Source organism: Sarcophilus harrisii, chromosome 5 (assembly GCF_902635505.1).
Source record: "Sarcophilus harrisii chromosome 5, mSarHar1.11, whole genome shotgun sequence".
Taxonomy (NCBI): domain Eukaryota; kingdom Metazoa; phylum Chordata; class Mammalia; order Dasyuromorphia; family Dasyuridae; genus Sarcophilus; species Sarcophilus harrisii.
In genome coordinates this window covers 14,570,456-14,705,645 of record NC_045430.1, presented here as the reverse complement: position 1 = coordinate 14,705,645, position 135,190 = coordinate 14,570,456, and the positions used below count along the sequence as shown (strand labels likewise).

The 135,190-nt window shown below is 40.3% G+C and overlaps 4 protein-coding genes across 16 annotated transcripts; 2 read left to right on the top strand and 2 right to left on the bottom strand.

Annotated features, from left to right (window-relative positions):
• The first annotated feature begins 29,488 nt into the window (after positions 1-29,488).
• CSF2RB (colony stimulating factor 2 receptor subunit beta) lies at positions 29,489-55,690 on the top strand. Of its 2 annotated transcripts, none has more exons than XM_012550662.3 (14): positions 29,489-29,581; positions 34,617-34,874; positions 36,159-36,282; positions 38,234-38,424; positions 40,469-40,629; positions 40,725-40,878; positions 43,359-43,494; positions 44,713-44,867; positions 46,985-47,115; positions 47,772-47,940; positions 48,764-48,854; positions 50,881-50,938; positions 51,822-51,922; positions 54,165-55,690. In XM_012550662.3, exons 2-14 carry the CDS (start codon positions 34,799-34,801, stop codon positions 55,237-55,239), a joined length of 2,622 nt encoding a protein of 873 aa, XP_012406116.1. In that variant the 5' UTR covers positions 29,489-29,581; positions 34,617-34,798; the 3' UTR covers positions 55,240-55,690. The 2 variants fall into 2 exon arrangements, with proteins under 2 accessions (XP_012406116.1, XP_012406115.1); XM_012550661.3 differs by having other exon boundaries at positions 29,490-29,581; positions 38,231-38,424.
• Positions 55,691-68,975: 13,285 nt separating this feature from the next.
• On the bottom strand, positions 68,976-108,455 carry TEX33 (testis expressed 33). 7 transcript variants are annotated; one of them, XM_003771123.3, is made up of 7 exons: positions 108,353-108,455; positions 104,158-104,325; positions 86,380-86,422; positions 84,830-85,323; positions 84,219-84,363; positions 69,847-69,969; positions 68,976-69,127 (listed from the first exon to the last, which is right to left on the bottom strand). In XM_003771123.3, exons 2-7 carry the CDS (start codon positions 104,185-104,187, stop codon positions 69,039-69,041), a joined length of 924 nt encoding a protein of 307 aa, XP_003771171.2. In that variant the 5' UTR covers positions 104,188-104,325; positions 108,353-108,455; the 3' UTR covers positions 68,976-69,038. The 7 variants fall into 7 exon arrangements, with proteins under 7 accessions (XP_003771171.2, XP_031796731.1, XP_012406103.1 ...); XM_031940871.1 differs by lacking the exon at positions 108,353-108,455 and adding an exon at positions 106,496-106,626 and having other exon boundaries at positions 68,976-69,317; XM_012550649.2 differs by lacking the exon at positions 108,353-108,455 and adding an exon at positions 106,496-106,626.
• Positions 108,456-110,461: 2,006 nt separating this feature from the next.
• Positions 110,462-125,307, bottom strand: TST (thiosulfate sulfurtransferase). 3 transcript variants are annotated; one of them, XM_012550659.3, is made up of 3 exons: positions 124,996-125,307; positions 123,588-124,208; positions 110,462-110,997 (listed from the first exon to the last, which is right to left on the bottom strand). In XM_012550659.3, the coding sequence occupies exons 2-3, from the start codon at positions 124,183-124,185 to the stop codon at positions 110,699-110,701; spliced, it is 897 nt and encodes a 298-aa protein (XP_012406113.2). In that variant the 5' UTR covers positions 124,186-124,208; positions 124,996-125,307; the 3' UTR covers positions 110,462-110,698. The 3 variants fall into 3 exon arrangements, with proteins under 3 accessions (XP_012406113.2, XP_031796736.1, XP_031796734.1); XM_031940876.1 differs by lacking the exon at positions 124,996-125,307 and adding an exon at positions 124,446-124,533; XM_031940874.1 differs by lacking the exon at positions 124,996-125,307 and having other exon boundaries at positions 123,588-124,283.
• Positions 125,308-125,396: 89 nt separating this feature from the next.
• MPST (mercaptopyruvate sulfurtransferase) lies at positions 125,397-134,978 on the top strand. Of its 4 annotated transcripts, none has more exons than XM_012550657.3 (4): positions 125,612-125,699; positions 127,044-127,134; positions 129,544-130,186; positions 134,261-134,978. In XM_012550657.3, exons 2-4 carry the CDS (start codon positions 127,117-127,119, stop codon positions 134,557-134,559), a joined length of 960 nt encoding a protein of 319 aa, XP_012406111.1. In that variant the 5' UTR covers positions 125,612-125,699; positions 127,044-127,116; the 3' UTR covers positions 134,560-134,978. The 4 variants fall into 4 exon arrangements, with proteins under 4 accessions (XP_031796728.1, XP_012406111.1, XP_031796726.1 ...); XM_031940866.1 differs by having other exon boundaries at positions 125,617-125,699; positions 127,048-127,134; XM_031940867.1 differs by lacking the exon at positions 125,612-125,699 and adding an exon at positions 129,089-129,166.
• Positions 134,979-135,190: the final 212 nt, after the last annotated feature.

The window sequence follows — 135,190 nt, the reverse complement described above, 5'->3', positions numbered from 1 at the left end:
ACTCCACTCAAAGTGTGGCCATTTTGGGTAAATCTGTTTTGTCTCTGGGTTCCATCTGTAAAATAAGAAGGGGGTGGTGGACTTTAAAGTTCCTCCTAGCTCGAACATAGCAGAGGCTATATAAGTCTGCTAGATTTATTATTTATTACTTTTTTTTAATTTGGCAGAACAATATAGATCCTTTCCTCCAATCTTTAATGTGCTATATATTTAATTTTTATTTTTTCTCAATTACGTGTAAACATTTTAAAAAATCATTTTTAAAAACTGAGTTCCAAATTCTTTTCCTCCCCTCCTTTTCTTCCCTTTTCCTCCTAGAGAAGGCAAGCAATTTGATATAGATTAAATGTGTGCAGTCGTGCAAAACATTTCCATATTAACTATGTTGCAAAAGAAGAAAGCAGACCAAAACCCAAGAATAATAATGAAAAGTTTTTTTTTTTTTGTTTTTTTTTTTTTAATATGCTTCAATCAGACTCCATTTCTCTGGAGGTGGGTAGCCTTTTTCATCACAAGTGCTACAGAATTGTCTTGGATCATTGTATTGCTGAGAATAACTAAGTCATTCACAGCTGTTTGTTGTACAATCAAAATAGATCCTTGAAAGCTTTCTTCAAGCAAGGTACTTTCCGTGGATGTTTTCTGGACAGTTAAGTACCGAGCAAGTGGGCCCAAAAAAAGAGTGCAGTCTTTGAGGACAAATGCACATATCACAATGGGAGGAGGCTAGTGAAAGAGAACTGGGTCACAGAATATTAGAACCATTGTAACCACAGTAAGCAGTTTGGCTCTGGGGTTTGAAACTACCATGCAAAGTATTTTCTACACAGTAGTCAAAAAAAAACAAAAAACAAAAAACCACCAACCTTTCTAGCCCCAGGCAACAGCTAATAAAGCATATTTTCAGTACTTTTCTCACTAATCCTGAATTGTTAACAATCACTTCTTAATATAATCCACATTGGTTCCTGGGGCTTTGATAGAAGGCCTCTTTCAAATTCCCAGAATCCCTTAGCTTGGAACTGGCAGGGGTCTTTCTGATAAGTTTTGAGCTTTTGCTCTAGGCTTTCATCTACTTTAGGGTCAAAAACCTTGAGAAGGAAAGTATTTTAGTATTTTGTCCCCATTTTACGTGTAAGAAAACAAAAGGAATCAATATTAGAATGAGGGTTTGAACATAAGTTCTTTCCATTACATCACCCCAAGATTCGCTTGTAATGCCGGAGAAACTGAGGCAAGATAGAGATTAGAGAGTTTTTAATATTTTATTTGGGTTTGAGAGGGAGAATCCATTCTGCCTCCAGCACTGAATTGGATTTTCATCTCAAAGAATTCAGAATCAGATGTGAGATTCCAATGATTTTTATATGTGGCTTTAAGATCAGGGGAGACAACAGCAAGGGTTGGAGTTCAAGCATTGGTAACAGTGGGAATTTCCAGTTAGGGACCATCAATTCGGTTCTGACAGGTTGGGGGTAGGGCCATAAATTCTGATAAACTGAGAGTGAAGGGGGTAGTCACTAGAGACAGAAAGTCTGGAACTTAGAGATATATAAGCATATCTCCCTGTAACTCATCTGCAATTTATGGCTCTATGGAATGCTAATAGTCAGGGCTCTCAGCCCTAATTATCTCAGTCCTAATGATCAGGAAGGAGAGGGGTTGCAACCAGGGGGATTGAGGCTGAACAATTCAAGGAACTGAGGTAGGACAATTTAGGGAAACTGAGGCAGCGCAATTTAGGCCGAACAATAAAATGAAACTATGGCACAACAACTATCATAGCTGTATAGCTGAAGAGATAAATTAGGAGCTTGCATTCTAATGGGAGAAGATAATGCATGAAAGAAAACAGAAGTGGGGAGGGAAAAAATTCCCACTGAGGTCAGGGTTGAGAAAGTCCTAGCTGAGTCAGGAAAATAACCTGTAGAGTCCTGAACATATGGCTGATCTTGGGATTGTTCTTAAAATGGGGGTCTGGGAGGAAGCAATTAGAAGAAGGGACCACAATACATAGAGAATACTTCCAGTACAAGCCCTCATCCTTGAAGAGTGTGTGTATATGTGAATGTGTGTGTGTGTGTGTGTGTGTGTGTGTGTGTGTATGTGTGTCTATGAAAGACCTTTGGAATTATGTTTGGAGAGGGTCCCAACCAGCAGCCCATTGTTTTCTACACTCTTGAGCCTGCAAAGGCTACCACTTGATTCAATGACCACCCCATCGTCAGTTTTCTTGTGCCTTTCCTCTCTTTCCTTTCTTTCTGAGGTCATTCAATGACCAATCTGAGTGAAGAAAGGGTACAGGTCCTTCTCTTGCTTTATCCATCATGCTAATAGTCTTATCCTGTTTATTGTATATTGCAAGTGTGATAGAGGCTTGAAAATGAACTGGCATTTTGGGATTTGTAATTAAACTATAAGAGTCATTTAAGACTATTGTTTCCATGAATCAGAAGGCAGACAACTAATATCCAAGAATTCTTAAAAGAGATATAGTCAGTCTGGGAGACTCAGACTGAGAATGAGAAGTGGGGCTTTCCAAGATCTATTGAGTATGATTCAAGACTGCCTTCTGGCACAAATATTGCAAGAGGCCCCAAATCCCTCTCAGAGATCAGGGTGAATGTTTGTCCTTTTGAATTAAAAATTCTGACATTCCAGTCAATTCTTTAACCTCTTTTACATAGTTATCTCTGCCTGTGTTTTATCCTTTTATTAAACTATAAGGAAAATGTCTTACCTTAATTTTGTATCTCTCCCAGTCTCTAGATCTAGAACAATAACTAAGAATAATAATTAAGAATATTTTACTTGAGACAAGTGATGGGCAGGACAAGGCTTACAGAGGAGATAGGCTGGCGCTTGAAAGGTTACACTTAACTAACTTGTCTATACATTTGCAAAGTACCTTCAACATAGTATCTTATTTGGTCTTCACAATATTTGAGCTAGGTGCTATTATCAACCCTCTTCTAGAGATAAGGAAACTGAGTCTGAAAGAAGTTAAGTTTGAAAGAGATTAAACAGCTAATAAATATCTGATGCAGGATTTGTACTCAGGTCTTTCTGACTATAACACTCTCTATAAAAACCTATTTAGCTCTTTCTTGGGAGATCCTGAGATTTCTACCCCTCTCAAAGTGTGGTTATTTTGGGTAAATCTGTTTTATTTCTGAGTTCCATCTGTAAAATAAGTGTCTAGCTCTAAGTTCTCTCCTCACCAGAGCCATAAGCTTTGAAAGCAAATGGTCTCCCACTTCATGACCATAGGATCTAGATTGAATAGGAAGGATATTGGGTTGGAACTGGAATGCTGCAGAAAAGGGGCCTCCTCAAATCATAACCAGGATGAAAGTTTGTGGGAAAGGTTATCCAAGCAGAATAGTAGGTGGCCCTCATTTAAAAAAAAAACAAAAACTCCAATATCTTCTCAGTGATCCTCTGTAGTTTTTACTTATGTGAATCCCAAACTGTAATTACAGTTACAAATAAGGAAAATGTAAAGGTCCGTAGTTGGCAGTTTGAATAAATAGCATCATGTGACAAACCATGGCTTGAATGCAATAGTGTTGCAAATAAAGCCTCATCAAGGAGACATGTGAGCAGAAGAGAAGATGGGATGATTTTGGAATGAAAACGAGAGAAAATAGATGGACAACTTGAGTGATGGGACCCTTTGATGGCATGAGGTTAGCAATTCCTAGTTTAAAATAAATGTGAAAAAAATCAGAATGGCCATTCTCTTTAGCAAAAGGCAGGTTTATTTAGGTAAAGAGATTATAGACAAAAATAAGAGGTAAAATAAGCACCAGGAGTGGCAAATATAAAATAAAGTAGGGAAAACATATGGTTAGCCAAAAAAAAAAAAAAAAAAAAAAAAAGACAAGTTACTCATGGAACTCATAATTAACCAGGAGAAAGGTGGGAGTAAGTCATTGACCAGCAGGTTAGATCCATAGAGGAGTTTAGCAGACTAGCCAGAGTTAGCTAGAGTATGGGAAAAAATGCCATTAGAGAGAAGGCACTATGAGAAGTGCCAACATACCTCGTAGTAAACTTGGTCCCGCTTTCAATGAAATAGGGGATTTTCATTTATTTTTGAATGAAAGAACAGAACTGAACAGAACATTTGATCTTTAAACATAGAACTCAAGAGAAACATAAAAAGGTAAAAGGGGAAGGGGAAAAAAAAACTAGTGAACTTAATTCTGCATTCAATGAAATAGGAGATTTTCGTTTATTTTTGAATGAAAGACTAGAACTGAACAGAAAATTTGATCTTCAAATACAGAACTCAAGAGAAACATAAAAAGGTAAAAAGGGAAGGAAAAAAAAAAACCTAATGAACTTAATTCTACATTCAGTGAAATAGGTGATTTTCATTTATTTTTGAATGAAAGACCAGAACTGAATAGAAAATTTGATCTTCAAATACAGAACTCAAGAAAAACATAAAAAGGTAAAAGGGGAAGGGAAAAAAAACTTACGTTTTTTAAAAGGTTAAAATGTTACCTCCCTGTATGGGAAGATGACATGTTTAACTATTGAGAACTATATCTTTGTTAAGTGTATACTTAGAAGGTGCAGACATAATTTGACTTTAATGCGATGATATAAAAAAGAAAAAGTGGAGTCTAATAATTGAAGGGAAAACAGAAGCAGAAGGGGAAAGGGATAAGAAAGGGAAGAAGGGCTGTAAGGTGGTCAGAAGCAAAACACTGGTGAGGAAGGAAAGGGAGAAAGGAAAGAGCAAAGAATAGCTTGGTGAGTTTAGTCCTGAAAAGAACTTAGCCAAGATCTTCATCGTGAGTAGATCTTGAGATCTACTTCTCAGTGATCCTCTGTAGTTTTTACTCATGTGAGTTCCAATCTCAGCAGTCACAGTTACAAAAAAGGAAAATGTAAAGGTCCATAGTTGGCAGCTTGAATAAGTAGCATCATGTGACAAGCCATGGCTTGTGGTTTCACTCTATACAAATCCCTCTATACAAATAGGACAGCCTGGGAATTTGATTATATCTGATAATAGCTGGTTGAACTTCTTCCTGACAGGGGAAGAGAGAAAGTCACATCTTTATGGAGTCCTAAAAGAGCTAGGAGACAATCCCATTGTATTGGATCAATCTATGGGACCGAATGAGATGGAGTGAGATTGTAATGCTGGAGAAACTGAGGCAAGACAGAGATCGGTTTTTAATAATTTAATTGTGGAGAATTTAGATTAGCCGAGACTAGTTGGATGCATGGGATTCTTGTCTCAAAGCATACAGCAGCGAGTGATTAATTCAGGTTATAGGTAGGGCAAACAAAGGCAGATAAGGGGAAGGAGGTGGTGAAGTTGCTAAACAAGCCATAATTCCAGGAAAGGATCATAACTTAGTCCTGACAGGATAAGGGTAAGGGAGGGTGAAGACATTGGATGAGTAGACAAGATAAGAAGGTTGAGGGCAGGAGACAGCCAGGTGAGGAGCAATACTCAAACTGAGGGGGAATTATCCCAGCAAACCTTTGAAATAAAGCACTTGGAGTTTTGTGATACAGTGAAATGTAAAGTAGCCAGAGCTTCCAGGTTTTAATTCTCTCAGTCCTAATAGTCAGGAGGGACGGGGTGGTCATAATTTTATTCAGGGCATAGTAATTCAGGGAAACTGAGGCATTATAAGATCTCTCAGACAGTCGTGAAAATTAAGGCTTCCCTAACCCTAAAGTTGGTGTAGGATTGAACCAACACCTATTAAGACATAACTTACCTTCTCTATCTGCTATTTTTCCATGACATCATTTGCTTGCTACTTCAACCTAAATCAAATCTTGCAAATCCAACTGTCTTTTCCCTAATACTGCGCTCTCCAAGGGGAGTCAGAGACCAGGGTCCTCAGTTCCAAGCCCCTCTCTGAAATGGGCACCAGATTCTCTCTCATTCAACACTCCCTACCCCCACCCCTATTTTGGTTTCATTAGCAATGTCTGTGTTTTTCTTCTTCTGGTTGAGCCAACTGATAACTGGAAACTGATAGGGTTTGAGTGGGCCAGAGTTAAGAAAAGGAAATGTCCAGAGATGATGAGAGATTCGGTCAACAAAGTGCTTTCTGAGAACCTGAGGCAAGGCCTTGAGAGCAGTTAAGCTAAACCCCAAGAGAGTGATTAATTGATTCTATTCTGAGAATATGGCAAGAACTTGCCCTTCCTTTTCTTTGTTCCATTCTCATCAACATAAGAGATTCCAGTCTTTGCCCCCCCTCCCCTTCAGAAGTGTTGCCCAATGTCATGCTTTTGACCTTATACCTAGGCGAAAGATTTGGGGGAGGGGAAGCCAGGAAATGGGGGTGACTTGCTCCTTTGTTTCTGATGTTTCCTCTTATTTGGTAACAACTGCCAGATTGCCTTCTCAAGGAGGGGAGTGGAGAAGAAGGAGAGAATTTGCACCTCGAAATTCTATAATTGGGAAACATTTAATGAAATAAAAATAATTGTTCTCATTTTAAAAAGAATTTAATATTTTACTTTCCATTTATCACGTAAAACAATTTTAACATTTGTTCTTAAAACTTTGAGTTCCATATTCTCCCCTTTTCTCCTTCCCCATCATATCCCTCATTGAGAAAGCATATATGAAGTTATGCAAAGCATTTCTACAGAAGTCATGTTGCAAAAGAAAACAGATCTCTCCCCTTCCAACAAAAAGTTAAAAAAAAATATATGCTTCAATCTGTGTTCAGACACAATCAGTTCTTTCTCTGAGTATGGATAGCATTTTTCATCCTAAGTCCTTCAGAGTAATCTTGGATCATTATTTTGCTGAGAATAGAAAATCATTTACAGCTGATTATCGCACAACATTGCTATTACTTTGTACAAAGTATATATCATTTGCATGAGCTTATGGAGGATTTTCCAGGTAATAAAAATAAAATTTTAAAGCAACTAGATCAGAAACAATGACTGCCAGGAAATTTCTTAATATAGATTTTTAAAATGCTATGAACCTGGGATTTAGAGAAGATATCATTCTGGTTTGGGCCATATAAGGTAGGTTGAAGCAATGGATCCCATTTAGTGATTTTCAAAGTCCCAAAAGATTCAAGATGATGGTCCAACGGAGATCATGCTAAAAATTCCTTCATGGCACCTTAAGCAGTAAATAACTGCTTAAGTATGTTGTAAAATATTTTTCCTTTGTGACAATACATTTATTTCCTATTCTTTGCCACCACAAAAAGATCTATTATAGGAGGGAAAAGGATCCTAATGAGGAGGAAAAAGGACCCCCATGTGCCAAAAAAAATGATTATAGCTGCTCGTTTGTGGTAGCAAAGAATCAGAAAATAAGTAGATGCCCATCAATTGGGGAATGGCGAAATAAGTTATGGTATATGAAAATAATGGAATATTGTTGTTCTATAAAAAAATGATAAACGAGCTGATTTTAGAAAGGTCTGGAAAGATTTGCATGAACTGATGCTGAGTGAAACAAGCAGAATCAGGAATACATTGTGCACAGTAACAGCAAGATTGTGCAATGATCAACTATGAAAAACTTGGTTCTTCTCAGTGTTTCAGTGATCCAAAGCAATCCCAATAGACTTTGGACAGAAAATGCCATCTGCATCCAAAAAGAGAACTATGGAGTTTGTAAATCAACACATATTATGTACACTTCTTTTTTCTGTTTTTTTCCCTCTCCCAGGGTTTTTTTCTTTTGTTCTGATTTTTCTCTCCCAACACGATTCATAAAGAAACATGTACCTTAAAAGTTAGTATTCATGTACAACAAGAAAAAAATAAAACAATAAAAAATTTATTTTGAAAAAGAAAAAAATCTATTATAAAGTTTTTGTACATATAGAACTTTTTCCCTTAAAAAAATTACTTGGGAATACAAATGTATTTCTGGGTCAAAGGATGCTCAGTTTTGGGTATAGTACAGATTGCTTTCCAGAATGGTTGGATCAGTTCATAATACTAACAATGCATCCTGATTTTTGCACATACCCTCCAATATTTGTCATTTTCCTTTTCTGTTGTGTTAGCCATTCTGATAAGTATAAGATGGTACCTTACAGTCATTTTAATTTGTATTTCATCAATAAATGGAGATTTAGAATGTTTTTATATGACTATAGATAGCTTTGATTCCTCTATCTGAAAATTGCCAATTCATATCCTTTCACTATTTTTCAATTGGAGAATGATTCATATTCTTCAAAATTCAACTCAGTTTTCTATGTATTTAAGAAATCAGGTCTCAGAAAAATTTGCTGTTAAGTGCCTCACATCCCATCCCTAGTTTTCTGCTTTTCTTTAATCTTGGCCGCATTGGTTTTGTTTGTGAAAATCCTTTTAAATTGAACTTAATAAAAAATTTCTATTTTACATCCTGTAATGTTCTCTATTTCTTGTTTGGTCCTAAGTTCTTTCCATAGATCTGATAGGTAAAATATTCCATATTCCCTTAGTTTGCTTATGATAGTGACTTTTATGTCCAAATCATATAAGCATTTTGGTCTTATCTTGATATACAATGTGAGATTTTAACCTACACCCAGTTTCTGCCAAACTGTTTTCCAGTTTTCCCAGAAATTTTTACCAAATAGTGAATCCTTGTCCCCAAAACTTGGAATTTTGCATTTATTAAACATTAATTACTGTGTATTGTGCACCTAATCTAGTTCACTGATCTATTTTAGTCAGTGTCAGATTGTTTTGAAGATTACCATTTTGGAATACAGTTTGAATTTTGGTATTGCTAAGTGACCTTCCTTCACATTAAAAAAAAAAAAAAAATATATATATATATATATATATATGTATATATATAATATATATGTATTTGTTGTTCTTGAGTTTTTGTTGTTCCAGATGGATTTTATTTTTTTTTTACTCTATAAAATAATTTTTGTTGGTTTGATTGTTATGACACTGAATAAGTAAATTAATTTAGATAGGACTGTCATTTTTATAATATTGGCTCAGTCTACTGCTTAATATTTTAAGGAAATCTCTATTTATTCCTATATTTTCTAGTGTTTTTAATAGGAATACATTTTTTTGCCAAAAAGTTTTTTCTGCAACTATTGATATAATCTTTTTATGATCATGGCTTTCAAGCAGTCCAGTAATTCTTAAATTTCCTCTCCTCAACCTATTTCCTAAGTCAGTTCTTTTTCCAATGAGATATTTTATGTTTTTATCTATTTTATTCATTCTTTTGATTTTAGTTTTATTGTTCCTTATTGTCTCACAGTCATTAGCTTCCACTTGCCTAATTCTAATTTTTAAAAAATTTAGTTTCATTTTGAGTTTTGACTTCTCTTCTTCTTTCCCTTCCTCCCAACCTTGCACTTGTCAATGTCAATGTTTGACAAATATTAATATGTGAAACTATACAATAAGTACTTTCATATATCAGTTCTTTCTCTGGAAGTGGATGAGTATCTTCATAAGTTTCATAAGTTCTTTGCAGTGATTTAAACAATGATTTTATTTGGAATAGCTTACTGATTCACAATTACTCTTTGAACAATGTCACTATTACCGTATACAAAGTTCTGTTGAGTCTGCTCATTTCACTCTTCATTATTTCAGGCATCTTTCCATGCCTTTTTTTTTTTTTTTTAACTCAAACTGCTTGTCATTTCTTACAGACAGTAGTAATCCCTCACAATCATATAAGTTATTCAGCCATTGCTCAAGTGGTGAGAATTCCCTTGATATCTAGTTTCTTGCTATCACAAAGAAAGCTGTTATACTATTTTAGAACATAGTGGCTTGGAACACTAGACAGAGGATTTTGAATTTGATCCTGGAGGTAACAGGGAACTGCTGGAGTTTACTGAGTAGAGAGTGTCACGATCAGATCTGTGCTATAGGAAAATTACTTTGGTGGCTGCATGAAGGAGGAACTTGAATGGGGAGAGACTTAAACCTCCCCCTAAGTACCTATTGCAATAGTCAAGTCATGAGGTGATAAGAGTCTGCATTAAGGTGGGAGCAGGTTGAGAGGAGAGAAGGGAGTCTATCTGTGAGATGTTTCAGAAGTGAAAGTGATACACCTTGGTAATAACTCAGATATGACAGCTAAGAGATAGTGATGGATCCAAGATTGGTCCTAGGTGTTGAGGCTGGGGCACTGGGAGGATGGGATTGTCTTCTACAGTAATAGGGAAACTAAAGAATGGAAGGGGGGTTACTAGAATCATTTCTGTTTGTGTCTCCAGAATTTGTTAGGAGCCTCCCCTTTCTTCCATAGCCAACTCTTCCCAGAAGAATAATGGACCCCTTTCCTTGGATTTTTTTCCTTGGACATTTTGAAATCAGTTCTCCTAAAATATAGGTACATACCATACTATGCCTGTCATTTAAGTGATCACTTTTCAAGGTTCCTATATTTTCTACTTTATCAATGAGTTTCTCCTTTTTATTGCAATCAGTTCCAGAATAGAAATTGTTCTTGTAACTCTACATTTTTAAGAATGAAAATGTTAAAGCAAGTCACGAATTGATCAACCACTCCGCTTTTGATGTGACAAATCACCAGCAGATGTCTAACCAGATGAAACCTCCCATTCATCATTATCATGTAGTTCTTCCATGCTAGATTGACTTAACTAGTCTTAAATATATAATTGATTTACACCTTCTGTCTAGATGGTCTGAAGTATAATTGATCTCCACAACATTAGTTCTTTTGTTTTTTGATTATCATCCCAATGCTATCTATAATGTTATCCCACTTGGATTCCTGAATTTTCTTACCTGAGTGTGTATTCTTAATATAAAATTCTAATTTATTTGTCCTCTCTTTTATCTAATATGTTTATTTGAAATTCTTCCAGAACCATTTCAGTGATGAGACCCATTCTACTGAGTCTCAGTGATATGAGTTTAATTTTGCCAGTTTCTGTCGGAATCTTTATTGTTTTCCATATTCATTACCCATACGATGTATATTTCTTGTGTGAACATAGGTGGTCATGAATTTTATACCTCTATCTTGCTCCTGGTCCAGAAATCCAAATTTCATTTTCAGTCACCATCTTTAGAATTGCTTGTTTCTGATTTCCTTTCTCCTTCTGAATCCCCTGTCTAAAATCATCAATAGCATTGAAAACAGTGTTCCTAAGATCTGTATTCACGAATTTGTTTTCCCCAGAATGTTAAAATCCATCCTAGTATCTTTCAAATGCATAATGTGGATAATGGTTGTTGTGTTCTATAACTTTTGGGAAGCTCTCCATCATGATGTGAAGACTTTGCATCTGGCCAACATATGGCTCTCCCCAGCAGAAAATTATCAATCTTTGCTATAGTTCTTTTTTCTTCTTCCTCTAATAATTATCTTTGATAATTATTGATGATACCTTTAGATTCACATCATCATTCACGGGATGGAATACATGGAAAGGAAGGAGGAGTTCGTTCCTTTGAAGAAGGATCGCTTTTCCGGAAAATCAGACAGTTGTGTCTGTAGGGAGAGTGTCATATTTATAATAGGCTTCCAGAATTTTAGGAGCACTTCTTCCCTCTCTTCTGTGGGTAATCATCTCTCATTTTTTTATGGAAGGCATGATTCAGTGAAAAGTACACTCATTGTTTCTAAATTTAGAGGAATCGGGTTAAATTTTTACTTTTGGTTCTAACATTTCCTTAAAACCTTGGAAAATTCATTTAACCCTCCACTCATCCCCTCAAACCTCAGAATTCTCATCATTAGAATCAAGGGATTAGACTAGATCTTTTCTAAGCTCTATGAACTTTGTACCCTCATAATTTCTTCCTTCTAATAAACTGGAGAAGAGAAATGGGTTCTTCTAATGGGTTCCACTTTCTCTTCTAGGATGAAGAGAACATCAACTTCACTTTGGACAGCCATAGGTGTTACATACCACTGGCAAAAGCACAAGCATAAAACACTTCAGATCGCAGTAAAGTTCTCTTTGTCTTTCATAATTGCTTGAAACATGTCCAATAATCTCTTTTCTTCTTTTTCATACTTTCTCAGCTAGCACCTTTGGGAACAGAGACAGAGAGATAGAGTCAGAGACAAAAAAACAGAGATGGATGAAACCAATCCTGCTTCACATTATGAAGGCAGGAAACAGACAATATGAGAAGAGCTGGTCAGTCACCTTTGTTTCTATCCTCAACTTACTTCAATAAAGACTTTGGAGACTTTCAATAAAGACTTTGGAGAGCTCATTCATTCTCTATTGTCTGCCCCATATTTTCCTATGTTTATTTTCTCTGATTTCTGTTTTGATGTAAACTTGAGTAAATAGATTTCTTTGCTATTTGCTATCTGTGTTTATTGTTAAACTGGCATTTGGTGGGAAGGGTGTCAAGCTTTGGATGTAAAGCTTGAGGTCTCCCTTCCCTCATTAATAAATAAGAATTAGGAGTTTAGTTTGAACCTGAAAAACACATTCTTTAGATTAACTCTCTTAGTAGAGCAGAATAGCTCCAATCTCCTGCTTCCTCTCCTGGTAGGAATTAAAGTTTCCCTTGGAGAAGGGTAGGGAGAGGTGACCCTGGAGATGTCTATTCTGTCTCCTTTCTAGATTCCCATGTGCTCTATGTAAGAAGATAGTCTCACTAAGGATATATACTTCATTTCTCCAGGCATGTTCCCTCCAGGATTTTTTCCTTCTATACCTTAATATTAAGGCTCTCTTCAATCTTACCAGAAGAGATGATACAGTAATATGAACATTGAAGGCTGTCTAAATAATGAGTTCTATCTAGAAAAGATGACATGATCATTCACTATCATCTTTCCTGTCCCTTTGAACAATAATAATAGTCACAGGGGACACAGGCTAGGTTAATTTTAATTGGGTGTGGGGATGAGGAGATGGGTAGTTGAGGGGGGTACAATATATGGGAAGGAGAAGAAAGACCAAGGCAGCTGTGTTGAAGCACTTGAGTTGTAGTTTTATTTATTTATTTTTTATTATAGTAACTTTTTATTGACAGAATCCATGCCAGGGTAATTTTTTTACAACATTATCCCTTGCACTCACTTCTGTTCCGATTTTTCCCTCCCACCCTCCACCCCCTCCCCTAGATGGCAAGCAGTCCTATATATGTTGAATATGTCCTAGTATATCCAAGATACAATGTATGTGTGCAGATCCAAACAGTTTTCTTGTTGCACAGGGAGAATTGGATTCAGAAGGTGGAAATAACCCAGGAAGAAAAACAAAAATGCAAACAGTTTACATTCATTTCCCAGTGTTTTTTTCTTTGGGTGTAGCTGCTTCTGTCCATCATTGATCAACTGAAACTGAATTAGGTCTCTTTGTCAAAGAAATCCGCTTTCATCAGATTACATCTTCATACAGTATCGTTGTTGACGTATATAATGATCTCTTGGTTCTGCTCATTTCGCTTAGCATCAGTTCATGTAATTCTCTCCAAGCTTCTCTGTATTCATCTTGCTGGTCATTTCTTACAGAACAATAATATTCCATATCATTCATATACCACAATTTACCCAACCATTCTCCAATTGATGGACATCCATTGAGTTGTAGTTTTAAAAAGAGAAGAAAGACAAGATATTCTATGTAGGGGATTTTCCTGATCCAGATCAAGAAGACACTTAATCTCTGACTGCCTCAAGCTCTTCCACTGTACCACAGAGATCATAAAATCACCACCAACTAGTGTTATTGTGACAGTAAAATGATGGCATTTGGAAAGAGTTTAGCACAGTGCCTATCACGTAGTAGGTACTAATAAATGTTTATTCTTTTCCCTTATTTGACTCATTTTGTAGATAGGGAACCTGAGGCTCAGAAAGGTAGAAATAGAAACTCCTTTGTAATGAGTTCCTGGATAGTTTGTTGACAGAAGGAATCCCAGGCATCTCATGTTGGGGAGGAGTTGCTGATGTCATGGACTACATTGTCAGAGGTTTTCAACTGAGAGATTAAGGATGTCAAAAGGACAGAAATCAAATAGCTTTTGGGAATTGTGTCATGGAAAGGAGACCCAAGAAGAAGGAGACCCAGATCTTCCCCTTGGGGATCCCACAGTCTTCCAGGACTGGGGAGAAAAGATACAAAGAATCTGAAGTGTGCCAGTCTCTTGAGATTGAAAGCTACAATATATATTTGTACCAACAGGATTTCTCCAAAGACTAACAGGTAATAAAAGGCAGAACTGAGATTGGAACCCAAATATTCCCACTCCAAACACAGAATGACAAGAATGACCATAGATATATGTAAATAGAACATGCAGTTTCTGGGAAGAAGCACTGACTGAGGTCTAGATATTAGCAAAAGGTTCACTTAGGCTGGGCATCAGAGCCCTGCTTTGAATAAAAGCCAGAGATGCTATGAGTCTGAAGTGAGGAAGGAGACTTTAACAGGCATCCAAAAAGTGGAATCTACTGTATGAGGAAGAAGAGCATCTGCTTGAGAAGTAGAAAGGTCTCTATGACTACTGCATTAAAAATTTTACCCTAAGTCTTCCTGGGTCCCATGAACCCAAGATCCATGCAGTTATTCCTTGTTCCTTTCAGTCTATGAAAGTGTCTTCCGTCTGGATTTGATTTCAACTTACACATGTTCTACACCCCAAAGGAGCTTGATATATGTTGTTTGGATTGAATTGAGGAGCTGGGAAGAAGGCACCAATGAGGCTTCCTCTGGAAATGAGCTTCAGACTGGTGCTCCCTCCAGGGCAGGAGCAGTAAGGATATTAGAAAACAAAGACCCTGGAGAAGGGAAGATGTGGTCTTCATGACTCTCCTTGGAGCTTCTAAGGCCTTCCATGCTCTGTGATTCTCAGATTAGCTCCAATCACTGAGTACTGACCTACCCTTATTAGGAATAACTGATATTTCTATTGTGTTTTCAGGATCATAGATTTTGAACTAGGAAAGAAGTTTCAGGATCATCTAATCTGACTCCTTCATGTTGCAAATGAGGAACTGTGACTGAGAGGGTGTGACTTATCCAGTGCCACTGAACAGCAGTGTCAAAATTTAAAACCACATTCTTATATTTTAAAACTTTAAAATAAGCTACCAAACAAAAGCCTTCCCTGCCCACAGTGTCTTTCATTAGGGAGCTCTAATATTAAGATCCTCATTTTAACAGATGAAAAAACTGTCAAATAATGGAGAAGTGATGTAGGAAGATAGGACTATGTGCCATTATCTCTTCTTTATCTATGTGTTCTGAGGTTTGGGAAAAGAAACAGATTTGTAAAGAAACCTTGGTAAAGTTAGTATCCAAAAGCCATAGAAGATAGATGGAATGTGGCAGAATGATCCAGGGGGAGAGGCGTTTGCTAATAAGAGAGGGACAGCTTTAAAGGGCCTGATAGAAAGAAAAACAGAAGAGAGACAGGGGATTGAAGAGAGTTAGAGGAGAAAGGGTAACTTTAGAGATAGTCCAGCCCACTCATTCTTATAGAGAAGGAAACTGAGGACCAAGGAAGTAAATTAAATTGTCTAAGGTAATATTGGATTTAACATATATTTTAATATGTTTAACATATATTGGATTACTTGCCATTTAGAGGAGTGGGGATAAAGAGGGGAAAATTTGGAACCCAAGATTTTGCAAGGGTGAATGTTGAAAAATTATCCATGCATATGTTTGGAAAATAAAAAGCTTCAATTAAAAAAAAAAAAACAGGAAGTATCCCCTCTCTCCCAAGAACCTCTTCCCTTTCCACTGTCATTTCCATGACAACTGACTTGCCATGACCTACTATTCGAATGGTGGACTTATCAGATTTGGAAAGAGGAGGGATGACCTTAGAACATGGAATGTCAGAAGTGGGAGGGATCTTAGAGCAGAGAATGTCAGGGGCAGTAGAAACCTTTGAATGTAGAATGTTGGAGATAGTGGGGAAGCTTAGAACATACAGTGTCAGAGCTGGGAGAAATCTTCAAACAAAAAATGTCAGGTCTGGGAGGAACCTTAGAATATAGAATATTAGAGATAGTAGAAATCTTAGAACATGGAATGACAGAGCTGGAAGGGGTATTAAAATAGAAAACACTAGAACAGAAATTTTGAGATCTTGAAATGTCTAAGATGGAGGAGATTTTAGAACAGAGAATATAAGAGCTAAGAAGAGCCTTAGAACATGAACTGTCAGGAGTGAGAGACATTTTATAATACAGTGGATTTTACCTAGGAGGGACTTTACAGCAGGAAATGTGAGAACTGAAAGGGTCTTGGAAAAGGGAATGTCAGAGCTGAAAGAGACTTAGGACAAGGAAATGTCAGTGTGTGTGTGAGTGGGGGGATATCTTAAAATCATAAAATATCAGAGTTAGATGGAGTCTAGAAGGTCATATAGTCCAACTGTCTCCGATTTTTCAGAGGAACAACTAAGACCCACGAAAAAGAAGTGATTTATTCAAGGTCATTGATCAATCAAGTGTAAAAACTTGGGACCTATGTCAGTCTCCTGAATTATGGTTCAGCACTTACTCAGTTCAATTCATCATCTACTGTGACCTTGAGGGGAAAGGGAACATGAAGAGATTCCCAGTTTAGGTAAGTCAGACTTTCTACCCTCATGAAACTTACAACCATTGCTGACTGAAAGTATCAGGATAAGTTAAAAGGAGAAGATTGTATACAAATTAGCTTTTTAATGATTGGTAGGCATTTAGCAGTCAGAAGGGGGTATAAGTCTGTCCTTGGGGATAGGGAGGAAATGATAATGGTGGTCTAAAATGTTCACCACCTAAAATGTTCAACCAGCCTGAGCATAAGTCTACAATCAATGAAATGTAGAATTTAGATGAGGGAGGGAAAGTTATCTGACTTATTTAGATGAAACATATTGAATATAAAAAGGAATCCAATAAGTGTGGATCTTAGGACTAGGAAAAATAAGGATGGTGGAGTTACTTCAGCAGACCTTAAAGAAACACACACAACTCTCCAAAGTTTAGAGTTGTTGAGACTTGATATGTTGGAATCCTAGTGTCAACTCAACTTGAAACAAGGTGAAAACTCAAGGGTGATGTCAGAATCCTGGTGTTAACTCAATAGAATTGATACAGTGCTTATTGGTTCACACCTTAGAGCGAATCCTTACAAGGTGATAAGTTGCTAATACTGATGGAAACAATGCTTGTGTTCATACCTTTAGAGAGCTCTTAAGTATCTAAGTACTCAATGGAGTTCACATGTTGGGGAGAGTTCAGGGCTTAGTATGAGATCCGAATTCATACCTCCCGTAGGGTCAGAGAGCACTCTGGGAGATAACCCATAATCCCTCTCTCTCAGAAGAGATCCTATATAAGAAACAGACAGAGACTCTCTTGAGGAATTGAGCTGAAAACACTGAGAGAAGAGTTCAGCTGAATTAGATTGAAGAAGGGAGCGTCGGTCAGTTCAGCAGAAGCCCACTCTCGGAGGCGCAACCAGATTGGGAGATACAGAAGCCTACTCCCCTCAGTTGGAGATTGAGAAGCCACGAGTCGGAGTTGAGCTGGAGGCTGAAGAAAGCAGAGGCAAGAGCCAAGGACAAGGCTGCAAGATCTCTTGGAACCAAGCAGAGAATTAGGCCTCAACTAACCGGGATATTTTGGAAGGAGAAATAAACGTTTGCATTTTTATCAGCTGGCTGCGATTTTGGAATAATTATTTATTTCAACTGAGACTAAGGCTGCCTCCAGAAAACCTTCACATTGATGCAATGTGATGCATGGCTAGAATATGATTCTGGATGGATGAGGAATCTTATTCAAAAGAAACAGAACACAGACACAGATCTATTTAAGGAAAGCCAGGAATGGATAGGGTGAGTGAGGGAGCAGTGAGTTCATGGTAGAGAGTCTTTGGCTGAAGAGCAAGGAGGAAGAAGAAAAAATGATCATGTCATCAGAATGTACTACAGACTCCCTGAGCAGAAACAAGAAAGAAATAATGAGCTAGAAGAACAGGATACAAATATGATACAGTGCCATGAAAGAATGATCATTGGAGACTTCAATTATTCAATCCACCTGGCACTCTCTGCTCAACAGTAATAACTTCTTGATTTGCCTTAATCATAATTTCATCCTTTGAAAGGTGAAATGACCAAAAAGAAATACTATACTGGATCTGATTTTCACTAAGGAGGAATAACTTAATGTTGAGCTGGAAATTATGGAAACTTCCCCCTAGGGAGAAGTGGTAATCCCTTCTGAAATCTGCCAAATAGAGAAATCTGGGCACATCCCGCCTTCCTCTTTAGATGTTGAACAAGTTGATTTCAAAATATTCAGAAGAAGGATCGACAGTGGAAGTCACCTTAGGCAATTAGTTTGAGTCAGAAGTGTGATGTGGCAACTAGAAGAATTCCTGGGCTGTCAGTTTTTTTTTTTTTTTTTTTTGAGAGAGTTAGGACTTCCAGGAAAAAGGGGGTGATTTGTCACTGTACCACGGCCTTATCAGATGATGACTAGGGTTTGGTTTACTTTAGAGCATGACACCTCAGGAATCAGTCACCAGAAAATGATTAATATGTGACAATCATTAATGATTGAATAATGATTAACATGTGACAATGCTGAATGTTAAGGATGCAAAGTTAAGAAAAGAGAATTGATAAGCTAGAGCGTCCAGAAGATGACAACCAGCATGGGTGAAGGACCTTAAGTCTGTGTCATATGGGAATTGGTTGGAATAACTAGGGCTGTTTGAGTTAGAGATGAGCAGATGACTAGTAGGAATGATATCTATTTTTAAGTAATGGAAAGGCTATCTTGGGGAAGGTGAATTTGGTCTTCTTGGTCCCAGAGTAAAATGAGGAATAGGAGATGGAAGCTGGGAAGAGTCCAATTTAAGCTTGATGTCAAGCCCAACTTCCTGACAATTCAAATTGTCCCTACGTGGAACGAATTGCCTTGGGACCTGTTGAGTTCCACCTTATTGGAAGTCTTCAAGTAGAGGAGAAATGAACACTTGAGAATATTAGAATGGGAATTCCTTTTGAGTAGGGGTTGGAGTATATGTACACCGATGTCCTTGCCAACTCTAACGTTCCCTAATTTTGTGATTCTGAGTCGTCAAAGAATTTTGAACTGAAAAATTAAATGACTCCAGGGATGAATAAGGAAAATTAGCAGAGTGAGGAAAGTAGGGTTTGGAACGAGGGAAAGACAAAACAAGCAGTTTAGATAGGAGACCATGGTGATGGCCCAGGGAGGTTACAATGAAAGATAGTCCTCGTGTAGCAATAAGAAGAAGCAGAAAACAGATTGGAGAGATATTAGGGAGGGAGAATGGCCAAGGAGGAACAGCTGATGAAGATTTTCAGGTGTAGGAGAGGGAGAGTCAAAGATAACCCCAATGTGTTAGCCAGGTCTAAGCAGTCAGATGACTCCAGACACTACTCAAGAGAATAGTAATCAAAGAAAGTTGCTGTCGCCAAATAACCCACGACTCTCTTTGACCTTAGCTAATAAAATGAGCATTCAGTTCATGGATGTGTCAGTGGACCCAGAATCAATCTTTACTTTGCCAGAACCCAGAATAAATAGAAGGTAACAGAGAGAAGGCCCTGGAATTAAGAATGATTAGGAAAGGCTACCAGTAAAAGGTGGAATTTGTTCTTGCTGTTGTTTGTCCTTTGTTTTTGAAGAGGACCATGACATTAGGGAAGTGAAGACATGGCAAGCAAATGACTTGGATTAAAGTGCAAAGTCACTAGTCTTATTCTCTTCTGTATCCAGTGGCAAGATATAGATCAGGACAAGTGGAGATGGCCCTGGGTGCAGTGAGAGAGACTTTGGCTATTTAAAGCTACTTTTTTCAGGGCTCAGTTTGACAGAGGCAATGCCAGTTCAGTGATTAAGGTTGAGTAAGAAATGAGGCAAAAAATGACCTCTTGTATGTTGTGAAAGTCACCCCCCCCAAAAAAAAAAAATCCAACCTGGGAGGGGAAGACCCTTAGGGTTTCTGGCCAAAACAAAACCAATTGCTATTTATATTCACTGAGTCACTCAAGACCCAAATAATGACTGATCATTGGTTTGCTTGATCTAAGACTATTATTCTTGGCCAGTCAATGAGAGCCTGGGTGATTTTAGTTTAAGTTCTGCTTCTTTTTTTTAATTTATTTTTTATTAAAGTTTTTTTTTATTTTAAAACATATCCATGAATAATGTTTCAACAATAATTCTTGAAAAACCTTGTGTTCCAATTTCCCACCCCCACCCCTTTTCCTATCCTCTCCCCTAGGTGGCAAGTAATCCAATATATGTTAAACATGGCAAAAATATGTTAAATTCAACATATAAATATACATTTATATAATTCTCTTGCTGCACAAGAAAAATCAGATCAAAAAGGAAATAAATGAGAAAAAATAAAATGCAAGCAAACAACAACAAAAAGAGTGAGAATGCTATGTTGTGATCCACACTCAGTTTCCACAGTCCTCTTTCTGGGTGTAGATGACTCCCTTCATCACTGAATAATTGGAACTGGCCTGAATCATTTCATTGTTGAAGAGAGCCACATTCATCAGAATTGATCATTTTTATGATCATTATTAAGGGTTACCTACTAAAACCCCAAAATGAATGTAAGAAAATGATAAAGATCGGGAATCACTCTTTTGTGAAGATAGGAGTTCCACTGGTATTATACAACCCACATATTTCCAGACTTTTTTCAATAAATCAATCAAACTGAATTTTTTTCCCTCTTGAAAAAAAGTATTTGTTACACAGGATGGCTCTTTGGGATAGGCAAGAAGACTTGAGAGAACTATGGTGATGTAAGAAACATTATAGTAATGAAATCTTGTTTAAAAATTTAGAAAAATTCTACCTCTGACACTACCTGTGTGTTCTGAGGCGTATCTTATTTATGCTTATTTCCTCATCTGCAAGGTGAGAAAGTCGGGTTAGATGCCCTCTGGAGTCTGGCACTAAATCTTGGATTCTATGATTTCTAAGGTCCTTTCCTGTTCTCCATCCATGGATCATAGTCCAGGCCTTTGGCCCAATCTGGAGCAATTCTTCCTTAATCAGAAAAGCCTGTGGTTTTTAGCTTGGCAGTATCAGGAGTATGAAAAGAGAAATAGAATATAGGGTAGTTCCTTATTCTCTTTAGAATTTACCACTGATGATGAAAGTCCCTTTATCTTAAACTTTTCTTAGAAGAAGTAGAGAATGTAAACTCTAAGCTGATTAAGGAAGCTGGCGATAAGGCAGTGGAAGATGAAGGGGCAGGAGCTGAGGGAGGGGAAGAAGAATGATAAGAATCGGAGCTTAAAGGAGCCTTTGAGATCAACTCCTCCAATCCTCTCACTTTACATTTTTGGAAACTGAGGCCTAGAGAAAGGTAATTACTTGAACGAGGTAACAGAACTCTCAGTATGTTCCTGTCATGGCCTAAATTATGAAGAATCCTCCCTTAGCTGTTTTTAGGATTGTAGGTCCTGGAACATTTGAAAGAGAACTTCTCCACATCCCTGCAGCTCTAGGGAGAGATCTGTCCTCCAATGAAAATTTCACGTTTGCTCTTAGTGGTGGCAAAAAATTGGAAACCAAGAGAATGCTCATTAATTGGGGAACAGGTGATCACTTTGTGGAATGAGATTACGATAAAATACTGTTGTGTTGTAAGCAATGATGAGTAGATTGAATCCAGAAGAAAACCTTGGAAGAATTACATGAACTGATGCAAAGTGAAGTGAGCAGGACCAGGAGAACAAATGACAGAGTAACAGCAGTAATGTAAAGATAATCAGTGAGAGAAAATTTAGCAACTAATTAATACAGTTATCCATCACAATTTCAAAGGACTCATGATGAAGGTTGCCGTCCACTTAGAGAGAGAATCAGTGAATCCTGACTGCATATTGAAGCATATTTTTTCACCTTCTTTGTTTTTCTTGCTTTTTGGAAGCAATATAACTAATGTGGAAATATGTTTTATGTTATTTCACTCATAAGGATATATTTCTTATGTTCTCAGTGAATGGAAGTGGAAGTGAAAAAAGGAAGGAGGGAGAATTCAGAACTGAAAATAAAAACTTAAAAATTTGTGTTTGATTCTTTTTATATTTTTTTTTCTCTGCCTCTTCTAATCTCTTCTCTACTTTTATAGGTATGCTACACTATGAGCTCAACAAGCTTTCAGCCAAACTATACTGGCGGTCACAAAACTGTGCCTCAGGAAAGTGCACCAGGCTTGATGAGAATGTTGACCATATGCAACAACAACAATTGCTAACATTTATAAAGAACTTACACTGTTCTCTCTCTCTTTGAAGGTAGATAGCTTCCTTCATCATGAGTCCTTTGAAATTGTGGATAAATTACTGTTTTAATCACAGTTACTACATTTTCCATAGTTGATTGGATAATCATTACATTACTGCTGATACTGTGTACTTTGTTCTCCTGGTTCTGCTCACTTCCTTTTGTATCAGTTCATGTAAGTCTTCCCAGGTTTTTCCCGAAACCATCCTTTTGGTCATTTTTTATAGTGCATGGCCCAGCATAGTGCTAAGCACTTTACAAATGTTATCTTATTTGGTTCCCACAACACCCTGGGGAGATAGGTGCTATTTTTATCCCCATTTTACTTAGAGAGAGATTAAATGATTTATCCAGGGTCAGACAACTAGTAAGTGTCTGAGACCAGTTTTGAATTCAGGTCTTCCTGACTCCACCAGAGTCCTAGGTGCAACCTAGATGCCCCCATCACAGCCTGTTTTGTAGGTTGCAAATTAGGGAAACACTTTGTAAGCATTGAAATGAATTTTAAAAGTATGAAATCATCATTATTATTAATTATGATGTTTGACCTCACAATGGGTCCAGATCAACACAATAAATCAATAAGTAATAAATATGTTCTGGATATATATATATTTATATATATATATATATATATATATGGAGATATATATATATATATATATATATATATATATGGATATATGGATATAATATGCCCTGGATGACTTCAAGCATCCTAGCAAGGAATGTCTAATGATGAAAATGTTAATGAGTAGCATGAATGAATGAAACATTTATAAATAGTTCTTAATATGTGTAAAGTGCTGTATTAACACAGAGAATACAAACAGAAAAGTAATATAGATTTTTGTGGAAAGGAAGAAGAGGAAGAGGAAGGGTTACCTATAACTTTTTAAGGTTCAAAACACTTTACAGACAAATTTTTCTGAACTTCAAATTAGCCCTCTGAAGTAGATGAAATTACTATCTCCCCATAAGGGAAGGAGGAAGAAAAATTTGGAACACAAAGTCTTACAAAAATAATTTTGTATATTTCAACATATTGAACACGTATGGGACTACCTGCCATCTAGGGGAGAGGGTGAGGGGAAGGAGGGGATAATTTGGAACAGAAGGCTTTGCAAAGGTCAATGTTGAAAAATCACCCATGCATATGTTTTGCAAATAAAAGGCTTTAATTAAAAAAAAAGAAAAGAAAGAAACTACTATCTTCCCTCTCTATTGTAAAGGTGAGGAAATAAGCCCTACAGCACTGGACCTCTGTCTCATTATCTCTATTATGAGAAAGGCTGGATTATATGGTTACTAAATTCTCTTTTAGCAGTATCACCAGGTTCTCTTTAGAAGGAAGAGCAGAAAGGCAAAAAGAGAGGTAAGGGAGAATGGGATGATTAAAGTATGAGAAAGGAGAATTCCCTGGACTTTCTCCCAACTCACCAACTTCTGGATATTTTCCCCTAAATATTTCATTAGTATCTAGCAGAAGAAAATCAGTTTCCTAGGGCAGGGACTATCTTGAATTTTTTTTCCCTTTTATACACAATAGGTGTTTTATAAATGCTAATCAACAGTGTTACTCAAAAGGGGATTGCCCGCTTTGATTTTTGTCAAATCATTTTGTCATCCATTTTTCCAATTTTTTTCTTTTCACATTGTCTCCTGTCAGAAGTCCCAAGGAACCCTTGATAAAGTATTTGTCTTTGGTCAAAAAGAGATGGCCAAATGACCATTCTTTTTATTTTATTTAATTTTATTTATTTATTTTTTAAATTTAATAGCCTTTTATTTACAGGATATATGCATGGGTAACTTTACAGCATTAACAATTGCCAAATCTCTTGTTCCAATTTTTCACCTCTTGCCCCCCACCCCCTCCCCCAGATGGTAGGATGACCAGTAGATGTTAAATATATTAAAATATAAATTAGATACACAGTAAGTATACATGACCAAACCGTTATTTTGCTGTACAAAAAGAATCAGACTCTGAAATATTGTACAATTAGATTGTGAAGGAAATCAAAAATGCAGGTGTGCATAAATATAGGGATTGGGAATTCAATGTAATGGTTTTTAGTCATCTCCCAGAGTTCTTTTTCTGGGCATAGCTAGTTCAGTTCATTACTGCTCCATTGGAAATGATTTGGTTGATCTCGTTGCTGAGGATGGCCTGGTCCATCAGAACTGGTCATCATATAGTATTGTTGTTGAAGTATATAATGATCTCCTGTGACCATTCTTTTTAATAACCTGTTGGCTTTGTTAATAAAATGATAAAATTGCCTCCCCAAAATGCTAATCAATAGATTAATTAAATTGAGATATCAATAAAATTAGACAGATTCCAAATAGAACTCATTCTTCTCCCTGCTATGTCCCAATGAGACTGCTTATACTTTATACTGGGCCCATCTTCCTTATGTTGGTCTTGTGAGTTCTGATAAGAAGTAAACTTTCATCTGATCTACCTGGTCAGGTATGTGTGTCATTTCCTACTCATTTACAAACCAGTTTCCTCTCCCCCAAATCTCCTCTTCCTGCATTGTCTTTCCCTATCATCTATTTGTATATTTGCATTCTATATTGATACATTTGGTACACAATAAAGATTTTTCATTCATTCTTTCCTAACCCCACCTCTTCTCCAATGTTCCATATGGCTATTTTTGGGGAGGGAGGCAATCAGAATTAAGTGACTTGTCTACGGTCACATAGCTAGTAATTGTCTGAGGTTAAATTTGAATTCAGGTCCTTCTGCCTTCAGGACCGGTGGTCCAGCCATTGCACCATCAAGCTGTCCTGTTTCATATATCTACTGAAGATACATCACCTTTATAGCAGAGTGAATAGGACATCTTTGTCCTTATTCTCCTAGCACCTAGCAGCAGAGCTTTGTTCATAGTCAATGTTAATTGAGGTTTGCTAAAGTGAATATTTGAATTTACATAGGAAAGAGAAAAAGTGGGGGAAGAGTGCAGAATGCCATTAACGTCCTTCTGAGAATAAATGTTGTGATAAATCTAAATATAGAATAAGAATGATATCTAGGGCTCTAGATCTAAGCTGGAAGGGGCCTTAGAGGCCATCTAATTCAACTCAATCATATTATAGCCCCAGAGAGGTTAAGTGATTTGCTTACATAGCTAAAAAAAAAAGTCTGAGACAGTATTTGATGCCATATTCCCTACTTGATCTGCTTTACTATGCTAATCTAATGTAGTCTTTCTTTTTTTAAATTTCTTCATAAAAGTCAGGAATCTGGAAGGAAGATGACTAGCTAGGGATCAACATAGAAAAAGATTTGTAAAACAGAGAAATTTCTATAAGGCTCAAAAATTTATCTCCAGTAGTAAGATTTGGAGTCCTCTGAAAGTCCATTGAAATATGGAGAACTTTGGTGGTTGATGGGAGAGCAGGACTCCACAGATAGAGGCAAGCAATCAAAGAAGCAGGCTCCCAAAAGAGGCAGTTTGGTTCAATGGATGGGACCCTAAATTTGAAGTCAGGGGAGAGAGACCTAGTTCTTTCCCACCTCTGAGGCTTACTGATTCTAACTGAGGCAAGTTATGTGCCTTCTCTGAGTTTCACTTTCTTCTCTGTAAAATGGGAGTAATATAATATGTTCCTTTTTGAGTTATGATAAGATCATGCATGTAAAATTGCTTTTGTAAAACTTGAAGCAATATGCAAATGTTAGCTGTGATTGTTACTCAGAGATGATTTTCTCTAAACCCTTGAGACTGGGATTTTTGGTGACGGGTCCATTAAGAATATGTGTCAACTTAATGGGTGAGTGTATAAGTACTTATTGTCCCATTGCACATGAAACTAAGGCTCTAGACCCACCCAAAAGGGCCTGGGCTTCAAGTGTGTCCCCAGTGATGGGACTGGCTCTGCCAGAGGGCATCTATATTCTCTCATCAGCTCCTTTTATGTCCAAGGACACAGATTCTTATTTGCAAGAAAATTAGTTGGTATCAGGGCAGATTAGCACCTGTGGTCTTGGAGTGGAGCAAAACCTAACTGGCTCCTGAGTTATCAAACTTTTGACATTAATCTCTTTAGCCATGTTTGAGATGGCCCAGTAAATCTGATTGTCAGAGCCCCATACAGGGCAAAGAGAAATGGAGCCTTCCATTCTAGAGCTGGAGATAGTCAAAGTTGAAACCTCACTTAACCCATCTTGCTTATTTTACAAATAAGGAAATATTTGTCCAGAAATACAAAGTAGATTTTTTCCCTTTCTTTCAAATATTTTTATTGATAGCTTATTTAATGCATCACTTCAGTCCTCCAGATATTTCTCCTTTACTCTAAAAAATAAGGAAGGAGAATTTTCTCATACCTTCTTCAGAATCAAACTTGGTGATTATAATTTGATAGTATCTGTTTTTTGTTTCTGTCAATCTTATCATTGTTGTTATAATCGTTATGTCTATCGCTTTCTCGGTTCTGTTTATTTCGTAATGTCTCTCCAAATTTTTCTGTTAGTTTTCACTTCTCACCATGAAGAGGGACATTGATTTTTCAAAGATTACACAGGAAGTATTAAGAAATGGATGATAAATATCATATCTATTGACTCCCCAGCCCTCATTTGAGCAATAGCTGGGTGGGGGGCCCAAACTACCCTAAAATAATCTAGCTTCAAACTCTAACTCTCCCTTTGAGAGACTAGAAAGTCTTTTTTTTTTTTCTTTTTTTGTTTTGCTGAGACAATTGGGATTAAGTGACTTTCCCAGGGTTACACAGCTAGGAAGTGTCAAGTGTCTGAGAACAGATTTGAACTTAGTTCCTCCTGACTTCCAGGACTGGTGCTCCACTGCACCACCTAGCTGCTCTGAAAGACTTAAGGTCTTAAGGAAAGTCTTAAGGAAATCTTAAACCCTTGTGACTTTAAGAGTGTAAACTCATTGGAAGCCTCCACAAGTCTATACTTAACATATTATGAAAAATTCTCAATCCATGATTTAGGCTAGAATGTCAGGAGTATTAGGAATATACATAAGTTGTCCTGAATCTCAAAAATGGAGGAGTTGACTCTTCCAACAATAGGTCAACAAGCTTGACTTTAATTTATGATGGAACTCCAGAAAAAATTATTAAAGGGGTAGACTGCAGCTGCTCAGAAGGAGAAACAATATTGACTTTGAGTCAACATGGGACTCCAAGCAATGCTCTTGGAAGATACACGGATGAAGCCATGGAGTGGGCAATAAAAGTGAAGACAATTTTGCCCTTCTCTGCCCTGGTCAGAGCTCAATCCAAGTTTTGAATTTAACTCTTCTTTCCATCTTTAGAATATTGGAGATGCTGCCATGTTTCCCTCTCAGATCATAGTCTGTCTTTGACAGGATCATGGAGGAATTCTTTGGCAGTTATTTCTTTAGTGTTTTTTAAAATAACATTTCATAAATGCAAATTAAGACAACTCTGAGATACCACTACACACCTGTCAGATTGGCTAGAATGACAGGGAAAGATAACACGGAATGTTGGAGGGGATGTGGAAAAACAGGGACACTAATACATTGTTGGTGGAATTGTGAATACATCTAACCATTTTGGAGAGTAATTTAGAACTATGCTCAAAAAGTTATCAAACTGTGCATACCCTTTGATCTAGCAGTGTTACTATTGGGCTTATACCCCAAAGAGATCTTAAAGAAGGGAAAGGGACCTGTATGTGCATGAATGTTTGTGGCAGCCCTTTTTGTAGTGGCCAGAAACTGGAAACCGAGTGGATGCTCATCAATTGGAGAATGGCTGAATAAATTGTGGTATATGAATATTATGGAATATTATTGTTCTGTAAGAAATGACCAACAGGATGATTTCAGAAAGGCCTGGAGAGACTTACACGAACTGATGCTGAGTGAAATGAGCAGGACCAGGAGATCATTATATACTTCAACAACAATACTATATGATGACCAGTTCTGATGGCCCTGGCCATCCTCAGCAACGAGATCAACCAAATCAGTTCCAATAGAGCAGTAATGAACTGAACCAGCTACGCCCAGAGAAAGAACTCTGGGAGATGACTAAGAACCATTACATTGAACTCCCAATCCCTATATTTATGCCCACCTGCATTTTTGATTTCCTTCACAAGCTAATTGTACAATATTTCAGAGTCTGATTCTTTTTGTACCGCAAAATAACGGTTTGGTCATGTATACTTATTGTGTATCTAATTTATATTTTAACATATTTAACATCTACTGGTCATCCTGCTATCTGGGGGAGGTGGTGGGGGAAAGTAGGGGAAAAATTGGAACAAGAGGTTTGGCAATTGTCAATGCTGTAAAGTTACCCATGCATATAACCTGTAAATAAAAAGCTATTAAAATTTTTTTTAAAATTTCATAATACACAATAAAATAAATAAATGATTTTTAAAAATAAACAACAAATTAAAAATAAATAACTAGTTTTATTTTTAGAGCAAGAAGCAACTAGAGTGTAATGGAAGGAGTTGACTTTGAGCTCAGGAAGAACTCACACGCTGCTAAGTAACCTTGGACAAATTGGCAGCTCTTTAAGATTATAAGTTATAAAAACCTACATTGTAAGAGGGAATTTCTATATCTGATTGTCCCCTCCACCCCCATATTATAGAAGGCTTGATTTTTACAAGTCAAACACATTTCTGTTTTTGCTTTTTTGTTGTTGTTGTGGCAATTGGGGTTAAGTGACTTGCCCAGGGTCACACAGCTAGGACGTGTTAAGCGTCTTGAACTCAGGTCCTCCTGACTTCAGGGCTGATGCTCTATCCACTGTACCTCTTAGCTGTCCCTCTGCTTTTGCTTCTTAAAACAACCTTAGAGAAAGTTAGAGTAGGTCATGTTTGTTCCCTTTCCGCAGAAGTGGAAAATGATTTTTAGAAAAATTACATGACTTTCTCAAGGTCATACAACTAGCAGATATTAGTACCAGGATTCCAACATTTCCCTTGGCCCTAGTGTTCCTCCAAACAGGTACCAAACAGTAAGAGAGCCTGATAGATATCAGTTATTCTGAAAAAACCAACCTTATCCTTCACTTCCAGAAAAGATAAAAGATAAAACAAACAACAACCAAACCAAACCAAACCAAAAAAACCAATCTTTTGTTTTTTCCTTATTCGAATAACTGTTGATTACAAAAAAAAAAAAAAAGTTATTCAGAAACAAAGCTTCTGCAAAATTATGACTTCCTCCCTTCCCCTCCTGCCTATTGGTTTCCAAACCACCCCAAGTCAGGAGATTAAATAGCAGAGAAAAAGGAAGTTCTACGGCAAGCAGTCTCTCGGAGTCCTAACTTTGTCAGATGGCCGGCTTCCCCACTCCAAAACAGGTAGAACCTGTTGGGTTTTCTTTATTTTTTTGGCTTGAACTGGAGAAAGGTGGAAGTAGGAGAGGATACCTGAGGGGAGAGTGAGAAAAGAAAGTTGAAGGGAAATCAGGATGGGCATTTTCTGCTTCTTGTGAGTTAGGGAAGGCTGGGGCACCGTCTAGGACATGGCAGACCGGGAGAAATACTGAAAGGAGCGTCCTATTTTTAAATGCCAGGGGACACTCTCTCCCTCTAAATCTTTTTGAAAACCGAATCATTTGGGCTCAGCTTGGGATTCAGAAATCTCAAAAATCTTTCCCCATAAGGAATGACATTGGGGTTGGCATGGGGTATAAGATATAATGGAAAGAACAATGAATAAGGAGTCTGGAAACCTGGGCTTTCATTTTTGTTCTGCCATTAACTTCAAGTGTGATCTTGGTTGAATTACAACAATCCATTTCTGTGCCTCAGTTTCCTTACTTGTAAAATATGGAAAATGAATTAGGTCATCTCCGAGTCTGATATTCTGGGGTGTGTATGTGTGTGTGTGTTTACCAGGTTTCATTTAAAGCCTGTGTTCTTTCTCAGCAACAAACACAGGTCTTTGTATATAGTACATACTCAATCAATACTCATCGTGTTGTGTTGTGTTATACTGAATTGTAGCAAAGGTCAGGTGGAGAGAGATGTCTGGGCAAAAAATGTGGAATTAAGAGAACTCTCCTGCTCAATTCCCAGAGGTTACGTGGGCTCAAAAATCTTGTGGGAGGGAAAAGAGGAAGAGAAGGAGCAGAAACATTTAAAGTTGTATTTTGTTTATGAAATATAAAATGATCACTGGATCAAAAATCTCGACCTAGAAGAGAGTGGAGAGGTCAACTCGTCTAGTCCCCTGATCTTTCAGAGGACAAACTGAGGCTCAGAAAGTTTTTATGGCTTTCCAGTGTTTTTCTTTATGTGGTTTTCCATATGTAAGTGCCGATGGAGTCCTCTTACCCACAAATCCCTATAAGAACAGTTCTTTCCCCTGGCTTCAGGGGACTTGCCATGGCTCCTAGCCAAGTAGAGCTCCAAATTATTTTCTCCTTTGGAACTTGTTTAACCAACAGAAGAAAAGATTTTGGGGTAGGAGGGAACTTAATAGGTATCTTTTAAGTCTGGGCAAGGTTGTTGTGTGGAAGAAGATTTAATCTTGTTTTGTTTAACTCAAGAGTATACCAGTAGATAAGGAAATCAATTTATTATCATTATTATTACTTATTGTGTTGGTCATTGGCCTTAAAAGATCATAGAAGGGTCTTCTAAGACTAACTAGTTCCCTCTCATTTTACAAACAGGAAAATGAATGTATTAGCATCACAGCAACACAGTGAATAGAGTGATGTATCTAGGGTTAGGGAGACCTGAATTCAAATCCAACCTTGGGACTAATTGGGTAACCCAAGGCAAGTGATTTCACCTTTGCTTGCCTCAGTTTCCTCTTCTGTAAAATGGAAATAACAACTGCATTTATTTTCCAGGGATATTGTCAGGATAAAATGAGATGAATTTTTTTTTTTTTTGTAAAATGCTTTGCAAGGCTTAGAAATGCTCCATTATTAATATTTATAGGTAAAAGGGACTTCAGAATCAACTAGTTCAACCCCTTTAATTTACAGATGAGGAAAAATGAAGCCCAAGAAAGCTAAGTCAATTGCATGAAATAATACAAAGCGATAGGAATAGCATATCAGGTGCAGGATTTTATTCCACCTCAGAACTCTTTCCCCTTAACCACACTATCTCATAGTAATGCCTTTGGCTCTACCACATCAAATATTTCCCAACAAAATTCTTGCAAAGTACATTCCCAGAAAAACAGGTCATTTATCAACCATTGATTAAAAAAAAATAATGATGAGTCCTTTAACATAGATAGTATAATGCTAAAATTAGCTTTTTTCTAGAACCAGTTTTGTTATATGTTAACTTAAAAGTGTTCCAAATTTATGTTGTTATAAATGCTGAACTTTTGGCATTTCCACTGGTTGTTCTTTATATCTTTTTTCCCTCAATATCTACCTTCTGGATTCCTTCAAGTTTCAGCTAAAACTCAATCTCCTGAATTTTTGGAGGAGAAGGGGAAAAGGAGCACTTCTTCAATCCTAATGCTTCCCTTTTGGGTTTAACTTCATTTTATCCTATCTATGTCTAATTTCTACTTAGTTGCTTTCATATTGTCTCCCCCATTAGACTATGATCTCTTTGAGGGGAAAGATTGGGTTTTTATTCTGTTTTTGTTTTTTGCTTTTCTTTGAATCCCCAGCATTTAGCACAGTGCTTGGCACTTAAGTAAGAGCTACTCAATGATTGTTGCCTTTATCTTGACTTATTCTGTTCATTTTGCACGTTCTTCAGCCCTGCCTTCTTTTCTGTGTTAATTCATATGAACTTTTCAGGTTTCCATGAAGGTTTCATATTTTTCGTATCTCACAGTCTAGAAATATTCCATTTATAGATCATTCTTTTGCTCTGCCATTTCCCAACCATTATACACATGTTTTGTTTCAAGATTTTTGATATCACAAATAATGTTGATGGAATATGAAACCCGAAAACTTTTGGTTTTGGAGTCTGCCTCCGGAAACTCCTACGCCTAATCTGGCTGATTTTGATTTGACTACTTCTCAGTTCATTGCTGACTGATGATCTGGTCAGTGATAATCAAATTTTGGAGACCACCTTTAATTCATTTAATTTAATTACTCCCTAGTCCTTGAGCCATAGAATTAGCATATCTATATGTAGAAACTGGATAAAATGTCTCTTCTTGATTCTGTTTCTTTACTGAATTCCCTTACAATTCAGTCTGCTTAGAAATGGCATCACATTACTTTCAATAAACTATGCCCCTTGATTAGGAGATGGGTTCAAGCTTTGAAATTTTTCCCTCAAGACATCAGTCTGGGACTTTTGGGGTCCCCCTTCCCAATGTCAACATTATGAACACTATTGTCCCAATGGGAACCTTTGTGTGGTCAACTTGAGCCAGCAATTCACTAGTAGCATCACTGGGCAGGGTATTGAAAGGATTTAGTAACTTTTCTCATATAATTTCAAATTGCTTTCTAGAATGGTTGAATTGATTCACAGCTAGCTTTACTGGTAGTGTCTAGACTTTCTACTCTCCCTAACAATGACTTAAACTCTCTAAATCTCTAAACTGGAGAAAACGATCCAAGTTCTACAATTTATGAGTTAAAGAGGGATAATAAACAAGTCAGTGGACACCCCAATTAGTCCAAAGATCCTCAATATAGAATGAGATAGATTTTTATTAATTAAAAACAGTCAAACAAGATCAAATAATTAAAACAATCAGGATACAGTGTTAGGTAATCTGAGTTCTAGTAGGAACTTCCTAAATTGGGAGAGGGAGAGCTAGCAGGTACAATATCCTGAATTCAGAAAAAGAGATGTTTTACTCCCTCCAATTGTCTATATTCAATCAAAGGAACACAGAAGTACTAACTGACTCGTGTGGAAACAGATAAAACAAATAGGTTGCTAGAGATGTATACTTGTGGGGAATCTCCTTGCTTTAATCTGTGGATCTGACCAGATTTCTGGTCAGCATAATTTATGTCCTTAATTAAAGGTCTCTAAGCACTAGGGAAAGGTGGACCAGCCTCCCGCTTATACAAGACTAGGTTGAAACAATGCCAAAATTTTTTTTCCCACAATTCCCACAATTAAATAAATTTTATCTCAAGACAGAAATTGGGCCAGACAGAATAGAAAGGGAACTGAGGATGAGGAGGGAACTCCAGGATGGACCCATAAACCCATATGATTTCTTCATTGTATTAAGTTTTTCCCAGTTTACTCATTTCCTCAGTCCACATGCAGGTTTTATTTTGTTATGTGTCAAACTCTTTGGGAAATAGCTTTGCATTCCTTTCACTTGGTTGTGATCATTTATTTAATTTATTTTGACTATTTCTCACTGCTGTCAGATGAGAAGGAGGATATGGACATCTTAACAGCTTCTCACTCAGCCCATCTTTCTGAAACCCTCAGGGAAATAGAATTTTTAGCTCAGTTTGAGAAATTCCTAAAAATAAGAGTAAGTCTGTAAGTGGAAAACAATTTTATTTGAATTTCCCATCCTTAGAAGTCCTCATGGGTGGCTGTTTAACCATTTGTTGTAAAGTGATACAAAAACACTCTCTTCAAGAACTTTAGAATTGATTGCATGACGAGGGAGACGATGGCACAAGACCGCCCAGCATGGTGTGCCCTCATTGGAGAAGCAGAATTGAAGTAGCTCGGAAGAAACGCAAGATGGGCAAAGTTAGAGCGTCCACCCCAAAGGTTCATAGGGAATACTTGTGCCTGACTTGTGGCAGAGAAGTCCAAGCTCAGATTGGTCTGATCAGCCACAGTGGGATACACTGTGTACTTAGTTCTATCATAGTGATGTCATTTGGGTCCTCTTAGAGAATGAAGGACAACCATGTGGTAAAGAGTCTCCATGCCCTCGGTAGTCATTAGATTAGATGAACTTTGAAGTCCTACTCCCTCCCCCTCAACAGTTCAATTGCTATCATTTCTTATCTTATGTAAAATAGATATGCTCCTCTTCTTCCTTTCTCCTCTTCCTCCTCCTCCTCCCTTTTCTTCCTCCTCCTACTCCTCCTTTCTTTACCCTCTTCCCCTCTCTCCCTCCCTCTTTCTTTTCATTCCTCTCCTCCTCCTCCTACTTCTTTCTTTCTTTTTCCTCTCTCTTTCTCCTTTCTTATCTCTTTTCACTCTTTTTCTCTCTTCTTTTTCTCCTTCCCTTCTTCCTCCTCCCTCTATTTCTCCCTCCCTCTCTCTTTTCACTTTCTCTCTTTTCATTCTCTTTCTCTCTCTCTTTTTACTTTCTTCTTTGGGGAAAGAAAAACTTTTTTCCTTTCTTTTCTTTCTTTATTGTCTTATTCTTCTTTCCCTTCAGTCTCTGCAGCTGCAAGCCAGATTAAACCCAAGGTGGGGGCTCACCTACAACTAATTTCTTCCTATTCTGACTTTGCAGTCACAGCAGCTGGCTTCTGCCCTGGGGAAGTGAAGCAGAATGCCAAGGAAATAGAGCCCATCCTGTGAGCCCTGTGAGAGAAGAGGACAAGCTGAGAGCAAGGAGGTGACTCGGACCTCCAGCTGAGCTCCAGGAAGGGGATTGTCCTCCTGAGATCATCTTGGCCCAGCTGGGTACTGAAGATGGAGGGAACCTGGAGGAGCCTCTTCATATTCCTTCTGACTAAATCCTGCACTTCCACAGAGAGTGACATCAAAGGTCGGGGTCTTTTCCATCTTTCCCTTCCTCTCACTTCCTCTAACTAGTTCCATCCCACTCTCTGGGACCTTTCTTCCCACTCTTCCTCACCTTCACATATTCATTGGATTGGCAAGTCAGGGGTTTCCTTTAGAGCTAGGGCTTTGCTGCATGTACATTCTTGAAGGCAAGAACTGGTTTATGTTTGTCTTTGCTCTAAGCACCTAACACAGGACTCAACATACAGGAGGTGCCAAATAAGTGTTTCTCCATCAACAGATTACATGAATCACCTCTCTAGGGCTCAGTTTTCCCATTTGGAAATGAGCAAATTGGATGGTCATAAAGGCTCCTTCTGTCTCTGACATTCTATTGTCTAAGGATCCTCCCACTTCTGACATTCCCTGTTTGGGGACCCCTTTTACCTCGAAATCCTATGATAGTATAAGCTACCTTTTCGCCAATCTTTTCCCTCTTCCTCCTCTACTTTATGTTCCATTCTTCCCAGAACAATTCCTGTGTGTGTGTGTGTGTGTGTGTGTGTGTGTGTGTGTTGCCCTCTCTGCCCTCCCTTCTGTCACACCCTCTGCATGGGAAGAGTTCCCATGATGGTCATGGAGAATTAAGTGGTCTAACCATTGAGTACATTCTAGAGTATTCTCATACCCCCCAGATTCTTTTCATCTCAAAGAGGTTGGAATATATGTTTGTCTGCATTTCATAATTCCTGGAAACTTCCCCAGAAATTTCCCTGGAAAGGTGGAGGGCAGAGATTATGGTTCCATAACCATTTGGTTTCCCCACTTGCTTTCCTGAGGCTCCAGGAGAATGGTGGAATAATGTCAAAGATATTAGAGTGCAGGAGAGTAAGTAGCCTCAGCATCCTCATCAACCTGGAAATCAATTTTTGGAGAATTCTGGAAGACTTCCAACAGTGATTTCATTGGGAGAATGAACTGATCTTTTCTGGGGGGAAGTATACCCAAAGCTTAGCAAAGTGCTTGGCACATATAAGGCACTTATTTAATGCTTGTTGACTGATTGCTCTTATAACTAATCAATTAGTGTTTGTAAAATACCACTGCTTGCCAGGCTCTGTGTTAGACACTGGGAACAATAAAATAATCCTTGCCCATAAGGAGCTTCCAATCGATCGGAAAAGATGAAATGTACACTGGTGAGTGTGGACAACATTAACGAGCAGGGAGGAAGTCCTTGATTGTGATGGTTGTAGGGAGCGGTTGTGCTGTAACTGGGGATGGTGGGTGAGAAAGTAATGGCCAATCTTTCTCTTTTGATTCTCAGAAAACATTCCCCTTCAGACCCTAAACTGCCATAATGACTTCACAAGTAGGATTATCTGTCAGTGGGAGGAGGTAGCTGATGCTCAACGCTACCTCAACCTGACTCTTTATCGCCAAGAGTACTCGTAAGTATCTGAGATCTCTGGGTTAAGAAGAAAATACTCTTTCTTCCAGGGTCAGCCTCCGGTAGAGGATGAATGGAGTTTGGAAAAGGAGAGATGTGTGTGTGTGTGTGAGAGAGAGAGAGAGAGACAAAGAGACGCAGACAAAGATGAAGAGATTCGGAGACAGTAAAAGACAGAGAGAAAGACAGAGACAGAGACAGAGAGAAAAGAGACAAAGAGGGAAAAATATATATGTATATAGATATATGTATGTGTATGTGTATATATATAGAGAGAGACAGAGAGACAAAGAGACACAGACAAAGATGAAAAGAGTGAGAGTGAAAGACAGAGAGAAACAGAGAGAGAAAGATAGAGATAGAGAGACAGAGACAAGATATATATATATATATATATATATATATATATATATGTGTGTGTGTGTGTGTGTGTGATATGTATGTGTGTGTGTGTGTGTGTGTGTGTGGATTGGAGAGATAAGGTGAAGAACTTACAGAGAGAGAGAGACAGAAAGAGAGGGAGACAGAGAGATAGAGAGACAGAGACAGAGAGAGAAAGATAGAGACAGAGAGAGAGAGAGAGAGACTGGGTCTGCTGTGCCCTGGGAGGATGGTAAAAAGTTTGTGTTTAAATCTGACAAAGTAAATTGGAGAAGAAAATGGCAAGCAAGTCTAATATCTTTACCAAGAAAAACACAGGGTTATTAAGACTCAGACATGACTAAAACTGATGCAAGAGGTTTCTCTTTAAATACTAGTGATAATTATAATGTTTTTCTTTAATTTGATTTTTTTAAAACATTGCTGAATCTACTTTTGAGGAAACAGAAACTGGAGGGTTTGCTAATTTTGATTATCTTTTGCCAGCCTTAATCGCATCCACCATATACAATTACAAACCTCTCAGTAGCATCTTTTCCTGAAATTTTAAAGAATTCACAAAGATACTCCTACTCTTTTCCCATTTATTTTCCTTCTTCCCATGTTCTTCAAGGGCAGCTGAACTAGTTTGTGCAAAATACTCTACCATGCTTCTCAAAGCACTTCAAAAGTGACTGGGCTCTAGGCCAGCACCTTCCATTGGTGGTTTTGCTGATAAAAGAGATTCTTATAATCCCCATAAGCCACTTGAAAAAAAAGGATAATAGTAGAATTTCCATGAACGTCCCTGGTCATCTATAGGAATAAAATGAGATTCAGAGATTGTGACTTATCCAAGCTCACACAGGCAGTAGGCATCAAAGGGGACATTAAGCCCATATGTGTGAGTCCCAAAGCAATCCTTATTTCACAAAACCTCAAATTCCAAGAAAAGAGGGAATTCTTAGATTTATCTCAGAGGGAAACCAAGGATTTTTCTACTTTTGAAGTCTGTCTGAATTTGGGGAAGATGATCAGACCTTTCCACCATGTGTCTACACGAGTTGGAGACAGGTTCTGGATCTGAGTGAGCCTTGAACTTGGTTCTATGTATCCCTTCTAATTTCTCAAAGTCAATTAGTAAAAAAAATTTATTAGTATTAAAATATTATTAGTAAAATTATTATTAAAATTAATAAAATTATCATTAGTAAAAATATTATTAGTATTAGTATGTACCAGGTACCGTACTAAGTTCTGGTGATAAAAAACAAAGGCAAAAGATAGAGTCCGGGCCACAGCCTCAGCTTCTCTGACTTGAGAATGGCTTCAGAAATCATCAGATATTGACAGGAATCCCATAGATTATTCAGAAGTCATCAGATATTGACAGGAATCCCATAGATTATTCAGAAGTCATCAGATATTGACAGGAATCCCATAGATTATTCAGAAGTCATCAGATATTGACAGGAATCCCATAGATTATTCAGAAGTCATCAGATATTGACAGGAATCCCATAGATTATTCAGAAGTCATCAGATATTGACAGGAATCCCATAGATTATTAATGTCCTCTTTTTATCAGTAGCTATCCACCAAATCCAGTATCCTGTGAGCCTGGGGAGAACATAACCTTCCCCACCTGTCAGTTCCAATCCTGCATACCCAGATCGTGCCTCATTCGCCAGACAATTTTTGTCTCAAGTCAGAAAGACATCTTTAGCTTCAGAACAGATCCACCACTGCAGGTCCAGCTCAACCTCAACCTGACCCAGAATGGTGAGTGGGACCAAGAGGGAGGGAGGGAAAGAAGGAATGTGCTTGTCTCTGGGCTGATTCTCCTGGACCGATTTGGGAAGCTGGGATGTGGGGATGAGAATGGGGGTGTTTCTGTACAGTAGCAGATTGGGATGAGGTGAGGAAAAGGTACCTCCCTTTCAAGCTGGGACACTTGGGAAACGAGGGTCAAGGGAGCCTAGGGCCACACAGCTAATGAGTGACCAAAAAGGGACTTTTAGTCAAGTCTCTTGATTCCAAGGTCATTGACCTTTCTGTCATCCTCTGGGGCTTGAGTTTGGACACAAAGGAGTTAGAGAATTTTGTTTAGTTGAGGAGAGACAGGGCTCATTTAATTTTTAAAGTTCATAGCTACAGTTCATACTGTAGGCAAGTATCCTACTAGTGGATAGAAGGGGCCAGAAAGATGTGAGTTTTAATCCTACCTCTGACATCAGCTAGCTGGACTACCACGGTAGATCATTTCACCTCTCTAAACCTCACTTGGCTCATGTATAAAATGGGTTATTATGAGGCTTATTGTGAGGTTTACGGGTCCCATAGTATAATGGAAAAGACAATGATTTTGGAGCCAATGGAAAAATTCATGTAAAATCCTTTGCAAACTTTCAAGTGCCATGTCAAAACTCATTATTTGTTTGGATCCCTGACTTCATTGAGCAGCTACATGGCATAGTGGATAGAATGCTGATCTTAGAATCAGGAAGTTCAAATCTGGTCTGTGTGACTTCTGTTTGTCTCAGTTTCCTTACCTGTAAAATGAGTTAGAGAAGGAAATGGCTAACTGCTCCACCATCTTTGCCAAGAAAACCCCAAATGAGGTCACAAATTAGTCAGGTACAAGTGAACAACAACTGATTTCATTGATGAAGGAAGTTTCCAAGTGAGGAAACTCTCTTCAGCAATGCAGATGACAAATCAACTTCTCTTCTGAGAGACTTGCCTAGAATACCAAGATGTTAAATAATCAATTATCCAAGGTCATATGGTCACTATGTGCTATAGGTACAGGTCTTCCTGGCTGTATCCATGAGTGCAGCTAAGAGATGATTACTTAATTGAAATCATGTCTTTTCATTGAATGAGAACACCTCCCCACACACATCCTTTAGAGACTTTCATTTGATTGATGGTAGCCTCTAGCTCCTCAAATTGGATTTTTCACACTAGGTCTACATTAAAAACTTAAAAAGAAGAACTTAATGTCTCTTCATACCCTCCAGTTCTTTTAAAAACTTTTAATAGTTTTTATTTTTATCTCATCTTCATTTTTAAAGATATCCTTCTCCTCCTATCTCCCCAAGAAACCATTTCCTATTATAAGGAATTTTTAAAATAAGAAAAAAAAGAAAAAAATACAGTTTAGCAAACTCACCACCAGATCAACTGACTCTGACAGCATATGCCACATTTCACACCCATAGTCCTCCCCATCTGCAAAGAGGGGGAAGTACATTTCTAAAAATCTTGTCTCTGAGGTTAAGCGTGGTTATTGCTCACAGAACTTTTAATTTCATATTTATTCATTTGTTTTAATAATATTTTATTTTTCTAAATACATGCAAAGACAGTTTTCAAAATTCACCATTACAAAATTTGGTGTTCTAAATTTTTCTCCCTCTCCCTTCTCCCCAAGATAGCAAGGTTAATCTCTTAATTTGTTTTCTTAATTTTCCTTCTTCCATTTGTTTTGTTACCATCATTTTGCGCATATAATTTTTCTGGTTCTGGCGCATATAATGGTTTTCTGGTTTTCTGGTTTATTTTGCCCTATAAGTTCCTGTTTCTAAGAGTCTCCTAACACTTCTTAACACTTCTCAGTTTGTGAAATATTCTTTTTTTTTTTCAGCAAAGTCACAACATCTTGTGTTTATGCATTGTAACTTGTGTAACCATTCCCCAGTCAATGAGCATCATCTATATTGTTTCCAGTTTTTTGTTCACAAAAAGGGCGGCTTCAGTTATTTTGTTGTGTCTTTGAACCAAGTCGTGGAAATAACCCCTTTCTCCCACTTCTCACTTCCAGTTCTACCACCTGCCCCAGAGAATCTCAAGATTATGAAAAATGGAACCAAAGCCTTCTTGCTTTCGTGGGAGATGCCCCAAAGCTGGAACCAGAGTCTCCAGGAATTCCTGGGGGGCCTGAAGTTCAAGGTGGCTTACAAGAGGCGATGGGAATCCTGGGAGGTATGGAAAGGTCATCCCTAAGCTTTGCCTTCCCTCCTCTGCCTCCATGACTGCAGCAACATTTCTTCTGACATCTCTTTTCAATCCACCAACAGGAGGCTTCTACAATGGACTCCTCCGAGGCCCATGTTCTCCTGGAATATGACCACCTGATTCCCAATGACCCCTATGTGGCCCGTGTACGGGCTATATCATCTGCAGGATACTCTAGCCCATGGAGTCATGAGTTTTCCTGGAACTCACAGGAAGGTAACTCTGGGGATGCAGTTCTACACGTGGTAGAAGGGGGGATCATGGGAAAAGAGGGGAAGAGCTCTATATTCTTCCCAAGCCCATTTCCCCGGGGCTGACTTTTGAGAAACAGCCTAGTGCCAAGAATGCTAGAAACCACAGAACTTGAGCTCAGTCCTGGCACTGCTACTTACCAGCTGTGTAGTGTTGGACAAGTCACTTGCCCTGCCTGGGTCTCAGTTATTGATTCACTGATGAAAGATGATGGATTAGATAATCTTCTTAAGGTCTCTTATAACCTCTAATCTTATGGACCTCTGCTTTAATCCTACTGACCTAAGAATAGGGAATGAATGAATGAATGAAAAAAAATATATATTGAATGCTTACTATGTTCAAATCCTTCTGGGTGATATAGATGGAAAACTAAGAGAGTCCCTCTCAAGAAGCTCACATTCTAAAGGGGAACAGGATAGATTACTGAGAGTTAAGTTTTAGGGTGGATGAAAAACTCCAGGGGTGCTCAGGTCTAGCAGTAGAAGAGATGGTATCCAGTGGGATAGTAGGAGATCCCAGAGTACCTGCAGATGCCATGGCAGGGTCAGTGACAAGGTATCGAGATCCTACATCTTGATCGAAGGGATAATTGGTACATCCATGCTCATAAGTATTTTACTTGCCTGATCATGTGACAGCTTGAGCTGAGAAATATAGGGAGAGAAAAAGGGATGAGCATCCATACCACCCAATGGGAAATGACACTAGTGTCTTATTGTGTTATGAGAAAGTTCTTTTTTGTGGTTTTTTTTTTTTTAAATCACAATAGATTTTTATTTTTCAAAATACATGCAGATAGTTTGCAACATTCACCAAATTTTTTTCTCCCTTATTCCCTCACTCCCTCCTCCCCTAAACAGCAAGTAATCCAATATAGATTAAATATGTGCAATCCTGAAAAAGTTCTATATTTCCTCAGGAACCTCAGCCCTACCAAGATAGAACTCTATGTAAGATAAGTCCATAGGAAGAATATTTGAGACTTCATAGTGCTTAGCCAAGAAAAGAAATGAGTTGTGGAGGGCTCTAAGTTATCATAGGATCTCGGAGTAGGAGAAGACTTCAAAGGTCCCCCAACGTGTCACATTTCTAAAGCACTATCTATAACTTTCTTATGAAGTGGGGACCACTGGCTGTGAGAACTGGCCTGTTTTCCCAAGGTTTAGGATTATTCTTAGTTGCTCTAGGAGGAAGAGTTTGGCCCTATGGGTGGGAATTATAGGTAAAATTTCAGATCAGTGTAAGGAAGAGCTTTCTCATGATTAACATAGCCTGGGGAGGGAATGATCCTATTGTGAGCTTCTTAATGGTGGGAAAGCAAAAGTTAGATAGTGATCACTAAATAAATGTGTGTTGATTGATCCTGATTGAGGGGGTAGATGCAATGGTGGGGGAAATGGAGTAGCAGAGGAAGGCAACCACTAAGATCAATAGAATTACAGTCATTCCATGGGAGTTTCTGGGCCTCAGTCTATTAATCTGTCAAACCTTGGAGAGGTTATAGCTGATGGTTATCTCAGATTCTTCCCAGAATTAGCATCCCCTGTTCTAAGATCCCTCCCAGACCTGACATCCCCTATTCTAAGACCCCTCCCAATTCCGACAGACATCCCCTGTTCTAAAGGACTTCCAAAACCTGATATTCTATGTTCTGAGGCCCTTTCCATTTCTAACTTTTCCTTATTCTAAGGCTCCTCCTCTGAGTTTCCCTTAGAATTAGAACCAATTCTGGATTCTAAGGCTAACATTCTGGGTTCTGAGACTCCAATCTATTTTGATATTCTATTATTCTAAATACCATCATATTTATCTCTAACCAGACCACAGAAAAAAAGTAGTAACTCCTTGCAACGAGATGGAACTTTTCCTTTCTTCCAAGATCCTTTAAATGTATTCTTTGATTCATTCCTCACTATGGCCCTGAAAACTATGTAGGGGTGACATTTTCATTTCAGAAAATAGTAAACTGGGGCCCGGGAAGGTTGACTTTTTCCAGATATAGACCAAAGCTCAGCAAGTAGGGAGAGATTGGCCCCATGGTGTCTTAGAAGGACCAGATTGCTTTTAACCATCTCTCTCTCTTTCTCTTTTTCATTTTTGCTGAGGCAATTGGGGTTAAGTGACTTGCCCAGAGTCCCCCAGCTAGGAAGTGTTAAGTGTCTGAGATCAGATTTGAACTCAGGTCCTCCTGACTTCAGCACTGGTGCTCTATCCACTGTGCCACCGAGCTGCCCCTTTGGGCATTTTTACAACAAATTTTTTCAGACCTAATTTTCTAGGCTCCAAGGTGATGGTAGGAATGTGGGTAAATCCCTAATGTCTCCAGCAGGAGTCAGGCCACGAGCTGAAAACCATTCCCTGTGTTAAGAAATGGGTCCGTGCTTCAGCTGTGGGAAAGGTCCTGTTTCATTTCCAGGAAGTTTAATGAGCTGTCTTCCCAGGGAATGCAGCCCAACCCAAGAATCTTCAGTGCTTCTTTGATGGACACAAACAGCTCAGTTGCACCTGGGAAGTGAGAGCCGAGATTACCAGCTCTGTCACCTTTGGGCTCCTCTACAAGGCTGGTTCACATGAAGCGTGAGTGACCCTTTCTATGGTTGCTATAATTATTTCTGATTCTCCCTTGTTTTGGTGACACAGCCATACGAAAAAATCCTTTTAAAAACATTAAAAATATTGTTCCCATGTGCACAGACATATTCATAGCAGCTCTTTTTGGAAATTGAGGGGATACCCATCAAATGGAGAATGGCTAAACAAGTTGTAGTATATGAATATAATGGAATATTTTATGTTATAAGAAATGACTAGCAGGATAATTTCAAGAAAGCCTGGAGAGACTTACATGAACTGATGCTGAGTGAAGTGAGAAGAACCGAGAGAACATAGTACATCCCAACAGCAACATTGTGTGAAAATCAACTATGATGGCCTTAGCTCTTCCTAGCAATACCCTGATTGATCCAAGACAATTCCAATAGACTTGGGATGGAAAGATACCATTGTAATGCCAGAGACACTGAGGCAAGATAGAGATTAGAGAGTTTTTAATATTTTGTTATGGAGAGCTCCATATTGATCCCAATCAGCTGGATTGGACTCTTGTCTCAAAGTATCCAGCAGGGAGCAAGGAATTCCAGGGATTCTTATAGGGCTCTAGCGATCAGGGAAACAAAGGCAGGCAGGGGTTAGAGCTCTGTGAGCTGGAACTTCCAGGAACAGACCATAAATTCGGTTCTGACAGGCTGGGGGTATGGAAGGATCATAAATTCTGATAAGTTGGGAGGCTAGGAGCCACTAAGTCTGAGATAGGAGATATGGCCACGTATCTTGAGATAAACCATCTGCAGTTTATGACTCTTTGGAATCAAGTGGTCAGGGGTCCCAGCCCTAATTATCTCAGTCCTAATGTCCAGGAAGGGGGGTTGCCACCAGGGAGACTGAAGCAGAACAATTTAGGGAAACTGAGGCAGAACAATTCAGGAAAACTGAGGCAGGACAATTCAGGGAAACAGGCAGAACAATTCAGGGAAACTGAGGCAAGACAATTCAGGGAAACTGAGGCAGAACAATTCAGGGAAACTGAGCAGGACAATTTAAGGAAACTGGGGCAGAACAATTAAAGGAAACTGAGGCATAAAACCATCTAGATCCAGAGAAAGAACTATGGAGTCTTGAATACAGATTGAAGCATGCTATTTTCAATATTTTTTGTTTTTTCTTTCTCATGGTTTTCCCCTTTTGTTCTTTCACAACATGACTAATATGGAAATGTTTAATATATGTTTCCCACAGGAAGGAGTGCATCCCTGTGTACAAAGAGAGGATACTGGGCAGCCCCTACATACGGTACAGATGCCAAACTGAAGTCCAGGATCCCATCAACCAAAGCCAATACACAGTCACTGTGCAAAGCAAAGCGGAGAAACATCTAAGAAGTCACAGTCACAGTGAGTAGCTCAGAGTTTCAGGGATTGATCCCCTGCACAGTTAAGTTACAAATAGGTATTAAACACTCCCCTGAACAAGTGTCAGCCCCCTGTAGGACATAGGAGGCCTATAGTCTGCCCTTCAGGACCTCTCAGCCTTACTTTGGCAAAACAAAATCAACCCATGCATGATTTAATTAGCATCAGGCAGTATTAAAAATAATAATACACAATAGACATTCTGATAGCATTGGATCTTCACTTACCACAATCCTGGGGATTACGTATTATTATTCTCATTTTACAGAAAAAGAAAGCTAGGCAAACAGAGGTGAGTGAGTTGCCCAGGATCACATAGCTAGTGATATCTAGGGTAGGAGCTCAACCCGTGTTTCCTGCCCAAGTCTACTGCAGACTTAGAACATGACACCATCAAGTGCTTGGATGTAAATCTCTCTCTCTCTCTCTGTCTCTCTCTCTCTCTCTCTCTCTCTCTCTTTTTTTTTTTTTTTTTTTGGTAGTACTTTGTTGCAAATCACTTTTCTTTTCATGGCAATCCTAAATTGTACTGGTATTATTACGCCCTTTTAATAGAAGGGGAATAGGGGAGGTTAAAAGTGATATGTCCAGTGTCACCCAGCTAGTTAGAATCACTAGCAGTTTCCAACCCAGGGCTCTTGATTTCCCTATTGTGTCCCCTATTTTCTTAGGGGGCAGAACCTCAGGTCTATAGGGACTTAGAGAGCAGAAATGGACTATAGTGGGCTGTGGGTGGTATTCCTGGAGGTGGTGTGAGAGATGAGTGGAGAGGAGGGAGGAAGGGACATTGTACAGAGGAAGATCCAAAGTCTGATGATTGTTCCTTCTACCAAGAGAATGGGATGTAGCCTCTTGGTCCCAACCTCCATAATCCAGGCCCACTTTCCCATTCAGCCTCAAGGCATGGAAATAGTAGCATGGTATAAATGAAGAAGCTGGCTTAAAATTTTTGCTCTGCTAATTATTATGTTTTAATGTGTAGGGGCTCTACCCAAAGAATGTAAATTTTAATCACCAAAAATTGGGGTTTATGGGCTAGATAGTTTTTTTAAGGACCATGCTTTATGGCTTTTATTGATTGGCCAACTACAGGTCCCAGCCCAAGTCTCCCTTGGTCATAGTTAGAGCTCTGTTGTCGAAGTGAACGTAATTGCTTCCTGCTTTGGTCAGAAATTGTCTCAGTGTTCCCCCTCCTAGACTGATTTTTGTTTTTGTTTTTTGATGAGGTAACAGGCCATTCTTTGCCTCATTTTTTGCCTCGCTTTATTCACTGAATGGGAGTTGCCTCAGTTAAACAGATTGGGGAAAGACTGGCTTAAAAAGTCCAAGGTCTCTGGGGCTATCTCCAGTTATTCTGCTCTCTATCTGGTCACTGGATCCAGATGATTCTGATGAGAAAATGAAGCTGGTGACTCTGGGCAGCTCTCTCTCACTTAAATATAAGTCGCTTATATGTCAAGGCATGTAAGAACCTCCCTTCTCTTGGTGAAAGAAGGACAAAGAATGAGCTTTGTAATTTGGACAAATCCTATTTTGGCCTCTTGGCCAAATTTGACCTATTTGGATCTCGTTTTCTGCAGTCAATAAAGCAAAGGGTTTATTTCACTAGACTAGAGGATTTGACAAATCCATTCTAGCTCTGACATTCTCCTAACCTCCTGAGATCTATTAATGTTTCTGGCTATTTTAACATTTCAAGGGCTGATTTCTCTTTCTGTGGGATGGAGTCCTTCTGATCTTAAATAAAAAGAGGCTGGATCAAACTCTAAAGTCCCTGTTTTCCCTCTCAGCAGGAGAGGGAAATTTTACCAGTGTCACGGTCATCAGCAATAATGCCCCTTCATGGTAGGGAGATAACATTCCCTCATCCTTGGGTTATACTCTTGCCCTAGACTTTGTAGAAATGGTAACAACCTTCAAACTTTGTGAGTATCACTTTACTCACATTTAGAATGGAAAAACAGCCTCAAAGCTCTTACCTTTTTCATTGACCAAAGTCTTGAGTGATTGACATTAGCCAGTTGGGGGTGATTTACAGAGCCTTTAGGGATCCCCTGGGAATTCACCCACCACAGTCTGGTTGTTTCCTTACATCCCAGTCCAGCCATCAAAACCAGTTATTATGGTCAAAAAAATGGAAAACAGTTACTACCTTCAATGGAAAAAGCCCTTGCCTGAGCTAGTACAGAAGTATCAAGTTCAGTACAGGACATCCACTCAGACTTGGGAGGTAAGTGGCTCTCATTGTGAGGGATGGGACCTCCAGAAGGGAGAAATGGGGCTAAGGGTGTGTGTGTGTGTGTGTGTGTGTGTGTGTGTGTGTGTGTTTAACTCTTCATATCTGACTCTTTGTGACCCCATTTGGAGTTTTCTTGGCAAAGATACCAGAATGGGTGACCATTCCTTTCTTCTGTTCATTTGACAGATAAGGAAACTGAGGCAAATAGGATTAAGTTACTTGCCCAGGGTCTGTTCAAGGCTAGATTGGGACCCAGAGAAATTCCTTGGCTAGTTGTAGAGAGTCCTGTTTCTTCCTATGCTGGGGGAAGAGCTTTGTGTGTGTGAATGTAATGAGAGCTGGGAAGAGAGCAAGGAGGGAGGAAGAACACAGACTTCAGAGGCAGAAGACCTGAATTCGAATCTGACTTCTACTGCCCTACTAATTCTGACCCTGACCCATTATTTCCTTTCTCTGGTCCTCAGTTTTCATATCAATAAAAAATAAAGGAGATGGGATTGTATTCCTTTATGATCTTTCTTAGGATATCATCTTAGGTTCTGGCTGATTAGAAATTCCAATACCCCGTATCTGGTATCCTGTGTTCTAACATCCTTCCTAGCTCTACTGTTCCTCAGCCCTTCATCTCCCTCTGCCTTGCTTTTTAGGAAGCCCACAATGAAACCTTGAAGATTATCCTAGAAATGAGCATCTCCAAGACTTCTCTGAAGCCAGACACACAATATTTTGCCAGGGTGAGGGCAAGGGTTGAGCAATCACACTACAGCGGGACATGGAGTGAGTGGAGTGAGGAATGCTCCTGGAAGACAGAAAGAGGTACATGGGCTAGAGGTTGGGGTTATGTTTGGGCTCCATACCCTCTGGGGTCAGAAAAACCTGGCTAGCTGAGGCGTAAGAAGACCCCATTCTCATTAAAAGTCCTGAAGACTTAAGGGGGACAACCTGACTTAGTCTACTCCTATATGAGGAAGACAGACCCACAACTGCCTCCCAGCTTCTGATCCTGTGCCTTGGGAATATGTACTTATAATAATCCATGCCCTTTACATTTTGAGAACAACCCATGTTCTATAGAGCCCTTCCCACTGAACTACAGGTGAAGAAACAGGTTCAGAAGGGATTGCGCAGAATCCCACCTGGCAAATACTATAGTCAACTGTCATCTCTTCTTCTATTTTTTGTTCCATTTTTAAAATAAGGTTTTTTTTAAAACAACCTCCCTCTCCCCAAAAAACCCCAAAACTTGCTGAATTAAGGGTATAGTATAATACAGTTAGAAAGACCCTGTACAATGGAGTCAATATGTCTAGATTAAAGTTCCTGGTTCTGTGACTCCCCATTAGAATGGGAGCTTTCTAAGGGCAGGAATCTTCTTATGTCTTTCTTTTCTTGGGACATAACAAACATTAAATAAATGTATATTGACTGATGAGTTGGGTCACTCTGGGTATCGATCCGTTCTTGAGACTTCAGTTTCTCCATCATTAAAATAAAGGGATTAGCGTCAATAATTTGCTAGGTCATTGACCTTCCTTGGTTCTGGGATCTCAACATAGTCCTCCATGAATATTTGTTGAACTGACCCACCCTGCCTGGAATTGACCTTTTTTCTTGACCTTCTTTCCCATAATTCCTAAAGTCTTTCCTTCATGGATCCTGGGGTTGTTGCTGATCATCATCACACTGCTGATGCTGCTGGGGGCCTGGTTCTGTTATACCCTTGGGGTCAGGTAAGGTGGTTTTCTCAGCAGTGAGGGTGGGATGGGGTCCATCATTCCCCAACCTCTGGAATGGTTGCAGTGGGAGGCGGGGGGACTGAGTGGAAATAACTCTACTGTTAGACCATAAGCAAGTCTTTAGTTTCTTCATCTGTATAATGTGGGTTTGTGGATTAGGGGGGCATTTCAGGGGCCTTCTCCAGATCTAGGACCTCCTGGTGCCTCGGTTTCTATGTACAAGAGTTCTGACCGTTGTCTTCCATGGCCAGCTGTCAGTCAGCTCAGATCCTTCTGTCCCAGTGAGGGAGATCTATCCTGTGTTGGTGAGAAGGAGATCACTTTAACACATGGTGATTTAGCTTTGTGGTCAGAGTCTAGTACTTACAACAGAGAGACAGATTTGGGAGGACTCCTAAAAATCAGCCGGTTTTCACCACTGTCCCTCTTTCCATCCCCAAATTGGGATATGGAAGTCTAGAAAAAAAGAAATAGTTTGTTTAAGGCCATATGGACAGAAATGAGGAATCAAGGGAATAAACCCTGCTCTTCTGGTGGAAACAAATCTGTCCTGAGCTGCTTCTGTGCATAATGGTTTCTATCATTCGTGAACTGTGTGAGAAAGACATATCTCGCCCGCCCTGAAAAACGAACTCATTATATAAGTCTGACCAAGTAACTTCATATTTCTGGGTCTCAGTTTCCTCACCTGTGAAATAAGGGCAATGGAGCAGAAGACTTTCCAGCTCACTTTTAACTTAGATAATCCTCATTCCAAGTTCCTTCTCAGACATTCAGTATTCTAGTCACCTGACAATCCATTTTGTAAGGTTCCTTCTGCCTTTGATATTCAGTGTTCTATGTTTTAAGACCCTCTGAGATCTGCCATTCACTGTTCTGTGTTCTACGGTCCCTCTCAACTCAGGTCTTCGATGTTTTAAGGTTCCCCCCATCCAGATCTCACAATCTTTTTTTTTTTTTTTTTTTTTTCTTTTTTGCTGAGGCAATTGGGATTAAGTAATTTACACAGCTAGGAAGTGTTAAGTGTCTGAGGCTAGATTTGAATTCAGGTCTTCCTGACTTCAGGGCTGGTACTCTATCCACTGTGCCATCTAACTGCCCCACAATCCATTATCTAAGATTTCCCCTGCCTCTGATAGTCAATGTTCTTCAGTGTCCTAAAGATCCTCTCAGATCTGATATTTACTGTTCTCTGTTCTAAGATCCCTCTCAATTCAGACATTCAATGTTCTAAGGTCGCTCCCAGCTCTGACAATCCATTTTTTAAAGTTCCTTATGCCTCTGGTACTTAAAGTTCTTCTATGTTCTAAAGATCCTCCCAGATGTGCTATTCATTGTTCTGTGTTCTAAGGTCCCTCTCACCTTAGACCTTCAATGTTTTAAGATCCCCCCCAGATCTGACAGTCCATTTTCTAAGCTTTTCTCCTCCTCTGATATTCACTGTTCTTCATTAATCTAAAGACCCTTTCAGATCTGACATTTACTGTTCTCTGTTCTAAGATCCCTCTCAATTCAGACATTCAATGTTCTAAGATTCTCCCTCACCTCTGACAATCCATTTCTTTTTTTTTCTTTTTAATAATAGCTTTTAATTTTCAAAATATATGCAAAGATAGTTTTTAACATTCACCATTGCAAGACCCTCCCTGATCAGACATTCACTACCCTGTGTTCTCAGGTTCTGCTTTTTCAAGGTCCTTAGAAGCTCTGAGATTCTAGGCCATGAATTCTTATGACCCTAAAAAACTCAAACAGAATATGCTCCATGCCTTTCACCACCATTGCCTTGGGCAGTTGAGGAGCTGTTTGCCCATTTTCATGGAATAGAAATTATCCAGTTCAGGAGGGGTGGGCCCTGACTTGGGGAGTTCAGCATTTCCCAGGCTGCGCTCTAACTGTACCTTCTAGTGGAGAGGGAGTTGGGTCTAAAGAGGCAGGTGTTCCCCTTTTCCAACCCCTGGGAGCATCCAAGACAGATAAGGAGACAGCTAACCTTCAGCCGTGTGCTCTTTCTTCACAGATTGAAGAAAGATTGGGAAAACAGGATTCCCAACCCAAGTAAGAGCAACCTGTTCCAGGTAAGAGACTCTGGGAACCACTATTCTCGGTGGAGTTGAAAGAAGACTGATCTTTGATCAGGAAAGCCCCGTTCAACTCTGCTCCCCAGACATTTAATACCTATGATGTCCCTCTGTACAATCTGAGTCTCCATTTACTCATCTGTAAAATGGAGATAATAATAGAGTTTCCTCACGAGATGGCTCTAAGTTTCTTATGATATATGGATGGAAAGTGCTTTGTGGACCTTGTTGTTGCTGTTCAGTCATTTCTGAATTTGTTAGTCCATTTGTGGTTTTCTTGGCAAAGATCCTAAAGTAGTTTATCATTTCCTTCTCCAGCTTATTTTACAAATGAGGAAATGGAGGCAAATTTTCCCGGGGTCACACAGTTAATAAGTGTCTGAGATAGGATTTGAGATCAGGAAGATGAGTCTTCCTGACGTCAGACTCTAACCACCTAGATGCTCTTCCATAAATCTTTTTTTTTTCTTCCATAAATCTTAAAATGCTCTTATAATGAAGTACTTACTCTGCATTGCTTTACACCATAAAGGAGAGATAGATTAATATGAAATCAGGTCCTAGTGAGGAGTTAATATTTGAATATAGATAATTAATATGAATAAAATGGCATTATATGAAAGGTATTATATGGATCATGAATGGATTGGGCCAGAAAGCTTCTGGGGCTCCTTGTATACAGTTCTAGGCCTCCCGACCTAGGGTTTGAATCCTTGTTCTATTTACTACCCCTATGACCTTATGGGTGAGACATGTGACCTTACTGGATCTCTTGCTTCCAAATTCGAAGCCTTCAGAGAACCTTGTTATATTTTCTTGCTCAGAGATGAAGGAGCTGTGGCCCTGGGAGGATTTAAGAATGTTTTCTTTTCTTCCACAGAAAAAGAACCAGAAGATTAAGCTTCCAGGTAACCTCTTTACTTTTAGCCAAGAGAGTCCCTGGGAGAGGGAGAGAAAATGTTCTGTCTGCAGAGTGGATTGGTGAGTTTGTTTCACACTTGAGTGACTTTTAGGGAATAAAGAGGGATGGAGAGGTGATGTTCACTGTACAGGGAGCAATGAGAGTCAGGATCATGAGGATGTATGCAGGAGAGGTTAGGACCGAGGTGGAGGGAGGATGGGGAAGGACACAATTATAGCCCATGCAAAAAATAGAGAGAACAAGAATGGTAGAAGATGACCCTGGGATTCTTTGTAGAATACAAGCTCAGATGGCACAATCCCTGCCTGTTGTAAAATGCAATCCTAAGGGGAGCTACAAAATGATGAAAAGACTCTGGAGTGAGAGTCAGAGGACTGGAATCACTTCCCAGCTCTGCTACCTATTCCCTGCATGGCCTTAAGCAAATTACTTCTCTGGGCCTGTTTATTCCTATGTGATATGAAAGAATTAGATTCAATGATCTTTAAGAGCAATTTTGACTCTTATACAATTATACTCTTCTACACCTGTACTGTGACTAGTTTGGTCATAGTTCTTCAAAAGGGACAAGGGAGAAATGTGGTCTTCTCGTCGTTCAATTCTCCCGCTCTGCAGATAGGGAAGCCGAGGCTCCACAATGTAAAGAAGCTTGGCCATCGTGGGTTAGTAACTGAGACAGGACCAGCATCTAGGTCTCAGGGCTTGACTCCTGACTCATGGCTGACTGAAGGGCCCCAAATTGAAGGGATGGGATCTTTATCTGGTTATAGATCGCAGTGAAGGACTCACTAATGGGTCATGTAGAAGACAGGACTAAAGGATGAGTCCCCTTGCTTTACTGATGACTAATAAACATTAACAAATTAAAATTAAATAATTAAATAATAAATTTAAATATTAATAATTGAATTTAAAATTAATTAAAAATAAGTAATTAGGAGTAAATTAAAAATTAATAAATCATTCTAATAAACATTTATCAAATACAAAGGGGACACAGAGTGGGACAGAGTGGTAGGGGGTGCTGGCTTTGGAATCAGGGATCTGCAGGTTTAGTTGACTAAGATTGTTCTCTGAGATTCCCTCTCCTCCTTAGTAGATTGCGGGGATTAAACTAAATGGTTTCTGGTGTCCCTTGTAGCTCTAGGGAAGTTACCTGAATTCTATAGACCTCAGTTTCCTCATCTGTAGAATGAGCGGGGTACCCATTGTAGCCATGAGCATAGCCTGTGTGAATACACTGAAGCAAGAAATTAGGGAAAAGATGTGAAATCTGATTAATATTCATAGAGCGTTCCAGGGCAATACAGTGAAATAAGGCCTTGAAGGTCAGTTGGAAGGGGCTTGGGGAGGGCTTTCAATGCCTTTCTGAGGAATGTGGCATTTTTTATCTTAATGATGCTAGGGAGCCGTAGGATGTTTTGTGTAGGAAGGGACGGGTCAGACATGGAGATCCTCCAGCTGCTGCTTTAACAGCTGTTTGGAGGGACTGGCGAGCCACACAGCCCAGAGATTGATGGTAGAAGCAGCTGTAGGAGTGAGAATAGAAACCGGCTCTTTCGGATTCCCAAGTCACAGGACCAGAGAGCGGGGCAGGGAGTCCCCCCAGATTCCCCCCCCCCTCCCTAACTGCTGCTGAATAAACACAATAAAGTTTGTCTGCCTCTGCATCTGGCGCTCGCAGCTGGCCTCTCTCACCGGGGTACCAAGAGGGATGCGGTAGAGGAGGTCCAGAGGGGCTTGCCGGGCCTGAGTCAGAGACCTGGCTGCCCAGCCTGAGCCTCGTTTGTTCACCTGGAACAAACCTGGAAAAATGAAGGCCGTGGACTCGAGAGGCAGCTGGGTGGTACAGTGGTTAGAGAACTAGGACTCAGAAGTCCTGGATTCCGATGTAGACTCTGACACTTATTGGCTTTGTGACCACAGGGAACTCATTTAGCCTCTGCCTGTTTTGGTTTCCTCCACTGTAAAATGGAATAATAATTGCACTAGAGTTGTTCTGAGAATCAAATGAGATAGCACAGTGCTATTGACCCATTTTACAGATTAAGACCCTCAGGCCCAAGCCAGATAGTGTGTGAATGTGGACTTGAGCCTTTCAGAAATCACTCTTTCAGACATCACCTCTGGGACTTCTTCTTCATCTGTGAAATGGGCAGAATGATCTCACTTCACAGATTAAGGGTTGTTTCGGGAGCAGAACTTTGTAAACCTTAAAGGTCTTAGAGAAATGTAGCCTCTACTCACCTTCAGATATAATTGCGGAGATGCTGGGATCTCACCTCCATGTTCTTCCCTCAGGATGGATTCTGAAGAGAACGGGAGCTCAGTGAGCCATCTGACTACTGTGGACCCCCAGGATGCATGTTCTCTTTCCTCTGACCCCGAGCCCCATGAAGCACTTGGCCTGTTGCCTGATGGGGACTTGAGCCTGTCCAGCTCCTGTAAAGTGCCTCAGCCCAACACCCTGACAAAAGACCCAGCATCCGGCTTCGATTTCAATGGCCCCTACCTCCGTCTGCCCCAGAGCCACTCCCTGCCTAATGTCTCTGGCCAGATGGGACCCTGCCAGGCGGACGGGAGCAAGAAGCAGCCCTGTGGGTCCCTGGAGTATTTTTGTCTGCCTCAGAGTGGGCAGGGTGGCCTTGTTCCTGTAGCCAAATCAGCCAAACCAGGCAGCGATACAAAGGAAAAGGAAACTTTGTCTGGTCTTCCTTCAAATAGAGAAGCTGAACTTTGCCCACTCAGGGAGCAAGATGGTCCCCCACCGGGGGAACTGAGGCAGGAGAACAACCTTAGTCAACTAGCTGCCAGCTCCAAAGCCCCCCTGAAATTGGCGGGGGGCTCAGGCTACATTGCCCCTGAAGACCTGGTGCTTGGCTCTGAGAAGGCTGAAAGTCTCCCATCTCCTTCCACGCCTCCCTTACCTTGCTCAGCCCCTGAATCCAGCCTTGATCTTGGATCTCTTCCAGTTCCCAGTCCTGAAAGGTTGGCATTGGAGGGTTATGTTGAGGCCCCTGCAAGCATGATCAGTGCTGAGGCCCCTCCAGAGCATCTCAGCCCCTCGCCAGTTGGGACCTCAGCCCCAAATCTCACAGATGCCCAGCAGAAAGAGACCATAACAGTGCTCCATCCTGATGGACCCATTGTCCTGCAGCAGATAGGAGACTACTGCTTTTTCCCTTCCCAAGGCCAGCCAGTGTCTCCCGGTAATTCCCCTGAGAAAATGGCCAAGCCCCAAGATGTTAAGGGCAAGGAACCCCCAGGTCAGCCATTGCCCCCCATGCCAGCCATCCAGTTCTTCAAGGCCATGAAGCATCAGGATTACCTTGTTCTGCCAACATGGGATGGCAATAGACCAGGGCAAGTGTGCTAAGGAAACGCCCTCATAGTGGGGGTTGCCAGTGTCTGGAGGGCAAGTCCCTTCCTACCATCTCCCCACTTCTCTAAGCTTTTTTATGCCCAGAAGAATGGAAGCCCTTTAAGGGTAGGGGACAAGACCTGAGTTGGAGTTTGTGGCCTCAGTCAGGCTATTTCCCTCTCTGGGCCTCAGTTTCTTATTGGTCTCAGAGGACAGACTATGAAATATGCTTCCCAGAATATGAAGTGGGCTTAGAAATGAAAAGAAGAAGAATGGTCAAAGTCTCCGTTTTTCTGCTCTGATACATGACCATCAGAGGACTTTCCCACTCACTGATAAAAAAAAATGGATTCAATTCTGAGAATCAGGGTTTCTTGCTGAAATAGGAAAAGAGATGTTCTTTTCAAAAATGTCGGAAGAAGAAATAGCAGTGTATACAAAACCAGAAGATAAAATCTTGATTCTGCTACTTATTACTTGTACGCCCTTGGGCTAGTTCATTAATTTGAACTTCAGTTTCTTCATTTATGAAATGAAGGTGCTATATTGCAATGACTTCTAAGTTCCCTTTCAGTTCTAAATGTGGAATTCTCTGTCCTTCTTTGTCTCTCTCTGTGTGTCTGTCTCTCTGTGTGTGTCTCTTTCTCTCTCTGTGTCTCTGTCTCTGCCTGTCTCTTTCTGTTTTTGTCTATGTCTCTGTCTCTTTCTTTATCTTGATTTCTCTTCTCCCTCCTCTATCCCTACATATTTCTTTATCTCTATATCTCACTATTGCTCTACCTACTTTATCTCTCTACCTTTCTATCTCTACTTTTCTATATATATATTTCTCTATCTCCTCTGTCTCTCTCACTGTGTATTTATCTACTTAATCATCTGTCTGTCTGTGTATTTGTCTGTTTATCAGCTGTTAATTATATGATTGAATTGATCAACTTCAGCCATTTTTTTTACAAGGATGGGTTCTATGGTGGGGGAGGGGAAGCATTAGGAAATAACTCTGATGTAAAAAACAAGTCATGAAACTTATAAAATTAGTGGGTGAAACTTCATGACCTCTAAGTGTCCCTTTCAGTTCTAACATTCTGTAAAATTCCCCAAGTATCTGATGGTTCCCTAGAGACCAGATTGGGGGGGTGGAGAGAAACGATGGGTTACAATTATCCTGGCTAATGTCCCTTGGTAATGATCTTTTGGGGAAGTCCAGGGTCCCAGAGGATAAACCATTAGTTTAGAATAGATCGATCACAAATATAGCTTCCTTCCCTAAGTGCTCTACTTGTCTCATCACTCAAGAACACATGGGCTTCCCTTTTGACCTGATTTTTCTTGCACAATATGACAAATATGGAAATATGTTTAAAGGGATTAAACATATTTAATCTATATCAGATTGCTTGCTGTCTTTCTCATGGTTTTTTCCCTTTTGGTCTGATTTTTCTTGCATAATATGACAAATAAGGAAATATGTTTAAAAGAATTGAACATATTTAACATATATCAGATTGCTGGCTGTCATTCTCATGGGTCTCTCCCCTTTTGCTCTGATTTTTCTTGCACCATATGACCAATATGAAAATATGTTTAAAAGGATTGAACATATTTAACATATATCAGATTGCTGGCTGTCATTCTTATGGTTCTTTCCCTGTTTGATCTGATTTTTCTCGCACAATATGATAAATATAGAAATATGTTTAAAAGCATCACACATATTTAACCTATATCAGATTGCTTGCTGTTTTGGGGTAGAAGAAAGAAAAATTTGAAGCACAAAATCTAACAAAAATGAATGTTGAAAATTATCTTTACATGTATTGGGAAAACAAAATACTGTTGAGAAAACAACAACAAAAACAAGAACAAAATAGCTAGCATCTATAGAGTGGTTAAGCATTTCCAAAGCTCTTTATATGATCCTGAGGGTTGGGTCACATTTTCTCCTTCTCTTGGTTTTCAGTTCCTCGCTCTGCTCTTGCTCCCAATACGCTCAGCACTTTAAAAAGAGTGATGGATTTGATAATTATGAGCAGATCTAAAAAATGAAATTATCCTTTTTGATAATTCTAGAATCCAGAGTCTTTGCTCTTTTTTGTGCCCTTTGCTTGTTCTCCTTCCTTTAAGGTATATTTGGGCTCCAGGGGAATGAGCAAAGTTTACCAACATAGTTTGGTACAATATATATCAGGGGTCACCAGCTTGAGAAATGGAACTGTAGAAGACAGAATGTAAATAAGAGCAAGGCTGTGTGATGATCTACTATGAAAGACTTGGTTCTTCTCAGTGGTTCAGTGATCCTAATAGACTTTGGACAGAAAACTCCATCTGCATCCAGAAAAAGGACTATGGAGATTGAATGTAAATCAACACATACTAGGTTCACTTCTTTTTTCTGTTTTTGGGGATTTTTTTTAATCTCCCATGATTTTTCCCATTTGCTCTGATTTTTCTCTCCCAACATAATTCATAAAATAATGTGTATTAAAAAAAATAAACTAAAAAACAAAGAAGATAGAATGTGACAACACAGAAGGTCAGAAGTGGGCAAGATAGATTTTAAAACAAAGAATGTCGAGCTAGGAGGCCCTTAGAATATGGAATGATCAAATTGGAAGGGGACTTTAGAACATGGAATATCCAAGCTGGAAAGAACCTAAAATAGGGAATATCAGAGCTGTGAGGGGCCTTAGAACAGGATGTCAGAACTGGCAGGGGTCTTAGAACAGGGGATGTCAGAGCTGGAAGGGAGTCTCGAATAGGGGATCTCAGAGCTGGGAAGGGGCTTAGAATAGGGAATGTCAGAGCTGGGAGGAGCCTTAGAACAGATGTCAGAACTGGGAAGGGTTTTAGAGCATAAAATGTCAGGGCTTAGAGGGACCTTAGAATGGAGAATGTCAGAATTGGTAGGAGTCTTTAGAGATAATTTATGGTCAACACCCTCATTTTACAGATTAGGAAATTGAGTTCTGGATCAAGAAAATAGGTAGGCTAGTCCCTCCACTTGCAAAGTCAAGCAAGAAAGGTGATTTTCAGTTCCCTTGTTGGAACTTTCTGGGAAATTCCACTGTGAGACATAGAGCCCATAGAGATGTGTGGGCAGGAGTACTGGTGTGTGTGTGTGTGTGTGTGTGTGAGATAAAATTAGTCAGGGACCATCTCTAGATGAAGGTGTAAGAGCTACATCTTGCTTATAGCCCCAGCACCTGGCACATAGACGCTCATAAAAAATGCTTTTGAATTTATTGACTGATTTTTTGTCTTTATATAAATAGTCCCTAGCACAGGGTCTGACACATAGTAGGAATTTTATAAGTGATTGCTGATGGAATACTATCACAGTGAAGAGGATGGTTTCAGAGAAACCTGGGGAGATATGCAGGATGGATACAGATTGAAGTGAACAAGATTAGGAAAACAATTTATACAATAATATCATAAAGAAAATCAGCTTTGAAAGACAACTCTGACTACATAATGACCAGCCATAACTATAGGAAACCAAGGATGAAAGATACTTCCTTCATTGAGAAACAATGGACCAGATGTGAAGAATGAGCTACCCATTCTGGGACTTGGCCAATATAAGAATCTGTTTACACATATTTATTATAAGGATTTTTTTTTCTTTTTCTGGGGGGAGGGAAGTTAAAGAAATGTTTGATAATTTAAAATTTTAAAAATAAATAGTTTTTAAAATTTAAATTTTAAAACTTTTTTTAATTTTAAAAAAATAAATTAAAAAATAAAAATTAAATTTAAAAAATTAAAAAAATATTTAAAAAATAATATATAATATATTATATTATATATTATTAATATAATATATATTATATATTCTAATATGTATAATATATAATATATAATTATATATTATATATGATATATAATATATAAATATAATAAAAATATTGTATAAATTGTATAATAATAATTTTTATATATACAATACAATATTATATATTACAATGTGCATATTGTATAGAATACAAAAATTTATATTACATATATTTGTATAAATGTATATAATGTATATAAATATAAATATAATAATCTAATTGTATAAATATGTATGCCTATATTGGATTTACATGTATTTTATCATGTTTAACATACACCGGATTACTTACCATCTAGGGGAAAAGGGTGCAGTAAGGGAGGGAAATTGGAACACAAGGTTTTGCAAGGATCAATGGTGAAAAATTATCTTTGCATATGTTTTTTTTTTTTTTTCCCTGAGATAATTGGGGTCAAGTGACTTGCCCAGGATCATATAGCTAGAAAGTGTTAAGTGTCTGAAGTCAAATTTGAATTCAGGTCCTCCTGACTTCAGGGCTGGTCTATTCACTGCACCACCTAGTCTTGCGTGTGTTTTGAAAATAAAAAGCTTCAATAAAAAAAGAAACAAAAACAAAACAAAAAGACCTACCCCTTCCCCCAGTGATTGTTGATTGATGAGGTTGGAAAATGATGTCATCTGAGCTAAAATCCAATGAGAATGGAGACCATGTAACATGCCCTGGAGAGATACTTTATAAAAGGGCAAAATTTGAAATATGTGTGAAGCATGATAGCCATAAAGAAAATGCTACAAAGCATATCATTTATGGATCAGTTGAATATCTTAGATTACTTGCCATCTAGGAGAGGTGGTTGGGGCAAGGAGGGGAAATTTTGGAACACAAGGCTTTGCAAGCAACACTGTTGAAAAATTATCCTTTCATGTTTTGAAAATAAAAAGTTTTAATTTTTTTAAAAAAAGGATCAGTTGAAACAATTGATGGGGAAATTCAGAATGGAGAAGAATGAAAGGGGATACGCCATTCATAAGGGGGACAAATGCCTCCTTGGGATGATGGCAAGAGCACTAGGTGGGATTTCATCTTAAGTCTTCCTGATTTTAGGCCCAGCCTGGAAGATAGGATTTAGAGAGAGCTCAGATAAGAAGCAGGTAAAGACTGGGCAATGAAATTTAAAAGGAAGATATAGAAGAGGAGGTGGAGGATCAAGGATAGGTCTTTGATCTGATTCCCCATTCTCCTGCTCAAGAAGCTCCAGTAGCTCCCTATGGCCTCTAGAATCAAATGTGAACCTTTCTGTCTGGCATTTAAGATCAGACTGTCCCACTTGACTTGAAATTGAGAATTTGATTCTAACCTATTTTTTTCTAAATCTTTTGCGTATTCTACCTCCTCAGGAGCTCAGTGGTCTAACTCAACTGGACTTGCTGTTCCTCATTCCATCTCTAAGAATCCCTCATTTTAGGGCAGCTATGTAGTTCAGTGGATAGAGCACATTCTGGGACTTGGCCAATATAAGAATCTGTTTACACATATTTATTATAAGGATTTTTTTTTCTTTTTCTGGGGGGAGGGAAGTTAAAGAAATGTTTGATAATTTAAAATTTTAAAAATAAATAGTTTTTAAAATTTAAATTTTAAAACCTGAAGTCAGGAGGACCTGAGTTCAAATATGATCTCATGTCCTAGCTATAGGACCCTGTGCAAGTCACTTAACCCCAGTTGCCTCAGGGGGAAAAAAAAAAGCCTGTTGCTATCTTAATTAATACATTACAGTTCCAGCATGAACTTAACTATATTTGCTCATCCTAATGTTGGATAGTTTCCAAGGTGTGACTCTCCTGGAAATGCGCAATCAACTGGAAAAAGCTTTGATTAAGGAAGCAGAACCTCACTTAGCTACCCTGCTGGACATTCCATATGCACTGACATAATCTAAAACTTTGTTTTATTTCATTATTTATTTCCAAGAGTATTTTATTTTTTCAGATACATGTAAAGATAGTTTTCAACATTCACTTTTATAAAACTTTGTGTTCTCAATTTTCTCCCTCTCCTTTTTTCTCCCCCCCTCCTCAAGACAGCAAGCAATCTGATATAATTAATCTGATCTGAGCAATTTGATATGCAATCCTGATGTAACGTGATTTGGGAGTCCCCTGATCTAAGGGCTTCTTTTCTTTCTTTCTTTTTTTTTTTTTTAAATGTATTTAGTATTTTATTTTCCCCAGCTACATGTAAAAACAATTTTTAACATTCATTTTTAAAACTTTGAGTTCCAAATTCTCTCCCTTCCTCCCTCCCCACCATCAAGGCCCCAGTGAGAAGGCAAGCAATTCAATATAAGTTATACATGTGCAGTCATGCAATAGTCAGTTGTGAAAAAAAAAAATATATATATATATATATATATAGACCCCCAAAAAAAACCTTCAAGAAAAATAATTTAAGTAAAAAAGGTATGCTACTAGTATTCAGACAACATCAGTTGTTTCTCTGGGTATGCATAGCACTTTTTTAAATCATTAAATCTAGAATTGTCTTGGATCATTGTATTTCTGAGAATAGTTAAGTCATTCATAGCAGATCACTTAACAATATTGCTGTTACTTTGTTTACAATACATTTCATTTTGTATCAGCTCATGTCTTTCCAAAATTTCTTAGAGCATCAATAGTATTTCATAAAAATCACACATTGCAATTTGTTCAGCCATTCCTAAGGGCTTCTTTTCTAATGGCTCAGTAGGCCTAGGCCTCCTGGCTTGGGAGTCTGCCTCCGGAAATTGAGCACATCCAATCTAGCTGATTCTGACCACTGCTTAGCCAGGTAGCTTCTGGCCCCAGGAAACTCCCACAGAACAAACTCCTGAGACAAGAGTGAATAAGACCACTCCTCAATACATTGCTGACTGGTAATCTAATCATAATAACCTGATCAACCGAGAGCCACTCCTCCCTATCTTGAGTCATAGAATTAGCTCATCTATGGTAGAAGCTGGATAAAAGGACTCCCCTTGGTTCTGTTTCTTTATTGGATTCTCTTGGAATTCAGTCTGCTCAGTAATGGCATCAGATGCTTTTAATAAACTTTGCCTTTTGACTAGGAGATGAGTTCAAGCCTGCAAATTCTTTTGAGATACCTCGCAACACCGGTCTGGGACTTTTGGGGTCCCCTCTTCTCAATCTCAACAATCCCATGTTTAACCTATATCAGATTGCTGTCTTGGGGAGAGGTGAATGTTGAAAGCTATCTTTGCATGTATTTTAAAAAAAAAAAGTCTATAACTTTAATTTAAAAGATAAAAACCACTCTTTTTTGCCTACAAAACTAGGCAATGGGCAGATTCATGGTATATAGGGTGTGTGCACTGACCTCCAAAAGACCTCCAGGCTCTTTGGATGGAAGGTGGGGCACAAGAACAAAAGTCCTGGATCTCCTTCACCTATCAGTTTACAATCAGGTCTTAGTTCTTTCAAGCTTCATTAAGTCCCAGGATTATAGATGGAAAGTTGAGAGGGACTGCAGAGATCATGAGGGCCAAAAGCAGGTTCCCAGGCAGGGGAATAACTTATAGTGACACATGTAAATATGAGGACTGGGGTTTTAACCAGCCGATTCTGGCCCTAATCCCAGTGTTCTCACTTCACTATTACCCATGGACTTGATAAAAGCAGATCCAGCTTGCCCTTAGCCATGGAGCCTTTGCTCCTAACTGTCCCTAAGTAAAAGATGGCCAGATTTGGTGGAAAGAATCTGAATTACATCTAGTTGACCTATTTCATTTTACAGATAAGGAAACTGAGACTAAGAAGGAAAAGAATATCCTGGCCTTCCAAATGCTTTGATTGCAAATGCAAGTAGTAGCATTTGAAAACCTGTGTTTGCATAAATCCATATAGTCTGAAAAGTTTTGAAAGTAGCAATAGAGTTAGGAAAGTCTTGAAGGTTTTTTTGCTCTTTTAAAAAAAATTTTTCCCCCAGTTACATGTAAAACAATTTTTTTACATTTGTTTTTAAAATGAGTTCCAGATTCTCCCCCACTTTTTCCCCGTACCACCCACTGAGAAGATCCATGGGAAGTTGTGCAAAAACGTTTCCATAAAAATCGTGTTGCAAAAGAAAACATTAAGACCTTCCCCCCAAAAAATACCCTCAAGAAAAAAAAAAAAATATGCTTCAGTCTGTATTCAAACACAATCAGTTCTTTCTCTGGATATGGATAGCATTTTTCATCAAAAGTCCTTCTGAGTAGCTGTGGATCATTTTTCTTGCTAAGAATAGCAAAATCATTCATAGCTGATTATCCCACAATTTTGCTATCACTTTGTGTCCAATCCATTTCACTTTGAGCTTATGGAGGATTTTTCAGGCTTTTCTGAGAGTTTTTCATTTTGCTTATCATTCAAAAGCCTTGAATTTTAATCCCACCTTTAATACTGGCGATCATAGACAAGCCCTGAGTTTCAGTTTTCCTCATCTATAAAATGGACACCACTCTATAGATAGTTGCTGCCTTCCATAGTTGTTTATGAAGTCTTTGTAAATGTTTAAGAGAGAATATCAATGACCCCAAACCACTTTGATTCAAATTAATAAGCATTTATTGCTTAAATCTAAACAAGGGGAAGGCTAGGGGCCTAATCAACAAGAGTCAGGATGTTATGCCAAAGTTCCCTTTTAATGGGGTGGCCCAGTTCCTCCAATTGTCCTATTTCGTTATTCTGCCTTAGGTTATAACAGTCCCCTCTTAATGTTTGAGATAAAGGTTTTATAGACATTCCTTAATGTTTGACAAGATAATGGATAAACCTTTAGATGTCATTAGAATATCAGTAACCTTTCTCTATTAGGTCATCCCCACCTAGTACCTCCATTATGTCATTGTTCTTGTTATTCCATAAAAAGCTCGCTGCCCCAATACTGGGGGCTAGACTCTTTGAGATGATAGTCTCCTCTAGTCCTGGAATCAACATGGATCCATTGGTCCCAGTATTTCTCTCCATTTAATAAATTATTGAATTGGTCTCTAATCTCTGTCTTGCTTGGTTTGTTTGGCATTACAAGGAAAGCCCTGAGTTCAAAACCCACTTTGGACTGAATGTGTAGAATTGAGGCAAGAGACATCTTACCTTTTTTAATCTGTTTTCTTATTTATAAAGTGGGGATAATAATGGCACCAAAGATACAGGACTCTTAGGAAAACCCAGTGAGATAAAATATAAAGTTATTTTGCAAATCTTAAAGTTTACATAAATGTCAGCTATTGATGTTTAGGCTGATTTTTTAAAAAAACTTTTTTTTAAATCCTATTGATTCCATCCTGGTGAGAAAAATCACTTTACCTATGGAAGTTGCTAAATTCTCTATAATTTGTTTTCTTAGGGAATAGGCTGGAGCACTAAGAAGTTAAGTGAATTTTGCAGAATAAGGCTTCCTGATTTTTTTAAACAAGTGAATTCTATCATTTATCTTTTTTAGCTTTTTACTTTCCAAATTGTTTTCATACATAGTTTCAACATTCCCCCTTGCTAAACCTTGTGTTCCAAATTTTTTCTCCATCCCTTTCCCCCACCTCTTGCCTTAGACAGCAAGTAATCCAACATATGTTAAATGTGTACCATTCTTCTGTACATATTTCTACAATTATCATTCTGGACAAGAAAAATCAGATCAAAAAGGAAAAGACGTCTTGATTTTTAAAATTTATTTTATTAAAGCTTTTTATTTAAAAACATATACTTGGATAATTTTTCAACATTAACCTTTGTAAAACCTTGTGTTCCAATTTTTGCCCCCTCCTCCACTCCCCACTCCCCCTTAGATAGCAAGTAATCCAATATATGTCAAACATGGTAAAAATATATGTTAAATCCTATATATGTATATATATTTACACACTTATCTTTGCTGCACAAGAAAAATCAAATCAAAAAGGAAAAAAATGAGAAAGAAAATAAAATGCAAGAAAAAAATGAAAAGAGTAAAAATACTATGTGCTGTGATCCACACTCAGTTTCCACAGCCCTCTTCCTGGATGTAGATGGCTCTCTTCATCACAAGATCATTGGAACTGGCCTGAATCACCTCCTTGTTGAAAAGAAGCTCATCCATCAAAATTGATTATGGTATAATCTTGTTGCCTGCTTCCTGATTTTTAAGGCAGGTTTTCTAAGCACCCTTGCCCCCGTGCCTCACTCTCCCTCCCTTAACCTTCCTCTTGTCTTTCCCTGCCCAATTCCCCTGAGCACTGGGGATTTAGAGACAAAACAAAACAAAACAAAAAAACAACTAGGGTGGTCCCTGCCCTCAAGAAGTCTAGATTTTGTAGCAGGAGAACAGTATGCCCATAGATAATGAACTTAAGATAATTTGAGGAAAGAAATAAGAAAAACTTAGTAAGGGATAGTAAGGGAATGCTTTCCACAGCACTTGATATCGAAGAGCCAAGATCTTTTAAAATCCTTTTGATTCCATCTTGGTGAGGAAAATCCCCCTACCCATATAGATTGCTAAGTATTCTATAATTTATTTTCTTAGGGAATGGGCTGGAGCATCAAGAAGTTAAGTGATGATTATCCATCACTGGGGCACAGCTGGGGAATAGAAAGGGGAAGGTAGCAGCTTGAGATGTTTTGACTGGGGTGGGGTTGGGCAGGAGAAGGGGGGGGCTCCCAGGTCATCAGTTAGGTAATATGGTTTAACAAATTTGAAATTCAACCAGAAGTAAAGTCTTTAACAAATAATACTTCTATTTCTCTCTTCTAAGGAACTGGATCCCCCTGAGTAGGCTAGAATGTCAAAACTTGTATTTATGTATATGGGATGGTAATATTATGTATTATTGTTGATGGAATCAAGTGTCTGGGACCATCTCTAAATTACATGGAACAGCGACATTAAAGCTTTATAACATATTAGGTTTCTAAACACTTGAGAAAGATTATTACTGGTTTTGGAGATGTTATGGGAATTAGGAAGAATAGCCCTGAATAGTATTTAGTCTCAATTTCCGTGACATCATTTTTTCCTCTAATCACTAAGTAGTAATGCCCCTAATCTCCATTTTTTCAGTTGGGGAAACTCAGTTTCACCAAAGGAAAAGTGACTTATTGATGCTTATACAGCTAATAAGGATAGAACCAATATGTCCTGATTGGCACATCCTATGCTCTTTCCTTTATAGCTTCAATCTCTCTAGCACTGGTTTTATAAAAGAAGAGAGAAGAGGGAAAAGACACCAAAGAGTAAGACAGATGTTGGAATATCTTGTTCTCTTCTACTATATTAGGCAACAAAGAACCTGTGTTTACATCCTAGCTTGCTGCTTAATAGATGTGTGACACTAGAGAAAGTCCCATATCTCACTAGATTCTCAGTTTCTTCATCTGTCAAATGTAGGGAATTGGACTAGACAAGTTTTAAGATCCCTTCCACCTTAGATCCTCTCCTACTCTAGCAAGTGTGGTTGGTGGTATCTTGAAGATCAACGGCAAGGCTGATTCTGTTGCCTAAATTGGGGGGTTGATATCAATTTAACAAAAATTACTTTCATTCTGAAGTTTCTTTGACTATTTTTGTGTGAGAGAGATCAGAATAAGGTCCCCTATTATCTATCAAAACATAGATAACTATCTTAGAAAATGATCATAATTGCATTTTCCTTATCTTTTTTCCAGAAGAAGAAAAGAAAAAGAAAGAAGAAAAAGAAGAAGGAGGAGAAGAAAGAAAGGGGAAGGAGGAGAAGAAAGAAAGGGGGAGGAGGAGGAGAAAGGAATAGGAGGAGGAAGAGGAGAAAGAAGGAATAGAAGGAGGAGGAAGGAGGAGGAGAAAGAAGAAATAGAAAGAGGAGGAGGAGGAGAAGGAAAGAGAAGAGGAAGAGAAGGAGGAAGAGGAGAACTTAAAGGTTTATAAAACTATATGTATAAACTGATTTAATCCCTACAACAAACCATTTACAGAGATTTCTTAGCCATTAGCATTCTTTCTCATCAAATTTCATAGCTTTTCATCTTTTTTTCCCCAAAGATCACCTTCTAATTTGTGTAGTATGTATTTTTGCACATCTTATCTGCCTTTCTTAGACTGTAAGTAGAATCTTAAGACTTGGTCAGACCCTTAGAATCTGTCTCTTCCAATTTTCCCAGAATTTCCTCTAAAACGAGGCAAATAGACCTCTGGAATTGTTGGAAGGACCTTGGTCAGGTGAAACCCCTTTACCTCCTAAAGCACTGGATTCCACTTTAGGACAGTCTCAGCTATTAAGAATTCTTTATTACACAGAGACAATATATGCCTCTCATTCTTAGGTTTGTTCCCTGGGCTAAGATGGACAAATGTAGTGACTCTTCCTGATGGCAGCCCTTCAAATATTTGACAACAGGTATTAATGTCTCCCTAGGAGTCTTTTCTTCATTCTAAATCTCCCTAGTTCAGCAGAGTCCCTCATCTCCTCACTATCCTGTTCACTCTTCTATGGATACTCTCTGGCTTATCAATATTTTTCGAAAATATTGTGGCAAGGACTGAACATGGTATTACAAAGATAGCCCGACAGGGCAGACTCTCAGTTCCCTTATACTGAATGTTCTTCCTCTCAAGTCAGCCTAGTAAAGCAGTAGTAGTATTGTTTAGTTTTTGTTGCCATGTCAATAGAAATCAATACATCAAAAGTCAAAAATGCAACCCATAATTATGGCTTACCAAAAATCCCAGATATCGGATCATCTGGTATTTATGAAGTTGACTTTTCGATGCAAGAAGGCGACTTGATATGTCTATTTGATTTCACTTAGATTTGGGAATAGCTCCAATTGTAAGAAAGTGTTTCTTTCCATAATGGGGACGGTCTACCTTTTTGCAACTTCTGCCTGTTGTAGTGTGTAGTTAAAAAGAAAGAGGAAGTAAATACTGGTGAGTCCAGCGACAGTGGCAAGAGAATAAAAGGCCATTAAAGGTCTGCTGTAGCCACCTTTTGAACTCAAGAAGCTAAGGTGGCTTAACGGCTGAGAACGCGTCCAAAAAGCTTGGGACCCGGCAGTGGTCCTCAAAGTGTAGTCCAAAGAATTGTTGGGGTCTCTGAAACCCTTTCAAAGGGTCTACAAATTCAAAATTATTTTTTATTTCTAATATAGTAAATAGCCATAAATATAACCCATGTGAACAAAAACTCTTTGAACAGATCGATAGTTTTTTTAACATGAAGATACTGAGAACAAAAGTTTGAGAACCACTGTTACTTAGACCATAAGGAAAAGTAGAAATTCTGTGGCCAAGAAGGAATCAGACTAGAAGATTTTTGAGTAGCCAGGCCTACTAGCAGATCAAAAAAATTGCAAACAGAGAACTTAAAGGGACTTTTAATGGTCATCTAGTCCAATCTTATTGCAACTAAAAAAAAAAAGAAGCCCTAAATTTTGAGACGTTTATCTGAACTTGCACAAATAGGACTGGAGATGGGGAAATTGAGATCCACAAAAATTGACTTGCTCAAACATTACAGATATTAAATGGCCATTGTAATCTGGAGGCCCACAACTGCTCCAGAAGGCAAGACTCCCACTTTTCTCTCAGTGAGGGACTCCTTTTGATTTCCCCAAATTCTTATGGAAGGGGATTGGGTCTGGGGAATGTATGTTACTGGAACTGGTATTGTCCAGTTGGGGGATTCATGTCTTTGCTTCATTGTTCTCAGCAACTCTTCCCAGACCTGTCTCTCCTACAACCCTGGGTACTCATATATGATGGGCTCCAAAAAAGTGAGACTGATTCAATCTCCCATCCTCCCCTCCCTGGAAAGTTTTGAGTTCCCCGATCCTCTCTATGGAGATGAATAGGAGAATGAGGTGAAAATGGAGGAAGGTCTTGACTCTAATCCTTTCATCCATGGCTGAAGGATGGAGGAAGAAAAGGAAAAAGGGAAAGTGAGTGAGCAAAAGAAAACAAAGGTCAGGATTATTTTTGGCTTTTTTATTAACTCATTTTAGGAGAAAGAGCATTCCCTTTTCTTAGAACTTCCTACTTCAAGTTTTTGCTCCGTTCCCCAATTTTCTGTTCCAAAGCCTTCTGCAGATTTAGATCTAAGGCATTCTTCTGATGCCATCGCCCTGAGGAAGAATAAAAATGAGAAGGACCCATTCACAGCTGCTGGAAACAGCTTGGGATCCTGGGCTGGATGGGCCATTTCCCTAAATTGTCCACCAGGTCGATGGTACTAGGCTGTTCTATGATCTTCTCTTGATATGCGTCAGGATTCTGGCCATGGACTCTCTCCTGGGTCTTAGTTCCAAAGTTTTTCTGTCCAAGAGGGCAAGGAAAATCATACAATTTAGAACTGGGGATGGAGCATCACTGATTCATAAGATCATAGATGTGGAGGTTATCAAGGCAAGCCCCCATACCCCTTCATCTTACAGATGAGAAAACCCAGGTTGAAAGATCTAATGCCTTATCCAAAGTCACAGTGGTAATGGGGACCACCCCTGGTTCAACCCTTTATTTTGCAGACAGATTCAGGGAGTTTGAGTGATCAAGATCAAGGTCATTCAAGGTCAGAAACCAGTCATAATCTAGTGGTCTTCCCATTAGATCACACTGTTTTTAATTCATCTATGAACATTCACTCTTAGGAACAATGTCAGTGGGTACTATGTCTGCCATATACTAAGTTGATGCACATCTCTTATTTTGTTGTTATTTTTATTTTTAGAAGAAGAGGGGATAATCCCTTCCCTTTGCCTCCTTCTACCGCCAGAAAGTCCCAAACCCAATCAAACAAAACTATTTATCTTTCTCCAGCCTCCCAACCCCCCATCCTCGAACTTACCAAGGTCATCCGTTTTCCTCCCATGCCAGTGCTGGGGATCCCTCACAGCTCTCTGAAGCACTTCTGCGGTGTAGGAGTCCTTCATTAAGCTCTTTGCCTCCATGGGGGGCCCTGTCAAAACCCCTGGGAAGGTTGGGAGTCGCCAAAATGAAAGTATAGTCAATGGGGAGAAAAGGAAGGAGGGCAGGGAAGATCGGACATCAGCGGATGTCAGAATCTTTAGAGAGGGACCCAGCACCATGGGTGTTAGATTCACCCTAAATTCAAAGGGTGTCTTAGGAAAAAAGGGATTCTGGCCTATTTGAGATAATTGTTCCAGTAACCAGCTCTGCCCCTGAGAGCTTAGCTGGAACACTCCATCTCCAAGATAACCAGAAAAGTCACTCTTATGCCTGATGTAGCCCTTACCACCATATCCCAACTTTTGGTCACCTCCACCAGTCAAGAGAGTCTTCTTTTCTTTCCCATTCAGGTGCCACCTTCTCTAGAAAGCTTTCCTTGATTCTATCTCACCTCTGGTGGAGAGAGATAGCTCCCTTCCTCAACTCCCCCCAAATTGTTTCATCTGGATCTCCCCCTTGCTCCCCCCAACCCCTTCCCTTAACACCTCATGTCAAAGTGATTCCATAGAATCCTAGGATTTAAGTACGGCCTGATCATGCTATAGGGAGGGAAACTGAGGCCCACAGAGGAGGAGGAACTTATGTTCCTCTCATAGGAGAAAGTAAGATGTAGTTTTTCCATCAAGCAGAGTGCCTTGAAAATAGTCGGTTCTTAATTTTTCTTGAAATAAAATTGAAATGAATCTTCTAGGATGACCATGTCCTTTATCAAGAGAATGGGAACCAGACAACTGAATTTCTATTCCCAATATTTCCATTTTCTGACTGTATATCCTTCAGAAAGTTTGCTTTTTCTGAACCTTAATTTCCATCTCTGGATGGAGAGGAAAGCCAGGGACCATATATCCCACAATGCTTTGTGTTGACATCATTCACTGGAAAAGAAGAGAATTCTTGGTGGATTTTCTCTCTCACAAGACTGTCTGATCACATCCATAGTGCAGGGAGGACATGCTTTGATTGAGTAAACATTTTTCCTGAGAACTCGGTTTTCAGAAACATGAGAAATCTGCGAGGGTGGCAAGAAAGGTCTGTGTGATGGCAGGTGGGCCCAAAGATAGTCGGGAGATTGAGAAGGACAGAGATGAAATAGCAGCCATATCCCGACAATGCCAAGGGTCCGGATGCAGTCTGTGTGAGCCAGGATGAAGAGGCATAGAAACAGACAAGCTAGCAATGACTTGAGGAATGGGCTCCCAAGAGGACACTGTGTGCTCACTCCTGGAAGGGACTACACTGAGATTTCTTGCTGATGTAACTAACACCCCACTGTGAGTTTAAGTGATCTCCCCTTCTCCTGCTGTATTGGGGATGGGAGGCACAAAACATCTAGGAATGAATACTAAGAACACTTGCTCCATAATTTACTTCCTGGTTTTACTATGCTCTCTTTCATCCATCCATCCATCCATTCATTCATTCATCCACCTATCTAACTACCTATCTATCCATCTGTCTGTCTGTTTATAATCCATTCCATCCATCCACTCATCTCTCTCTCTCTCCCCCTATCTAATCCATTCATCTATCCATCCATCTATCTTTTTCTTTATCTATCTATCCGTCTGTCTATAATGCAATCAATCCGTCCATTCATCCATCCACCCATCTCTTTTTTCCATTTAATTCATCTAATTTTTCTTTCTCCTTTTTCTTTTTCTATCTATCCATCTGTCTGTCTATCTAATCCATCTATCTAATTCATTCATTCATCCATCTACCTATCTAGCTAGCTTTTTCTTTCTCCTTTATCTATCCATCTGTCTATCTAATCCATTCATCCATCCATCTATCAATCTATTCATCTATCCATCCATCTATCCATCTATGTCTGTCTACCTAATCCATTCATCCATCTATGCCTGTCTACCTAATCCATTCATCTATCTATGCATCTACCTATCCATCCATCCATCCATCCATCAATATTTATAATACATTTGTATATTACATATTGGGAATATATATTTATCTAACAGTTCTGTGTACCTACATTTATATGCTGACATAAATTTCTGTAATATTTATATATACACATATATGTATATACTTTTTCAAATTTTTATGTTATCTGACATGATCTAACAGATACTCTGAGGATAGTGGCTTGAAACAGTGGATCTGTTACATGAGAAACCCAAAAAAGTCTTCGTGTGTCTGAAAATGTTGTGAGATACATCCAGGATTGATTTCTATTTTTTGTGGATTTTTTGAAAAATTACAGGCCATTTAAACCTAAAGCCACCTGTCTAGGGAAAGAATTGGCTAGAAAGGTTTTTTCCCCCTTTTCTAGCATGCATAGTGACAAAGTTTCCCAGTGAAACTCTTATAAGCCAGAAAGATAATTTTAAATTTCTGGAGTATAACACAATATCATTGAAGTTTTGCTGTTTATGATGGAAGTAACATTCTGAAACTTTTATTATACCATGAGCTTCATTGTACTAAGACTTTTAGAATACCCTTTGCACATTGCATATTGGAATACTGGTTGAAATATTTTCCATTGCTACTTAAAATGGAGGAAATGGTGCATGGGAAAAGAGTGTGGGGAAAGGATGATTAATAAAGCATTAATTTTTAGAGGGGTTATTGATTGAGATAAATCAAAGACCTTTGATTTCCAATTTTACAGTATGGGAATGCTTTCCCCCAATGCAGATGATATCCCATTGATCATTTTTACAGCCTTAGAAAGCTTTAACCTTGAGCCCAAGAGCCTTGCCTGTAGCAACATAATGAGTGTCTGAAGTCTTGACTCCATGTCAATGTTGCACTTGTTACGCCATGATGCATCCGTTATGAGGATGTGAAAAAAGAATTTACAGGACATTGAGTGAATGTCAACTATTGACCAAAGTATCTAGAAAGTGAAAGCTACATTGTGTGTGCTGAATCAGACAGTGAGCTGTACCAACATACACTTATGGTTCTTACAGTATTGGACACCTTCCCTCATGTTTTTGTATTTCAGTTGTTTCAGTGTCTCTTTGTAACCCTATTTGGGGTTTTCTTGGCAAAGATCCTGGAATGGTTTGCCATCTTCTTCTCCCGTTCATTTGATAGATGAGGAAATTGAGGCAAGCAGGGTTACAAAGCTGGGAACTAGATGAGATCATATTTGAACTCAGGGAAATGAGTCTTGCTGACTCCAGACCTGGCACTTGTGCTACAATCTCACTGCCCACATCAGGCTTTTCTGTATAGTAATGGAGGCTGAAATTCTAGCTGGTTGGTGACATGACAAATCCAATCAAGACAGATTGCTAATCATAATTAAGAAAACTAATCAAGAGATGTTGCTGGATTATTATCTATCCAATCAGATTTTATCCACATTGGCTCTGAAGACTGAGCAGGTCAAGTAAGTTCAGCAGTCAATGAACTGGGGTGAACACCATTTTCAGTAACCAATGTCTCTTTTATGGTAATTATCTACAAGGAACTGAAAATTGAAAGCTTTAGGACTTTTTTGGGGGGGAGGTGGAGGGGTGCTTCTACAGTCCCAATACCAGGAGAAGAAACCAAGAAACCTTTGAGTAACTTATTAGAAGATGAAAGAGGAATAGTGGAGAGTTGTAGTGGAGAGTTGCAAGGGAATAAGGCAGGAAAACATAGGGATCATGTCTCTGCAGTGAACCCATCTTAACCTCATGTTTCCCTCAAAATTCAGAGTCTCTGGGTCATGATGCTTGAGATTTTGGAGTCCCCGGGTCATGATGCTTGAGATTTTAGACTTACATGAAGACTTGGGTTCAATTCCTGCTTCAGATACGTATTAGCTGGGAGATCTTTGACAAATCCCTTCAGCTCCCTTGGGCACAATTTCTTCATTTGGAAAATGAAGGAGATCTACTTAATGATCACTGAAGATCCTATATTTGAAAAGCTGTTCAGAAGGAAGATAAAGGCTCCATATCTGTGAGGCAGATGGATAGGAGACTGATCAAGTGAGCAAAGCATTGATATATGGTGAATCGCCATAGATACAATCTAGTAGTGAGACAAGAATAATTAGCAATTGGCTACTTGGAGCTGATACATCTAGTGACTTAAAGAGACAAAGATGGTGGACAGAGACAGATTAAAAACCTGGTTTCAAGATATTGACCTCTCTTCAGATATGTATCTCTCTCCAAGACAAAAAGAGAAATTAGTTCAAATCATTAAAATCCCCCTAAAAGAGGACAAGTCTGTTAGAAAATGGAATAATGGGCAGAGCCCAAGAAATAATGAAAATGTCTGGAACCTGGGTTCAAGCACTTCACTTTGGGAACAGGACAAAAGGAATTCAGCCAAAGAAGATGACCTGCATCTTACTACTAGACTAGAGATGACAAACCAGCTGCATACCGGCCCCATGCCATTAGCGTGTCCTCCAGTGCTGTCAGAAGCAGATAAAATGCAATTGGGAAATATTTAACAAAACAAATAAAAGTGCAACAGACCTGCAACACTAATGCGTTGTTGGTTGGACTTGTGGTCTGAACCAACCATTCTGGAAAGCAATTTGGAATCTATGCCCAAAAGGCTATAAAACTGTACATGTCCTTTGATTCCATAGTCTCATTACTGGATCTGTACCTCAAAGAGATCATAAAAAAGGGAAAAGGAACCACATATACAAACATATTTGTTTTGTGGTGGCAAAGAATTAGAATTTGAGGGGATGCTCATCAATTGGAAGATGATTGAAGAAATTGTGGTATATGAATATTATGAAATACTACTGTGCTGTATGAATAGGACGATTTCAGAAGAGCCTGGAAAGACTTAGATGAACTGATGCTGAGTTGAAGTGAGCAGAACCAGGAGAACAGTGTGTGAAGTAACAACAACATTGTGCAATGATCAACTTTAATAAAACTTAGCTCCTCTTAGAGATACAATGATCTAAGACAATTCCAAAAGATTCAAGATAGAAAATTCTATCCACATCCAGAGAAAGAACTATGGAGTCTAGATGCAGATCGAGGCATTCTATTTTTGCGCTTTTTTTTTCTCATGGTTTTTCCCTTTTGTCCAGATTCTTCTTTTACAACATAACTAATGTGGAAATATGTTAAATATGAGATTGTACAAGTATAACCTAAATCAGATTGCTTACCATCCTGGAGAGGAGCAATGAGGGAGAAGGGAGAAAAAATCATAACTCAAAATCTTATAAAAGTGAAGACTTTCTTTACATATAATTGGAAAGAATAAAATATTATGAAGTGGTGGGGTGTAAGACAATATTGCCCATAACTAATGTTAGAAAGATCTGAATTCAAATCCAGCCTCAAACTATGTGACCTTGGGCAAGTATAATTAACTTAACCCTGACTGCCTCAGTTTGCTCATCTGTAAAATGAATTGGAGAAGGAAATTGCAAACCCCTCCTGTATCTCTGCCAAGAAATGGGGTCATGAAGAGTCAGACATGACGGAAATCACTTAACAACAATAATATTCCCAGAATATTTCCATAGTGTGGCTGGGATTGGGGAGATGGGAATCTGGAATTGTCCCCAGTGGAAAGATTTTCATGACAGTATAATGTATTGTGCGACAATGCTTCTCAGTTTTTGCATCCCAAGAAAATGAAATTAAAATGTACCCCAAGGGCTGCCTTAAAGGGCAAAAAAAAGAACTCTTGGTCCTCAAGTGGCTAAAATTTGCATTGAGGATTGAGGTGGGATATGATGAAGGAAAGATAAAATGATTTCAGCTGATTAGCTTTGGCATTGAGGGGCTGTTATGGGCCAATCTGACAGAAGGTGAGCTTTAGTTATTTTTATTTCTTTTCCTAGCTGAGCTAATCTCCTCCTCCTCTTGCAACTGTTCTCCCCTGTTACTCCCTGACCTAGTTCACTCAGTAGTTAGGACCCAGAAGAACCATAAATACCCCTCTCCCCCACCCCAAAAACTTGCCATCAATTGAGAGGAGAGATATAAGACAGCTGGAACATCTCCTTTGGTTGGGAAAACTGAGATACCAGGATACCAGTATAGCTGGAAAGGCTACCTTATTTAAGATAGGGGAGAGAGAAGCTCTCCACATCCCTGATAGATTCCTGTCTTAATATTTTTGCTTTCTTGATGCTATATTCGGTTTTTTTTTCCCCCTTTTTTCTTTCCAAAGCTACTGAAGATTGCAAGTGCTGTCAATGCCCTATAAATTTCACACCCTGGAGTAAAGCCCTAGTTACCCAGGCCTAGTTATGACTCTGGATCCAAGTCTCCTATATGACCTCCCCTCCAATCTTACATTTAAACACCCACACCCACACACACCCACACACACCCAACTTGTTGATCTCATTTCTAAGAAAGCACTGAACTGAAAAGAATGAGTCATAAGGCTTTTTTTTAGACAGCTGAGGTTTGGCCGACTGATAGGAGAAGATTAAAGGGAAAAATCAAAGGGAAAGTTATAATACTCAAGTTGGAATTATCAGACCCAAGTTCAAATCCAGTCTCTGCCATTTACTACCTGTGTGACCTCAGAGTAAATATTTGACCCTCAATGGTCCTCAGTTTTCTTATGGGTATTAGTTCTCTTTTATGGATTAAATGGACTCCAGGGTCTCTATATTCTAAGTCTGTGATTCTACAATCCTAAGATTTCAAATCACTTATCTTCCCTTTGCTTCGTTTTACTCATCTGTAAAATGAGGGACTGACTTTCTAAGTCCTTTCATTTCAAAGTCTATGACTTTCAGTCTCCCCATCTGAAAGTTATCATCCTTTGTAAAAACCATACTAATTTTCACCAACCAACCATCTACAACTAAGGAGTGTCTCCCTTTTAAAGACCACCTTCCTTGATTTACCTGAAAACCTGGGGAAATGAAATTAAGCAAAGTCAGTTTTTGATCCCAAGGAACGCTGGATTTGATAACAACTCCGGGATTGGATCTGGGCCCTACTACTTATTAGACATGTGGCCCTGTAATCAATTGTCTATAGGCTTCAATTTCCTCATCTGGAAAATGAGGGGTTTGGGCTAAGTGATCTCTTAGGTTCTTTCCAGATTTTAAATCACGTGATTCCAATTAAAACCCCTATTTTCATGGCAAAAACCTTCCTCAACCAGTCGGTTAACAAACATTTATTATATTATATGCCAAGCACTGAGCTAAGGGGTGGAAATATAAAAATAGGCTAAAACAGGCCCTGCCCTCATGGAACTTACAATCTAATCAAGGACACCACCTGCAAACAACTATGTATAAACCAGATCTAGACAGGATAAATGGGAGATGATCTCTGAGGGAAGGCAGTAGGATTGGCTTGGGAGGGGGAGATCTCTTTAAAATTGGTGCCCTTTGAGCTGAGATTTGAAGGAAGCCCACTAGAGAGACTACTCCAGGAATTAGGAACAGCAAGACTAGCATCACTAATGGGTGGCTGTGGGGAATGAGGAGCACCCCTCTCTTGCTTGTTGCTATGAGCCTGGAAAAAAGGCAGCTTTGAGAGGGTCGCAAAAGATGGGGTAATGTTAAAGGTCACTTTTAATGGGGTGATCAGTTCCTCCATTTGTCCTATTTCGTATTCTGCCTTAAGGTTATGACCATCCCCTCTTAATGATTGAGATAAAGGTGTTATAGACATTCCTTAATGTCATTAGAATATCAGTAACCTCCATCTATGAGGCTATCCCCACCTAGGTCTCTGCATTATGTCATTGTTAATGTTATTCCATAAAAGGCTTGCTGTCCCAGTACTCAGGGCTAGACTCTTTGAGATGATAATCTCGTCTAGCCCTGGGATCCATTGGTCCCAGTATTTCTCTCCATTTAATAAATTATTGAATTGGTCTCTAATCTCTGTCTTGCTCAGTTTCTTTTAACATTACAATGGATGGAAAGTCTTCAGAGTAAAAGCTAGATTTCATTGAGCATCAGAAGATAGAAGGAACATGAGGAAGAGATTTAAGATGGGAGAAATGAATGGAATTTATTAAAAATTTCAAGGGGTTCCAGTGAGCAAAGTGGAAAAGGAGGAGCTGTTAGAGAGGCAAGAGAGGGGCTGGGGAAGACTACTATGAGAGATGACCCAATGGCTATTCCATAACTGGTCCTAGGTAAATCCACTGCTAACAATCCACAGGTAGTCAGGTGATCTATTGAATCTATTCCATAGCTGGTACTAGGTAAATCCACTGCTAACAATCCCCAGGTAGTCAACTAATCTAGTGATTCTTTTGTTCTGCCTTTTCTTTATAACCTCAGCACTTAGCATAATGCCTGGCCCATAATAGGTGCTTAATAAATGCTTCTTGCCATCACTTATTTTGAAACATTAGAGCTTCAAGCAATCTTAGACATCATTTAGCCCAAGCTGTTCATTTTCTATGGGAGCAAACTGAGCTCGAGAGAAATGATTTGCTGAAAGTCACTGGCTGGCTAATGTGGTCTGAGTAAAAACTATGCACCAGGGGGATGACTAGGAGAAAGGCATGATGTTATGGGACCCTAGTGGGTGGTAGCTCAAGGGCTTAGCAAGGAAGCAGACCAACTCAGGTGTCTGGCATTCTACCTGGTTAGTGGGGAATGAGAAAACTTGGACAGGACCCCTGCTGCCTTTTTTTTTTTTTTTTACCTCCAAAATCAAGGATCAAATTGTATATATTTGATACTCAGATTTCAATGATTGCTTTCCTTTGAATTATTTTTTTATTTTGTGTATTTAAATATGTATCTCTGAGAACAAGCCTGTAAGGCTTCACTGGACTGACCACCTAAGGGAACATCCCATAGATTTCTCCAGCCCAGTATGTAAAAAAAGAGGGGTAAACAGAGTCCTTAAGATTTAAATGCATCCTATTGCATCTTCAAAACAACCCGGTGAGATAGGTGCATATTATATGTCCATTTTACTGAAGAGGAAACCGAAACCTAATTAACAAGTACTACTTGTTACTACTGCTAAGTACCGAAGACAAGATTTGAATCCAAGCTATAAGGTATCACAAGATGCAAAACTACAAGGGAGGGTGTCTTAGTGAGTCAGTTTTAAATATTTAGATGCAAAAGAGATTGTCTAATCTCTTTGCATTCGCATTTGACATTTTGACCGATGAGGAAATTGCAGCTCAGAAGGTTTAAGTAATTGCCTAAGGTCACACAGGAAGCAGTAGAGATGATTTCTATCACACTTCACACACACACAAACTCACACGTAGTTTATGGGTCAAAGTCAGAATTTGAATCTAATTCAGGATTTTCTTCTTGCTATTCCCTCTTTATGAGTAAAATCAGTGAATAAGGGTCAATAAATGGAGAGCAAGACTGTATTCTGGGCTTCATCATTTCTTACAATTTTATAACCCAGGAAGGACCCAAGAATTGCAAAGGTCAGAGCAGCACAGGACCTTGTAAGGATTCTGACATCATAGAATTAAAACAGGATTGGACCTCCGAAACCATATGGCCTAATCTCATATTTTATAGATGAGGAAACAGACCAGTAGCATCAAAGGCAGCATTTGAATCCATATCTCTCCTGTCTCCTGCTAGCCTTGTGTATGTAATATATATGCATAATATGTTTGTGTTATACATGTTACATATAAATATCCTATGATATAAAAATATATTTTATAATGAAATCGGAGAGAAGCTTAGAATAATGAATATTTGAGTTGAAAAGGGCCTCAGAACATGGGATGTCAGAGCTGGATGAGGTTTTAGAACAGGAAATGTCAAATCTGGGAGGAAACTTAGAACAGGGAATGTCAGAGCTGAGAGGAGATCTAGAACATGGGATATCAAAGCTGGGAAGGGTCTTAGAAAAGGGGATGTCTAGAGTTGGATGGGGCCTTAGAATAGGAAAGGCTGAGAGAAGGGACCTTATAATACAAAATATTAGAACATAGAATGTAAAGCTATGAGAGATCCTTCCATAGCTTGCTCACATTTTATTTGTTCTCATTTCAGGTGGGTGAGAAGTAACTTTTCCAGGTTGATAAAAAGTTTGAAGTAGAACCAACATAAGGATCTAGGCCTTCTGTTTCCAAGTAAGACTTCATTTTCCTTTGTACTAAATTTGGTTTCCGAACAGGCTCGAAAGCTTGGTCCTATTGATAGCTATAATAACCAGACATATTGTGAGTTCAGTGAGATTGGTCAAATTCAGAATCCAATTTGGATTTTTTAAGGAGCATCTTGAAATGTATGATATTTTTGGTCCTTTGAGTGACAAAACTGAATTGAATTTTTTTGTTTTGTTTTGTTGCTGAGGCAATTGAGATTAAGTGATTTGCCCAGGGCCACACAACTAGGAAGTGTTGAGTGTCTGAGGCCAAATTTGAACTCAGGTCCTCCTGACTTCTGGGCTCGTCTTCTATCCACAACACCAACTAGCTGCCCCCTGAATTGAATTTTAAAGGTCTGTAGTTTCAAGGTTGTATCTGTTCATCCGTTGTTGAACATCTCAAGACTATCATGCTCCACATGATTTATATGGATGGTCTTGGGGAGTAATTGAGGTCTTCAAACTTCATTCTCAAGTAAAGAAATTTCAAACGATAAGCTGAGTTGCTCTGAGCCCATCCAACTCTTGTTGACTTCTGGGTATATTTAAAAGAGGAATATATTTAGAAATAGGGAAATGAGAATCATGCTGACCTTTACCCTGACCAGACTCCACAGCCAGAGTAGTGAATTCACAACTGGGTGACATTTTAGGAAGGACACTGGGCCTAGCGAGAAGTAAGAACCCAGTACAGACAGGGGATGGTGTTATATGGACATCAATTTTGAAGAAATTGGGCATATTTGACCTGAAAATAAGAAGACTGAAGCAATTGAAGGAGCAGGAAGGGAAGGGGGAGCGCTATCATTGTTTCAGAACATCTGGTCATCTTGTGGATGATGAGGACTCTTTTGCTTGGCCCAAGAAAACAGAACCAGAACCAAGAGGCAAAGTATGCAAAGATTTCAGCTTGACGTCAGGAAGGAATTCCTAATAATTAGTGCTGTCCCCAAATGGAGCAGGCTGTCCTGGGAGATGTGGGCTTCCCTTCATTGGAGGTCTTCTGGAAGACATTGGATAACTCTTTTGTTGGGCCGTCACAGAAGGGAAGCTCGTTGGCCACTGACGTGCCTTTTGAAGCTGAGATTTTGTGATTCTCCATGAGCAGGAGGGATGGGATAAGGAGGAAAGATTAGCCAGGACTACTCAGATGAGCCCTCTCAAGCAGAGGCTCCTAAAACAAGCTCTTTTATGCTATAAACAAAAGAGAACCAAGAACATGGAACAGTCTACGTGAGGTGACACTGAGGATATCGAAGTGACTGCATTTTGGGAATGGTGTTTAGCTGTACTCTTGTACAGGCCGTTGGCGCTAGAACTAAGGAGACAGGATCAAGCAGCCAGTCAATATGCATTTATTACGCACCTACTATGTGCTAGGTCCTGGGGCTGCAAAGCCAAAGCCAAAACCACTCCTGCTCTCAAGAAGCTTACAATCTAGCAGGGGAAGAGGGAGGTCAGGAAAGTCAGGTTTGTGATCTTTGATAGAACAACCTTCCTAGCTTTGGGGAGTTACGACAGAAACTTAACTCAATATTATGAGGAGCTGAAGGTGGTACACTCTAAGGAAAGGTTAAATTTACATTTAACAGGGATCAATAATAATAATAATAATAAGACCTCATATTTATTTGAACCTGGATAGGTACTATAAATATAATTCTCCTCCCTTTACCAAAAAAAAAAAAAAAAATACTTGAACAGGGATTAGCTATCCCACTATTATCCCTAATTCTGGGTCCAATTATGCTTCTAACTCCAATTCCCTGTTTCTAATTCTCCCCCAATTAGCTTTTCTAATCCAAATTCCCTGTTTCTAGTTCTCCCCCAACTAACTTTTTTAATCCAAATTCCCTGTTTCTACTTCTCCCCCGACTAGCTTTTCTAACCCAAATTCCCTGTTTTTAATTCTCCCCCCAACTAGTTTTTCTAACCCAAATTCCCTGTTTAATCTTGCTTTCTCCACTTGAATCAATCATTTCTTTTTCTAGGAGAGCTCTTTTCAAGCTCTTTCTGCCTCTGAATCTGCTTACTCTAATTTTACGTAAACACTACTAACAAAGCTGGTTATATGCTCTGGCAGCAGCCCATGGTCATTTAACTCAATTCCTTAACTATCTATTGTGGGCAAGGGGAGACGTTACTCTGCTGGTTTCTGAAAATACCTTCAAGGAGTCTCTTGCCTTCAAGGAGTCTGGTGGGTGTATGTGTGTGTTAGGGATGGGGAGGAAGGGAAAAGAGAAAATTAGGAGTATGGAATCATGGGAGGACTAGAGACAGGTTCAGTTTATAACTGGGAGCGGGAATGCTAGACAGGGAGGGAGTCTGAACATTTGGAAAGAGGAGACACAGCGACCCATAAGCTTTAGAGTATTTATGGCTCTATATTATATTCTAGGACAGGAGAAGAATGATGAGGTTCAAAAATCAGAATGGCAAGAGAGGCCATTTTTGCCTGCCAAACTCTGTGGGGCTTACGTAGTTTTTGGGAAGGTCAGGAAGGTGAGTGACTTTTGGTTTCCAGAAGCCCAGTTGTATCCCAAAAGCAAGATACTTAGCGTGGCGCTGCTGGATAATGGGAAGCTCTGGCAGGCGGGCCCTGGAGGCTGGGAGCATAAGCAGATCAAATCACCGGAGCCGAGCCATAAGTCAAACAAGAGAACCGAGGAGGTGAACAAAACAAGACCGAGCATCAGACCCAAGCCGAGGTCATAGGGCCAAGGCTAGGGCTGGTTCTAGAGCATCGTGCTACCCAGAACCTTGGGCACACGATCCTCTGAAATCCCACAGGACTGCTCACTGTGAGGGAGCCCCTAAGGGCCTTGGAGGGTCCGAGGACATACATACAGTGACTCCTTCATTGGGTTTTTGGAACAGCCCAGTGAAATCATCAGTCTAGATGAACTAGGCAGCAGGTGACCAGTCAGGGCCTTTGGAGGGCAGTGCCTTCTCTGAAACTTAGAAAGTTCTTGGGACACGAGGTTATTGTTGACTTATTCAGCCAAACATGTATGGGAGGGAAGATCTGAACTCTGGACTTCCTGATTCTGAGGCATGCTATCTGTTACACCATAATGCCAATGCATGCTGTCAATGACAAATAGACTCATTGTTAGAATGCAAAATGTTAGAGCTGGAGGGTTCTTGGGGAATGGGATATCGGAACTGGGAGGGTCCTTAGTACATGGAGTGTCAGATCTGGGAGAGACAGAATAGAGAAGGTGAGAGCTGGGAGAGACTTAGAACATGGAGTGTTAGATCTGGAAGAGATTTTAGAATAGAGAAGGTGAGAGATGGGAGGGTCCCCAGAACATAAGAGTGTTAGATCTGGGAGAGACAGAATAGAGAAGGTGAGAACTGGGAGGAAGCTTAGAACATGAATTGTTAAATCTGGAAAGAGATTTTAGAATAGAGAAGGTGAGAGCTGAGAGGAAGCTTAGAACATGAAATGTTAGATCTGGAAGAGATTTTAGAATAGACGTGATGAGTGGGAGAGTCCTTCAAGTAGGGAATGTCAGAGATTAGAAGGAACTTAGGAAAATGAATGCAGAGCTGGGGAGGGAATTAGAATATAGAATGTTACAAGCAGAAGGAACTGTGAGGAATCATTTTGTCCAATCCCCTAATTTTACAAATGAGGAAACGGCCTGAAAGAGTTTTAAGGACAGGTTAAGGATTTCTTGTCCACACAGAACCCCACCCTCTACAGCCTCAGTATGGCTATCGGGGGTGATTTAAGGGGACAATTGGACCAGTGACTGGGGAGCACTAGATAGGGGTTGGACCATGAGTAAGACAAGCAGGGAAAGGGAGAGTTGAGATGTGTTTGTGAACATTGAGAGTGTCTTTTCTGGGAAAAGACTGACAAACCCATTTTGAAATAATCTCTGGGAATAATTGTTAATAGAATCACTAACTACATAGTCAAAGAAACTGCTGATGAAAGATATGGTTTCCCCCACATCCCACAATGAGAAAGTGGCAGATGGCAAATGAGAGTAAGTCTAGCCACTTTGGGGTCAGTGGTCTTTCAGTCACACTGGTCATTCTCATCCATGATAACCTGGGCTCGGGAGATCACAGATCAAAGTGCTTACACAGCCCATATTCCCATGACGATGACTTTTAGGGAATACTCTATGGCTTTCTTTTTTTTTTTTTTTTTTCCCTCTTGCCCCACCCCTCACCCCATTTGCTTCTTTTCTTACCCCAATTATAACCACCCTCTGACCTTGGAATATGTTGGATCTCATATTGTATCCCAGCTCATAATAATCTGCAAATGGTGAGTTTTCCATGGAATTCTGAGAAGGCTTGCTCACACGGCTGCTCACCCGCTTCTGTCCCTCGATCACTTCACATAGGGCCCTTCGAGCCTGGGAAGAAGGTAGCTCAGAATGTCATACCCAGCATCTCCCTGGGAACTGCTTCCAGTTTCAGGCTCCTCCTGTTCTGACATTTCCTATTCTGAGGATCCCTCCTCCATCTCTAACATTACCTCTTCTAAGTTCCCTCCCAGCTTGGACATCCCCTGTTCTAAGGTCCCTCCCAGCTCAGACATGCCCTGTTCTAAGCTCCCTCCCAGCCCCGACACCCCCTGTTCTAAGCTCCCTCCTAGCCTTGAAATTCCCTGTTCTAATGACCCTCTAAGCTCTGTCATTCTCTCTTCTAAGACCCCTCCCACTTCTGTCATTCCCTGCTTGAATGTCCCTTTAAACGTTGACATTTCATGCTCCAAAGTTTTACAAGAGGTCCCTTAATTGCCCCCCCCCCCCCCATTGATTCTCAGTGCTCCCATTCTACCCTGTCCAGACCAAAGGGTACCACCATAGGGCTACATACCTGCTCTTCAGTCACCAGCTGATCCACTGTGTTGCTCCCAAACTTGTGCCGGATGTTGTTGGGGATGCAGCTGGGAGTTCTGCCAAGCCTACCAACCTGGCACTCAATGATGGGGCTGCTGTCCCTTTCGGGCTTGAACACCTTGCCCTCCTCTGCTCCACTGGAAGAATGCAGCTCCTCTTTTGAGCTCATCTTACTTGACTTAGAGGAGCCTCTTGACCAAATTTTCCTGGTGGTGATTGGTTCCTGGTTTGGGCTAACCCTCCCCTCAGATGACCCAGTACTCAACCTTGCTTCCCCAGAATGAGTTGTCCCCAGCCGGCTGCTACTTTTCGTACTGCTGTCTCTTGTTGGGGGAGACCCTGGAGGAGGTGATTCATTCTTGGGTTGGAATTGGTCCGCGGGAGTCCTGGATCCTTTCCCGAATTGACGGCCATTGTCTTTCTGGAGCAACCTCTGGTTGTTTGTTGGAGGCCTGGACCCATGGGCCACACCTATAGGTAATTGAGAAGTAGGGACAAAGACAGAAAAGTAGAGAGCCAAGCAGATGAAGATATAAAATGGGGAGAAGATAGGGTATAGAGAGAAAAGGAGATAGGAACAGATAGGAGAAAAGGCATTCAAGAGAGAAGGAAAAAGAGAAGGGAAAGAAAGGAAAAGAAATGACATAGAAGACGAAATAAAGAATGAGAGAAAAGGGAGAAGAGTAAAAGAGAAAGGAAGGGAAAAGAGAAGGGAGAAAGAAAGAATTAGAGTAAGAATCTCAGTGGTAGACATCTCAGTGGCTATCTAGTCCAACCTGCACCCGGCTAAGACCCCATTCTGCAAACTCACCAAAAATTGATTTTCCAACTTTTGCTGGAAGACTTCCTGTGAAAGTGAGCTTATTACACGACCTGATATTAGGGCTACAAAGTTTTTCCTTATACTGCCTCCAATATGCCTTTCTGCAACTTTTGATGTATTAATCAAGGATTTATTTCTATTCCAGACAAGGGGATGATGACTTCAACTATTAAGTGGCAGGTTCTGGATTTGATGGCTAGTCTAGTTGTACCTTCCACTGAATCCCTTCTGACATGATCCAATATTGAGTAACCATCCTATATACCCAAGGCTTGAGCTATGTACTAGGGGGTGATGAAGAGAAAAGACTCTGGGAGATCTATTAGACTTTTCTTATTAAACTAGATCCATGGGGAGGGAGGGAACTAATCAAAGGACTTGATGATCCAGGACATCCCGTTCATTTGTCAAGTTCCTTTGTCTAGGAAATAATAGTGAGCAAACTTTTGGTTTTTGAGGCTGAATTATCCCAGAATGTCCCTGTAATCTTAGAGCAAGCCATTCCTGGCCAGTCCCAAAGTCTTTCCTCTCTTTAGGAAGGCCTGAGTGAGGTGAGGGGCATTATGGATTTTGTATGTACAACCCACTAAGCTCCGTGACTCAAGTGATCTGGCCAAGTTTAGGCCATTTCTGCAACATCCCCATCTCTCACAGCAAGAATCTGCTGCTTGTCTACACCTTTCCTCTTGCCTATACCATCTTACCTGCTCCTCCTTTTCCTGTGTCCTTTACATCCAGATTCAAATCCTGTCAAGGACAACAAGAAAATGACAAATTGGTACAAAGAACCCACACTTCTATAGCAATTGGAAGGAGTGGAAAAAAGTCTAGAGTCAGGAGGACCAAAGTTTAAATCTAGCCTTAGACACTTTTGACCCCATTTGACTCTCTGGGCAAGTTATTTGGTCTCTGTCTGACTCGGCTGTAGAAAGTGAGGAGAATAATAGCACTTACCTCTCCCAAGGGTCACTGTGGAAATTAAGTAAGACAATATTTGTAAAGAGCTTAGCCAGTACGCGGAAAACTTGCTCCCTTCCCTTAAAGTTTCTCCAACACTTCATGACATTTCTATGTAAATATTGTTACTTCCCATTTTACAGATGAGAAAAGGGAAGTAAGATACCTGTAGCTATTTAATTAGTTAAGTATTGCCTCGGAGATTCACATCTTGGAATCTTAGCTCCCAGCCCCATTTAATCCTCTGTGTGTGTGTCTCTCTACTTTATCTATATCTTGTCTCTTTCTGTCTGTCTCTCCTCCTCTCTCTGTCTCTGTCTCTCTCTCTCCCCCTTCATCCCTCCCTCCTCTCTCTCTCTCTTTCTTACACACACATACACACACACACACACAATGGGACTTTTCCCTTGAATAGCCAATTTTCTCTCTCTGCCCATTTCTCCTATTTTTCCTTTCTTTCCCTTCTCATTATATATAATCCCTCACCACCTCCTGCTACATTGCCTGTCTCCCCTCGGCCGCATCACCCCTGACCACAAATAAATATTCCTAAAATGCCCTTGCTTGATTTGGAGATGAATTGAGCCAAATTCTTTCAGAGATGACACCGTACCCTTTGCCCCCGTACCCTAACATCTTTAGCTTGGGCCAACATTTCCTCCCCTGAAGTTTGGACTTCAACATTGATTAACTTTCTAACAAAGTTTAGCTGGGTAAGAACAATGGGAGGAACATGTCAGAATCAACTGTGAAAGAGAAAACTATCCCTTTTCTATTCCTAAATTGTAGAAAGGAGGAGTTAGCATGAGGTGACCGAGAAATACCCTTTTCAAGGTTCAGTGTTAACGAGGAAGGCTTATGAAGAAAGGAAAGGTGAGAGTCCCAGAGCAGAATCCAGACAGAGGCCTCCTAGCCTGGCTTTTGACCTTGGGACTCTTAATTCAGTTTAAAAAACCCAAGACTCAAAGATTCCTAATGAGACCAAACCGGTTGCATCCCCAACACGGTGGAGTTTTATGGGATTTAAGGAAGCTCATTTTTTTGTCTCCCACCACCTTTGTGTGGAAAGTCCCGCTACTAACCACTGTCTCAACTGGTTCCTTTGTAGAGACCCAGACCTCTTCTCAAATTTTCTTTACAAGAGCCTGTTTCCTGTAGTATCTGGACTTGGAATTAGCAGCTCATGTTTGACCATTGACTGATTATCTGTAAGATCTTGGACCAGATTAACTTTGGGCTTTGTTGCACTTTGTTTCTTCTTAAAAATAGGGATTTGGACCAAAAGATTTCTAAAGTCATTTACCATCCATGGTCATTGTGAGTATCAGATGAGATAATTGTGTCATCTGGTTTAGCACAGAGCTAGGCGCATAGTAGGTGCCTAAATCTATGCTTGTTTTCTGTCTTCCCTTCTAGATCTAAAGGTCTCTGATTTTGTCCTGGGCAGCATGTATTAGGTTTCAGATTCATTTCCTCCTCCAACAGACTAGGCTGTTGCCCAACCTTAGAGTACCACCTGGTGGCCAAACTCAGCCCAACCAATGAGCCACTGCCCCACCCTACTCCAAGCAAGGGACATTTTCAGAAGCAAGCATTTACTGTGAGACAGGGAAACTCCCACATTTTCACCCAAACCCGATGCTGGGAATGTAGCCTCTCCTGATGGTTACCTCTTAAAATCCCTCATCTTTTTTTAAGACTCACCTCAAAAGCTTCCTTTTTATAAAAAGCTTTTCTATTTTTACTCAATCAATAAGCATTTATTAAACACCTACTATATGCCAGACTGTACTAAGCATAGGGAATACAAAGATCTCCCAGAGCTCACAATCTGATGTGAGTTAATACACAGCATTAGTTCCACCTCAAACAAAATTCAAAGAGCACACTACAATCCTTTGGCCTCTTACCACACCCACTTCAAGGCTTTTGAATTTATTTTTTTAATTTTGATTGTCAAATTCTTTTCTTCCCTCCAGCCCTTTCCCCATCCACTGAGAAGGTAAGCAATATGATATCAACTATACATGTGAAAACATGCAAAACCTGTTTCCATATTAGCCTTTTCATGAGGCTTTTCCCAATTTCCCACCCCACCCCGCAAACTACTATTGCTTTTTCTAACAAAATTACAGTTTATATTCGGCATTTCTTTCCTTTCTTCTTTTACGTGCTATCTTTTTCTTTTTTTCCTTCCTTCCTCCCCTCTCTCCCCCCTCTCTCCCCCCTCCTAGCCCAAGCAATATCAGAACAGAATACCGTGAAGAGGTCCATCCAGTCAAATCAAATCAATTGAACATGTATCTGGTCATAGAGCTTGCAAAAGGGATGCTGCCTATAATCTAATAGGACTATACCTCCTGGGCAGCCCTTTCTGCTTTGGGATATTTGGGAATCTTAAAAAGTTTTTCACTGCCTCTGTAACCTCCACTCACTCATTCTGACTTCTGGAAACAAGAGAAAAGGGTCTAATCCCGCTTCATCTGACAGTCAGGTCTGAACAAAAACAACTTTGTCCCCCTAAATTTCCTCTTCTCCAGATTAAAATTAAGTCTTTTAATGGATTATCAAGTAGAACAGTTTCTAGCTCTCTAATCATCCTGTCTACATGCTTCATGGTTCAGAAGCTTAGGTTCTTCCTTCAATGATATGATGTGACAAGAGCAGAATATGAGAAGTTTAGCCAGAATGTTTCTTCTCTCCATTCCTTTGACCCTAGATCTGGGCCTGGAAGAGACCTCAGAGAACATCTGGGTCAATTCTCTCAATTTACAAATAAAGAAACTGAGACCTAGAAGAATAAAGTGACTTGCTCAATATCAGACAGTATGTTTCTGAGGTAGGATCCAAATCCAGGTCCTTCCTGAGTTTTAACCCAGTTCTCTAAGCACCACAAGCTACTACTTTTCTATTTCATTTTTCCCTCTTTCAACCAGGTCTCAACAGATACACTTATAGTAGATTTCAGTCAGACTCTATTCTCATCTTCCTGCTATTAAGCTCAAGTCCATTTGTTTGATTCTACCCTTTCTTCCTCCTTCTCTTCCTCCCCCCCAATTTTCTCTCCTCTTTCTGTTTCGGTGTCTGTGTCTATGTATCTCTGCTCTCTTTCTCTGCCTCTGAATCTACTTCTCTCCCTCCTATTTCTCTGTGTCTCCTTCTCTTTCAGCCTCTTTTCCCCCACGTAACAGTATACTTCAGATTTCTCTTTTCCACCTGCTTATCACATCAACTTTTATTTCAAAGTAAGCTCCACTATCCTTTTCTTTAAAAAAAAAAATTAATTTTTTGAAGTTACACATGTACATTTATTTTAAAAAATATTTCCATATGAGTCATATTGGGAGAGAAAAATCGGAATAAAGGGGGAAAACCATAAGGAAAAAAAAAGGTGAAACAGTATTGCTTTGATCCTCATTCAGTCTCCATAATTCTCTCTTTGAATGTGAATATTTTCCATCCAAAGCTAATTAGAATTGCCTTCTATCACTGAATTGCTGAGAAGAGCTAAGTCTACCATAGTTGCTCATCACACAATCTTGCTGCTGTTGTGTACCCTGTTCTCCTGGTTCTGCTCACTTCACTCAGCATCAGTTCATGTAAGTTTTCCCAGGCTTTTCTGAAATCAGCCTGTTCATTTCTTTTAGAACAATAATATTCCGTTACATTCATATAACATAATTATTTAATTTATCTGAAAATTGTTCACATCTTTTGACGATCAACTAGGGAATGACTTGTATTTTCAAAATCCACTGCTCTTTTCTAAGAAATATTCATAAGCTATTTAGAGGAGTATATTTATATATATTATAGGCATATAAAAATACTCTAAATAACTATTAGGAAAATGCAAATTAAGGTAACTCTAAAGTACCACTTCACAGCTCTCAGAATGGCCAAGATGACAAGAAAAGATAATGATAAATGTTGAAAGGGATGTGGGAAAATGGGACACTAATGCATTTTTGGTAGAGTTGTAAAATGATCCAATCATTCTAAAGAACAATTTGGAACTATGTCCAAAAAGCTATCAAACTCTGCACACTCTTTGATGCAGCAGCCTCCCTCCTGAGTCTGTATGCCCAAGAGATCATAAAAAAGGGAAAAGGACCCACATGTGCAAAAATGTTTGCAGCAGCTCTTTTTGTGGTGACAAGTTATTGGAAAATGAGTGGATGCCCATCAGTTGGGGAATGGCTGAATAGGATATTCTATAAGGAATGATGAGCATTCTATAAGGGCAGCTAGTTGGTACAATGGATAAAGCACCAGCCTTGAGGTCAGGAGGACCTGAGTTCAAATCTGATCTAAGACACTTAATTCCTAGCTGTGTGACCCTGGGGGCAAGTCACTTAACCCCAATTGCTTTGGCAAAAAACAAAACAAAAGAAATGATGAGCAGGCAGATTTCAGGAAAGCCTGGAAAGACTTTAAATGAGTTGATGTTGAGTGAAGTGAGTGAAACAGAACTTTATACACAATAACAGCAAGATTATGTAATAATCAATTATGATAAACTTTTTTTAGTAATGGGATGATCCAAGACAATTCCATTAGCCTTGGGATGGAAAGTGACATCTACATACAGAGAAAGAATTAGGGAGACTGAATATGGATCAAAGCATAGTATTTTCACTTTTTTTGTTTGCTTCTTCGGTTTTCTTTTTTTCTTTTTGATATGACTTTTCTTATAAAACAAGACAAATATGGAAAGGTGTTTAAAATGTGTACATGTTTAACCTATATCAAATTGCTTGCTGCCTTGGAGAGGGGAGAGAGAAGGGAGGGAAGGAGAGAGAAAAAAATTGGAACACAAAAGTCTTACAAAAATTAATGTTGAAAACTATCTTTGTGTGTACTTAGAAAAATAAAACACTATTGAGGAAAAAAATATTAATACAATCCATCAAGCTCCCAACATGGTATATAGTGTAGATTATACTAAGTGTAGGCCCAGAGAATCTGAGTCCAGATTTATCACTTGTCATCCATAGAACCCTGGACAATTTAACTTTTCTTGGAATCGGTTTCCTCAATTTTCAAATAAGGAAGTCAGATTAAATAGCTTCAAATGTCCCTTTTAGCCTTCCTTCTTTCTCTTAAGACTTTGATCTTCCTCCATGGGCTTTGCCCACACATGTTCTCCCTTTCATCCTCACACAACATTAGGCTTCTAAGAAAGCATCAGCCTTGCATCCTTCCTCTTCTTGCTGCAACAAATAATGTGATTCTAAATCTTTCCCCTTCCCCTTTCTTCTTCCTTCAATGACTTTTACCTTCCTTTGACCTAATGGCTTTTTTTTTTTTTTTTTGTCTTTTCTTCTCCTCCTTCATTTTGGATAATTCTGTAGTCAGTGGATATTCTTTTTTTCTTTTGATGATCCCCAATCCAAGACTTTGAGAGGGGGAGTTGTTTTGTCTCCCCTTTTCTTTATCCTCTACATCAGGCCTTCATAAACTTTCCCCACCCTTAATTTATCAGAAAATTGTTCATATCCTTTGACTATCAACTGGGGAATGACTTGTATTTTCATAATCCACTACCCTCTTCTAAGAAATATTAATTCATAAGCCATTTATAGGCATATAAAAATTTATAGGCATAGAGTACTAAATAACTATTTATTAGGAAAATGCAAATTAAGACAACTCTAAGGTACCATTTCACAGCTCTCAGAATGGCTCTTGGAATGGCTTTTTTTGCCCAAGAAATTTTTACCCAATCTCAAGTATATAAAATAGGTATATAGAGACTCACTACAGATCAAAAATTCTATTTTCATTGGTTTTTTTCCCTTTCTTATGGTTTTTCTCTTTTCTTCTGATTTTTCTTTCATAACATAACTAATTTGCAAATATATCTAACATGAGATACATATGTTATCTATATCACATTACTTGCTGTCTTGGATAGGGAAGAGGGAAGAGAGGGAAGGAGGGAGGGAGAAAAATTTGGAATTCAAAGTCGTATAAAAATGAATGTTGAAGACTATCTTTACATGTTAATAGGCACACAAACCAAGCATTCCCTAATAATCATAATTTTGCAACCCCCACGTTCAGTTACGTGACCCCTTATGAGGTCACAAATCACAATTTAAGAAGCTGGGCTCTATATAAATGTCTTTCTGATTCTTCCCCCTTCCTCTATCTCAGCCCCCTTTTCTTGAGAGAATTTTACTTGTGACATTTTTAAAAACTATTCAGTTCTCCTATTCTTTTTCCTTTACTTCAAGTAACATCTGTGTGTGTGTGTGTGTTTGTGTGTCCCTTCCTCCCTGCCTCCCTCCTTTCTTACCCCTTTCTCCCTCTCTCCCTTCCCTCTCCTCCTCCTGTCCTCCCTGTCTGTCTGTTTCTCTCTCTTCCTCTGTCTGTCTCTCTCCCTCTGTCTGTGTCTCTCTCTCCCTCTGTCTGTCTGTGTCTCTCTCCCCCTCTGTCTGTCTGTGTTTCTCTCTCCCCCTCTGTCTGTCTGTGTCTCTCTCTCCCTCTCTGTCTGTGTCTCTCTCTCCCCCTCTGTCTGTCTGTCTCTCTCTCCCCTCTGTCTGTGTGTGTGTCTCTCTCTCTCCCCTCTGTCTGTGTGTGTGTGTGTCTCTCTCTCTCCCCCTCTGTCTGTCTGTGTCTCTCTCTCCCCTCTGTCTGTGTGTGTGTCTCTCTCTCTCCCCTCTGTCTGTGTGTGTGTGTCTCTCTCTCTCTCCCCTCTGTCTGTGTGTGTGTCTCTCTCTCTCCCCCTCTGTCTGTGTGTGTGTGTCTCTCTCTCTCTCTCTCCCCTCTGTCTGTGTGTGTGTCTCTCTCCCCCACTCTGTCTGTGTGTGTCTCTCTCCCCCGTCTGTGTCTCTCTCTCTTTCCCCCCCTCTGTCTCTCTTTCTTCCTCATCTCCTGCCATGTGTCTCTCTCCCTCTCCCTTTCTCCTTCCTCCCTCCCCCCTTCCTCCCTCTCCTCCCGTATCTGTCTCTCTGCCTACCTATCTCTATCTGTCTGTCTCTGTCAGTCTATCTCTGTCTGTCTCTGTTACTCTCACTCCCTTCCCCCTCCTCCTATGTCTCTGTCTCTCTGCCTAACTCTGTTTGTCTGTCTCTGTCTATCAGTCTATCTGTCTGTCTCTGTTCCTCTGTATCAGTCTATCTCTCTTGTCTTTGTTCCTCTCTTCTCCCACCCTAGTGAATGTTCTTTTGGATTTTTTTCCCCTTTCTTTCAATCACACAAAGACCGTATTCACAGCGTTCAAACTAAATTGTCTTGCCCAATCTTTTAAAGTGTGTAAACACAAATATTTGTTTGGTTTGGGTCATGTATGAGAGCTTATTTGCTTTTCTGAACTTTCTTTTCTTTGGTGATTTCTTTGTCAAATGGACTGCTCATGTTTCTTCAATGAAGATGATTCAAATTCCCCCCTTTACTGAAAACCAAGACTTTAAATTGCTAATTAAGTTCAACTTTGCAGCAGCAAGCACTAACTTCCTTTGCTTTTTAAAATAACATTCCAATTCTTCCTTTTATTTTTTGGGAGATAAGGAATAGCTTTGTGAAATTTGGGCTCTTTGTCTCTGGTATGTAGAGAGCTTCTTCCTTGCTGATTGCAAGATTTGTTTAATGTTGAGATTCTGGCACTGTACATGTTTCTGAGTGAGATGATGAATTCTGGGAATTCTAGCAATCTGTTCTTTGCCCTCCATTTCCAGTGCCTCTGGGCAGTGTTTTTGTATTATTTCCTGAAATGGGATATTGAGGATTTTAATTTGTTTTTCTGAAAGAAAACCTTTCAAATGTCTTCAAAATTTAGTTATGACTTGTAGAAAGTCCAGTTATTCTAATCCTGCAGTCTTTTGATTTGATTCTAATCTTTTTTTTCTTCTTCTACCTCTACAATTTTGAGTTCTAAATCCTCTCTCTCTTCTCTCTCCTCTCCTCTCCTCTCCTCTCTCTCTCTTCCCTCTCTCCCCTCTCTCTCCTCTCTCTATTTCCTCTCTCTCTCTCTCTCTCTCTCTCTCTCTCTCTCTCCTCCTCTCTCTCTCTCCCTCCTCTCCTCTCTCTCTCTCTCTCTCTCTCTCTGGTTTTGAGAATCTACTATTTTAGGATTCCCCATCATTTGTTTTACTCTATATTGTATACTCATTGCTTGCTTATTCTTTTTTTTTTTTTTTTCTGTTGTTGTTTTGTTGCTTTGGGAGTTTTTCCAGGTTTTTCTTGCAATGAGTTCTTTTCCTAACTGCTATTGTGATTGTTCTTCTGCTCTGTTTGGTATATTTCTTATTCTTTGGAGGTGACAACAAAGAGCTAGGTTTAAACATAAAACTCTCACTCAGACTAATGTTGGAATTCCCTTCTCCTCAACTTTCTGGGGGGAAAACCCTTCTTTTTCTTCCTCTCCAAGCAAAGACATATCAAATCCAATTTATATCTTTCAGGCAAAAAGTGTGACAGAATGGACTTATTACACATTGAAATTGTGATCCACATGTAACACCCTATATACTAAAATAAACTCAATATGGATTCATGATTTAAACATAAAGAGTGATGTTATAAGCAAATGAGAAGGACAAAGGATAGTTTACCTCTCAGATCTTTGCAGAAGTAATGAATTTGTGGCCAAAGAAGAACCGGGGTACATTATGGTTAGTTTTGATTATATCAAGTTAACAAGTTTTAGTACGAACAAAACCAATGTATTCAAGATTAGAAGGGAAGTAATAAACTGGGAACATTTTTTTTTTACATTCAAAGGATTTGATAAAGGCCTCATTCCTAAAATATAAAGAGAATTGACTCACATTTATAAGAATTCAAGCCATTCTCCAATTGATAAATGATCAAAGGATATGAACAGACAATTTTCAGATGAAGAAATTTAAACCATTTCTAGTCACATGAAAAAGTGCTCCAACTTACTACTGATCAGAGAAATGCTAAGTAAGACAACCCTGAGCTACCACCATACACCTCTCAGATTGGCTAAGATGACAGAAAAAGTTAACGACGAATATTGGAGGGAATGTGGGAAAACTGGGACACTGATACATTATTGATAAAGTTGTGAACTGATTCAACCATTCTAGAGAGCAAAATGGAACTATGCCCATTATGGGTATCAAACTGTGCATACTCTTTGATCCATCAGTGTTTCTACTGGGCCTGTTTCCCAAAGAGATCATAAAGGCAAAAATGTTTGTGGCGGCCCTTTTTGTAGTAACAAGGAACTGGAAATCGAGTGGGTGCCCATCAGTTGGAGAATGGCCGAATAAGTTATGGAATATTATTGTTTTCTAAGAAATGACCAGCAAGATGATTCCAGAGGGACCTGGAGAGACTTACATGAACTGATGCTGAGTGAAGTGAGCAGAACGAGGAGATCATGTACGCGGCAACAACAAGATTATACAATGATCAATTCTGATGGACGTGGCTCTTTTCAACAATAAGGTAATTCAAGACCAGTTCCAATGGTTTTGTGATGAAGAGAGCCATCTGCACCCAGAGAAAGGATTGTGGGAACTGAGTGTGGATCACGGCATAGTATTTTACTCTTTTTGTTGTTTACATGCATTTTATTTTCTCAATTTTTTTCCTTTTTGGTCTGATTTTTCTTGTGCAGCAAGATCATTGTGAAAATACAGATAGAAGAATTGCACTGTTTAACATATATTGGATACTTGCCATCTAGAAGAGGGGTGGGGAGAAGGGAGGGAAAATTTTTGGAACACAAAGTTTTGCAAGAGTAAATGTTGAAAGTATCTATCTATCTATCTGTTTTGAAAATAAAAAGCTTTAATAAAAAATAAAAAGAAAGAAACCAGATCTTTGATGTCAGGGCTAATATCTGCCAAGATAAGTGGATATCACCACTCCCCCTAGTGGAGTCTTCAAATAATGATATCAATCTCACTAGTCTTCATGACCATACACAAGCCTTGGCTAACTCCCTTTGAGATTTGTTGTAAAGATCAAGAGTCTCCTCTACAATAGTTCTCTAACAAATCATTATTCAACCTTCATTTAAAGACGTTCAGTGTTGGGATGTTCATTACACCACTTCCTGAGTTGTCCCCTACCATTTTGGGGCAGGTCCAAGTGCTAGGAAACTTTTCCCCCATATTCATCTTCAGTCTGTCTCTCTCAACCAGCTATTTTGGTTTCAGCCTTGAAACGTCTTGGCAACCATGTCTACTGTGACCACAGACAACTCCAAGCCACCCAAAATAGGGGGAGCACATGGTGGGAATCTTAACTTTTTTGTGTGTCATGGATCTGGCAATCCGGGGAAAACGACAGATTGCTTCTCTCAATACTATTTTTAAATGAATAAAACAAAATACAGAGGACTGTAAAAAAAAATTGTTTAAATATAATTATCAAAATATTTAAAAGATCAACCACCAATTTCAAGACCCCAGATTAAGAATTCCTCATATAATATATAGAATAGTCATTTTTGGGATCAGAAACTATAAAATTGGGGTAGCAATTACTAGTTCTAAATACAAGATGCAGGGAAACTAGATGTTACAATGTAGAGCACTGACCCTGAAGTCAGGAAGACCCAAGTTTAAATCTAATTTTAGACACTTAATACTTACTGTATGACCCTGGGTAAGTTACTTAATGCCAATTGTCTGGCAAAGGAAGGAAGGAGAGAGAGAAAGAGAGGAAGGGAGGAAGAAAGAGGAGAGAGGAAGGGAGGAAGAAAGAGGAGAGAGGAAGGGAGGAAGAAAGAGGGGAATGAGAGAGGAAGGGAGGAAGGAAGAGAGGAATGAGGGAGGAAGGGAGGAAGGAAGAGAGGAAGAAAGAAAGAAATACAAGGCACAAGGGATGTGATGAATTCACAAGAACTTTCTCCTTGCCAAAAGGTACCTTGATTTAAGAGAAATTACAGACAAAATGAAGAGGTAAAATGGACACTAGGAATGGTAAATATGATATAAATTTGGGAGAGCAATAGAGTTATTAAGGAAAGGGAGTTAGAAGAAGCCATTAAAGGAATATGCCATGAGGTGTGAGTAAGCCACTGACTGCTTAATGGGCTACATTCCTCTATGAATTTAGCCTACCAGAGTTAGCTATAGTAAGGAGAAAGATGCCATTCAAGGGAAGACACCATGAGGAAAGAGAGAATATCCCATAGTAGGATAAGTCTTGAAAAGGACTTGGCAAAGATCTTTATCATAAGCACATCTTTTTTTGGTGAAATATAACTTTGAGGGTTTCTCAGGAAAGGAAGTACCAGGGAAGATTTGGGGTGATAAAGGAAGTATATTGATATTGAGACAATCTTAAAGATATTCTGGGAAAACAAGGTAGTCTGGGCATATCATGATTGCCTTAACAATGGTAATAAGACAGTCTGGGAAACTAAGTTACCAGGATGAACATCATTTTAGCATTTCTTGACATGGGAAGAGTTTGAAGAATTCACATCAGGTTAAAAATCCTATCCAACCCAGAGAAGGAATTGATCAAGTCTTAATACAGATTGAAGCATTCTCTATTTCTCTTTTTATTTCTAACTTAATTTTTCTCAAGGATTTTTATTTTATTAGGGTGGGAGATCTCTGTTTTCTTTCACAACTTGACTTTTATGAAAATGTTTTATGTGGGTGGAGATAGAGAGAACCTAGAATTCAAAAAAATCTTAAAAAACAAATTGTTTTTAGTGTAACTGAGGAAATATTAAATAAATGAAATTAGAATAGAGAAAAAAATTCCCATCAGAAGAACTGGTGTTCAAATCTTGGTTATATTTTACTTATATGACTTTGGCAAATCCCTTATCCTCCCCAAGGTCTGAGCTACCCCAAATATGAAATGAACTGAAATTGATGAGCCCACTCATCTTCCAGTCCTACGAGGACTCACCATACTATAGAATGAAGGCTGCAGAGTCCGGGATGACAGATGGGGTAGAAGAATCCCTACATTTGGAGACTGGGTCTTGTTTGTCTACCTGTTGTCCCCAACCTACTGTAGCTTTTCTGAAAATATATAACCATTTCCTAAGTTTCCTATATCCCATTGCAAAGATCATAAATCCCTTAGTGTATGAAATCCCATGCCCCTTCTCACTTGCCATATAAAATGTAGTCATAAATCAAGGGGAAAGAACAACCCAGAAGGCCTGGGTTCAAAACCCATCCCTGACATTCATATCTTATGTGATTTGAGTAAGGCATTTAATGTTACTGGGCCTTAGTTTCCCCAACTGCAAATGAAGGAATGGGACTAAACCTTTGAGGTTTATCCATGATTCCCTGATCTTCTGAATCTTGCTACTATCAACCCACCATAAGTACAGCAGTGTTCATGATCACTACATTTTTTCTGGTATTCAGTCAAGAGAAACTTGGATAGGAAGCAATCAATCCCAGCCCAAATAAGCCTTGGAATCAGATGCTCCTTTGCTTGTCATCCATAACATACACTTAATACCCCACAAATCCAGAGCTCTGTCCTAGGCAGAAGGTGGTTTAGGAAGAAGGATTAGGACTCTCCCTCTCAAATCCATGCTTTGAATCCCCTGGATGTTCCCATTGAGAAGAAAGCAGGCATATTGATAATCTCTGAACCTCTAAATCTGGAGATATTCAGCCACCTCCAAACCACCCTCCAATGTCCCTTAGAGGAGCCACTCCAATTCACTAGGCTTATTTCATGGAAATGATTCTGTTTCAGAGACATTAGGTAATTTGCTTGAGGTCTACAACTACTTAAGTGGGAAAAGGAGCACTTAAATCCAAATTTCTTAACTTTGAGTTCAGATTACTTTCTTCTATGCTAATTGCTTTCTAATTTAGTTTCAAAAAGTACAATGAAAAGAGCTCCAAACTTGGAGTCGTGGAATCTCAGTTTGAATCCTCACTGTCACTTATTCTCTCTGTGTCTTTGGCTAGTACATGTAATTCCTTGGGCCTCAGTTTCCTCATCTGTAAAAATGAGGATGGACTAGATCACAGACGTCAACTACATGAAATCAGCAACACTCCAGTTGGCAAGAAATAGATTACAATGACAAAATAAATAAAAATACAATAAAACACAGATCATGTTCATTTTTGGTTTCCAGTCAATATTCACCTGAAGTATTCTTATGGTCAGTTTTCTATTTGAGTTGGACATTACTGTCTTGGGGGCTTCATAGCCACCCATGTCAGCAAAGCATCTTGGGAAAAGTACCTACCTTCTCACATCTTTGCAGGGACAAGTCTGGTTGTTAGACCTCCACAGCATTTAATTTTGAATAAGGGTGTGGGGGGTACTATTGAGATTATAGCATACAGATTTCCCAGAGTAGGTCAGCAAAATGATGGGGTACAGGGATGATACTCCAAAGATGTATTAGGGTTATAGGCTGATGTCATAAACTTAAGATTTTCTCCAAATCAAGGACAAAGATTTTATTAGGCTTCTAAGAGCAGGATAAGTCCATCTTTAGCAAGGAAAAGGCTTGGGCAGTGCAATTATAATACTATCAGTGATCTTCCAGGCTTGCTTCAGGGTAGGTTTACAGTGATTCAGGTTTTCTCAGCTAATGTCCACCAGACCTCATCAGCATTACTGTGGAGGGGGTCAGGTGGTGAATGGAGAAGACTCTGATTTGGGTGGGGTAGAGGGCAAGGATTCCAATTCTGTTGCTTACTGCCTATGTAATCTTGGAGAAATCACTTATCCTTTCTCTTTTGACCTCAGTTCATTCCTTTGTAAAATAAGAGAGGTTGTCAGCCTAGGTGACCTATAAGGTCCCTCCCAGATACAACTGATGATCCTATAAGACCCTATAAATAACAGAGTCTGTGGGGGAAGAGGAAAATGAGGGTTCAATGATCTTTATTGGTTATCATTTCTGTTGGGGTCATTCCCTTGCCTAATTACCGCTGGCCTGTGGTCAGAGACTGACCTGTCTTCTGCATCCTAATCCCCACACTTTGGGTGCAGCTGAGCTAACATCATCCCATAACAAGACTTGTGATTTGTAAAATAATCCCATATCCAGCCATATCTCAAACTGAGAATCTACTCCTAAAAATTTATTGCCCAATTGTCATGCTCATCATTAGTGATTATCAAGAACAACTTGAGAAAAAACAATATGTTTCTGTTCCATTGAGGCAGAAGTGAGGAAATTTGGGTCGAGTATTTTGCATATACTATCAGACCTGGTTAGTTTCTAGTTAGTACCAAAACCAACTTCGTTGTTTGTTTTCTTTTTAATTCTTTGATCTGAAGCATTGATTAAGGAGAGGGAGAACAGATGCATTTGAAAATGAAGGTGAAGCAAGATTTTGTAAGGGTGAATGTTGAAAATTATCCGTGAATATATTTTGAAAATAAAAAGCTTTAATTAAAAAAAAAAAAGAAAGAAAGGTGATATTGATGCAATAAAAAATTAAAATATTAACCCCCTCAGAAGTTCTATAGCATTTTAGTAGCTGTTCCACGTCCATCTGTTGGCTGCTTGGCCAACCCTGAAGAACACTGCTTGGCTGACCAAAGGCTGCCTGGTTGACAAATCCTCTAAACTGGGCAAGAAAATGGGCGGCCGAGACTTGCCATAAACAGTGTGATCTGTTCATGTGATGAGAGATACAAAGAGAGAGCTCCAACTCCAATAACTTGTCAGGCTTCAGGGGAGCTGAGAATTTTTGGATTCCACTCTCTGTGGTGCTATTTATCACCTCTGTAATCTTAGGCAAAGCTCTTCCTCTTCCGGGCAGATTGTGGAGAGAAATGGGTTATTCTGGATGTCTTCAGAGCCCTTTGCTGCTCTAATTTTATGATTAGAAGTGGTAATGGGGAAAGGGGGAGCCTGTGACATTAATCCTTGGAGCTCAAGAGATTAGAACAAATGAAAACTGAGAAGAAAAAGGGAAAAGAGGAAGGTCAAAGAAGACATTGTTTTGCTGCTTCTTGGAGGGATTTGGATGATTCTCAAGGGTGACAGAATTACTCAATTTCCTCCCTGCCCTGCTTTTTCTACCAAGGAAAGAGATCTTTGGATTTGAGAAGGATGGCATTTTCAAAGGCCACGGGCAATGGAAATCGGCCATAATTGACACTATGATTCGAGAAGATTTGTGTGCTGCTTTTGAAAAAAGCAAACCTATTATTTTAAAAGCATTTTCACATCCATTATGGTATTTACTTTTGCAAGGTTATGATAAAGGAAATAAGGCCATGAGTGAATACATATCATATTTAGAGATGGAAGGACCTCAACATTCAGTCATAGAATCATTGAGGATATGATGGTGGGGGGAGCTAGGTGGTACAGTGGATAGAGCATCAGCCCTGAAGTCAGGAGGACCTGAATTCAAATCTGCCCTCAGACACAATACTTCCTAGCTGTGTGACCCTGGGGCAAGTCACTAAACCCCAATTGCCTCAGGGGGAAAAAAAAGGAGGATCTGATGGAGAAGTGGGAAATGCAAGGGAGTCATCATTGTAAAGAAAAAAAAGGTCTTCTGGGCATGAAGGAATCAAGCAAAGCTCTGGGGTGGAAGGTGCTAGTAAACAAGACCCATGTAGAGACGCCCAAAGGATCACTACTACTGAGAAGTAGGAGAAATCAGGGGAGTGAGATGGAGTCAGCAATCAGATGTCCCTGATATTAGGCAAAGGAGTTTAGTGTGGGTGTGGCAAGAGATAATATGACAGGTTTGGGGCCATTGGAATGAGGACAATGACAGATGTGCTTTAGGAGACTAATCTGATAGGGAGAATTTATTTGGTGAAAGACCCGCTAAAGGGGAAAAGCTAGGAGAGTATTACATTTAGACATTTACAAATGGACATTACAATCCATAATTTATGGACTAATCTACTCTAAAGAAGCTCTAAGAATTTACAGGGGTTCTTAATCTGGGGTCCCCGAAGCTGCTTTTGTTTATATTTTTTAACCAATTGTATTGCACTATAAAAGGGCAAGTAGGTGGTGCAGTGAATAGATTTTTTAGAATTAGGATTATCTGAGTTCAAATCCAGCCTCAGATGCTTAATGTTTGACCCTTGGTAAAGTCGTTTAATTTTGCTTGCTTCTTAAAGTGAGCTGGAAAAGGAAATGACAAAGCACTCCAATATCAATCTTTGCCAAGAAAACCCCAAATGAGGCCACACAAAGACTCAGACATCACTGAAATGATTGAACAACATTTCAATAGAATTGGGGTTTTTTGTTGTTGTTATTATTCTATTTTATTATATGCACTTAAAAAAATCCAGAAGTCTTCACTAGTTTGACAAAGCAATTCACAGTACAAAAAAGCTTTAGAACATCTGAAAAAGATTTATACCTATGTAGTTCATAGTTTGCAGGGATTCACTCTTTTTTGTTCCCACCCAGATTTTTCCTACAAATGTCAGTATTTGGCTCCCATTTATATCTCCACACTAAATGGACTCCGCCTAATGAAACATCAATAAGAGGGCTGGCTTTATTTACTTTGTAAAAAATGTAAAGATCCACACCCAACAAGCAGATTACTCCTCTTGTATGTGAGTATTTTCTCCCCTGAGGAATTGTAGAAATTAGGCACTAGACTTTTCAGTATTCTCAGTGCAATCTCTCCCATTTTTCATTCTAGGAAACTGAGGCTAACAATAGTCGGTGAGTTCCTTACCTAAGGTCACACAGCTAGAAATTGTCACAGAAAGGATTTGAACCATACAGCTTTCAAACAACACCACCAAAATAAACAAACAAATAAAACTCCAGTTTCTTCATCTTTTAAAATGTATGTATGTATGCTTGTCTTGTGGTGGGTGGAGCTGGGCAATTAGATGTGACCTTGGTAATAAGAGAGCTGCCTCTGAGTCAGGAAGCCCTCTCCCTTGTCCCTGATCCATCCTGGTCAAGTCTCAGTGCCTCCAACTCAACCGTAAGCAACTTTGAAAGAACATAAATTGGAGACCAAATACACATCCATTTTGATAGGGATAATATCTCACAGGGAGCTCAGATCCAATAAAAAAAAAAAAGATTTAACAACTGCCCACTCTATGCCAGACTCTGTAATGGATATAGATCATACAAAGACAAAAATAAGCTAGCTCCTGCCCTTAAAAAACTAACGTTTTATTGGAAAGAAAGCAACACAAGCACAGGAAAATAATGTATGATTTACATAAATTAATTTTGAGGTGAGGTGAGGTAAGAGTTAGGGCTTCTGGGAAGAACTATTATTGTCTGAGCTGATCTCTGGAGGGTGTTAGGGATCCTAGAGGAAGAGATGAGGAAGAAAGCAAAGTCTACAGGGCACTGGGTCAAAGCATCTGAAAGTAGGCTACTGGATTGTAGCATGGAGGAATAATGATACATCCTGGAAACTTGTAGCTTTTAAGGTCAAGTTCAAATAGTGCAATTCCCATCATTCAAGGTCACTACAAATTCTTAACATTCCCCATAGCCTGAGTGTGTGTGGGGGGGTGGGACAGTGTGCTGTCCAGCCACCTCAAATCTAACCAGATTACACGACTTCATTAGAGTAGCCCTGATAAGAAGAAGTCTGGGGAATGAAGAATAGGCAGAAATCACTCACCTTCATTGGTTCAGGGACCTTCTCCCCCATTATTGTGGACTGATCTGAGAAGACTCTTCCCCAGGCTCACCCAGGAGAGGCAGACACCTCCAACTCAATCTTCTTCTCCTTGTCCCTCTCGTTCTCTGGTCTCCCTGAGGCTGAGGGCTCCCATCTGCACACAAGTCTCTGAGGAATGAGAAAGAATTCCTGGTAGTCTTCCCTTCTGGCCCGTTGACTTTGGCCATGACCAAGGATGTCCTCATTGGATATCCCTGGCTCAAAGAAACTAGGAGGAATCCTAGAGACAGATCAAGTCCAACTCTCTCATTTTACAGACAAGGAAACTGAGGCCTTTCCCCTGGAAGCACTTGTCCCAGATTGCATAGGAATCAATCTTAAAGTTCAAGGTCCAAAGCAAACCATACATTGTATATCTATCTCCCACGACACCTTCAGCATCAGGTATAGCATCTACTACATAGTTGGTGCTTAATATATACTTATTAATTATAGATGTAACCAGAATAGAACAGGATGGAACTGGTCTTGTGATTTCATTGGAATTGAAAAAGTCCCAAAGAGGAAACACTTAATAATGTGAGTGCTCATCTTAACAATTTATAATCTTGGAGAATTTGAGAATTGGGAAGTTTCTTCCTGGAATAATTTCCTCCTGGATCTCCCTCATGACAAGGACGACCATATACCTCCCGATTTTTCTAGATGTTCAATGTTCTGTTGCATTCTTAAAAACAGATTCCTCCAGCCCCGATGTTTCTGCCGATTTTCATTTTCCATAATGAGAGGTGTGACTCTTCCATGACTGGATTCCCTTTCATTATCCCCTTCCCTACTACACTGACAAATTTGATACACTTATACTCTCTCCCTTTAAGATCCTATAACTGCTTGGTCCAATCATCTGCTCCATAATTATCTAGTCCCACTCTTAGGGGAGATTGAGAACATTATCTAGTCCCACTCTTAGGGGAGGTCGAGGTTGTGAGGGGGAGCTTTTACCCTTTGTTACCCTTCTGTGTTTGCATTCTGTTACCCTTCTGGCTTTCAAGTTGGCTAAGTACACACCATCCTTAGGGCATGTCCTCTCCATCTTCAGTTAACCAGGGAATCTATAGGGGTGAAGTGGGGGAAACCCATGCATGCTGCTGAGACAAGAATAAGTTCTCCTAAAACAGTGGTTCTCAAACTTTTGTTCTCAGTATCTTCATGTTGTTTAAAAAAAAAAAAAAAAAAAAAAACTATTGAGGATCTGTTCAAAGAGTTTTTGTCCACATGGGTTATTTTTATAGCTATTTACTATATTAGAAATAAAAAATGATTTTGAATTTGTAGACCCTCTGAAAGGGTTTCGGAGACCCCAACAATTCTTTGGACTACACTTTGAGGACCACTGTAAAGTATTTCCAGGTTAATGAAGTACTTTTCTTCTTGGCAAGTGGGTGGTAAATGGTTTAAGGATTTTGATTCTTTTTACAAATGGAGAAACCAAGGCTCTGAACATGAACTGCAGTGAGAAACATGTTGGAGTCTGGAGAATTAAGATTCAGTTTAGTTGGACAATTTAATAGGTGCCTAATGAATGTATGTTGATGAAAAAGCAATGTACGAAGCATTGGGAATACCAAAATAAAAAAATCCCTGTCCTCAGGGAGCTTACATCCTACTAGGGAAATAACAAGAGACTGTGACTCTTCCCTCATTTTATAGAACATAAATTGGTAGGTTTAGAGCTGGAAGGGATACCTCAGGGACTATCTAGTGTAATCTATTTTAGAAATGAGGTAGACTGAGGTCCAGAGAAGTGATGTCACATAGCCAGAATTCTCTCCCAAAGTAGAATGTAATCCTTGAGAGCAAAATAATTTTTTAAAAATGTCACTCTTGTTTATGCCAGGAAAATGTCTTCCTAAGAAAAGATTACCAGCCAGTAGGCTCATGACCAGTAGTTGCTTAGAAAGCATAAAAAAAAAAACGGCCACACGCATTCTGTGGTCCCACAATCTGCTTTATGTTCTGATGGGGTTAGAGTATCACCCCTCTAACCAATTATTTATGTCCCTGCATAAGCTTTTGTAGCCTTTAGTATTTGTTTTGAGTGGAAGAAATAAATATCTGTCCTACGCTTGATTTATAATTGTACAGTAAGTACTATTCTAGTACTTCCCATCTTTTAGAAACATAGACATGAGCCAAAACCTAAGCTTTAATTTATTACTGAAAGATCTGGGCTGATGGTAGTGGGGTTTATGAGTTGAGTGTGAGAAAAGAGAACCTAGTATATCTTTTCAGTAGAGTTAAGGATTTCTACCCCTGTCCCCCCCTGAGCTGAACCTACCTTCTGAGGGAGCCTTATGTGGGTCTCAAGCAGAGGTGCTTCTTGATGGAAAGGAAGTGGTTACAGTGTCCCTCCTCCCTGGGCCCATCATGTTAGATAATCCCACAGCACAATGATTGGTGCAATGTGATAGGGACCATATCTGTGACTTCATCCTTAACTCCTTTCAGCACAGGTTAACACCTTCACCCAAACCATCTATCTCATTTTGGTCTTTGTACCCCAGGGGATCTGGTCACTCAGCATACTTTCTGGATTGGATTAGATGTTTGAAGCTTCACCGGAGCCATTTTTCACTAAGGATTGAGATCTAGATGTGCCCTCCAGGTCCTGATGGGAATATTACTTAGTGCTGACATCTCCCAGTTCCCCTGGAAACCACCACCAAATCACTGAAAATGGTAAAATTGAATTTCTGTAGCTTGAACCTTCCTCCCAGACCCTGCCTCAAAGCATGGGTTTCTATTGATACCGATTGATGCTCTTCATTTTGGTCCCTTCTGACTTAGATAGCTCAGCTGGTTTTCTACTTTAAGTAGAATAAGAATTCTTTTTTCCTCTCCAGGGACTCTTAAGATCACTTCAAAATGTGAGTGGTAAACACTTATTTGGATTTCTGTGACTACTATCCTTGGGGTCAGTGGGGTAAGGCAAAATAAACTTGGAAAAACTAATCCGGGGTCTTTTTATGCTTTGTCAGCGTCCTTAAGCCTCTAGAGAGCAAAAGTCATGACTCCTATAATATCTATGATTAAGAATCATCTAATCCAGCCCTACTTGGGAGGGGGTGGGGGAAGGAGGAGAGAAAACTTTTCCATAGCTTCATTTGGGTAGGGAACTTCCACTCTGACAACCTTTCCCACTAAAGCACTTACCCTACCACTTTTAGACTTAAGATTGAAATCTTGGAAGTTACATGCCTTGCCCAAGGTCATAAAAGCCAGCAGGTACTTCCTTCCTCAATGTAAAATCCAGGGGTTTGGACCGCTATTAAGTTTCCCTACCTTAAACTAAATCGCTGATTCCCATCTTATAGGCAGGGAAAAAGTAACCTGGAGTCTTTCAGACTGAGGGCCCTCCAATATTCTCCTGAATAGGGGAATCAGAAGATGTGGTCAACTTTTGACCAAAGAGTTAAAAGATGGAAGAAAAGGGGCTTGGGTCATCCAGAGCAGCCATTCCATTTTACAATTGAGGAAGCTGATACTCTGGGATATAAACTCAGCTGATTCTCAGGGAAACAGTTCTTTGTTCTCAGAGGTTCAAATTCTAGCTTTGGAATCAACTACCTATATTGATTTGGACAAATGCCTTTTTTTTCTCTGGACCTCAATTTCCCCTTCTGTAAAATGAAGTTAGATTAGATGGTTTCTGACATCCTATGAAAGGTCACACAGCAAATGATGTGAGAACTCAGGTGCTCCTGTGCTTTTCCAAGCAGACTACACCATCCAGATGTAGCCTAAGAGAGATGTTGTCCACCCAATCCCTGGTTGGGTGAATCCCTCTGTATCACCTCCAGTATGCCCAGTTGTTCATGGTTCACCACCTGATTAACAGGTACAGCCCTGTCCATATTCAGAAATCCCCTCAAGAGCATCCTTCTTTCCCTCGGAAGTCTTCAGCATCAGGGAATATAACTTTCTGAGACAGTTCATTCTACCTAGAGAGAAGGGCTCCTTTCTCCTCCTCTTCTCATTTTCTCTAAGAGAGAATTCCCAGAGAGAGGTGGGAAATTTCAGCAAGTTGAATAATCCCTTTGCAGTGAAGGCCCAAATCCACTCCCCCTGCAGGGAGAGGAGCTACCCCCTCCCTGCCTCACCTGTGTAATCAGTTCTCTCATATATTTACACTTACAAAGTCTTCCAAATCCTCGGGGTCTCTGCTCCAGTCCCAGTGAGCACACAGGGATAATGGCAAGAGGCCAGAGGTTACTAAGCAGCAGCCCTTCTGAGTTGTGGTCAGTAGTTACCATGGAGACCACAATGCCCAGGGCTGTTACCTTGGATGGATGGCTGACTCTCCTCACTCCTCACCCAGAGGGATGGAGAGCAGGGAATGGAGATGGAGAGCAGGGAATGGAGCAGCTCCATGAGGGGAAGCCACTTGGACCTCAGTGAGGTCCTGTAGTGGAAGAATGGTCTAGGGGGTAGAGTTTGAGATAAGCCAGTCTGAGTGTGGTAAGAGAGCATTCTGGGGTTAGTGAGGGAGCTAGGTTATAAGACCTGGATGTACCTTAGAGGTCATTTAGTTCAAGACCCTTATTTTATAGTATATCTGTATTATATAGTATATAATATATCTGTGTGTGCCCTTATTTTATAGTAGGTGTTTGTAGGAGATGGCGCATTGTTCAAGATCTTCTGGGCCCAAATCCAATAATCTTCCATAGATCCAGTATTAGAAGTGTCCTTGGAAGGTAACTAAGCCCTGGGAGGAGAAAGGTGATTTACTCCAAAACAACATTTGAACTTGGGTCCTTGGACTCCAAATGGATCATAATTTTGAGCATGGTTGAGCCAAATTCAAGGCTCATGGGACAGATCACACAGGCATATCATGTAAAGGGGGAACTTGGAAGTTTAACCCCTTTATTTAGCTGGTAAGAAAGGTTCAATCTAGAAAAAGTGACTTTACCAATGGTCACATTGAACATGAATGAGCCAAACTCAAGGCTCATGGGACAGATCACACAGGCACAGCATGTAAAGGGGGAATTTGGAAGTCTAACCCCTTTATTTAGCAGGTAAGGAAGGTTCAGCCTTGACAGAGAAAGTGACTTGTCGAGGGTCCCACGGGTAGCTTCCCCCAAATCTGAGCTTCAGTATCCAGAATAGACTGGCTGGTCTTTTAAGCACCCCACCAATGGCACCCCTCAAATGCTCAGGATGAGGAAGGTACTGATTTACTGAACTGAGAAGTCACCCTGTAACCTTAGTGTAGCCACCTACACTATATATACTCTATACCACCACCTCTTTCCAGCTCTCAAATGCCATTCTTTAGATGAAGGGATGACTGAAGCATCCTTGGGACTTGGGTTCAAATTCTGGCTCTAACACAGACTGTGTGATTCTGAAAAAGTGCTCGTTAAAGTGGAGTTTCTACACTTAGGGTCCCCTTTGGAGAGCCATGAACTTAGAAGCAGAAAAATGCATCTTTATTTTAATGGGCATCCTTAGCAATGCTATATATTTAATTTTCTGCCTTTTACAAGATGATTTTGAGAAGGGCTCCATAGGCTTGACTCTTACCTCCTGCTCCAGGGGTTCAGGAAACACAGAAGCCTTGCTCTAAGGGTATCTTAAATCACAAAGTCACCACCCTCCTGATGGGTAGAGGAATTTCCTTATATTGGTGAATTGACAGGACCAGGCCCTGTGAACCGCTTGAATCACAATGAGTGTGCCCATGATGGAGGTCAGATTATGTCAAGCGTATTCCTAATCATAATAAGCTCAGAAGTGAAGGGGATCTCAGAGGCCTTTTTGACCATCAATTATTATAAGCATCTCTTTGAAGACTTCAGTGGCAGGTAGCTCACTACCTTCCCAGGCAGCCTATCCTCCCACCCCTGTACCTACCTTAAGATGGCTCTGAGTTAGTAGGAAATCCTTCCCATAAAATCTTGAATTTTACTTCCCTCCCTGTAATCAACATCCAGTGCCCTGGATTCTGTTTTTGGAGCCAAATAAAACAAAAGTAGCCGATCCTGAATGAAAGTGCTTCAGATAATCTAAACACTTCTAATAGGCAACAACTCCTAGAGTTCCTTCTCTTGGTTTCATTTCCAGTGTCTCAAATAATATACTATTTTACAGAGGAAGTAACAGTCTGAATGATTGCCTTGCCCAGGGTCATACAGGTAATGCACAATGGTGGTGAGATTTGAACCCATTAACTACCCTATCCATAACTATATGCTTTTCCTTGTAGTTCAGTACAGGAAGACATTCTCAAACAGACTCTCAGAAAGGGGTGATTTTATTCCAGAGCTGACAAGAGAGGAGGGAAAAGTTTTACATAGCTACCCCAGAAACTCTTCTTTCTCTTTTACAAAAATGGATAAGAAAAAAAAAGTATAAACTAGACATTATTTCAGAAAGGACTACGGGTAAGGCAAAGATGGGCTCCTAGATCTTGATGGCCCAAGAGAGGAGAGGGCACAGAGAGGCTGGAATATCATCCTTTCCCCATCCCTACTCAGGATTTCCCCCCCTTCCACTGGGAGACCCGAAGCTTGGGGGGTGCCCGCCGGAACCATTCAGACCAGGAGCCGTCATACACGGCTACATCAGGCTTGCCACAGAGGTAGGCGGCGAGGGCGATGTGGCAAGCGGTGACCCCCTTACGGCAGGTGGCAATGAGAGGCTTTGAGAGATCCACGTTCTTCTCCTTGAACATAGCCTGGATTTCTTCAGGACTTTTCTTGAAGCCTTCTGCTGTCAGGAACTCCGTGAAAGGCATGTTCAGGGACCCAGGGATGTGGCCGGGTTCCAGGTCTGAGTCAATCCCAGGAAGAGACCAAGAAGACAGAAAAAAATGGAGGAAAGAATTAGAGGTGATGGATGGACTATAGCAGCCAATCAATAAGTGTTTTATTAGGTACCTATTATCAGTGACTGTATGGCGTAATGGATAGAATGCTGGGCTTAGGAGTCAGGGAGGTCAAGGTGATCAAGGCTCATAATCTCTAACACTAGCAGTGGACAAGTTATATAAACTCTCAGAGGCCCAATGTCTTCCTCTCCAAACTAAAAAGGTCAGACTTGTTGACCTCTACGGTCCCTTTGAACTTAATTCCCTTTGTCAGGAACTGTACCAGTCATGGGGGTATATAAAATAAAACAGTCCCTACCCTCAAGGAGCTTCGTTTAATAGTCAAATAAGGAAAGACACACATATAGTGAGATGAAAAACTATTAACAGCCCAAAACAAAAGAGTTATCAGGGATATTTTGGAGGGGAGAAGGCACTAATAGCCTTGAGGGAGTGTTAGTGAGGAAAAAAGCAAAGATTCATTGACCTGGATCCTGAAGGAAACCAGGAAGAAGCAGAAGCATGCCAAGAAGACGGGGCAGTCAGTGCAAAGTAGGGAGATGGGAAATGGTGTGATGTGATGTGTGAGAAATAGCAAGAAAGTCAATTTTGAATGAAAGGGAAAGAGGACAAGAGGATTAGAGCTAGATAGAGGACTATTCAGCTTCTTTATTTTATAGGTAGAATAGGGAGGGTAGGGGTCATGAAAAATTTAACAGTAAACAATATCAAAATTCCATGAGGATTTAATTCTTTGTGTACAAATAAAGAAGCCCATTCATCTCATTAGTAGCAAATTTGTGGGGTTTTTTTTTTTTTGGTCTTTAATAAATTTTACTTATATGTATAAGAATTGTTTTAAAATAAATTTGTGATTTATTTTCAGAATATTTGATTTTTATACTTATATTCCAAGGATTATATAAACATTTCTTGGGTAAAAAAGGGTCACAAGTAGAAAAAGTTTAAGAAGAAGCCCTGCTCTAGAATAATAGATTTCCAGATTAAGAATCAATCAGCAATCCTGCATTAAGCATATTCTATGTGCCATTCATGTAGTCCATCACTAGGCTACTCTGACAAAAAAGATACTATCCTTGTCCCCATGGATCTTACATTCTACAGAAGGAGACAATCCGTCTACATATAAGTAAATATAAGAAGCCAGGTGGGGGTTGGGTCAATATATCTGTTACCATTGTGTAGCCCCATGCCTACTAGGTGGAATGAAAGTTCCTTAAGGACAGATTTTCCTTTCCTCCTTTTTTTTTTTTTTTAATTTGGAAGCAATCGGAGTTCAGTGATTTGTCCAGGGTCGCACCCTGTATGTCACAAGCTCCAGACCCTGTGTTCTATCCACTCTACCTTCTAGCTACCCTTCCTTTTTTCTTTGTAACCCCAGTATTTCATACATAATAGATGCTTAATGTTTGCTTGATTGGATTGATTGGATTAGAGCAGAGGTTCTTAATTTTTTGTGTGTCATGGGAGCCCTTTCTTTGTCAATCTGGGAAAAATACTTTCTCAAAATGATATTTTTAAAGACGTGAAGGAAATGCTAAATTTCAGAGGTTAGTGAAAATTTAGATGCAATTTTTTTCTTATCCAAATTCATGGCCCTGCTGAAATCTACAGATAGTCCCTTTATATTAAGAACCCCAGCATTAGGATGAAAAGAGATAGTAGTGGCAAAAGCACTAGACATGGAGAAAGGTCAGAGGTTAAGTTTTATTACTCATTATCTCCTTCCACTATTATAGCCATGTGACCATGAGCATGTCTTTTCCCATATTCAGCCTTAGTTACTTCCTCGGCATAGATAGATAGGTAGATGAATGAATGAATAATAGATTGATGGATTAAAGTGGGGATTGGATATAATCAGTATCATAAATTCTCAGGGGCCTATCATAGAATAGAATGAAATTTCTACTAGAAAATAAGTGATAGGGGATTTCCAGTTTCAAAGTAGATCATTCCACTTGAAGACAGGTCTAATTAGAAGTCGAAATTGAGCAAAAAACATGCCTACCTCTAGCTTCCAAGGATGATCCTAGTTCTTTCTGATCTCTCAACAGAATGGATCTAAAAACTCTCTCCCTGATTATATCCCCAATGCCCTACTGAGACTGAAGGAACATTTGATATCGATGCAAATGATATCCTCAATGATTCTGCTGTTGATAAGAACTCAGATAAGAAAGAAAGAAAGAGAGGGAGAGAGAAAGAAAAAGGAAAGGAAAGGAAAGGAGAGGAAAGGAAAGGAAAGGAAAGGAAAGGAAAGGAAGGAAGGAAGGAAGGAAGGAAGGAAGGAAGGAAAGGAGGGAGGGAGGAAGGAAGGAAGAGAGGGAGAGAAGAAAAGGGAAGAAGGAAGGAAGGAAGGAAAAGGAAAAAAAAACAACAGGGCATTTCAAATACTTAAAATCCCTGATCTAAGACTGGAAGGGACCTCAGGGGCCATCTAGTCCAACCCCCTCACTTTACAAAGGAGAAAATTGAAGTCCAGAAAAAACTTGTCCAAATTCATACATATAATTAGTGGCAAAGGTAGGATTTGAATTCATATCCTCTGATCCCAAGTCCATTGTTTCATATCTGATATACCAAAGGCCTTTTGAATCCAGCTCTTATATCCCCTGTCAATCTTTTGTTCTCTAGGCTAAACATCCTCATCAATGCCCTTTCTAAAATGCGGCACTAAGAACTGAACCCAATGGTCCAGATGCGGTGTGACCAGCAGAGGAAAGAAGAGGGATAGCTATCTCTCTCTCTTTTGGTACCGTACCTCTCTGGTGTGGTTAAGATCATATAAGCTTTTAGTGGCTGATCTTCTCACAATGTTCCCTCAGGCTGCCCCATGATCTATTAAAGAGACAACTTTATGAACTAGACTATAAAAGGTGCCCATTAAAATGCCAACTACCACAAAAAAGGGATATATCCGCAACTTCTAACAATCGTCTATCCCTTTTCATGTCCCACGGTGCCAACCAACCGAAAAGCCATAGGGGCCAATTAATCAACAAGTATTTGTACAGTGATTACTCTGTGCAGAGCACTGGGGATATAAGCAGGGAGAAAACCTGTAATTCTACCGATAATGAGAACTCCGCGCTTTGCAAGGTTGTTAAGCGAAGAGCTCTGGAAACCTTAAAGCATTAGAGAAAGGCACAGCAGACAGATCACGAAGCCTGGACTCAGGAAGACTAGGTTAAAATCTGGCTTCAGACACTAGATGTGTGACCCTGGGCAAGTCAATTTCCCTGTTTGCCTCAGTTTCCTCATTTGTAAAATGAGCTATAGAAAGAAATGGTAAGATTTATTAGTTCTCTGACCCTACTCACTTGATTTGTTTGCCTCAGTTTCCTCATCTGTAAAATAGGATAATAATAGCACCTACCTCCTTAGAGTTGTTGCGAAGAGCATATGAGGATTGCAAAGTCCTAAGCACAGTGCCTGGCACGTAGTTCAGTGCCGTGTGAATGTTAGCTCTTTTTTTAGTTATTGTAACTGCCGATGTGGCCACTTCTATAGATGGCTAACTGATAGGCATAAAGGATTGTTATATCACTGGTAGAAAGAATTCCCAGGTGAAGAAAGTCCTTCCACCAATGTAGGCTGGCACCTTTAACCTTAGAGGGTTCCCTAGAGGTGTCAAACAGCATTCCCTGTTGTCTCCAGAACCAGGTTAAAGTGTATCTGGATCAGGAGATCATTGTATACAACAATATCACTATCATATGACAATCAATTCTGATGGACGTGACTCTGTCCAACAATGAGATGACTGATGCCAGTTCCAATGATCTTGTAATGAAGAGAGCCATCTCCACCCAGAGAGAGGCCTGTGGGAACTAAGTGTGGTTCACAACATAACATTGTTGTCACTCTTTTTTCTTACTCATTTACTTTCTTTTTTTGTTCTGATTTCTCTTGTGCAGCAAGAGAATTGTATAAAAATATTTATACATATTGGAGGAAAAAATAAAGTGTATCTGGGAAGTATTTAGCAACAAACACAATAAAACATAGATGATCTTCTAAGTCAATATGTGACCTGTACGGATCCTTATGTACAATGTAATTGCCCCATTTCTACTGAAATTTGATGGGGCAGCTAGTAGTGGATAGTCCCTTAAGTCCTGAAATCAGGAAGACGTGAATTCAAATCTGGCTTCAGACAGGTAACACTTTCAGGCTGTGGGACCCTGGGCAAGTCGTTTAACCCCAATTGACTCAGAGAAATAAAGAATGAAAAAAAAGAAAGAAAAGAAATGCTAAACCCTTTACAATGATCTTATTTGACTATCACTACCCTTAAAGGAAAGTGCTATTATTATCCCCATTTTACAGATAAGGAAGCTGAGATTAAGTGAAATCCTCAGAACTACCAACTACACAGCTAGAAAGTATCTGAGGTCAAGATTTGAACTCTTGAGTCCCAGTGTATCCACTGAGCCACCTAACTAAAGAAACAATAGCTCCCATCTATGTTGTGCTTTAATCTTCCCTCACAAGAGCCCTATATGGTAGGTGCTACTAGAACTATGCCCTTTATGCAGATTAGAAAACTGAGGCTTGGGGGAGACAAAGTGATTCATAAAGTATATGACAAGCTCAAGAACTATAAGAGAAAATGCAGAAATCTTTTCACTGCTTCTTGAACTCAGAGCAGGGGGTGATCTTAACCTATTCTAACTCCTGACTCCTTTAGGCTGCTAGTTGGGCAAAGCAAATCCTCAGAAGTTCGTTTTTAAATGCATAATATACATACAGAAGCACAATCCAAACCAATTACATTGAAAGAATTATCAATATATTATTCGAAAAGCAATTTCACAAAAACTACAATAGGGTTTGAAAACAGTAACTCATTTTGGAGTTCTTTTTTGCAAACCCTATTGAAGTTTTCATAATGAGCATCTATCTTAGCGTATTATCGCTACAATGCTCACGGTAGGATTTGTAAAGTTCTCATAACATACCTGTATAATATGGAAGTAATATGAGTCAGTTTACAGCTTTTCAGTCTGTTGAACATTGTATTATGTATATATAAAGACTAAATCCTTAGATTGCTTACATTGTTACCAGCATAAAAAATTGTTATACCTAATTTTAACAGGGCACAAGGTATAGAATTATTTCATAAACTGGCAAATTATTTCCATAAATTGTTATTGTTGTTTGTGCTGTCATCAGGGAGATGATACTGTGACATGCAAGTGAATTGGAGTTAAGTGAGGGAGGGCTGGGCAAGACCATCTGCCTCACTTTCCCTTCCAGTGACAAGATATAGATCAAGACAACTGGAGATGGCTTTGGATGCAATGGGAGACCTTGGCTTTTGGCTAAGACTTTCAACTAGTAAATTATTGAATAAATATTAGATTACCATTTAATTAGAGTTTATAGGCACTGACAGAGGAAATCTTGAAATGCTAACAAATGGCACATTATTTGTATTTTGATTCTATGATAAATCTGGGTATGTATGCCATGGTAATAATCCAGTGCACACACAATTAATAATCATTTGGGGAAGGGCAGCTAGGTGGAGCAGTGGATAGAGCACTAGCCCTAAAGTCAGGAGGACTTGAGTTCAAATCCGATCTCCGACACTTAACACTTCCTAGTTGTGTGATCCTTGGCAAGTCACTTAATCCCAATTGCCTGAGCAAAAATAACAATAATAATCATTATTTGGGGATCTGTAATAGTGTTACTGTAAACTCTTTATTTGCCTCCTGCCGTGTTTACACTAAACAGAACTATTCCTTAATTTTCTTCCCTTGAACTTTGTCTAAGTTGTTGACTCAATAGTGGTACCATAATTTGGCAGTCCTGGGCTATCCAGGACTATCCCAAGTCATGGCCGAAGTACATACTTTAACTTTTCCAAAGAAGATTGTGATAAAGTTCAGTTTTGCACTAACTGATACCAGCAGGATTAAAAGAAATATTCTAAAATTAAATTAAAAATAAAAAAAAAACAACTTCATGACTTTTTCACTTTTTAAAAAAATTATGTGTCTTTCCTTTGCAACATAGCTAATATGGAAATGTTTTGTGCTGTGACTTCACACGTATAGTTGTTATCAACTTGCCTTTTCAAGGAGTGGGAGAAGAGAGAGAATTTGGAACTCAAATTAAAAAGAATATTAAAATTTTCAAAAATGTACTTGGGAAATATTTAAAGAAATAAATTTTAAAATGTTTAAAAAGGGGAAAAAAAATTTTGTAATTTTTAAATTAAGAACACTTGGATTAGAGACAGTGTGTACTCAGCTCACACTGTGTGATGACAACTGTAGTAATCATTGAGACTGAAAAAGCCAGTCCAGCCCTTGTATTCTCTTTTAGGATACAGGATTCCCCCTGCCCCTGATCACTGGCTATGATCAAATCTGCCTTCCCCATAATCTCCTCCCTGAGAACCCGACACCCTTCTGAGAGGCAGGCAGCTCAATTTTCCAGCCCTCCCTCACCAGGGACAGCACGGAGTGGGGGTGGAGGAGAAGAGGTGCCCGGGCAGTGCTGCCATATGTACAGAAGCTGATTACACTTTCCCTTAGTCACTCAGTTGACATGTTTCGGGCCCAGTGCCCACCTCAGGCTCCCAAGTCAACATCCCTCTATTAAAAGCAAGGCAGTGTCTAGCCTTTCTGTTTGGATTTCTAGTACCTCAAAAGGTGCTCTGCATACAGTGAGCAGTTAATAAATGTTCTCTCATCCATTCATTTTTCCTTTGGGAGGAAAATGAGTTAAATATATTGTTCAGTAACCCCACAAATCTTTCCTACTTCCTGGGAAGAGTATATAAGGAGTGAAAGGTTACAGTTTAATATTCTAAGTACCTGTCAGTGGTCAATAAGGAGTCTTATGTGTTTTAAGCATTTCTTGTGAGGTGAAAGACATAAATAGCTGTCCTATACCTGATATCTTTATACGGTAAAGATTTATACAGTATACTTTATATATTTATATACAGTATACAGTATACTATATATATTTATAAAAGATTTTATACAATATAAGCCAGTGATATACTGGATTGGTTACTGGACTTGAGAGTCAGATCAAATCCACATAAGATAATTATTAGCTGTGCGACCTTAAGACAGTCAACCCAACCTCTCCGAGCCCCAGTTTCTCCATTTTTTTTTTTAACGAGAAGGCGAGACTCAATGGATTCCAAGGTTCCTTTTATTTTTAAAATATATGATCCTATGAGTAACTTTCAATCTCTTTTGAGAAGAATATGAGCTATCCCTAAGCTTTATTTTAGAGAAGTATCCATTTCCCGAACTCTCTTAATTCTAATATCTACCCTGTCTTACTTATTTCCTAGTTGTCCTATATATACTTCTTTGTACATATCTGTCTGCTTGTTGTCTACCCCACATAAACACATCAGATTGTAAGCTCTTTGAGGGCAAGGACTGTCGTTAGTCTCTTTTTGTACCCCAGAGCTTAGCACAGTGACTAGAAGGTACCTAATGTTTATTGACTGATTATAGATTATCTTTTGGTACACCAAACTGGGGGTGCCTTGAGGGAAAAAAAATAACCAAAACACAATCCTCATCTTTGGGATTAAGTTCCCTGAGCCTAGAATTGGACATCCTTTCAGATAGATCCTTCTCCTAGGCCATTAGTGACATATCCTGCACCAGTGAACAAGTTGTATTCTCCCATTAACATATAGCCTCAAGTTTAGGGGCCAACTCATTTTTCTTTTCTATTTTTTTGCTGAAGCAATTGGGGTTAAGTAACTTGCCCAGGGTCACACAGTTAAGTGAGACCAGATTTGCACTCAGGTCCTCCTGACTTCAGGGTTGGAGCTCTACCCACTGCCTTACCTAGCTGCCCCCCATCTTATTTTTCTGAGCTCTCAATGCCCACTACAATGTCTGGTATGAAGTAAGTATGATGACTGCTTGTTGGTTGAGGAGAAAGACACCGGGAGACAGAGTGCTATCGTGGACTGATCCAAAGGAAGGCAGCTGCCACGGGATGACCCATTAGTAGATTTCATAGGAAAATTTTAACCCCAGGGACATGACTGGGATTTCTGACAGGGCACGGCAAGGTCATCTCCAGCAGTGGAGATGGTGATGCTGGAGATCTCTACAGAGAGTGGTTTCAGACGGGATACCTTCCCAAACTGATCTCTATCAGAGCTTTTTCCCTGCTTGCCTCAGGGATCAATTCTTAAGTTCATCTCGGGACCTCATCAATTGAATGATTCTGGGCAAATCATTTCTCTTTGTCTGAATCTTCATTTTTTCATCAGTAAATATTGTGAATATTTGTCCTTCCTACCCCAGAGGTTTTTGGGAGGGAAAAGGTTTTTGAATGTGTAAATTTTAAGCCAGGATAATAATACAATCAGATGATATCTTCCCATCTACCTCTGCCATCATCCTCCTGTTGCTCCCTGGCTGAGAATTCAAACATTATATGCGCATTTCTAGATATTGGAGCTCTGAATCAGATATAACTACCAAGCCATTTGTGTTCTGAGAACTTTCTTTTGTGGTAGAGTTTTCAGTTAAGGGAATGGAAACTATTCTGGGCTTGGAGACAGGGGCAATATGAGTAGGTGAATGGCACCAGCCTTTGTTAGAGCTAAGTGCCACTTATAAGTGTATTCAAGGAGCGAGCAAGGAAAAGTTGCAGCATGGTACCTGGCACTCAGTTTCCTTTTCTGTAAAAATTAGAGGATTATTCTAAAATGACTTCACATATCCTTTCCAGCTCTACATTTATGATTCTAACCATTTAATATGCATTTAATACTAAGTGCCAGGTACCATCCTGCAGGATCTTTGAAACCCTTTCACAAAGTCTAGAAATTCAAAATTAGTTTTTACTTCGAATATGATAAATATCTATAAATACAACTGATATACAGATTGTCAGATCCTCAAAAAATTTTAGTAATATAAAGATACTGAGAACAAAGTTTGAGAACCACTGGCCCCAAACAAGATTGCCTGGACCCTTTGGGGGTAGCCCTAGAGTTGAGGGAAGCATAAAAAGCCCATTTGCAGAACATATTTAAATACATTAAAATAAAATACATAAGATTATAAAAGAAACCAATTATGTCAAAATATTTAAGTTCTTAAAATCATTTATGGACTCTCGGGTTCAAAACCCTTTCCCCATTCTTGCAAAAGTCCAACCAGGGATCGCCTCCAGTAAGGGATGCTGAAAAAGGGATTTAGAGAACAGACCAGCTCAGTTCTAGGACAGGAAGGAGCTTCAAAGGCCACTTAGTCCAATTCCTTATTTTTATAGCTCAGAATGAAGGAAAGGACCTGACCAAGGTCATTTAGATTTTAAGTATCAGAGATGGAATTTATCCAAGTTCTTTTACTCTCCAGAGCCCATGTTCCTTCCACAATTACTACAGTGAGCCAACAAAAAACCACAAACATTTCTATAGGGACTAGTTGCTTACTGAGCTCCCCTAGCAACATCCAAACACTCCTCTTAAATTGCAAATTTTTACTATCAATCAAGAGGCATTTTATTAAACCTCTATTGTATGGCCTTTGATTAGGCGATTACATACTGGAGATACAAAGATGAAACCCTATCTTTTCAGAGGGAGATTATGTAGCAGATGGAAAGCAAATGCAAAGTAATTCTTGGGAGGGGACCGAGTCTGGAAGGAAGCTAAGAATTCTACCAACTATGTATTTATGGAGGGAATTTCCACACATGGTTGACATTTTGAGCAAAGAAATCATGGCTTCTGACTCAGTTGAAAAGTCCTGTGACAAATAAGCTGCTGGAATAAAGAGACAAAAATAAATCGAATTTATCCTGAAGGCACTTATAGGCTATGGTGGAAAAGATCTCTGGCCCCTTCTAACCAAGCTTTTCTCCAGCTCCCCCATTGATTTTCTGCTACTCCCTCCAAGAAACCTGGTCTGGTGCCAGGAATGTCCTAATCTCCCTCCTTTCTCTTGAATGCCTGCCCAAGCAAGGAGAGGAAAAGAAAAAAGGCAGACTGAGCACTATTCCTCTGGACCCCGCCTCTGGCTTGCAAAAACATGGTTCCCTCCTTGGCTGGGATCAGAGAGAGGGAAGGGGAGGGAGATGTAAGGGTAGAACAGAGCATTTATGTCTTCCCAAGATAGTTTTCAAAAGAGGATTATAGGGTAGGGTGGAGGGAAAGGATCAGAAATCCAAGACTGCTTTCACTCTAGGTAAGAGAGAGGTGTTGGGTAATTTCCAACCGCAAAAAATAACTTTCTCCAATTACTGAGCCCAGTTGAGCTGGATTTTTAGCCTAGGGTGGGGGAGAAGCTGGTGTGCACTTTCCCACAAGTCCTCTAGACACTGTTTTGCTTGGAGGAAAGAAGGTTTTTTTTTAGGGGATGAGGAGGGGAGGATCAGCATAATCCAATGGAGCTCTGGATTTGCATCTAAAAGACTTAAATTCCAATCATAACTATTAAGTCCCTTAGTCTCTCTAGATCTGGGATCTCCATGACCATTAAGTCCAAACCCCCATAGATGTCTTCAAAAAAGTTTCTTCCATCTACCAAGTTTCAAGTTCAAACTCCTTAGACATTCAAGGCCCTCCATCACAGTATCATGGATTCAGATTGGTTAACATCCTTAGAAGCTATATGATCCATATTACAGATGTGGAAAATGAGGCTCAGTTCACTAACTTCCCAGCCTTCTCTCATACTATACTCTTACATGCTGGCTTTTGTTTTGTTTTGGTTTCCAGCCAAACTGGAATATTTAATACCCTCCCATCCTAATACATCCCTTAGACTTCCCCACTGCTTTGCCTTTGTAACTGTTACCATCAAGCTCCTATTGGAGTATTCCACACCTCCCATCCTGATACATCCCCTAGACTTTTCCACTGCTTTGCCTTTGTTCATCAAGCTCCTTTCTTTCACAATCATTTTCTAAAATTCAACCCATATATTTTTTCCTCTAGGAAGTCTCCCCTAAGAACCCTCATTTGGTACTAACTAGGTAATACAGTAGAAGCAAGCTGGGGCTGGAGTCAAGACTCATCTCTGATTTCAAATCTGGTCTTAGATACTTATTATCCATGTTAGCTTAACCCCGTTTGCCTCAGTTTCCTCATGTGTAAAATGAGCCGGAGAAGGAAATGGCAAACCACTCTCTCTACCAAGAAAACCCCAAATAGAGTTGTGAAAAGACATGACTGAACACACTCTATTTGCACTTTTCTGACACATCTGATCATAACACCAGAAGCCACGATGATGAGTAAAGATCGGTTTTTTTCTCAATCCCGTCTATTCCCCCAGCCTTTAGCACGCAATAATTATCATCAGTGTGCATCTTACCTTCATTGATTCAAACTGTGACCACTTTTACAACCTGGAAGAGTTGTCATGTCTGAGAAATCCAGCATCCTGCTTCATACACACAATGAATGAATGTCCCCCTTTTGCTCTTCTGTTGATGATTGTATTTACATTTGGCATTCTGTGACCAGCTTGATGGGGAATTTCTTAAAATTTAGGGGGCTGATCCTCAGACACAAGCCTTCCAGTCTACCTTAGTTGCTAATACTAACTTAAGCTTGGAAACCACTGGCAAAGGGGGAGGGGGGTCACAGTCATACCATGGTAAGGCATCAAAGGAGGATTTTAGTGGAATACTCTGGTCAGTAGATTCTCAATAAAAGTCAGTTGATGGATATCAGGACCATATATATCCCAGTGTGTGAAAGTTCTGTACTTGGGAGCGTCTCCAAGAGAATATGTCCACTGTTGGTAAGTAGAGCCGTGTTTATACTGTGTGTGGAGGAGGGGAGGGGAGTTAGATGAGTGGAACAGACTCCAAAACTTGGAGTCAAAGGTCCTCCTAGAGACCAACACATTCTACGCCTGATCCTCTTTCCCCTCCCTGGAAGAGGTTACAAGGAGGTGACACAGGGTAACTTACAACTCTAAAGACTTCTGAAATTAGAATCGGTGAGAGACGATGGGAGCGCAGTAGGGAACGTACTGGCCAAGGTGAGACTGGCTCAGTTACTTCAGTTTTTAAATTATTTAAAAAAATGACTTAGAAAAGATGGTCCTAAGTCTGTGAGCCTACAATAAGCAAGGCTCAGAGTAGGCAGGTAGAGCCATGGAAACAACCTGAGTTTAAATCTGGGGCACTGTTACTATGTGGCTTTGGCTAAACTCCATGACCACTCTGAGCTTCCCTTTCCCAAGGTAAGCAACTGCTGTGGGGGTTGTGTCTGATGATATCTCTTTTTTTTTTTCCTGAGGCAATTGAGGTTGAGTGACTTGCCCAGGGTCACACAACTAGGAAGTGTTAAGTGTCTGAGACCATATTTGAACTCAGATCCTCCTGACTTCAGGGCTGGTGCTCTATCCACTGCACCACTAGCTGATGGCTTAGTTCATCAGTACCAGGACCCCCAAGCTCAGTCAGCCAGTGTAGATGTCCAAGGGAAGGAGGGATGCCCAGTCAGCCTTGTCAACAAGTGAGGGGCCCCAAGCCGTCCCGCCCAAGCCACCCCGGAGCTTACCTTTGCTATCAGGCTCGGCCTCGGTTCCCAGGTACCTCCCCCGGGAGCGGGAGTCCACCATCTGGAAGCGCTTGGACTCGAGGTTTTCCAACATTTGCTCGTACGTCTTGAGCAGGGACTCGTCGAGCTTGGCTTTGAAGACCGCCGGCTCGGGGTCCGTGGGCTCCGAGGTCACCGGGTGCCCCTCCTGCAGCCAGTTTCGGAAGCCCCCGTTGAGTACCGAGACGGTGCGGTGGCCAAAAACCCGGAACATCCACCAAGCCCGCGGGCCGTAGAAACTGCCCAGGTCATCGCCGTCGTAAACCACCACGTGCGTGTTGTTGCTGATCCCCAGGCGGCCCACGTAGCTGGCGAAGGCCTCCTCGCTGGGGAGCATCATCTCGTAGGGAGAGTCCTGGTCCCGGCACTCCTCGATGTCGAAGAAGGAGGCGCCCGGGATGTGGCGCTCCCGGTACTCCTGCAGGGCATTGCGCTGCAGAGGTGGGTACCAGGACACATCGAGCACCCGCAGGCCCGGGCCCACCTTCTGGGCGCGGACCGACTCTGCCAGCCACTTGGTGGACACCAGAGCCCGGTAGAGCACCTGCTGCTGCACCATGGCCGGAGCCTAGAGTCTTCTGCCTGGAGCAGAAAGAAGCAGGAAACGGGGAGAAGAAAAGGAGATTATGAGCTGGGGGAAGATGGGGGAAGATTGCCAGGGAGGGGGAGGAGGGGGAAGGCGGGGCTTGGGGGGATCTCCCCTCCTGCACCCCACCCCTCCCCACATAATAAAGCTGTCCCCTGGGCAGAGGGAAAGGTGGCAGCCTTCCCACCTTGGCACTTGGCCCTAGACTTTATCCCGGGGCAGACCCCTCCCACCTTAGCAGCCAATCCCGGGCGGTTGCTCCGGAGTTTGGGGCCCCTTGAGAGCTGGAGTTCAATTTGCCTTGGCTGTGACTTGGAGACGGTGGTATTTGCCAGTGTGTATGTATGTATGTATATGTGGGTTTGGGTGTGGGTTTCGCCCCTCCTCCCGTTCTAGAGCAAGAGGGAGGAAAGGGTAGAGGAGGAGGGGAGCAGTAACTGGGGGAAGGGGAAAGGAGGGGGGGGGCAGCCCGGCTGAAGGGCTGGGGGAGGGGGAGGTTCATTGAAAGCTGGGAGTATTTAGTTACTAAGAGAAATCAGCAAATAGCTGAAGCACATTCTGGGCTCTGACTAGGGGAAAGCTGCCATCAGGCTCCGACCCAGTGGTCTCCTATGGAAGACAGACTCAGCTTCAGAAACGGCCCCCTCCCCAAAGCGCCCCTAACTAGAGGGAGGAGAGACCAGGGCACCTCTCCCAGATCCTGCAGCCCCCTCCCGGCTAGAAATCTTAAAAAAAAAAAAAATCCCGCCATCTGCCCTGTCCCAGACTCAAAGCTCCACTTACCAGAAACTTCTAGACAGGCGAGTCAGGAAAGTGGCGGTGGGGGAAGGGTAGGGGACTTTGACCCCTGGGCCGTGTCCCTCCTTTCCCTCTCTGATCCCCTCCCCCTTTTCCTCTACTCCCTCTTACTCCTCCCCTCTCTGGTCCTGTGGAGAGGCGGCAAGGAGCTGTGACCAGAACCCTGGACCCGAACGGCGTGGACCCGGCTTGGAAATCTCGCCTCAGCTGGCTCCCAGCTGTGTGACATTGGGCAAGTCTCCTTTCCTCCCGGGGCCCCCGTTAACCACCTTGACCCTAGAGGATGGCGGTAGGGGAGGAGCGTTATCTTCCAGGTGCCCCGGCCCGCCCCGAGATCTAGGTTCTTGCAAGCCCCTCCCATTTGTCCTTGGACCAGTCCCCGCCTTGTTTTCCTTCTGATTCAAGAGGGCCCGGGTCGCCAGACTAGCCGGTGTCTCCCTCCCCAACACGCCCCTCGCCCGCCTGCCTCTTGCCACTCCCTCTCTCTCCCCGGCTCAATAAAGTTAGCCAGTTCAAAAAGGGAAGCCCTGGTAAGGGCCCTGCCTCCCTCCCAGCCTGCCTCGGTCCCTCCCTCGCCGCTGGCCCGGCCCTGGGATCCCTCCTTCCTGCGCTCCAGGCCCGGCCCATTGGCGTCGCCGTCGCAGGAGAAGGGGCGGAGAAGCAGCCAGCCTGGGCCGGCCCGTGCCTCGGTGAGTGAGGACGTGTGTGGGTTGGGTGCTGGGCCCCCTACTCTCTCCTCGACCCCCCCATGCCCCCTCTCCTCTCCTTCCCTTCACCCCTTATGGCTCCTGCTCCTGGGGGAAGGACGCCTAGCCCGCACCCCTGTCCAAGGTGCCAGAACCTCCGAGCCTCTGGCCCCGGGGTTCCCCGGGGTAATGGGAGAGCCCGGGGGGCTCTGGCGCCTGACCAGGGGCAGCTGTGGAGTGCCGGCTGGGAAGAGGAGCCGGAGGTGTGTGAGCTCAGTGCGGGGAGGGGGGGGATCTATAGGGGGGCCCCCCTCCGCGGCAGAACACGACTGGCCACGGGGGAAGTAACCGGAAGCCCTGGAGAGGAGCGCAGAACGACCCCCATGCCCATATACTTTAGAGGTGTTTGAGGGACTCACGGGGTCCGTCCCGGGACTAAACTCAGTATCTGTCCGGAGACGCTCTGGGGCAGCCATTTCCAGAAGCGGGGAGCTCTGACTTGGGAGCCTGAGGCCCAACTTCGCAAAGTACCTTTGCTCTATTACTTAAGCTCTGTGACCTTGGGCTAATCAGGTGACCTCTCTGAGGTTCAGCTTTTCCCTCTCTGTAAAATGGGGACCAGCCAAATGCTCTCTTAAGACCTTTGGGACTTGGAAAGTAGCATGATACTAGTTGAGCTTCAGCTTTGCCTATTGCGTAAAATAGGGTCCGGGCTAGACGCTCTCTAAGACATTTGGGACTTCCAAAATAAACTCGTAATCCACTGGATCCCCTTTATCAGCACCAGCAACTCCCTCTTGAGAGGCTCAACGAGTGATTCCCAACCACATAAACCCTGGGGTTCCTCCTGTGATAGCCAAGAAAAGATGCAGGGGGTCGGTCATTTCTCCCTTTCAAATTTTGTGCTTAGTGCTGCAGCAACGGAACACTGGGCAAGTTACTTCTGGGTCTGTTTCCTTATCTGTAAAGTGACATGGTTGCCCTACATCACTCTTTGCGACCTCTTTAGCTCTAACCCTGGATTCTAAGGCCTTAGAGTTAAGAAATTATCCCACAGGCTTCCCAGTCAAAAGATCTGAATTCAAATTCTACTTTACTTTTCCCTTAGCTTCAATTTCCTTTTATGGGTTAAAATCTGGTCTCTATCTATGGTCTGTTCCGTTCAAAAATTAAAAACAAATCAAACAGCTCCTATGTCCGGGATGGTGGCTTTGAAATCCTGGGTTCCAGTCCTGGTTCTGAAACTCCCTTACTCTTTTACCTACTTTTTGAGAATGAAGATATACCTGGGTGTGTAGGTGGTGTTGGCTAAACTTAGGCTCATCTTTCCTGACCTTCCTTACTAAGGAAGCTGAGAGCAAAATCCAGACTTCCTGAGAATCCTACCAGGAAGGAGACTGAGCTGATCTAGGAGCTGTACATGGCTGAGGAAGTTCAGGTACCATCTTTCCTATGATTGCTCCCTCTCTCAACAAACAGCTTTGGATGTTTGCATATGGTTTGTATTTGGGCAGGTGTGGATGTGTGGTAGTGGAATGAGCGGGCTTATCAGGAGCCTCCTACACCAAAGAAACCATAGATTCGATTTTTTTAAAATTGCATTTAATTTTTAAAAATGTATTTATTCACCCACATATGTGTATATATATACACATGCATACACACATGTCCTTCGGAATAGGGACTACCACAGGTTGGTTGGTTTTGATTTTTCATTTGCTTTTTCTATCTTCTGTACCTAACAAACAATGGACTCTGCTCATACAATCTTGAGTTTAAATACTCAGTTCTGTGTAATTCCCAGGAAATACCTTAATCTCAGAAGTTTCTTCACTTGTAAAATGGAGATAATAGTGTCTCCCTCAGGGTTGTTGTGAGGGTCAAAGATAGTATATATAAAACACTGTGTTTTTATTATTATTATTATTATAGTCACTAGCTACAAGGGAAGTGACTCAGCCTGAGGTCACACAAGGAATGAATAAACTTTGAATTTGAATGGCAGTCATAGGATTATAAATGGAGGGTTTGAAGGAACCTCAAGGGTTATCAGGTTCAACTCTCATTTTACAAAAGTGGGGGGGGGGGATTTGAGGTTCACACTGTCATTTGAACAATTTGAAGTTCACACTGTTCAAGTGACATAGCCTAAATCAAACAGATGTTTAAAAGGTAGAATATGAACTCAGATCCCCTGACTCCAAAGTCAGCTAGTGCTCTTTGTCTCTTCCTCCAGATGTTCCCCCTCGACACCCCCCCCCAATTTAATAAAGATGTGATCTCTTTGATATAGAGAATTCTAAGGAAACTTCCCCTCTCATATTTCAAATCCAATCACTTTACACCTTTTGGTTTGCCTCAGTTTCCTCATCTGTAAAATGGGGATAATAGTGGTGGTACCTTCTTCCCAAAGCTTTGTGAGAATGAAAGGAAATCATAAAGTGTTCTCAGCACGTAGTAATCACTCTATAAAAGCTAGCTGTTACTGTTATTGCCAGTTATGGTTGCCTTTATCTCTCAGCATCTTGTAGTCTTAGAAAGACACCTGGGAATATGAAGAAAGTGACTTGCCTAACATCATCCCAGTCAGTATTAGGCAGGTTTTTCTGGTTCTTACTGTCTACCCATTACACCATTTTACTTCTGAGTAGACTTTTAATGGATTCTTGGGGTATCTGACTGAATTGGGTCCAGGGTCATTAGAACTTAAAATATCAGCACTGGGAGCACTATCAGTAAAGGCAAGAACATCAGAACAGAAGATGTCAGAATTAGAAATGTAGACGGAACATGTCAGAGGAGGTCTTGGAAATTATTGATCATTTAGACCCTCTCGATTTATAAAAACAGCCCTAAAGAGAAAGGATTTGCCTACAGTCCCCCAAGTGGATGATGGGAGGTGGTGACAGAGAAGGGACTGGGTGCTTTAGGGTACATGGTTGCCATTCAGAAGGACATAGTCAAGGCTGCTTCTCTCATGTGTACAGTCTAGATGTAATGGCCAGTCTAGTCGTGTCTCCGATAAGAAATTGCTGCAAAGCATTTGATAAGTTATTACTTGTGGAAATATGCCAAGGAATTGCTAGGGAGTGGATGTGTCTAGTCTAGGAAGCCCCGATGTCCGGGAGATCACACCCACTCTCCTGCCATTGTGACACACTGGGCCAGAAAGATTCTGGGCCTGCTGGTATAGAACCAGTGTGATCCATGGAATTCTTTCAAACCCAAACAGGAATTCTGGGAGTGGACGTGTCTAGTCTCGGGAACCCCAGTGTCCAAGGGATCACACTCTCTTGCCATTATGACACACTGGGAGGGAAAGATTCTGGGCCTGCCTACCGACGATATAGAACTAATATGGTCCATGGAACCCTGCTTTCGAACCCAAACAGATTGCCCGCTGGGGTGTAGCGCAAGGGAAGGAAGGTTGATTTTGGAATCAGGATCTGAGTTCAGATTACCTTTCTCGGGTAAGTTACTTTGCATCTCTGAGTGAGCCTCAGTTTCCCTCACTCGAGACATGAAAAGTCTGCACTCGGTGACCCTTTGGGCTCCAGAGCTGTGATCTGCCCCAGTTAACATAGGTGACTCAATACCCTTAGCTCCAGACAATTGCCGAGACCAACGGCCATGGGACTGGGTGATTTTGCTAAATGAGTAGTCTGTGTTCATTGAAGCCAGTTGTTTGCTGGGTAGTGTTTTTACTGGACTCTGACCGCTCCTCCCTCCTTCCCTCCTCTCCCTTTGTTCTGCTCTCCCTGGCTCTTGAAATCTCATTACAAATTGATTCCTTTGTATCTTAACCACCTTCCAGCTCCTAGTGATTGATTCCTCTCTCTTTACCCAGTCTGGAAGGTCCCAGGAGGCCTCTAGTCAGACAGAAGCTGGCCAGAAGCCAAGCATCATGGCGGCAGGATCCCTCTTCAGAGCTCTGGTATCAGCCAACTGGGTGGCTAAGTCCTTGAAGGCGTCCCAGCCCCTGAGGCTTCTGGATGCCTCGTGGTACCTGCCCAAGATGAACCGAGACCCCCGGCAGGAGTTTGAGCAGTCTCACATCCCCGGAGCGGCCTTCTTTGACATTGACCTCTGCAGTGACCGGACCTCCCCCTATGACCACATGCTGCCCAGCCCCGCAGACTTTGCCGAGTATGTTGGCAAGCTGGGGGTGGGGAACGGCACCCACGTGGTGGTGTACGACGCCAGCGATCAGGGCCTCTTCTCCGCCCCCCGAGTGTGGTGGATGTTCAGGGCCTTTGGGCATGATACCGTCTCACTGCTGGATGGAGGGTTAAGGAACTGGAAGCGAGAGGGGTACCCTCTGAGCTCTGGCAAGGCCCGCCCGATTCAAGCAGAGTTCCACGCCACCCTCAACCCTTTGTTCGTGAAGACCTACGAAGACATGAAAGATAACATTGAATCGCGCAAGTTCCAGGTCATAGATGCTCGTGTTGAAGGGCGCTTCAAGGGTGTGGAGCCGGAGCCCCGGGAAGGTAATAGAACCAAAGTACTAATTATAACTATGGGGCTGGGGGTGGGGGGTATAAAGTCCCAGCCTGAGGGTCAGTCACAGGATGTGAAATCAAATCTCAGCTCTCCTTCTTCCCTGGGTGATCATAGCCAAACTCTCTTCTCCAACCTGCTCTTCAGTATTCTCTTGTAAAATGAGGGTGGAGGGGAGCGGGATTGGGCCAGGTTCCTAAGTTTAAAATTGTAAAGGCCCTTAAATGCCACTGGTCCAACTTGCCCAAGATCACACCACAGAGGTAAAAAGGAAGCACTGGGATTTGAATTCAGCTGCTCAAATTCTGAGCCTTATTACTCTTTTCACAATATTACATGGTATCTTAGAGGATTTCCAAAATTCCCTTTTCCACTCCAAATCCCAGTCAATCAACTGTAGATTCATGGTTCTGAAGCTGAAAGGGCTCCTCAGGCTTTCAAATCTAGCCCTGCCATTTTAGGTAAGAAAATTTATTCCAAAGAGGGAAAATGGCATGGGATCGTTTATTTGAAACTGGAAGAGGCCATGAAGGCCGTCCATGATTTTCTTGATTATTGCTGAGTCCAAATGCTTCTGAAAAATCCCATTTACCTTCAAGTGGTGTTCCAGTTGGGGTCCACCCAGACCTCCCCTTCCCATAAGTCGGCCTTTTATCATTCCTCCATCTCCACAAATAAGATGTCATAAAGTGAGTTGCAAGCCTAAAATTTTTAGCTGAGATGGTGGAATGTTCTTGCCTTGGGCCAGGACTGCTGTATGTAACGGGAGGCTTGTTTGCTCTGAACTAGGGGAGTGGGAGAAAACAGTGGGAGGGAGCCACTGTCGTATTTTCCTGCTTTGTGGTGTCCAAACCTTGCTTGAACATAACAATTGTCTTACTGGAGCTGGGAAATGCTCTGAGGAATATGGGAGACAGAACGAGGGAAACTGAGCTTCAGTGTGAGAGAATGACAAAAGCAACAGTGCTAATAATGAGAATAGCCTCCATTTCTATAACTTTTTATCCATTAGCTCATAACAACCCTGTGGAGGAGGAGCTATTATCCTCATTTTACAGATAGGGAAACTCAAGCTTGGAGAGATGATAAGATTTGGCCAAAGTCTCAAGTTGTAAGTTGCTGAGTTGTGTCTGACTCTCTGACCCCATTGGAGTTTTCTTGGCAGATAAGTTGGAGTGATTTGCAGGTTCTTTCTCCAGTTGATTTTACAAATAAGGAAACTGAGGTAGACAGGATTAAGTGACTCTCCTAAGGCCACATAGAGTGTCAGAAAGCCATATTTGAACTCAGAAAAATGAGTCTTCCTGCCTCCAAACCTGGTGCTCTATGCACTATGACCCCCCCTTAGCTGCCCAGGTTTAAAGAACTAGAATTTGAACTCAGACCCTAGAAGAAGCAAAGTTGTTTCTAGTATTCTTGGTTTTAAGTCTTGCCTTTAAGTCGCTCAGAGCTATGATTTTCTTATCTGTAAAATGGGCATGGAAATTCGCAGCAAAGAATCTGGGATGCAACGACATAAAGGAAATACCTTCTGCCCTCAAGAAGCTTATATTCTGAAAGGATATGTCCTCACCTAGAAGGCAATGATGGTCAAGAAAGGGAGCTTGGGTCCAAAGAGTTTCTGGAATTGGGGGGTGGAGTTGTCCCCATGCCCTCTGTACCTTGATAACCCCAAATATAAGTTGTTGGGTTTTTTTATGGCTGGGCTGATCCTGAGGGGAGGCAGACTCTCTGGCCCATAATTAAGTTTTTTGGATTGTTCCAGTTTACCACTAGCAGACCCTTCTAGAGTCAATCATCTGCTTGCATCTATGTGCCATAATACTATGTGAGCCCTTTTACAAATATTATCTTATTTGATCCTCCCAACAACCCCGAGAGGGATAAGGAGAGCAATTATAGTATTTGCCTTGTTGACCTGAGTTTCAAATGAATTAAATAAACATAAAGGGTAACGGAAACGCTAAAGTCCTATGTCTGTTAGCTATTATTTGTTAATTATTATGATTTATGACATTAATCATTATAATCAAGCCAACAACCATTTCTCTGAGCCAGGTACTTGGGACTTAGGTACTAGGGACACAGGGAAGGGTCACAATTGTTTCTTGAGGAACTACTAAATACTGATTCGACCTCTCTACAATCCTGTGATTGTGGATAATTGGCAAACTTCATCCTCAATTTGGGGGAATGGGGAAATAATCAGAAAAGGAATGCACAGCTAGGAAGGCTTGGTTCTAGACTCCTGGCACTGATTGCCCCATTCATTACTTGGCTACATTTCCATTCAATGAACAGACCTTGGGGCAGTATCTCCTTAGCCCTCGGGGCCTCCCTGAGGTTTTAAAGCAAATGGATGTTTAAATGGTTGCTGGCCCTGAATGTTGGAACTGGGGTTGCTGCTTCATCTTTAGGTGGTCTGGGGGACCACTGAGGTTCTTCCAACTCTGATTCTTTGAGCTGTTATATACTTATCCTTAGTCCTTCAATCTTATGAGAATAGCTGGCCCCTGAGTCCTCTTACCTTTGTAGGCTTGTGGTCTGATCTCTTGCGTAGGGAAATGAACTTTCAATCAGTACTGAACTTCGATCTGACATTTAAGACCTATTGGAGTTTAATAAATCCCCTTCTCATGTCTAGATGTTTACTTATCACTGTAAACTATGAAAGGGGGTGCAAGTAGAAGAAATAGTACTTTAGGTCCCTTCCTACCCTTAATCCTCTCATCTTGACCACTTAGCCAGTTTGCTCCTTTACCAGGCTGTGTTCATTTTTTATTTTGTTAAATATTTTCTGATTAAATATTTTTATTCTTAAAAATTTTTGACAATGTATTATTATTATTATTTTGCTGAGGCAATTGGGGTTAAGTGACTTGCCCAGAGCCACATAGCTAGGAAGTGTTACATGTCTGAGGTGATATTTGAATTCAGGTCCTCCTGATTTCAGGGCTGGTGCTCTAGCCACTGTACCACCTAGCCATTCCTTTTAACAATATTTTAAAAATTGAGTTCCAAATTTTCTCCTTCTTGCCTCACCCCCATCCTTGAGAAGGCAAGCAATTTAATTTTGTTTATACATGTAATGTCATACAAAATACTTTCCCATTTTCTCCATGTTGTGAAAGAAAGCACAAGCAAAATAAAACAATAAGGATAAAGCATTAAATAACAAAAAACCTTTCAATCTCCATTCAGAGTTCTCCTGAAGTGTATAGCATTTTTTTCATCATAAGTCCTTTGGGGTTGTCTTTGGTCTTGATCAGAGTAGCTAAGTCATTCACGGTTGTTACACTGCTGCTGTTACTGTGTACAATGTTCTTGTTCTGCATCTTTCACTTTACATCAGTTCATATTGAGGCTTCTCAGATTTCTGAGAGCATCCTACTTGTTATTTCTTAAAGCAAAACGCTATGCCACAACTTGTTCAGCCATTGCCCAATGTATCCATGCCTTTTTTTCTTCACAATCTCCCCTCAGATTTTATGTAAGGATCCAGAACTAGATTAGAAGGTAATTTACTAAGTTCCTTCTTCTCTTCCTAGGACAGGCCATGTGGTACAATGAAAAGATTGCTCTGGCTGCTCTTAAGTCAGAGGATCTGAATGCAAAACCTGCTTCTTATCAGTTATTATCTCTGTGATTCTAGGAAAGCCACTTAGCTTCCCACATCCACAAAAGAAGGGTTGGAATAAAAAATCTCTTGATCCCCTTCCAGTTCTTGATGTATCATCCCTGTGACCTGTGTGTCCCTAGGCCAGTTAATCAACTATCCTAACTTGTTTCTTCATCCAGAAAAGGAACAGATTGGATTAAGTAACCAATGAAGTTCCTTCCAGCTATAGATTTATGACCTTATAATCTTGGCTGTCTCATTTTGTAGATTAGGAAATAGGGTTAGGGAATTGGTCAGTCAATCAATCACCATTTATTAAGTGTCTACTTAGCAGACATTGTTAAGCATTGAGGTACACAGTCGGGATTACAACCCAGATCCTCTGATTTTTTTTTTTTTTTCCTATCCTCCCATCTTCCACTGAAAACCTCTTTTCCTCCTCTAGGCATTGAACCTGGCCACATCCCTGGCTCCTGCAACATCCCCTTCCTCGACTTCCTGACTGAAAAAGGCCTGCAGAAAAACGCTGAAGCCATCCAAAGACTGTTCCAGGAGAAGAAGGTGGACCTGTCGAAGCCCCTGGTGGCAACCTGTGGTTCAGGCGTCACTGCCTGCCACGTAGCCCTGGGTGCTTATCTCTGTGGCAAACCTGATGTGGCCATCTATGACGGAGCCTGGGTGGAGTGGTACATGAGGGCCCGGCCTGAGGATGTTGTCTCGGAGGGCAGAGGCAAAACTCTCTGAGTCGGGAGTAAGCGGGGGCTTTCCCTGCTCCCTGGTCACCAGCCTTTACCACCCCAACATGGGGAGTAGCCCAACCCAACAGTTTTCTTAAGTCTTTTTTAAATACAGTGGCCAAATTTCATTTTTTTTTTTTTATTCTCAAGGTGTGGCCTGCATGGCACACACTCCCTCCTTCCCTCCCTCTGGGAGGCCATTGAAAATACGTTCTGATTCTGAGATAAATGCTATCCGCTAAAAGGGGGAAGGAGGATAGAGGATACTTTTTGACAATGGTGAAGGGATTTAATTGGTTGATTAAAGTGGGGAATGGGGGGGAGGGGGCTTCAAATATGGCCCTCTGAAATTTAGCCTGTTGATCACCACACTACCTCCTCCTATCTTTTTTGTCAATAAATATGAAACATTTAATCTTTCTATACAGTCACCCATTTCTTCCTGTTTGAAACTAATCTCTGAAAACCATAGTGGGTGAGGCACTGTGGGTGTGGGTAGAGTGAATCTTCAAGGGGTTCAGGAAAAACCATTCTCCTCAGGGATGTCATAAATTAAAGGGGTAAGAAAACGATACCTGAATGAATGAAATTAAACCCTTACAAGTACTGATGATAGTCCTGGGGGGCCAATTTCAACC

Bases quoted from the DNA above. Each gene is read 5' to 3' on its own strand.
- CSF2RB (XM_012550661.3), top strand. From the start codon at position 34,799: ATGGAGGGAACCTGGAGGAGCCTCTTCATATTCCTTCTGACTAAATCC. The intron at 40,630-40,724 runs GTATGGAAAGGT...ATCCACCAACAG, and splicing joins GGCGATGGGAATCCTGGGAG to GAGGCTTCTACAATGGACTC. The intron at 40,879-43,358 runs GTAACTCTGGGG...CTGTCTTCCCAG, and splicing joins TTCCTGGAACTCACAGGAAG to GGAATGCAGCCCAACCCAAG.
- TST (XM_012550659.3), bottom strand. From the start codon at position 124,185: ATGGTGCAGCAGCAGGTGCTCTACCGGGCTCTGGTGTCCACCAAGTGG. The intron at 110,998-123,587 runs GTAAGCTCCGGG...GGATTGACTCAG, and splicing joins GGCCGAGCCTGATAGCAAAG to ACCTGGAACCCGGCCACATC.
- TEX33 (XM_003771123.3), bottom strand. From the start codon at position 104,187: ATGGGGGAGAAGGTCCCTGAACCAATGAAG. The intron at 85,324-86,379 runs GTAAGATGGTAT...AATTACCTATAG, and splicing joins CACAGGAAAAGGAGGAGCAG to GTGTGGCCCATGGGTCCAGG. The intron at 84,364-84,829 runs GTATGTAGCCCT...CCTTCTTCCCAG, and splicing joins AGCTGGTGACTGAAGAGCAG to GCTCGAAGGGCCCTATGTGA.
- MPST (XM_012550657.3), top strand. The intron at 130,187-134,260 runs GTAATAGAACCA...TTCCTCCTCTAG, and splicing joins GGAGCCGGAGCCCCGGGAAG to GCATTGAACCTGGCCACATC.